This window comes from Ambystoma mexicanum, chromosome 5p (genome assembly GCF_040938575.1).
Source record: "Ambystoma mexicanum isolate Mex_15411 chromosome 5p, UKY_AmexF1_1, whole genome shotgun sequence".
Taxonomy (NCBI): domain Eukaryota; kingdom Metazoa; phylum Chordata; class Amphibia; order Caudata; family Ambystomatidae; genus Ambystoma; species Ambystoma mexicanum.
The window spans coordinates 1,016,286,951-1,016,431,129 of NC_090930.1; the positions used below are offsets into that span (position 1 = coordinate 1,016,286,951).

General features: G+C 46.1%; 1 protein-coding gene across 1 annotated transcript; it reads left to right on the top strand.

Annotated features, from left to right (window-relative positions):
• Nucleotides 1–31,866: 31,866 nt before the first annotated feature.
• On the top strand, nucleotides 31,867–112,671 carry EEF1E1 (eukaryotic translation elongation factor 1 epsilon 1). The gene is made up of 4 exons (XM_069613489.1): nucleotides 31,867–32,098; nucleotides 58,763–58,963; nucleotides 79,276–79,371; nucleotides 110,235–112,671. Exons 1-4 carry the CDS (start codon nucleotides 32,012–32,014, stop codon nucleotides 110,373–110,375), a joined length of 525 nt encoding a protein of 174 aa, XP_069469590.1. The 5' UTR covers nucleotides 31,867–32,011; the 3' UTR covers nucleotides 110,376–112,671.
• Nucleotides 112,672–144,179: the final 31,508 nt, after the last annotated feature.

A 144,179-nucleotide genomic window follows, 5' to 3' on the forward strand; every position in this document is an offset into this window, starting at 1 on the left:
CGCCTTGCTGGTGAACGGTCTAGTGCTTTTTGTAATGGAGATGAAAGCAGGAACTTTAAAAGGTGGAAGGCAAAGCTAAATGAGGAGAGCAGAGTCAGCTGTGGAAGCACGATCAGCTGTGTAGGCAGAGCCCGCTGTGTGCAAGCAGAACTCTCTGATGTGGTGGCGTGGCAGGAGGAGCACCCAGGACCTGTGAAGCAGTGCAGAACGTATGTAGCGGGAAGCAAAGGAATACATAGCTGGAGGCCAGTGGCAAGCCGTGAGATGGAGGCCGGCGAGACTGGGAGAAGAGTTGTGAGTATCCGGCTTCATCGAGGAAGCTCTGCTGGGTGTGTACGAATCACACAAAGACCACCAAGAGAAGACGCGAACGACCGCACGGAGAAACAACAACTGTGGCAGAGGAAAACCTCACAAGGGCCATAAGACCAACCAGTGAGTGCAACCAGGAAAGGGGGAACACTGGGCTGGCCAGCGGTGATAAAATTAATACGAAACAAGGCTTTTTGAATACTGAACGCAATTAAAGCACGTTAAAGCAAAGCAAGGCATTTCTGAATATCGAGCACAATAAAAGCAAAACAAGAACCTTTTTGAATATTGAATTAAATGAAAACAAAGCATTTTTTGAAAATCGAACTAAATGAAACCAAGTTGGGAATACTCTGGCATATTATGAGGAATGAAAGAAAGAGTGTGACTCCTACTAAGAAGACATTTGTGAACTGTAATGAAATAATGTACTGCATGAACTGAAACAAGTGCCAGCAAAGCCTAGAGAGCACAGAGAGTTGTATGCAAGATATGGTAAATCCAACATTGTCCACAACCAGGATAGTGCAAAGAACTGTGTATCATAAGGAAACAAGCATTGGCAAGAGCCAAGGAAACATAAGAAGGTGTAACAAGCGCAAGGTGATTCAACAAGGCGCTATACAGTGTCAGGAGAGTGAAACACATAACTGAGGCAAACCTCACTGCTGAAGAGAAGCAGTGGACTGGTGTTAAAGTGAAAGCAGTTAAGGAAGGGTACCGTTTGCTTGACCAGTAATGGTTGGACCGTGGGGTCCGGCAACTGAGCCTAGACCGGGGGACCCTCAATGGAGAAGCCTCTGAAAGCACCAATAAAGAAGCCTACAGTGTACTAATACCTTGTTGCGATATCAAAGTCAAGTGTTTGTTTGAAAGCTGGAAGATTGGAACTCTTTTGTTGGAAAGCTGGAAGATTTGAACTCTTTTGTTTGAAAGCTGGAAGATTTTAACTCTAGGGGAAACAAACCCCCTGTGTTTGATGAACTATTGTGAACTTGGACAAGGGAACCCCTGTATTTGATGAACTACTTTGACCTTGGGGAGGGGGAGCTGATTACCAGCCCAAGAGCTAGAAGAAGCTCTGAACTTTACTTTAAACACTATTTCTTTTTATGCTGACATCCCTACACATTGTATGGAGTTAGTTGTGAGGGCAAGTATAGGTTTTGGACATAGACATATGTTTTACTTTGGACTTCCTGATGTAGACTATCCTTAATTTGTTTCCTTTAGGTAGGGAAATTCCACCTTAGCATAGGGCAAGTTAGGCCTTCTCCACCCTGCCATTTACATTAAAATAATGTTCTGTTGAGAAACCTTGAACCTGGTGTCTGTGTCTGACTCATGATGCCTTCACAGCTTATTCTGAATTTATATCTGAAAAGATTAAGCAAATAACATAAACGAGATAACATGATTCATCAGACGGACAAGAGATCATAAAAAGAAATACGTTTCCATCACAGACCTCAGAGGACTTACAGAAGTTACTCCTAAGAGTTTCTAGTCAGTGCTTGCAGGGATACCTCTTGCCACACTTGATATATGTATTTATTTATTTATTGTGTATTTATTAGGTGCTTATACAGTAAATTGTGTTTCAAAGCGCCCACAGGGCAACAGGGAGGGAGCATGGGATTGAAACAATTTATACACTGGAGGATAAAGACGGACTTACTAGGCCTTGTGAGCATTTAGAGCATGCAAATGCAGGGAGAGAAGAGGGAAGAGGGAGTAGAGGTTAGGTGTTGGAGGGCCTGTGCTTGTGGGTGAGCAGCAGAGGTAAGTGCTCAGTGTAGTAAGTGCTACGGTGCGTTGAGCTGCAATAAGTAGGTAAGTGCAGGCCTACAGTGGCGTAGGCAAGTGGGCGCAAGTAAAGTGCTGTGTTTAGGCAGAGGCTGAGGCAATTGGGTGTGAAAGGCCAGGGCCCTGAGCATAGATAAGGACCCTGGTCACCAATCACAGCAACAGTGGGATTAGCAGAGGAGGGAGGAAGGGAAGGAGGAGGTGAAAAGGAACGTCTTGAGGGGCTTCCGGAATTTGAGACGGTCCGACTCAGGATGAAGAGGCAGTGGGAGGCTGTTCCATAAGAGGGAGCCAGCTGAAAAAATAGAACGACCTCCGGCCCTCTGTTTAACAAAACTTTTTACACACAGAGAGTTGGTACCAGAGGAACGTAGAGGTCTAGAGAGAGAGTATTTAGTAAGAGCAAGTTGCAGATAGCATGGTCCCCGGCCCCAGGCAGCCTTATGGATGATGCAGAGGGATTCAAATTTAATCTGTGCAGCAACGGGAACCAGTGAGGGGTTTTTAGGGCAGGAGAGAAGCGGTCTCTGGGCTTGAGGCCAATAATACACCTCACTGCCCTATTCTGGATTAGCTGGAGGGGTCGCAGAGAGGAAGAGGGTAGATTCAGGAGAAGGCTATTGAAGTAGTTAAGCCTAGAGAGAACCAGAGCTCGGGTAGCACTGAGCTTCTGGGGGAAAGTGAGAAAAGGGAGAATTCCTTTGAGAAGGAAGAGTTGAAAGTGGGACTTCTTGGCAATGTCCTGAATGTGAGGGAGGCAGGAGAGAGAGGAGTCGAAGATGACTCCAAAGTTTCTGGCTTCAGATGAAGGAGAAGGGGGAGAGCACATAGAGGATGGTCAGAGTGAGGGAAAGAAATAGGGAGCAGGAGCAGTGGTCAAAGTGGGCGGGAGCGGTTAGGAGCAGTGCTCTTCTACTTTTTAAAATTAAGTTTTACTGTACTTTTATTTTAAAAAGAAACCATTCCGGAATTGTTTCATTTTAAATAGCAGTGTAGGAAGAAGTTGAAACTTGCACTTCAGGGCATTACACTGAATGTTCCCTTAAACAGCAGGAGCATGTGTTTTGGAGTTGTATTACACATGGGAGGGTTTGTGGCGATCAGGTTGGTGGGGAGAGGGGACAGCCCAGCAGGGAACATAGTTCCACTACTTCTTTTTGTAAACCTCGATCACTGAGCAGGGGTGCCGATAGGAAGGATCTCAGTCTTGCTGGCATTAAAGCAGAGATTGTTGGATTTGCACCAGGACTGGATGGCAGATAGGCAGTCCGGGATGATGGAAGAAGTAAGAGGGTTAGCGGGAATTTGAAGAAAAGTTGCATGTCATCTGCATAACACTGGAAGTTAGGGGAGAAGGTGGAAATGAGGAGTGTCAGTGGGGCAAGCTAAGCTTTCCTCATCTGTACCTCCCCCACCCACTAATTTGCTTGAAATTGACTTTCTCTGTAAGGTGGTAGTGGTTATATACTGCACCCTGTGGGGGGGGTGAAATCCCAGAATACCACATGCAGATCCCACTCCACAGGGCACCTACTTTCCATATTACCCTCCAACCGTGAAAGCACTATTCCGTACAGAACCTGGCCTGGTCCCTGCTCACCTGCTGTTCTCTAGCTGCCTGCAGGGCTACCCACAACAAAAAAAACCTGGGCAATTACTCTTCTCTCCTCCAGCCTATATTGGCTCTGTGGGAAAACAGAATTCAAAATGCTTCAAAATGTCTGGGTGGGCACATGCACAGTTGGATAAGTCTTCCCTGCCCTGCTTGTACTACCCCACTTCTGGCCACCAGCTGCAAGCCCTGGTCCTCTAATGCCATTGTTGATGATCCTTCTGTCTTTCACCAGATAGTCAGAAGTGCCCTCACTCGGCTGAGGGTCGTGGAACTGGAAAGGTCACTGCTAAACTTATCGGCATCACTAGAGATTTTTGAAAATGCCACCGTGGTTGCCTTGTCCACCATACAGAGTGATGTGCACAGGCTGGCCACTATCACCACACAGAACAAACTGGCCTTAGACTATCTATTAGCATCTCATGTGTGCAGTTATAAATGCTTAATGTTGTTTCTATGTGGACCAGGTGATTAGGGTGGCAAGGCCATTGCACTTATTGAAGAGCTAGCAGATCTGTATCCTAACATTGCGTTCTGCACGCTTTATAAATGTAAAAATAAGTTTGTTTGTTTATTTATTTATAATGCGCTCCAGACCCAAAGGGTACCGGGCGCAGCAGAAAATATATGCGAAGCTTACAATGTTACAGCCTAAGTAAATAAACAGTGCACAGAGAAACTACTGCAGCTACACAATGTATGGAAATGGCACACAGGGTGCCCACCAAATGTTGGAGGGCGGCTAAAAAAAGGAGTGGTGATTGCGGGATTGTTGATGTTCTGTTTCGTTGTGTTCTCTGCCTTACTCCTGCCTGTTGTTCTCAGGGGTGTAGGGCAAGGCAGAACTTATCCTCCTGCTTATTCCCTCTGATAGTTCCCTTCTTCTCTGGCAACAAGAATATGCTTGTCTCGCCGCTATCACTGTAGATAAGAAGGGGTTTGTGTAAATGAAATGATAGGACCCTTGTGAATAAATGTTACTGTTAATTGGCAAAAAGTTATTGATTGCGGCTGTATCACTAGGATTGTCGCATCGCAGGCCTCTACTTCCCTCCTGCATGAGAGACATAGAGTCATCTTCCATTCTTAGCATATCATGTAATATGCTGTTCTCCCCTATCTGCTGACACAACCCTGTTATTTCAGGCAATTGGAATGTTTGTGTTTCGACCTCGACGCAAATGTAAGCCATTTGTCTAACGGTTTACTGAGAAGCTGGATATTTTGGTTTGACCTCTGTACCACTTAAATGTGATCTTTGTATGGGCTGCGTGTGAAGTCTAATATAGAAGACGGAATGCAAAGACATCCAGCTAAGCTTGCCCTGAACAGTCATTGGACTTCCTGCTTCTGATTTCCAGCAAGCCAGCCCCCTTTGTTTGCTTTCACAGCGAGCCCCAGAGATGGGGAGATGTACAGAACTGGCTCCCCACGCTGGTATTGCAACCCTCTGAACACATTAAAAGAAATATACTTCACCACCATCAGACATTAGGTCATCAGGATTGAGAAGGATGTCGGAAATAGTATAGGCTCTGTCGCTTCTACCCTGTGCTGCCTCCTCGTACCTCATGGTTCTAGTTTTTGTATGGGCTCATGTACTTGACTTTGTCACGGTTGATAGATCTGTACACCACATACTCAATGATTGGCTTTGGCTCGGATACCTGGTCAGAAAGTTGTTATGGTGGCAAGGGATATAAAAAAATAACAAGAAAACTGTGCATGCCTTTCTGCATAGCCAGAACATTTCACAAGTGATGCATGATTCTGGGGGGCGCACCTCGGGGTGGAAAGGAAGCCACGAACAGCAGACTGAGCAGAGAGTAGAAGCAGGCAGGTGCTGCCGTGCCACTTCTGAACTGGTATCAGACTCGTTTGGCATGATACTGATGGAAGGTATGCTGAAGGATTATGTTAATAAAAAGTTGGTTTCCATGCTATACATAGCAAGTGAAAGTGCCCTCCCTGATACCACCAGATTACTACACTTGGATGCAGTTGGGTTTCCAATTCGGTGCAATTAATTCAGAACCAACCTTTGTATTTAACATGAAACCACGCAACTACTACATTATTCCTATATAATATAAGGAGGAGGGAGTACCATTGTGGAGGAGGGAGAAGTAGTGGTGAGGAGAGAGTAATATTTTGGAGGAGGAGTAGTAGTTGGGAGGAGAGAATAATAGTATGGAGCAGGACACAATAGTCCGGAGGAGGGAGTAGTAGTGTAGAGGAGGGAGCAGTAGTGTAGAGGAGGGAATGGTAGTGGGGAGGAGGGCGTAGTGGGGAGGAGGGAGTAGTAGTGGAGTGGGGAGAGTATAGTATGGAGGAGGGGGCAGTAGGGAGGAGGAGAGAGTAGTAGTGTGGAGGGAGGAGTAACAGCAACAGGTGGAGGCGAGACCTAGAAATTGTGAAAGACATCAGAGGGCTACAAGAGAAGAATGGAGAGTGAGTGCAGAGAGAGGAAAGTATAAAAGAGAGGGTGTCTGAAAAGCACAATCCCATTAGAGCTCTAAATACCGGCTAGACTAGGAAGCCCCTGAGTTAGCTTAAAGAGATGAAGCCAAGATTCTTTCAGTTGCCATTGCAGCTCATCTAGCGATTAGTATATTGAGGAAAAACAAATTGCTAGCATTATCCTGGGGATAAGAACGTCTGTGCTAGGGAGGAGGTGCATACAGATGAAAGAGAAAGGGATGGTCTGAGGGCCCATCAAAGCATAAATAAAAACCCTTGAACCGCGACTGAGATTGGGAGTGATTTTGCACCATCTGTGAAATGTGGTGGCAGCAGTGGGATACCTAGCCCAAACACACAGGTCGGCCTGCGTCAACGGAACACAGACGAGACATCTGAAACAGGATACTCCTGTATAAGCACCAGCATCGATCCTTGGGACAAAGAGACAGAGAATCCTCTAGGAGAAAGGAGTGGAACTGGAGTTCCTAAGCCTGGACCTGGTATCCGGGAAAGTTAGGAATCTACAGATGAGACACATTCAAACAATCATCCAGTCTAGGTCACTTTATCCAAAGAAAACACTGTCCTGGTGCAGGGGACCAGCAGAAGCTTCTTGGAAAGCCCAAGAAAAGACCAGCGAGTGGAGAAGAGCCCAAGCTTGCAGAAGTGGGATAGCAGCTCTTCTTGGGGTAATGCCACTAGGAAGTGGAGGAACCCTAACCACAGACAAGGAAGAAGAAGTCCTACTTCCAACCCCAGTCCTTGAGGGTGAACAAACATCCTGACACCCTGAGTGGATAACGATGGAGGACGTATTTCAGTCCCTGGTGGAAGGTCAACTAGCCATCAGCCAGCAGCATCAAGAAACGCTATCAGCCCTACCAGGGGTGGTCAAGGAATGGGGAGAGCAACCAGCTTTCCCTCCTGCCATCTTACAAAAACTGTGAACAGGTGAAGACTATGCCACCTTCTTCATGAACTTTGAAAGAGTTGGTGAAATGGCAGGATGGCATTGACATCATTGGGCCAGCTATATTGATCAATTGTTGACAGGGGAAGCCCAACAAGCATTTCAGGCCCTCAATCCAGATGGATGCACGCCTTATTAAGCACTCAATAGGGGTTTTGAGAGTTTGGGCCAAGACTGAGAATATTATCAGTTCCGGCTTCGAGACCTGCGACTGCATCAAGGTGAAACTCCCTGACAACTCTCCTACAGAGTGCAGAATTTACTAAACAAGTGGCTGTTGGACAAAACCTATGAGGAGCTGAAAGAGATGTTGGTGCTGGAACAATGTATTGACTCCTTACCCCCTAATTGCAGAAGGTCGTATGTCAGCTTAGTGAGCCTACCCTTTGAAAAGGTATACAAAGAGCAAATGTACAGCAAAGAGCAATGTGTGCCAGAGCGGATAGTGGGAGACATAAGAAACTGGAGGGTGTAAGACATCAGAGCGCAGAAGGGAATAGAGTCCAATCATTTGAAGACCTGGTCCTAACAGCACGCCCCAGTCCAAGACTAAACCCAAGGCACCCACGTGTAAAGACTGGGAAGGGGTAATCTGGATGTGTGTATAGTGATTACTATATGTCATAAAGGACACCCTGCTCTACTTCTGGGCTTGCTTTTACCCTAATTTTACTTCAGTCCATTTTATTCAATTAAAGTGACTGCAGCCGGATCGTTACTTTCAACTACAAAGTGTACTGAGTTGAGGCTACGGTTATGAGCTTGCCCAACGAATTTAATTTCTGTTTTGCTCAATGTCATTTATAAATAAAAATGATTTATTTAGCGAAAAGGCTACAGTAATAATATAAAATTAACATGAACGTGTAACATGTCATGGATTGCTATTCTGTACTATGCATGCAGGAAAATGTCACTTTTACCTACTGACACTGTGTAGAGCCCTGTGCTGTTCCAATGTAATGCCAATCATGTCCCCTGCTGATCTCCTGGCTGAATCTGAAATTGTGCTGGCTACCCTCCGATCTCAGGCCCAGGTCCCCTCCCCGCCAGTTGCACACCTGCACAGCCCCCCTGGCAACCCTAGCACTCTGACTGTTTCTGTATCCCTGAAACCCCTACCAGCACTTGCCACCAGCTGGCCGCACTCTTATTTATTGTCTTATTTATTTTACTATTATACTATGCACTGCACTGCTCCCTCCCCTCCCCCGTCCCCTGCACTTGCACCGTCTCAATGTCACCTGGCCTAGTAGGATGGTTGTCTGTCTTCCCTCTGTTTCCCCTCCCTTGCCTCGTCGCGCCTTTAAACACTTTTGTATAGGTCGTTATAAATGCCATATCATATGTCAATACAAGTCACACAAATTATGTATAGCTCCACACCCAAAGAAAAGGTTCAGACACACCTATCACTCCATACAATATTCACTATGATACAGCTGGAACGAGACGGCCCACAAGGACCAGCAACAACCCACCCACCGGGATACAGCTCAAACAGAACCAGAAGTGCCGGAATCAGGGATACAGACCCCACTAATACCAACCCTCAATTTTCTGCTTAGTCAACCCACACAAAGCTCATACAACCATCTCTCTCCCAGCAATACGCACGCACTTCATCACACCGCATCAACAACACATAAACGGCACCTACAGCACATGAGCACCCGGCGTATACCGAGCTGAAGCTGCCAACAGCACACCACTTCTCCCACTCTCCTACTCCCCTTCTCCCTACTAACCCTACGCACCCTCCTTCCTATTTCCATATCCGCCAGAGCGCCTGGGGACCAATTCCGTTGGTGACAGTGTGCTATATAAGTACCTTTAACATAACATAACATATGTTTATGCTACGCTTGTAATTGTGTTTTAGTGTAAATGAAGACTCAAAGATAACACTAAGACACATGCTCTCAAGATATATGTGCGTGAAATAGAATGTTATTTAATTTGCATGCATAGCTGGATTAAATATGTCTATGTAATAGCTTACTATTTGGATATTTCTGTCAGTCAAATGTTTTAGTTTTGAATATTAGGTGGTGTGAAAATGCCACCTAAAAGCCTAAAATGGTGCACTGAAGTACAGATAGCAGGGAAATGGGATATGACATGACGAGGAACACAAAGCCTCAAGGTGTTGTTTGGTTAGTTAGCCACCCATTGACTGTCCATGGCCATGCTAATCCCTATGGCTATTGCCTCCCACTTCTTGCCCCTAACGCCCAAACACATCTTGCTGTGATCTCTTTGCACAGGAAGAGCTGGCCAAGGTGAGTTTGCCCCCAGATGCCCCTACAACTCTTTCAAACACTGTAAAAGTGTATTAAAATGGCAGCGTTGCGCCCACTGCGCTCCAGTCCCCTTCCTCCTTCCCCCCTCCTTCCCCAGCACAATCCCGCCTCCCAACCCTCCCCCTGCACCCTGATTGGTGTCCTGGGCCCAAAAAAAAAGAGAAACAAACTCACGGTGCGTGGCGTCCTCGCCATCACTGCACAGGAAGAGCTGTCCAAGGTGAGTTTGCCCCCAGATGCCCTTACAACTCTTTCAAACACTGTTAAAGTATTTTAAAATGGCAGCGTTGCGCGCTTGGCACTCCAGTCCCCTTCCTCCTTCGCCCCTCCTTCCCCAGCCCAATCCCGCCTCCCAACCCTCCCCCTGCACCATGATTGGTGTCTTGGCCACATATCATGAACTCTCCCAGGGCAGCCCTCTGCCCGGCAGCCCCTGTGACTAAGAACCCCAAGGCCAAGGGCGGCTCTGACATTGGCGGCTCAAAGATGCGTCTGCAGGTGTCCGCAGGGGAAGCCAGTGAAGCCACTAGTCAACAGACACCAACAAAAACACTGTAAGTGTGGCATGGGTGGGTAGTAGAGCAATTACTTTACTCCAGAAAACCCCTGCCACTCTATCGTACCTCCCAACAACATAGACTGCCACAACATTAGCATGCCCACACTTGGATAGAATTGTGAATGTTGGCATGTCCACACTTGGATAGAATTGTGAATGTTAGCATGTCCACACTCAGATAGAATTGTGAATATTAGCATGCCCACGCTTGTATAGAATTGTGAATATTAGCGTGTCCACACTCAGATATAATTGTGAATATTAGCATGTCCACACTAGGATAGAATTGTGAATATTAGCATGCCCACACTTGGATAGAATTGTGAATATTGGCATGTCCACACTCAGATAGAATTGTGAATGTTAGCATGCCCACACTTGGATAGAATTGTGAATATTAGCATGACCGCACTTGGATAGAATTGTGAATATTAGCATGCCCACACTCAGATAGAATTGTGAATATTAGCATGCCCACACTTGGATAGAATTGAAAATATTAGCATGTCCACACTCAGATAGAATTGTGAATATTAGCACGCCCACACTTGGATAGAATTGTGAATATTAGCATGCCCACACTCAGATAGAATTGTGAATATTAGCATGCCCACGCTTGTATAGAATTGTGAATATTAGCGTGTCCACACTCAGATATAATTGTGAATATTAGCATGTCCACACTAGGATAGAATTGTGAATATTAGCATGCCCACACTTGGATAGAATTATGAATATTGGCATGTCCACACTCAGATAGAATTGTGAATGTTAGCATGCCCACACTTGGATAGAATTGTGAATATTAGCATGACCGCACTTGGATAGAATTGTGAATATTAGCATGCCCACACTCAGATAGAATTGTGAATATTAGCATGCCCACACTTGGATAGAATTGAGAATATTAGCATGTCCACACTCAGATGGAATTGTGAATATTAGCACGCCCACACTTGGATAGAATTGTGAAAATTAGCATGTCCACACTCAGATGGAATTGTGAATATTGGCATGCCCACACTTGGATAGAATTGTGATTATTGGCATGTCCACACTCAGATAGAGTTGTGAAAATTAGCCTGCGTCGCATCCAGATGAGACTTTGAATGTTAGCATAGCCACACTTGGATAGAATTGTGAATATTAGCATGTCCACACTCAGATAGAATTGTGAATATTAGCCTGCTGTTATGCTCACCTGGTATCCACAGGGATGCCACCCAGCCGGGTTACTCGCTGGTATGCTTCTCAGCCTGCCCAGATGTGGTCTGCTGGGAAGGTTCTACCTGAAAATACAGGGGGACTGTGTTCAAGACTGACCGACCTGGGTAAGTATCCTCCCTCCACCCCCGAATGATTTCAGCCCCTCTGGGGCCCTCTCCTCACCTTGTGGTAGAATTAGGCGTGCTCTACGTCCTGCCTTCTTTGCAGGGGCGCGTGGTCTTTCATGGGCATGTGCGGTCCAGTTATTTCACTGACGCCGGCCTGTTTGATATTGTTCAGGTAGGTCTTATTGCTTTTCTTTTGTTTTGTTGCTATCCTGCATGCCTTTCTTGGTTTAAAATGTCTTTTCCCTCCCTTAGGTATGCGGAGCTTCAGCGTGGTGAACTGGCTTGGTTGAGCCCCGCTGGTAAATGATGGCTCATTAAGAGTGCTATGATGAGGTAAGTAAGCGCTATGTGCAGCGCTGTGAAGTCTTGCCTTTGCTAATCTGTGTTTTCCTTCCTTGTAGGTCGCGGTGTTCTTCAGCACGAGTGGAATGTCCGGAGTGGTGCCAGCCGTGAGGCGACCAGCCAGGTAAGCCTTTTGAGCAGTTCGTAATTTACAAATGTCTCTACTGCTTTCTTTAAAGTTGCCTCTATCTTCCTCTTTCAGGTCGTACTGTCCGGGAGGCGTGCAATTTCGAGGAAGCTTTTCTCAGTAGCTGCGAGTGGTTAAAGATGAAGAATGCAGTTAAGATGCTGCTGTTCATGATGTTCCTTTTGTCTCCTTGAAGGTTCTGCTTCTCCAAGGGAATAGCTGGACACAGTGAGCGTCACGCTGCATGCTGTAAAGTAACGCGAAGCGTGTTGTCTTGCTCGGGTGTGGTTTAAATAGCCCCAACAAAATAGTCCAGGTAAAGTAGTCCCTAGGCTACCACATCCAAAACACTAGACCGCATAGCTTGGTTCCTGGGAACCAAGCTATGTGGATGCCTCCATGTTGGCTGACAATACAATAAGTAGTTCCCAAGCACATGTTTCTCATGGTGTATGAGCCTGGTGCCATAGGTGCCAGGAGTGGCCCCAAGAGGGTTTTGGAAAAGGATGCCAGTCTCTAGAGGCCCGAGTCCTGACTCCACCTGGCCAATGGGTTTCCCAGTGGGGGTTTTGTGCGAGGGTCGTAACAGCACTCCCCTCTAAGGCCCCTCCCATGGTGTTCCTTCTGTCTGGCCCAGGTTTGGTTGGGAAGTTCCGATGGAATTTCCTATTAGACGTGGTGCATGGATATTCTCACTGGGCTCCCAGGATCTATCTTGTGGTCCAAATCCTTTCCAATCAACGAGATAATATAGCTTGGTCCTAGAATATTTAGAGTCCAAGATATCTTTGACTTCGAATTCTGGTTCTCCATCAACAAGTATGGGCTTAGGTGGTGTCCCAATCCGTGTGCCGGGTTGTATTGGTTTCAGGAGGGACACATGAAATACCGGGTGAATTTGTAGATTAAATCCAGTTTCACGGCTACTGGGTTGATAATTGCCTTAATGGTATAGGGTCCAAGAATCTGGGATGAAAGGTCCGGGTTCCCTTGATGGGTACGAATTTAGCGGCTAACCAAACTTTGTCTCCTACTTGATAATCAGGGGCCTTTTTCCGGTGTTGGTCGGCGAATCTCTTTTGTTTTTCTTTGGCATGAATAAGGTGTTCCTTTGCCCTTTTGAAAGCCTGGGTAATGGTTGTGTGTAGAATCTTTACCGCTGGCATTTCCAAGCTGGCTGGTAGGTCTAGTTAAGAGGTACGTGGATGTCTGCCATAAAGGGTATAGAAGGGTGTTTGTCCCGTGCTTGAATGCAAAGAATTGTTATATGCATATTCGGCTATCCATAGTAGGTCTTTCCAATTCCTTTGTTCGTGGTGCAGCATGCACCGTAAATATTGCTCGAGTGTCTGATTGGTTCTCTCGGTTTGGCCGTCCGTTTGAGGATGGTGACTGGTAGATAGCCGAACGTCGATCTGCGCCATTGCACAACATTTTTTCCAGAAATTTTAAACAAACTGGCTGCCTCGATCAGAGACCAGAACCGAAGGGAAGCCATGTAGCTTAATCACGCCCTCCAGGCACACTTTCGCTAAAGTGGCTGCGTCTGGGAGGCCTTTGAGAGGAATAAAATGGGCCATCTTCGAGAATAAGTCCACAACTACAAGGATGGTGTTGAACCCTTGGCTTGGAGGTAGATCAGTGATGAAGTCAAGGGAAAGAGTGTGCCATGGAACTGGAGGAATGTCCAATGGTTGTAGGAGATGAGATGGTTTTTGTTTCTGTGATTTATTTTGTGCGCAAACATCGCAGGGCTGAATATACTGAATGATGTCCTTACACCAGGTAGGCCACCAAAAGTTCTCTTTCACCTTAGCTAGGGTTTTGGCGACCCAAGGATGCCCTTTGATCAGTGAATCGTGATAGGTTGAAATAATATGCTGTTGTAATTCCTTCTTGGGTACATATAGGCGATCCCTAAAAAGGGTAGATGGTCCTTGATGGGATATTGTTCTCCTTGAGTTTGCCATGCGAGGAAGGCATCAGGATTCATTGTCTGTTGGATTTCTTTTCGTAGTTCTGCTTGTGTTTAGGCTGTCATGATAGCCAAGAGTTTGTCTTCAGGTATAATTGGTACTGGGTCTGGAGTTGTATATACCATTTAATCTATGCCCATGCGAGATAAGGCATCCGCCTTTCCGTTCCTGACTCCTGGTCGAAATGTGATTACATAATCATATTCGGTGAAGAAAAGGGCCCACCGTAATTGGCGCGAGGACTGGGCCTTGGCTGTTTTGAGATATTTCAGGTTTCGGTGGTCTGTGATGACTGTAATGGTGTGTCTGGCCCCCAGAAGGTAGTGCCTCCAGGCTTTAAAGGTGGATTTGATAGCCAGGAGTTCCTTGTCCGTGATGGCATAATTAATCTCTGGAGGTGAGAACTTTTTCGAACAGAAGGCCACAGGATGTAGCTGGCCGGTTTCCGGGTCTCTCTGTGAAAGGACAGCCCCCATTGCGAGACTGCATGCATCAGTTTCAATGACATGAGGGAGGTCTGGACGAGGATGTCGCAGGATTGGAGCGGAGGTAAACCTTTGTTTAAGTTCCTGAAAGGCTTCTTCTGCTTCTTCGGTCCAAGCAAACTTTTTATTGTTTTTTCGTAATAGTACTGTGATTGGGTGCACAACCTGAGAGAAGTCTGGGATGAAACGGCGGTAGAAGTTCGCAAAGGCCAGCATGATTTGTACCCCTTTCAGAGACGTCTGTGAAGGCCATTTCAGGATGGCATTTACTTTGTGCACGTCCATTCTGATGCCTCCTGAAGTAAGGATAAAATCAAGAAACTCTACTTCGGTGACGTGAAAAAAGCATTTTTCAAGATTTGCAAACAAGCGATGTTGACGGAGCTTGGTGAGGACTGAACGAACGTGCCTGACATGATCTTGTTTCGAGGCTGAGTATACTAAGATGTCATCTATGTACACTAAGGCGCACACATCAATTAACTCCCTTAAGACGTCATTCATGAAATATTGGAATGCCACAGGAGCGTTGCATAACCCGAAGGGCATGACTTGATATTCAAACAAGCCGTACTTAGTATGGAAGGCGGTTTTCCATTCATCTCCTTTTCTGACTCGGACCAGGTGGTACGCTCCTCGAAAGTCCAATTTGGTATAAATCTGGGCATCTGATATAAATCAACGGCCTCTGACTTAACGGGGAGAAGACTGAAATTCTCATCCTAGGCCAGACAAACACATTATCGAAACTAAGCCCCCAATACAACAACTTCAACATAGACAACTCAACCATCTCCGTATCATCCTCTGTCAAGACTCTAGGTGTTCACATTGATGCAAATCTATCGATGAACAAACAAGTCAGCGCCATAGCCTCGGCATCAGCATTCAGCACCAAACTCGTCAATGCCATTAAACCCTACTTATCCACCCCCAATCGCTTGGCCATAGCTAGAGCAACTATAGGAGCCAAACTCGATTATTGCAACGCCCTTCTAGCTGGCACCTCCGCCAAAAACATTCACAGACTGCAAACCACACAAAACAATGCCCTCGGAGCCGCCATGAGCATCCCTAGAAGAGACCATATATCCCACGCCAGACGTGAAGCACGGTGGCTCCAGGTCAAAGACTGTATTACTCCGAAAATCCTCACCATCAATCACAGGTGCATCAACAAAACCGCTCCAGCATACCTATCTGAAGCAATATCAAGGACCACATCCACTCGCCCCACCAGAACTCAGTACACCAACCAGCTACACATACCACGCATAAAGAGAGCCACAGCGGGAGGTCTAGGCTTCTCCTATATTGCACCGTAACTCTGGAACTCACTCCCTGCCATCCTTAGACTTGAAACTTCCATCTCTGTCTTCCGCAACAACCTCAAGGCCACTCTCCTCAACTAGCAAGTGGAAGACTGCCTCCTCCACTTCTGCCATGTATATTGTAATATAACACAAATGTAATATAACTATACTGTAACCTGTATATATACTGCTAATGACTATGTAACTATATTGCAACCTGTATATATATATTGCTAATGACCATGTAACTAAGTAACTATGTTTTGTACTGTAACAAGTGCCACGATGTCCTTGGGCTGTTGTGCGCTATATAAATACGAATAAAACAAACAAAACAAACAAAACATCTTTAACTTGGTCTAGCATCTCAGGGATAAGTGGCAAGGGGTAGCGGTTCTTCACTGTGATCTGGTTCAATGCGCGGTAGTCAATACAGGTTCTCAAGTCTCCTTCCTTTTTCGGTATGAAGAACAAAGGACTGGCTGTAGGGGACTTTGAAGGACGGATAAATCCGTTTGCAAGGTACTGGTCTAAATAGGATTTCAAATGAAGGTTTTCCGGTTCTGTGAGAGCGTAGATCCTGCCGCAAGGGATTTGTGCACCAGGAACAAGGTCGATCTTACAGTCATAGGGCCTGTGCGGCGGCAATGTATTGGCTTGATTCTTTCGGAAAACATCCTGGAAATCATGGTATTCACTTGGCAAGGTATATACAGACGTCGGGTTTCTCCTCTTGGTAATAGCAGGCAGGGGAGCAGTCACCAGGGAAGGTTAATTTTCGTGCCCGCCCCTCTATCAAAGGGTTGTGAGCGACCAACCATGGCATCCCTAGTATTAGCCTGAACTGAGGTGCCCTGATGAGATCAAATGAAATAGACTCCCGATGTCCGTCCTGGCACAGCGAGGTTACCCTGGTTGTGCACTGGGTTACTAGTCCGGAAGCGATTTCTGTCCCATTCATGGTGGTTACCTTGTCCGTAGTTGGCTTAGAACACAAAGGAAGCCCCATCTCTGCTGCCAGTTCTTGATCAATATAATTTCCAACGGCTCCGCTATCGATGTATGCTTCAACGGCATGCATTCTTGACGACTGTTGGTGATTAATTAAGATCACTGGTATTGCAAAGTGCGAGGTCAGCAACTCTTTCTTCTCATTCGATAAACTGACCTCTACTTTTGTCGAGCTTGGTAGTGTTCCGATTCCTTAGCTTCATCCTTCTCTGTGGCCCCGACTGTTCTTCTTGGGGGTTTTACTGGACAGTCCTTCAGGAAATGTCCTGGTTTCCCACAATACAAACAAAGTTGTTGTTGTCTTCTTTTGTCCCGCTCTTGTTTTGTTAATGGAGGCCGTATCCCTCCAATCTGCATGGGTTCTACAGCATTTTCAGGTACACGGGGTGTGTTTTCCCTTGGTCGAACATTCACGGTCCGAGGGTCCGTCTTAGACGGGTCTGCTTTTCGGTCCTGCAACCTGTGGTCTAACTGCATGACCAGGTTTATGAATTCGGCACATTCTCTGGGTGGATCAACCACCTGGGCTAAAACGTCCTTTAATTCGCCTCGGAAGCCTCGATGGAATAACATGGTTCTTTTGTTTTCTGGCCACCTAGCTTCGGCAACCAGTCTGTTGAAGGTAGCAATGTACGTTAACAAGTCCTGATTCCCCTGTCGGAGGGACAAGAGTTCATTGTCTACTGCTTGTTCCTGGGTATGATGAGCAAAATGTTTTTCCATTTCTCTCTGGAGCCCTCCAAAGTCATGTAATAGAGGATCGTCATGGGTTACCAACGGCACCGACCAATCTGCTGCGCTACCACTCAGGTATGATAAGACAAAAGCTACCAGAGCTTGGTCATTTGGAAATGCTCCAGGCCTACAAAGAAAATGAAGGCGACACTGATTGATGAATGCCGCATACTTCCATGGGTCGCCTGAGAACCTTTCTGGTGGTGCCAAGGGAACTGTTCCAGGTAACGTGATCTGTACTGGAGTGGATGATATGGCGGGGTTTTGCATCGTTGGATTGCTTCCAGGTAGAGGCGTCTGTGCTGCCTGTGATTGCAAGTATTGCCTGCTAATCTCTTCAGTGCGTTCTTGGGTCACTATTAGGTCTCTCCGCAGGGCATTAGTCTCTTGTCGGGCAGAATGAACCTCAGCACGAAGCTCTCCTAGTAATCGGGCCAATTGGTCCATTTCTGATGTCTTCATGGCGCCCAGGTGGATTCGTTATGGTAGTCTTCGCGTTCTGTTACGCTCACCTGGTATCCACAGGGACGCCACCCAGCCGGGTTACTCGCTGGTATGCTTCTCAGCCTACCCAGATGTGGTCTGCGGGGAAGGTTCTGTCTGAAAATACAGGGGGACTGTGTTCAAGACTGACCGACCGGGGTAAGTATTCTCCCTCCACCCCCGTATGATTTCAGCCCCTCTGGGGCCCTCTCCTCACCCTGTGGTAGAATTAGGCAAGCTCTCCATCCTGCCTTCTTTGCAGGGGCGCATGGTCTTTCATGGGCGTGTGCGGTCCAGTTATTTCACTGACGCCGGCCTGTTTGATATTGTTCAGGTAGGTCTTATTGCTGTTCTTTAGTTTTGTTGCTATCCTGCATGCCTTTCTTGGTTTAAAATGTCTCTTCCCTCCCTTAGGTATGCGGAGCTTCAGCGCGACGAACTGGCTTGGTTGAGCCCCGCTGGTAAATGATGGCGCATTAAGAGCGCTATGATGCGGTAAGTAAGCGCTATGCGCAGCGCTGCAAAGTCTTGCCTTTGCTAACCTGTGTTTGCCTTGCTTGTAGGCCGCGGTGTTCTTCAGCGCAAGTGGAATGTCCGGAGTGGTGCCAGCCGTGAGGCGACCAACCAGTTAAGCCTTTTGAGCAGTTCGTAATTTACAAATGTCTGTACTGCTTTCTTTAATGTTGCCTCTATCTTCCTCTTTCAGGTCGTACTGTCCGGGAGGCGTGCAGATTCGAGGAAGCTGTTCTCAGTAGCTGCGAGTGGTTAAAGATGAAGACTGCAGTTAAGATGCTGCTGCTAATGATGTTCCTTTTGTCTCCTTGCAGGTTCTGCTGCTCCGAGGTTCGAGGGAATAGCTGGACACGGTGAGCGTCACGCTGCAAGCTGCAAAGTAACACAAAGCGTGTTGTCTTGCTTGGGTGTGGTTTAAATAGCCCCAACAAAATAGTCCAGGTAAAGTAGTCTCTAGGCTACCACACTCAAAACACTAGACCGCATAGCTTGGTTCCTTGGAACCAAGCTATGTGGATGCCTCCATGTTGGCTGACAACACAATAAGTAGATCCCAAGCACATGTTTCTCATGGTGTATGAGCCTGGCGCCATAGGCGCCAGGAGTGGCCCCAAAAGGGTTTTGGAAAAGGATGCCAGTCTCTAAAGGCCCGAGTCCTGACTCCACCTGGCCAATGGGTTTGCCAGAGGGGGTTTTGGGCGAGGGTCGTGACACCTGCATCGCATCCAGATGGGACTTTGAATGTTAGCATGTCCACACTCAGATAGAATTGTGAACATTAGCAGGCTCAGCATCCAGACAGGATTTTGATTGAAGGATAGCATGCCCGCGCCTAGATGAAACTTGAATGTTAGCATGTGCCACACTTAGTACTGTGAACACTAGCCTGCGCCGCATCTAGATAAGATTGTGAATGTTAGCATGCCCACACCAAGATAGAATTCTAAACATTAACCTGCACCGCATCTAGATAGGATTGTGAAGGTCAACTAATGCCCCACTTAGACAAAACTGTTAATTAGCATGCTAAAGGTAACCCACTAACCAATATAAGCTCAAACTCTGCATACTTATCTCACTCAAAAAACTCACACAACCATCTCTCGCACAACAAGCTGCATGCACTTCACAACACTGCAACAACACATATGCCGGAGCAACAGCATACGCGGACTGACACCGATCCAATACCCGCACCAAAGCTCAGCACCCGGTGTATACCGAGTTGAAGCTGCCAACAGAACACCACTCCTCTCATTATCCTACTCCCTCTTCACCTTACTAACTCATCCCACCTTATCATTTACAGATCCGCCAGAGCGCCTGGGGACCAATTCTGTTGGTGACCGTGCGCGGTACAAATACATTTAACATTTAACATAGCATTAATAAGCAATAACATCAAACGTTATGCTTGAAGTTCCTGACAGTTTTATTTCAAAGCAGTCTTCTGAGAGTTATTGTCTTAGTTGGAGATGCAAATGAGCTACCAGTGTACTAGAAATGTCTTAACCATGTGTGTTTTCAGCCACCTGATTTATAAGCAGTATGCAAGTCCAACAGTTTTGGCTTGTTAATCGGAATTAGTTGGGCATTTACTAGGCACTGTTGTGTGTATCACTGCTGGGCCGCCGGCCCTCCAGCCTGGTAGTGTGGGGGCTGGGAGCCTGCATAGAAATTGGCGCATGCGCACAGCATTGACACATGTCCACACCAGTGCTGTGTTTGCCTGTGACTGCTTCTGTTGCCGGAGGCGCGTCACCGCATTTATTTTACGTCAACACGTTGCCGTGGTGACGTATACATAACATCCATCTTCTCTCCCCATTAACAAATAAAACAAACATATATGCCATTCTTTCACTCGAGTACATGTTAGCGCACATAGTCACTTAGCTTATCGAGGGGCCTCGACGCCCCCCTCTGGTGATACCGACCGTGCTGCTGGCCCACTGGATCTGGGGAGGGCTGGCTAGCTGCATCCCCTTCTATTGTTGGGCCAGACTGCCCCCTCAGCTGGTCTGGGGGCCTGGTGCCACCCGCTTCCTTGGTCCAGTTGTTTTGTATCAGTAAAATTAGTGGATTGGTGCCACCCTCCTTCTTGGCTTGGGTGCTTGGGTCCATTTCCATCAATTCTCCATCTTCTGCTTCCCTGCCGTGTGCTTGGTCTCGCTCCTCTCTCCATAGTGTCCGTGGAACTTTCTTGAACTAGGACGCATTCCTGGTGACCGACTTTCCTTCACGGCTGGTGGTAATCATAGTACCTTTCCGTCCGGTTACTGTCTAGGGCTTGGTCTCAAATGGGCTCGCCAACTTGGTCCTCAATGGGTTCCGGAAGACTAACCTGATCACCAACTATGGTGTGTGCGTTCCTGGCACATCGTTTCCTACTCATATGTTCATTGGCTCTGACTCTCTTGTCGTGTACCTTCCGTTTCTCCATGGAGTTTGCTTTGTTGTGGCGATAGTGTGTTATGGAGGACCGTATCAGTGTTCTGAACATGACGTCCTCCGGGGGCGGGGTGGATGTTGGTTGACGCTTTTGGTGTCAGCCGGTAGTTACAGAGGAATCAGTATAGTTTAAATTCCCATGGGGCTGCTTGGGCCTTTGCAATCCTGAGGACTTTGTTGATCGTTCTCATGAACCGGTCAGAATCCCCATTTGCCTGGGACCAACGTGGGATTAAGTGATTTGTGATTTGGAGGTCATCCATGTATTTTGCGAAATTGGCCCGTTTGAATGGTGACCTTTTGTCATTTTTCAGATATTTGGGTAGCCGTGTGACACAAATATCTTTTCTAGAGCTGAAATTATGGCTTGTGCCACTGTGGAATGTACTACGTCCACCTCCGGGTATCAGAAGTGTTCATCAATGGCGACCAGGAGGTAGGTCTACTCTTTTACTGTGCAGAAGCTCACGCTCACCAACTCCCAGCGTGACATGCTCCTTGGTGCTGATTGGATCTTCTCGGGTAGGGGTGGTGCTCCGGTTGTCAAACACAGGAGGCATGACGCAATGACTGTCTCGACCGTGTTGTTGATCTGTGGGAACCACGCTCAATCTCTGATCCTTGCTTTGGTCCTCACTATGCCTTGGTGGCCTTAGTGTGCTAAAGCTATTATCCTTTTCTGCATCTTGGGTGCTATCAGGATTCGGGTCCCTCTCAGGATGAAGCCTTTATCTGTGATGGACAGCTCCTTGCAAACAGTAAAAAAAAACAGAGAGAAACTCTTTTGCCTTTGATGTGCGGTTGTAGTTGTTCTGAAGAAGAGTTCCACACCCCTTCTAGGGTGGCGTTCTTCGTCGGGTAAAACATGGGTCACCGTTCGTGACTTCTACCAGTTCTGCTGTGCTCACTGCTTTTGATTTGGTCATTTTCACGATCAGGCATATGAGTTCTTCAGTTTCTGCGGATTCCAAGCCTTCAGCTGCAGTGGCAGCCCATGGATGTCTGGACAGAAAGTCTGCGTGGTCTGTTCCTGGTTTGTACACTAAGTCGAATTCATATTGTTGCAGCTGGAGCAGCCATTTTCCCACTCATGCTGGGGGTGTGGTGCCGATCCTGTAAATTTCCTGCTATACAGGTATAGATGAAAGTGTTTGCACCCCCACAGGATGGTGATTGCTTCCTTTTCCATATATGAGCACAGTTGTTGTGTGGGAGTGAGGGCTATGGACACGTAGGCTACCGGTCACGTGTCGCCCGATGGTGTGGTTTGGACAAGCAGCGCCCCTAGATCGACCGGGCTCGCATCCACATACAGCTCAGTGTGCAGCAGGATGTTATAGTAAGCCATCGTAGTACTGGCTGACAGTGAGTCCTTGATTCTGTCGAATGCTTCCTGGCACGATTGGTCCCACACCCATTTTGTATCCGATTTGGTTATGGCCTGCAGCGGTTCTGATAGCATGGCCAAGTTGTTAATGAACCTCTCACAGTACATGACCATCCCCAGGAAACTGCAGACTTCTGTGGCTATCGTGGGTGGTGCAGCTCCTTTGATGTCAGCTACTTTGAGTGGGTCTCCTTACACTACTTTGCTGTTGAATATATCCAAAGAAAGTCAGTTCTTCTTTGAGGAACTCACATTTGTCTATGTGTATGGTCAATCCTGATTCCTCCAACCTGTCGAGCACTGATGCGTGCTAGCCATGTGCTCCTCCTTGTCTTTTGCATACACCAAGATGTCTTCACTGACATTAAGTACTCTGGGGAGGTCTTGCAGGACGGTGTGTATTGATTGTTGGAATACTTCCGCTGCAGATGATATCCCAAAGTTTAAAAGTTTGTATCACCTTAGCCCTAGATGCGTCCAGAATGTGCTTGTGTATCTTGAGTCCCTGTGTAGCTTGAGCTGGTGGTAACCCGCCTTCAGGTCTATCTTGGAGAACACTTTGGAGCCTGTGAGTTCTGCGATTATTTCATCCGGTATTGGCATGATGTGTCTCTCCTGGATGATTGCCGCGTTGAGAAGGCGCATGTCTATGCATATTCTGATTTTCCCTATTATTGGGGAGACCCATGGCATCGGTCCTGTCACCTCTTCTATTATGCCGGCTTTCTCTAGGTCATGCAGTTCTTTGACAACTAGGTCCTGCATGTGAAAATGTGTTCTCTGGTGTTGTACTGCCTGTGGCTGGATGGTTGGGTCAATGTGCAGTTTGATCACCTTTGTTCAAATAGGTCTAGTGCACACCTTAGCTTATATATGAATTGGATTCAGATAGGTAGTGGGGTGCCGGGGAGAAAACCAACCCCAACACTGGGTTGTACCAACAAATGTAGAAACAACAGATGCCCACAACCTTGTGGAACTCTCCCGTCCCCTGCACACCCACTTTGTATACTCAGAAGAATTAAATATGCAGTAAGATACCATACAGGTAATTAAGATAAGAACCACCTTTTTATCTATGAACATCACAATTAGATGCCAGTTGTTGAAATTGGTAATAGACATTGTTATCATTGTCTTTTATGAAGGGTAGTTCAGATTTTCAACACATTCGTTACTGAAAGTCATAATTCTATTAAAGACACGGAGGCGAAGGATTATGCTTTCTCCCAACTTTACTGTTCAGCAGCAAAGAAAACACAAACATGAAATAACAATGCAAAACTAATAAAACTACAATAACCATGAAGTTTTTGAGTTTTGTAGTCCATGTCCATTGGTCCTCAAACTGACCATGTGATTCTAATAACCAATCAAAAACCAAGTCCTCACATAAAACCTTTTGTCCTCTTTCTATTCCTCCTCTTTCTTTGATCCTGCGAGGTTGTGTTCAGTACTTCTTTGAAATTCCCTCTGCATCCTAACTCAGATCCCGGATTGCTTGTTGTCCGTCGTCCCTCCTATAGAAACATAAAATTATAAAGGTGACTATAGACTTAAGAAAAACTGGGTGGGACAATCGTATACATAGGTACAACAAAAATGATATCTTCAATAAACCATTACAAATATTTTCTCATAAGCAGTATGCATAACACATAAAATATGATATATCACTTTCTACATTCATACGATTGATAGGGTGGGATAATCCTTCGCCTCCGTGTCTTTAATAGAATTATGACTTTCAGTAACGAATGTGTTGAAAATCTGAATTCTATGTCAAGACCGGAGGCTCGGATTATGCTTGTTCAAAGCTTACTTATCACTACCGATGTCACACTTTCCATGGGCTTAAAATAAAAGGTTTTAAAAGTCGATTCATTCGACCAATCTGCCGCCCTCATAATATCCTCTACTCTGGCTCCTATATTATATGCTTTAGTAGCCATCGCTCCTCTAGAGGAGTGGGCGCCATATTTCTCAACATCTATGCCCGCTTGTACCATCACCCATCTAAGCCATCTAGCTATAGTGGCCGGTGTAATCGCTTTATAAGGTCTACAAATTGCTATCAACAGTTGTGACTCTCCCGGGGGCCTAACCTCCCTCGTCATCTCCTCATATGCCGCTAAGCATCTGACTGGACATAATTTTGGTTGAGTTGGGAAAGACTCATAGGAAATAGATCTCAAACCTGTTTTGGTCCTCTTTGTTATAAGAAAGGTCACTCAGTTCGGACCTATACTCTTCCTGTTAACCTCCAGAGCCCTAACATCAGAGGATCTTTTGAATGCTAAAAGACATAAGAGCATAGATAATTTGCCTGAAATCGCTTTCCGTGACAACTCTTGATTATCCGGCCAAGATAAAAATAGTTTCAAGACTTTATCTACATCCCACAACTGATTATACTTAACACTAGGGGGTTTTAACATCCTTACTCCCTTTAACAAACTACAGATCAAAGGATGTTCACCAATCGCTATGCCCTCTTCTCTAGGGAGCCCCGCAGATATCGCAGACCTGGCTGTGTTGATAGTCCTGTAAGCCTTCCCCTGCGCTGCCATCTGAGCTAAAAAATTAGCCACGTGAACTACATCCGCTCTATCGGGATGAATATTCCTTTCCAAACACCAGCTATTCCAGCTATCCCATGCTGATCTATAAGCCTTGTGAGTCCGTGGGGCCCAGGATTCATTAATGATGTTCTCAGCCTCATTCGATAGTCCTGGCCTAGCCCAAGCTCTCCTGAAATCGCCCACGCTATTAGTCTGAGTCCTCCTGACCTCACTAGTGGATGACTGCGATCTCCGGGATCTCGAATAATAAATTCTGTGTTGGGTAGAACTACTGGGTTGTGATGTGTCAATTCCAGTAGACTGGGAAACCACGCCTGTCCCTTCCAGTCTGGCGTAATCCAAATTATGGATGCTTTTTGGCGCCTCACCTGCACTAGCGTCCTCGCTATCATGGGGAAAGGAGGAAACGCGTAATTTGTTTGGTGTTCCCAAGATTGTAGGAAGGCATCGGTCGCCTCCGCTTCCGGATCCGGTCTCCAGCTGAAGAACCGAGGAAGCTGTTTGTTTAGTCTCGATGTGAATAGATCGATCTGGCAAGGACCCCATTGTGTCATAATTATTTGGAACACTACCTCGTCCAGCTTCCAATCGCTGGTGTCTCTGAGGTATCTCGAGTTCCAATCGGCCACTTCGTTCATCTGCCCCGGCAGATATTCTGCCGTCACTGAGATTCTTCTGTCCAGACAGAGCTCCCAGAAATCTTTTGCCAGTTCTGCCAATAACCTGGATCTCGCCCCCCCCCCAGTCGGTTGATGTATCTGACTCCGGAGACATTGTCCATCTTTAACAGGACACAACATTGTGCTTTCTCCTGGGTCCAGCATCTCACTGCAAAGGACCCGGCCAACAATTCCAGGCAGTTGATGTGGAGCCTTGTCTCCTGGTCCGACCACCTGCCGCCTGTCGACAGGTTCCCGCAACGGGCTCCCCAGCCCCATCTGCTGGCGTCAGATTCGATAATAAGGTCCGGGGATGAACCAAATATGGCTCTCCCGTTCCATGCATCCATATGAATGAGCCACCATTCCAACTCCTCTCTCACCTCCTGCGAAATATTCACCTTTGATTTGTATGAATCGCCCCTCCTGAGGTGAGAGATCTTCAGCCTCTGGGGAGCCCTGTAATGCAGAGGCCTTGGAAATATCGTTTGAATTGATGCCGCTAGACAGCCCACCAATCTCGCGATGTCCCTCAACGACAGTTCTCCTTTCGCTAGAGTATGTCTCAGCTGCTTTTTGATGTCGTTCACCTTGTGAATGGGTAAACTGAGAGTTCCCTGTATCGAATCCACTATGAAACCCAGAAATTCTATTGACTGGACAGGTGTTACACTGGACTTCTCCCAATTTATCAGAAACCCCAGACTCTCTAAAACAGCTCTATAGCTATCTGAACCTGTTCTATTAATGTTTCTTTCTCTTACCACATCAGACATATGTCGTCTAGATAAATTATCAGCCTTATCCCTTGAGCTCTGAGATGAGATATTACAGGTTTCATCATTTTTGTGAAACACCTAGGTGCCGATGCCAGGCCGAATGGCAGACACCGAAATTCCCATATCGTACTCCCCCAGATGAACCTCAGAAACCTGCAGTGTTCCTCTGCTATGGGAATAGTCAGGTATGCGTCTTTCAAATCTATTCTGGCTAACCAATCTCCCTGAATAAGGGTATCTCTCAACAGATGTATCCCTTCTATCTTGAAATGTCTGTACACTACGTAACTGTTTAGGCCTCTCAGATTTATGATTGGTCTCGTCTTGTATCTTCCTTTCACTATGAACATATTGCTTATGTAACCTCCTACCTGACCTGTAGCGGGTCGTATAGCTCTTTTGTTTACCAAACCCGTAATTCTCTTTCCAGCAAGGCCCTGTCTTCCTTGCTCATCTCTAAACACTTTGGAGGTTCCCTTTGATAAGGTGTTTCTATAAAATCTATACAAAAACCTTGAGCGGTCTGAAGTACCCAGGGATCTCCCGATATGTTCAACCAATTTTGTAAAAATTGAGCAGTTCTCCCCCCTACCTCTGGGGTAATTGAATGTGGGAGTGATATTCTCACCTGGGTTATTCTGTTGACGCTCCCCTCTCCAGACTCTGCCTCTTCCCCTACTCTTCGATGGGAAGAAAGGCGTTTGCCTGCGCTCTTCGTGTTCGCGCCAGTTTGTTCTGTCTTGAAAGAATCGATTGAATTGGAATCGGCCAGCCGAGCGACCCCTGCCTCTGCTGGCCCGTCCAAAAACCTGTCTCCCGAAAACTCTCTTAAGAGAGGCCTGGGCCTTATCCAAGGCTGCGTAGGAATTTACGAATTTGGTGAGCTCCTTGATAAAGGAGTCCCCAAACAACTTTCCTTTCGCCGATGTGGCAGCTTCTGAGGAGGCTAATTCACTTAATTTAGGATCGATCTTTACTAACAAAGATCTCCTCCTTTCTGTGGTTATAGCATGATTAGCATTCCCCAACATGCATATCGCCCTTTGGGCCCATCCGATAAGAATTGTCGGGTCTATCGGTTCCCCTTTTACTTTTGCTTCTTCTCCCATCTGGAGAATCTTTGTGAGGGGTCCTGTCACATCAAGCATCTTATCCTGGCATGATCGCCAGGATCTATCAAGACCCTTCCTCACATCTTTTGTAAACTTGCTCATAAACGTTATCATTTTTTCATCTATAACAGGTGTATCGGCCGCACCTTCAGGGAGGAGTGGTCTGGGACATTCCACCCTCATCTTGCTTCTAGCCTCTTTGGCTAGCGGCGCCCTCAGGCGTTTCTTTAAATATGCCGTAATTCTCTTGGGTGGTTCCCATTCTGACGATCTGGGATGGATCAGTGCTTCCGGATCGAAATCCTCACCATCAGCACCATCCTCCTCAGCCTCTTCCTTCTTTCTATTCTTTGACGCCCCATGGCTTTCCTCTCCTGATGAGGATATCGATAACACTTCCTCTTCTTCAGGATATTCCTCTTCCCAATCATTCTCACCCTCATCTGAGGTTTTAGGAAGATGACTCTCGTCCCCTGCTAGGCACCATCTTACCCTTTCTCTTCTTTTTACCACCTTTATTCTTCGGTGGGGAGCCCGGGGGGGTGTGGGCTTCTTCCGCCCTATGGGCTGATTTGCTGCCCCCTTTGGATTTTATCCGTGCCTTAAAGCCTTTGACCTCCTCCAGGCCCTGAGAGAATCAGAGCCAGTCCTCCATCAGCACTATTTGCTGAGGATTATGTCCCAATGAAACCCCCAGGGCTTTCTGAAAGACATCAGTCATGTCTGAGTGGCTCCTCTTTTGGCTAACACTAGCCTTCCCTTCATCACTGGAGGAACTCATGATTCTCAGGCCCTGGGGAGTGTGAGAATGTGTATGTTAAGAACATATATATATATATATATATATATATATATATATATATATATATATATATATATATATATACCAGGGGCCTCCAAACTCTCTCAGTACAGAGAGCGAAATTTGTAGAGTATTTGAAATATCTTCCCTGGTCCTGATTATGTAAACAGATATAATAATAATATCAAATCGCAGGTTTTACCTGGGACTGTGCCCGTATAAGGTGCGGTATCTGTTGAAGGCCTGCAGGGGCGCTGTAGTGCTCTTGAACAGGACGCTACGTTCGGCGAACGGACGATGCGTGCTGTTTTAATCTCAAATAGTCAATAGAATATCAATCAGTGGAGCATACACACTCGCGTCAGGAAACAATTGAACTCGGGATGGAAAAACGAATGTACGAAGAAGAAGAGAGCGCCGGAACTACGCGGTCCCGTCGCGCTCTCTTCCGTTGTAATAGTGCCCTCTCTGATGGATCCGAGGAGCTGCGGCTGCCGGTGCAACAGCCCCGTCGCGGCCGCAACTCCCGAGAGCCACCTGACTGTAGCGGATATGCTCCGCCTGAAGAAAGAAAACACGCGCGCGTGTCAAGTAAGTTATTAAACTGTCATTCATCAAGTCGCACACATTCAGGATTAATAAAATGAAAAGGTACTTATCTCGCTGCCGAGCAGCAAAGAAAGAGGAGGAATAGAAAGAGGACAAGAGGTTTTATTTGAGGACTTGGTTTTTGATTGGTTATTAGAATCACATGGTCAGTTTGAGGACCAATGGACATGGACTACAAAACTCAAAAACTTCATGGTTATTGTAGTTTTATTAGTTTTGCATTGTTATTTCATGTTTGTGTTTTCTTTGCTGCTGAACAGTAAAGTTTGGAGAAAGCATAATCCTAGCCTCCGGTCTTGACATAGAATTTAGTTTTTACATTTCTATTTTTTTGTTTTTTAGGACAAATTACATGCCAATATATAAGGATCAGATAGGAGGAAGACATTTTGGAAGGAATGCCCATGAGAGATATATTCAGGTAATTACAAAATTTAGACTCATCACAGAATATGAAAGAAGCAGAGTAATGAATTCACCTACATAAGAATTACTAAATTGTAATGATTAATTATCCACTGTAGATGTGAAAAAGAATTAAATGCTGTATGAGAGCGTCTTTCGTAGATTTGTATTCATCATCTGCGTCCAGCGCCCATGGCAGCAAGTTGATGATGTGTAGTGTGTCATCTCCAACGGCCAACAACAAGTGAGACTGCATCTTTTTTAGTGTAGTGATGCCCTTATAGTACATGGTACATCTTGGCTGACTAATGATGGCTACAAATAGGAGTGTAAAGGGGCCATGGGCATGCCCATCTGTCCTTACGATTGTGGTTTTGGATATGGGCTAAATGTGGGTACCAATCTGGGTGGGGTAGATGGGCTTGGTGTAGCTGGCATGTCAGCTGCTTGGGGTGATCCATCACCCTCCTTTGGCTGGCAGTTCTGCGACCCGGACCAACCTTAGTAGTGATGATTGCTCCTCTCTTTTTTTTCCAGGACAGGAGGCACTGCTCAGGCCCCAATGATCATTCCCCTTGCCTGTGCTCATTTGCAGACACACAAGTGAGTTTTCCCTTGCTTTGCCTCGTTGAAGAGTGAAAGAGCCTTTTTTTTTCTTTTTGTGCCACTGCCCGTGTCCCTCAACAGCAGTGGTATGGTTATCAGTGCTGGGCCGTAGGCGCTCCAGCCCGGTAGTGTGGGACCTGGAGACGGCATAGAAATGGGTGCGCGGCATTGACACACATCCACACCGGTGCTGTTTGTCTGCGACTGCCTCTGTTGCTGGAAGCATGTCACTGTGTTTATTTTACATCATCATGTTCCCGTTGTGACGCATACATAACAGGCACTGCTATTATATGCCCATACACTGCACCATTTTGCAGCTGCTACCATTAATGGCCATTTAGTACCATTGCAGCAGTGTGTGACAAATGCCTTTGCTAAGCCTACACAAAAGCCAAAACAGTTAGCATTACCAAAGCTTGTTTAATATTCCAGGCTTTGTCCATACTTGCCAACCCTACCGATTTAGGCGGTAGGATACCGCTTTTTAAGCAGTCCTACCGCCTACCGATTTTTTTACACCAAATACCGATTTTGTTGGTAAAAAAAAAATATATTTTTTTTTTTTTTGCCCACGCCAGCTCGGGGGAGTCTTTCAAGGGCTCCCCCGAGCTGGCGTACCGGGAGAATGCCCGGCATGCAGGCTTTTAATGTCAAAGGCACCCACGGCGGTGGGCTAAAGCGCCCCTGCGCCGCGGGTGCCTTTGGCAAAAGGCGCCATTAGTCCCCCACCACGCCAGCTTGGGGGAGTCTTTCAAGGACTTCCCCGAGCTGGCGTAGCAGGAGAAGGCGTGGCATGCAGGCTGTTAATATCAAAGGCACCCACGGCGGTGGGCTAAAAGCGCCCCTCCGCCGCAGGTGCCTTTGGCAAAAGGCGCCATTAGCCCCCCACCACGCCAACTCGGGGGAGTCTTTCAAGGACTTCCCCGAGCTGGCGTAGCGGGAGAAGGCGCGGCATGCAGGCTTTTAATGTCAAAGGCACCCACGGCGGTGGGCTAAAAGCGCCCCTCCACCGCGGGTGCCTTTTGGCCAAAGGCGCCATTAGCCCCCTACCACGCCAGCTCGGGGGAGTCTTTCAAGGACTTCCCCGAGCTGGCGTAGCGGGAGAAGGCGCAGTATGCAGGCCTTTGATGTAAAAGGCGCCCACGGCGGTGGGCTAAGGGCGCCCCTCTGCCGCGAGTGCCTTTCACAAAAGGCGCCATTAGCCCCCCACCACATCAACTCCGGTGAGTCTTTCAAGGGCTCCCCCGAGCTGGCGTGATGGCAGAAGGCGTGGCAGGCGCCTCATTGTCATTGAATGCACCCGCGGCAGCGGGCTCATTCAATGACAATGGGCTGCTGACGTGCCCCATTCCTATCATTACCTCCTCGCCTGACTATTTTTGAAACTTTAAGATTCCTACAGATTTTTGGTCACAGAACGTTGGCATGTATGATTGTCTAGCCAAGCCCCTATGCACCAAGAGCTGATAAGGATTGCAAACCAAAGATCACGCACGCATGCCCTGCCATCTGATCTCACCACACTCGTTTTTGGGTGCAGCCAGAGCACCACTACGACTACTGCATGGCAGTGCCAGACAATGGGCCAAAAACGAAAATTACTAGATTATTGCGTCATTTGGGCATTTCCCGATCAGCCGTGTGCTAGCACGATAGCGATCTTATGAAAACTCTGTGGGCAGGGGCGTGGTCCGGATAGGGTGACCAGATTTTTTTTTAAACGGCACAGGTTAACTAACATAAAAGAAGGACTCACTTTCGACAGCAGCTCTAAGGGCTTTCACAGTTTGCCGCATACGAGCAAATCGAGCGGCCACTTTGGACGTCTTTTTGGCTTTTGCAGGTTGTTTACCAGCGCAATAAAAATAGCTAGTTCGTTTCTTATCCAGTCTAAAATATGTGGCTTTTCTACTCTACAAATATGTCGACAAATCTATTGGAATTTCACACTGTATTTAAGTTAAATAAGAGATAAGAATAAATGAACGCACAACCATGCAACAAAAATAAAGCACAAATAAAAAAAAGGTTAATGTGTCGCGTTGTTTGAGCAGAGTAAGAAGTAGTAACCGCTGTTATTAGTAACCGCTGTTATACGGAAGCCATCGCCGGCAAACCGTCCTGGGCAGCTGTCTGCTGACGTGCTGCGGAAGGGGCGGGACTTGCTGGCCATGCCGCTTGCGCTTTCTCTTCTCCCTGGCGACTGATAGATTCTGTACCTCAGCTGTGTCTGTGCCGCTTGCTGGGGCTCCTGTTTTAATTCAATATCATGGCGGTTCTGGAGCTGACTTCGCTGGAGAAATCGCTGGGCCTGAGGACGGGGCACAAGTATAGCGCGCAAGGAGACCGCGACACGGTGAGGGCGTGTGCCTGTAGCCTAGGCTGTGCGGATCTTTCGTAGGATTCGGCGAGTCATTCATTCTGCTGTCTTTGCCTGTATGTAACATTAACTGGAAGATGCGCAACACAATGAAACCTGTGCTCCGCACGCAGACAAGCTGGTTCCGCTTAGATAAAGCATTTTGCCTGTGCCATTACCGAGGGCACTAATTAAAGACGAATGCATCCCGAGTCCCATATTAGAAGGGGGGAGCCGTTCTAGCGCAACATGTTACATTTCTCAATTCAGCTTTGTGCTGCCTTGTTATCGAAAATGACGTGCGCTGGTTTACAATGCACGCCAATAGGGAAACGCAACGTTTCTTGTAGCACGTCACACTAGTATAAGTTTCCAAATACTACCATATGGCTTCCTTTCATTTATATTTAGGCTGTACCCACAACCTTATAGCCCTCCTAGAAACGCATTCTATGGGTACTTACCCAATCCTGGGAGTTCTTCTTCTTCTTCTTCTTTTTTTTTTTTTTTTTTTTTTTTTTTCTGGAACTTGTTTGAGTTTCCTAGTGGGAGGGGTAGAACTACAAGTCCCAGAATGCAAAGAAGAACCACTGGATAAGGATTTACAGATTGGACTGAGTCGTGATGACAACTAGCAGAAGGTATATCTAGGGTATTAAATGATTTGATATATGAAAATACATTAAGAAAGCTGTTCATTTTGTCTTTATAACTTGACAAATTGCGGTATATTAAATTGCAGGGCACCCTATTCGGGCCAGACCATTTTATTACACACATTTTAGTTATTGTAACGTTTATTATTTCCATGCTTCCTTAGCTTTGCAGGTGGTCTTTGTTGGCGAGAAACCGTTTTTTCGGTTTTTCTTAATTCCTCTGTTTATCTAGGAGCTTATAAAGTTCACACTAAACAATTGTTACTAGACACCGAGAAGAGCATAATGGAATCATGCAAGATAGTGGGAAGGTGGAAAGTATACGCTTGAAATTGAAGCAGAGAGGTCGTTTGTTGGGCACATAGTTCTACAGAGTAGCACCCACAACTAAAGATCTTATGAATGCAGGTTCCTGGATGACGTTGAAGTTGGCTTCTTATTCGAGCATCAGTTTATTAAAAGTATTTGGTATCCAGAGTAGTAGCTTTTTTTCGGATTGGGGTGGGGGTGAAATAACCATTAATGCATTTGAAGGTTGAGTAATGTTTAAATAAAATGCTCATTTACTTTTAGCCATTGCCCTTCTCTTACGAGTGGAGCTACGATAACATGTTTATTAATGCAGGTATATTTTTTTTAATCATTTGTAGTCTTTGAATTTGGCAGGTAGGACGGTTGGCATGAAGTGCGTTTGCATAGTCCAGCTGTGATATGACCAGATCCTCCAATGAGTGATTGCCTTGTTGGGTGAAATAGAGGATATTCCAAATAGATTTGGGATTCCCAGGGGAAAGTAGGATTACTATTTCCGTAATACTAGTTTGTTTAGAAGAGGCCTCTGAAGTTCTGAAATATCCCACTAGATGGGCAAGGAAATTCTCTTATTTTACATATTCCAGCTAACGCCTCATGGTGGCGGGGGACCGAATATTTAAGTGCTTTCTATAATAGGTGCATGTCACCATAAGCGCACTTCATATTTGGTGCTTTGCTGCCAGCCATGCACAGTGAAACTTTATTTGCCATTTACTGCAAACACAGCAAACATCCCCATACTCGCCAGCGAGATAGTTTCGTGCAAATGATACTCACCCTGCCTATGCAAGTGGGATAGAAGATTGTTTGAGCCCTATAGCCATGCTTTGGCCGTTTCACAACAACTGGTATTTGTGGTGGTGTGATTTTGCACATTGCTTAGTGGTTTCAAAGGCCCCGGGACACCAGGCTTTTCACCTTTTTTGAAGCTGCGGTGTCAGTGTAAGATGTCTTTAATTTGATTCTGACTGTGAGCATGTGTGTCAGGAGTTTTTGCATTCCTGGGTGGTCTTGGAAAGTGGGGAGGTGAGCTACAGAGATGTGATGTGGTTGGATGTGACATTGTTTAGTGAAATATACTTCACCCAAAGTATTCCAGTATGGGTTTACCACCACTCCCTATTAAAAATCTGCAAGCAAATGTTGATGCTAGTCGTGTTGATGATCTTACGTTTGCTTCTTCATGCATCCTGATGGGGTGTTCACAGGAACTGTTATGGACATTATCTCCTGGCATAGAATTTAGGTTTGCCGTTTTTGTTTGTAATGAAGCTCTTTTTCCTACTGCTCAAAAACATTTTCTGCCATAATGGGCACATGAAAGTATTTGCTAATCTAGTTTGATAATGCCTGTGTAAACTGCCAAAGTATTACTACACTTAGTTTATTTTGTAACGTTTCTTGTAAGGGGAATCACCCTACCTCTCTACCAAATGCTTTCCTTGCTTCCTCCGTTATTAGGTGTGAAGGAGTTTGACAGTCACTCTGTGGAGGAAATATTATGTAAGAGCCAAGACTAAACCGGGTAACATTTCAGGGTTCAAGTTAATAACCAGGCATAAAATATGCACTCTATATAATTTTCCCTTTCCAAGAATTATCACACAATGTCTAGTGGTGTAAAAGCCAAAATCACCGCCATATGATCCAATAATCAACCTCTGGCAGCAGAGATCAAGATGTGATTTTTTAATTTTATTTCTTCAGACCGGTGCAGAAATTGACAGAAAACTGGCATAGTTTCCCTGACTCAAAAATGAGGGCCCTGTGCACATAAACCTCTGGGTTTTAATAGGGGCTTTCAGTCTCTTATGCAGTGTAAGTGACTTCAATCCAGCACTCCAACTAAGTCAATGCCTAGTATGGGATGCCCAATGGAAGCTTATGTCAAAGTTCTTTAAATCTGGACGATGAACCCTGATATAACGCCCCTCTCTTTGAATCCCCCTGACCTCACTGAGCCAAGAAGTAGGTTTGTTTTGCAAAGTAAAAGGCTTATTTGAAGAATTGAACAATATATATATATCACACTTATGAATAAAATATCTGAATTGCACACTTATGAATATGAACGGTGATCAGCAATGGGTAACATCACAATATCAACCTCTTTTTTATCAGTTGGGAGTAGGAATAGAAAGGATAAGGTAGCAGATAATACTTTGTATGATTCAAGGAAATGCAATGACGGGAAATAATGCAACACATAAATAAACTTGATATGGTTTCAGTCAAAATACAATATAATCACTTTTTCCCCCTGTTATTACTCACTCCCCCCACTATTATGCAATATGAAGAGGTGGAAATGAGGGCACACAGGTTCCAGGAATATTAATCGGCAATGCAATTCAATCCCAGTTCCCCCAGCAAGCTTAGAGAGAACAGGTATGATTTTGAAACAGGCAAAATACTCTTAAATGTGATTGCAATGCTAGGGAAAATATGCTAAATTTTTTAATTCACTAAAGGAGATTCAGGATAAGTGAGAGTTACTTTGAATTGGTTCACGTCAACACTAGCAATGATTCATGAATGATTATCAGATTTGAAAACGAAATTCAGCAGTTGAAAACAAGAAACTGCTATTTTGACATGTGGTGAAATGGAGCTAAATTGCAATTCGCGGCAACTTTTCCGCATGTGTGAAACACGATTATGGAAAAACGATAATGAATTGGAATGTCGTTTTAGGATCTTAGCTTCAAAATGAAATTTCGTTTCTAGGACATACGGCTCAAGTTACAGAGGTTTTGATCAAGGCAGATTTTTCAGAAATAAGGTCAAAATTTCAAAATGAAAGATGCGCTATTGAATATTTGAAACAAAGATTTCTTAACACTAAAGAGTCTATGGAGCCGCAAACTACACAACAGCCCAGCCACCTATCCAGAGGCGCCTTTGGATGGTTTCTCTCTGAACGAGACGATTGCCTTTTTCCAGAAAATATATATTAGCGCCAAGATGTTTATTGCTACAATTATCAAGAATTATGTGGAGGAGAGGAATTTTTAGGATAGACAAAAGAGGTTCTATAATGCAGTTCTGGACAGATTGAAATGGATGGAATGGTATTACTTTAAACTGAGATGACTGTGTACAGTTGTAGACTAGATACTCACTCCTATGCTTTGAAATGGAATGGGCCCCGTCAAAGATCTGGTCAAGGGTTTAGCTGGGAGTCGCTCGCCACCGGACAGGTCTCAGTTCTGCTCTCAGCATTGCGGTTTGCGCGGTCTCTTGGACTGGATCTGATGGGTTCTGGATACAGCTCTGTTCTATGGGTCTGGGTTCTAGCACAGGGTTCTTAGCTAGAAGCAGAACAGCTCAGCCAGGCTGTTGGATTTTGTGGTGCCCCTTGGAGGTTTAGGGGTTAGAATCAGGTTGCAAAAGATTCAGAGGCCTCTGAAAAAGGTTCAGTTTGTGGTTTAGGCCTCTCTGCTTCAAGGTTCTAGAGTTTGGTTCTAGAGTCTCTGTCTGGACATTGTTTGGATCTGGTCTGGATCTTTTTGCAGGGTGCCTCGCCAAGAAATCAGTTGAGTAGTGGAAAAGTGTGTGTCCTATCTGTCCTCAGTAGTCTCTATTTATGTATTTCCAAAGTGGATGGGGAGGCTGATTCTACAATGCCCAACACTCTAAGGATCTGATAGGTTGGAGGATTCCCTGTCCCCTGATTGGAGAAAGGATCAGTGTCTCATCCTGTGTCATCTTTATGGCTTAGGGGAAAACCCTCCCCTTTGCGTCTGTGCAGAGTATCTTATTTTTCATAAAACACATATTTACAATATACACAACTTGATAATACTACATAAATCACATGACAGATTAACCAAGGTACATTTCTGTTCAACTCATCTTCCTAACAGATTTGGTCGAGAAATGACCACTTTTTGCACTTTTGGTGGGTTTCTCAATATTATTTCTGCACCAATTTTTAGACATGCATGTACACCCCATCTGTGCACATTTCTGTATTTGTCAGGTTCCTGGTATAAACACAGTAGCTGTCATGATCTCTGCTTCCAAAAGGTCAGGGTTTTCCCAACTCCCTTGGAAGCAGATCCATAACCCAGGTTCCGAGTGCCAACCAGTCCCAATTGGGACCTTTTGGACCCAGTCCTGGCGCCAGTGGCACCAGGCTCATAAATATGCCCAGTCCCAGAGCTGGAAGCGCCGGGCTCATAATGCTTGGGTGGACTTATCTGCAGCAGACCATGCTGCTTACTTGCCTGCCAGTTGAGCCTCTGATCCTCTTCTGTTTGGAACTACTTTTCCTGTTGGGTGGGGCAGGAGCCACTCCCTAGATTCAGAACACTGGAACTCTTCTGGAAAGCAGGAACTCTTTTCTTACCTAGGCGTGGCTGTGGAAGGAGACATCTAAGCACTACAGGAGGCTATTTAAACCACACCCGATGGATGAATCTTGCTTTGCGTTATTCTGCATCCTCTGCAGCAGAACGCTCATCGTGTCTTCTGCATCTGATCCTGGGCCTAAGGAAAAAGGCTTACCATCCTGAATCCAGTCTTCAGCAACACCTATAAAGACAAGAAAGAACAGGTTAGCATTACGGTCTTCAGTGACAGCTCTTCACTTACCTGGTCCATCGGCTGTCACCAACGCCTCGCGCTGCATTCCGGCATCTGAAAGACAAAGGCTACCTACTCTTCGTGCGCTCCGGAGGTCTTCACACTGCATTCCGGCATCTGAAAGACAAAAGCTTACCAACTCTTCGCACGCTCCGGAGGCCTTCGGCGCTGCATCCCGCATCTGAAAGACAAAACAAGGTGCGTTTAAAGACATTGGGGAACTTTAATACTCACGTGCCATTACTCCTTTCCACATCTAACCCAGTGGGTATTCCGGCACCCTGCAGCCGCTCCGAACTTGTACCTGCAAAATAAAAAGACAGTTAGAGCGCATCGTGAAGCAGGCAATAAGCGCTTACTTACGTGCTTCCAGGCGCTTCTATTCATCACACGGGCTCCATCTTCAACTCACTTCAGCCCGTCATCCGCCATCGCCGGAACCCTGCAAAACAAGAAACATCATTACTAAAGACTCTAAAGACATTAGAATTACTCGAAACTTACCGTTCGTGCAGTAAACGACGGACAGCAGTCCTCTGAAGTCAAGAGGCCTGCTCCCCTTATCCAGTGAAGAAACTGGTTACAGCACCCTGCCCCGAGGCAGATGGAGAGCACAGCGTTCACTTACCTAAGGTGAGAGGGTTAACCTTTGGGGTTCTACAGGAGAAGAGAAAGGGAAGAAGAGAGAGACATTCAATAACCCAGTTCCTTAATCCCATATTTTCTATCTGCAGACATCTTACCCTTCAAGTCAGACATACAGTGCACAGAGGTCCAGCCCAAAGAGCCAGCCGTGTGTTACACATCACCTTTGAAGATACGGTATACGCCCAGTCAAGACCGGCGCCTCTACGGGAATCAGGTGAGCGTTACAGAACGCAAAGCCTACCACAAAACTCCCGTCCAGGCGCTATGGAAACCTCGGATACCGACCAGCTAGCCCAGTTACTTGGGGAACTAAGGGCAGAAGTGCATGCAGCCCGTCAGGAAACGAACGCTCTAAGAAGGGAACTGATTATTTCCAAGGAGCGAACAGATGATCTCGCTAGACAATTGCTACAGTCACAAGCCGGACAGACCCCGTTACCCGCATCTGGGGGAAATCTTCCTTCTACATCCTCTATGAATCCAGTGCAGATCAACCTACCTGGGAATGTACCTCTGGCTCCGCCCGAACGATTTTCTGGTGACCCAAAGAGGTTTGCAGTATTTATCAATCAGTGCCGGTTGCATTTCTTATGCCGGCCAGCAGCCTTTCCAACTGATCAAGCTAAAGTAGCTTTCGTGCTTTCGTACGTTAGTGGCAATGCGGCAGACTGGTTGATCCCTCTAGTAAATCAAGATGATCCGGTCCTCCATGATTTTCAAGCTTTTCAGCTCAGTATGGAAAAACTGTTCGCAAGACATTCACAGGGGCAGGCCTTGGACAATGAGCTTCTTTCGTTGCAACAAGGTAATCAAGACCTTTTGGCTTATATTGCGTCTTTCAACAGACTGATAGTGGAAACTCAATGGCCTGAGGACAAAAGGATTACGCTGTTTTATAGAGGTCTACGTGGAGAGCTCAAAGATGTGTTAGCCCAAGTAGTGAATCCCCCACAAGATTGTTCGGACTATATAGACTTAGTCGTTCAAATAGATCACAGACTGCAGAACAGGAAGGCCGATCGTTCCAAGTTTGATGCTCGAGTATTTTCCAAACCGCCAACTCCTTCCAAAGGATTAGACTCCGGGGAACCCATGCAAATAGGGGGTCTGAAAGGTCCCCTAACACAAAAGGAGTGGGAAAGGAGAAAACAGTTGCAATTATGCCTCTATTGCGGAAACTCAGGGCACTTTCTTCGAGACTGTCCGGTGAAACCTGCCAAGAAGGCAGTAGGAGCTGCAGTTACCAAAGTTACAAACTCTGAGCAGGGAAACGACCTCGCCCGACAAGAATAGAGGTCCTCTTGCCGAGCGTGAAAACCAGTTCCGTGACCTCGCATTTCGTGATACCTATGGTCCTCATTAGCCCTGATAATCCGGATCGATTACATGCAATTGAAGCTTAAGTCGACAGCAGTGCCATCGGCAATTATGTGGATCATGAAATGGTTTTGAGGATGAATCTAACTTTGTCCCAAGGCTGTAAAGGACGTCATTACTACGGTGGATGGTACGGAGATAGCCTCCGGGCCAGTAACGCATACCACTCAAGAGGTGACGCTAGTAAGTCAAGATGGACACCATGAGAAGATCGTGTTCGATGTGATCAAGGCCCCTCAGTTTCAGATTATTCTAGGAATACCTTGGTTAGAGAAACACAATCCTCTGATCGATTGGCGAGTAAGAACGGTCCAGTTTCCAGAATGTGTCTCTACTTGTCACCCTCCACCTGGTGTTGCACTGGCAGCAATTTCTTCAGAGACTCCCCAGTTACCTCCGGAATACCTAGAATACCAAGATGTTTTCCGGAAGGATCAGGCTAACTCTCTACCTCCTCATAGGTCTTATGACTGCCAGATAGACCTGATACCTGGATCTACTCCTCCTTGTAGTAGAATTTATGCCCTCACCGAGCCTGAGAACCTTCACCTTCGACAATACCTGGATCAATACCTGGCAAATGGGTTTATTCGTCCTTCCAAGTCCCCTGCTTCTTCAGCTTTGATCTTCGTTCCAAAAAAGGAAGGAGACCTTAGAACTTGTATAGATTATCGCTCCCTGAACCAGATCACCGTCAAGAATAGATATCCGTTACCTTTGATCCCTGAACTCCTGGACCAAGTCAGAAAAGCATGCATATATACAAAGCTGGATCTTAGAGGAGCTTACCACTTGGTACGAGTAAAAGAGGGCGATGAATGGAAGACGGCCTTCCGCACCAAGTATGGGCTATTTGAATATCAGGTCATGCCCTTCGGACTTTGCAATGCCCCGGCCGCCTTTCAATATTTTATGAACGATGTCCTCAGAGAGCTCATAGATGTGTGTGGTGTTTACATTGACGACATCCTCGTTTATTCTTCATCGGAATCTGAACATCGGAAACACGTGAAAATGGTCCTTGAAAGATTGCGTCAACACAAACTTTTCGCTAAGTTGGAAAAATGTGTTTTCAACGTGACTGAAGTTGAATTCTTGGGATTCATATTATCACCTGGCGGAGTGCGTATGGATTCAAAGAAGGTCGATGCAGTTCTCAAATGGCCATCACCATCCTCCGTAAAAGGTGTGCAAAGCATGTTAGGCTTCGCTAACTTTTACCGCAGGTTTATCCCCGAATTCTCTCGAATAGTCTAGCCCATCACTGCCTTGTTAAAGAAAAACAAACGTTTTGAATGGTCTACCGAGGCGGAACAAGCTTTCCAGGATTTGAAGACTAAATTTATCTCTGCACCAATCTTAAAACACCCTCGCCCCGAACTCCCCTACATCGTGGAAACTGATGCTTCAAGCCTTGCCATGGGGGCAGTTCTATCACAAAAGGACCCGGTAACCAATCAGTTGCATCCCTTGGCATTTTGGTCCCGCAAATTCTCGCCTCCTGAAATCAATTACACGATTACTGACAAGGAACTTCTGGCTATCAAGTCTGCCTTTAAGGCTTGGCGGCATTATCTGCTGGGGGCCCGACACACTGTTACTGTGATTACGGATCACCGAAACCTGCAATATTTGAAAACCGCAAAAGCCCAATCCTCTAGACAACTCCGATGGGCATTATTCTTTGCCGAGTTTGACTTCATAATTACCTATCGACCTGGTACAAAGAACGGTAAAGCTGATGCCCTTTCTCGGGTGGGAGTGGAAGAACACTTGATCAACCCTAAACCTGTACCAATCATTCCCGAACAAAGAATTCTGGGTGTAATCGCCACAGAATCCATAGAGGAAGTTAAGGATAAAGCCAGGCAACTTGTAACTCCAGCAGACATACAGAATTGGCATCTGCAGGGAAAGGACTTTGCAGTAAAGGACAACTTATTGTATTTCCAAGAACGATTATACCTACCCAGCACAGATTTACAGAAAAAAGTAATCTCTTGTTATCACGATTCTTTAATGGAAGGACATCCCGGTATGGCCAAGACCTCAGAAAAGATCAAGCGCTACTTCTGGTGGCCGTCTTGGAAAAAAGATATCAAAGACTTTATAATGTCCTGTGGAGTATGCGCCCAAAACAAGAGTCAAAAGGAAAGACCAGCAGGCCTCTTACGCCCTATTGACATCCCACCTCGCCCTTGGCATACGCCAAGGACTTCATCACCGATCTACCTCCATGCTCTGGATACAATACGATTCTAGTAATCGTGGACTTATTCTCCAAGATGGCGCATTTCATTCCGCTCAAAGGCTTGCCAACAGCAGCAACTCTAGCCCGAGAATTTTTCAAACATCGTCCGACTGCAAGGTTTTCCTTCGGTTCTAATTTCGGATCGAGGTAGTCAATTTATTTCTCATTTTTGGCGAAGTTGCTGTCGGTCGGCTCTAATTGATGTGAGACTATCGACCAGTCACCACCCTCAGACCGACGGACAAACCGAGAGGACCAATCAAACTCTGGAACAGTATTTACGCTGCATGCTGCAACAAACTGAAAAAACTTGGAAAGACATCCTTTGGATAGCCGAATATGCCTACAATAACTCTGTCCATTCGGGAACTGGGAAAACCCCGTTTTTTCTTTTGTACGGCAGTCACCCTCGAACCTCGGAGTTGGATCCCCTCCAAGATCTTGAAACACCAGCAGTAGACTGCCTGCATTCTACAATCACCCAAGCCTTTAAGGAAGCTGTTTCTCACCTTCAAAGGGCTAAAGAACTATACAAGAAAGGAGCAGATCAACACCGGAAGGAAGCCCCTCAATATCAAGTAGGGGATCAAGTCTGGTTATCCACCAAATATCTACCTCTAAAAGGGCCACGCACATTCAACCCAAGATACCTTGGTCCCTATTCCATCACTACCATAGTAAACCCAGTAGCGGTCAAGTTGGACTTGCCCCCGCACATGAAGATACATCCGGTCTTCCACGTCTCTCTATTAAAACCCGTGCAACCTCAAACCCGACTAACTAAATCTCCAAAACCTATCCTAGTTGATGGAGAACTCGAGTTTGAAGTCAAAAGCATTCTGGACTCCAAGATCTCCAAATCTAAACTATTTTACCTAATTGACTGGAAAGGCTACGGCCCCCAAGAGAGATCCTGGGAACCTGCTGAATATGTCCACGCTCCTCGCCTAATCAAAAGATTTCACCGAACATTTCCTGACAAGCCAAAACCCCCGGAGAAGCCTGGTTTGGGAGGGGCCTTGAGGGGGGATACTGTCATGATCTCTGCTTCCAAAAGGTCAGGGTTTTCCCAACTCCCTTGGAAGCAGATCCATAACCCAGGTTCCGAGTGACAACCAGTCCCAATTGGGACCTTTTGGACCCAGTCCTGGCGCCAGTGGCACCAGGCTCATAAATATGCCCAGTCCCAGCGCTGGAAGCGCCGGGCTCATAATGCTTGGGTGGACTTACCTGCAGCAGACCATGCTGCTTACTTGCCTGCCAGTTGAGCCTCTGATCCTCTTCTGTTTGGAACTACTTTTCCTGTTGGGTGGGGCAGGAGCCACTCCCTAGATTCAGGACACTGGAACTCTTCTGGAAAGCAGGAACTCTTTTCTTACCTAGGCGTGGCTGTGGAAGGAGACATCTAAGCACTACAGGAGGCTATTTAAACCACACCCGATGGATGAATCTTGCTTTGTGTTATTCTGCATCCTCTGCAGCAGAACGCTCATCGTGTCTTCTGCATCTGATCCTGGGCCTAAGGAAAAAGGCTTACCATCCTGAATCCAGTCTTCAGCAACACTTATAAAGACAAGAAAGAACAGGTTAGCATTACGGTCTTCAGTGACAGCTCTTCACTTACCTGGTCCATCGGCTGTCACCAATGCCTCGCGCTGCATTCCGGCATCTGAAAGACAAAGGCTTACCTACTCTTCGTGCGCTCCGGAGGTCTTCACACTGCATTCCGGCATCTGAAAGACAAAAGCTTACCAACACTTCGCACGCTCCGGAGGCCTTCGGCGCTGCATCCCGCATCTGAAAGACAAAACAAGGTGCGTTTAAAGACATTGGGGAACTTTAATACTCACGTGCCATTACTCCTTTCCACATCTAACCCAGTGGGTATTCCGGCACCCTGCAGCCGCTCCGAACTTGTACCTGCAAAATAAAAAGACAGTTGGAGCGCATCGTGAAGCAGGCAACAAGCGCTTACTTACGTGCTTCCAGGCGCTTCTATTCATCACACGGGCTCCATCTTCAACTCACTTCAGCCCGTCATCCGCCATCGCCGGAACCCTGCAAAACAAGAAACATCATTACTAAAGACTTTAAAGACATTAGAATTACTTGAAACTTACCGTTCGTGCAGTAAACGACGGACAGCAGTCCTCTGAAGTCAAGAGGCCTGCTCCCCTTATCCAGTGAAGAAACTGGTTACAGCACCCTGCCCCGGGGCAGATGGAGAGCACGGCGTTCACTTACCTAAGGTGAGAGCGTTAACCTTTGGGGTTCTACAGGAGAAGAGAAAGGGAAGAAGAGAGAGACATTCAATAACCCAGTTCCTTAATCCCATATTTTCTATCTGCAGACATCTTACCCTTCAAGTCAGACATACAGTGCACAGAGGTCCAGCCCAAAGAGCCAGCCGTGTGTTACACATCACCTTTGAAGATACGGTATACGCCCAGTCAAGACCGGCGCCTCTACGGGAATCAGGTGAGCGTTACAGTAGCTACAATATGAATAATTCCGGGATTTGGTCTCAGAACATCGCACCGAGTCCAGCTTAGTCTTAAACCATTTAACAATCTCAAAGTTTCACATTTTTGTCAGTTTGTTATAAGCATTATTCTAAAACATATATTTGCTCAATGTTAAATCCACATTTCAGTCTGGTCTGCCCCCAGAGCCGTGCTGACTCGGAGGTCGCATGTCTCTCCTTCCTGCTAGCAGTTTGTTTTCAGTCGCACCCGAAATTGGCATTTTATATTCGGCCCAAGGATTCCTTTGTCTACACTGAGAGCAACAGGCCAGGGTGCCACTCCCAGTTCCATTTGACACCAGCCTGACAATCTCTTAGCCAAGGGCAGGGGGAAGTCCCCTTTGTCCAGGCAGAAGGTGTGGAATTCGTTTGAACACTGTGGGAAACTTTTAACTCTTAACCCAATGTCTAAAAATTGTCTTTGCTTATAATATGACTCACATTTTTAACACATACATTAAACAATTTCTCGCTTCAAGCTTTTTCAGAATATACTTTTAAATTGTATCCAACTTTTAGCAAGTCTTTTCTTTGGTATAGTTTGGGTTCCATATTCAACTTTACACAGAATGGTTTTAAAACGCCGGCTTTTGGTAGAGGTGAGTAAACGGTATTACACATATTTTTGACAGATTTCTTCCAGCAAGCAATTCTCAAAAGTGGACTTTGTTCAGAAAACACATACTTCTGTGGACCTTATATTTATGTAGATTCTTGCAGTAGAATGATGTTGACACCTCCCCCCCCCCCCCCCCCAACAAGGAGGTTGGATCTTTTTGGGTGGTTTGTGAGCCATGATTGATTTTTGCAGATTTTGACACCAAATAAAAACGGATTTTTAAAGCAGCTCTGTTTCTTTTGGCAATCGGCATTGCTTTTTCAAGTGATCTCAGACTACTTTGTGGGTAGCCCAATGGTGGGTTTTGGCAGTGATCTCCTGTGCTCACCGATGTGGGCAAAAGTAGATGGTGGCCTATTTTTCAGGTTTTCACTGTGCACTTTCTGGTGAGCAGCATGCTTTCCTGCGGCCATTATGTTTCTGCTGCCAGCAATGCACAGTGATGTTGTAGGGCTTGGATTAGTGGGTTAAGACGTCTCACAGCACAAAGTCAGATTTATGGCTCAAAATGTGGTAATTGACTCTTGGAGAATAAAAAATGTTGCGTTGTGCTGTGGTGTATGTGTAGAATTGAGGTTGCAAGTGACTTTTTATGCACATCTAGTAGCTTGGAACTGCATTTTGCCCCACGTACATCCATATCCAAAATGGTGGTCTTGTTTTGCCACAATGCATGTACATTGTTCAAAACAAAGATTTGATGAGCCGCAGCTAAAACCATCTCCTGGGTATCGGTCACCCATTAAGCAAGCAATGGCACATTGATACGCTTGTAAGGTACTGGCACTAATTGACCTGGGGTGTCAAAAGTAGCTCCTTGTAGTTGTCAAGGTTCATCCTGGTTACAAGCAAGCGATAAATAGCTTCCAGCAATCCCAATCCCTGACTATTCAAGTAAAACATGGAGGTTTTAGAATGTTTTCTTGTGTTTAGCGTGCAATTAAGCACTGCACATTTATTCCAGTTGGCAAGGTAACTGATAAATGGTTGTCATGTAATTGGGCCTGGGTGTCGGATTGTGGCCCTTTGACTAGGATTGCAATGTCGTCTTGTATATTGCCAGTATGCTGAACAAGGCTGCTTAAAGTGAATGCTTCAGCAAAAACATGGGCTAAAATTGTTTGCCATCCATCACTGAGTTCCATTTGCTTTTTGTGACAATTGTAATCTCGAATTGTAATTCGGTACAAGTTGTATATACGGCTAGGTCCTGAGAGCTTTTTTTTTATTTTTAGATTTAATTTTGGTTGGTTGTAGTATTGTGAAGTCATTACCCAAAGTATTCTGGCCCTTTGTAAACATTAATCTTCCTGTGTACATGTAAGGAGAGCCAAGGCAGTGAAGAAGTACATCTCCTTGGCATGCTCACCCCTGCCCCCACTCCCCATCTCCTGCATTCTAGTCATTTCAACTCCTTTGGAGCAGTACCGCCATCATTTTCCTACACCTGCAAGACACAAGACTTGAGTTGGCACAAAACCAGTTTGGGCCCCCATGGTTTCTTTCTGAGTTAGGAGAGTAGCCTTTTAAGTACCGTTGTTACCACTTATTCCAGGGACAGACTTCAGTGTAATGCCGAACTAAATCTCCTGGGGTTTAGAAGGGGTCACAATAGGTATCAACAAAATCTAGCTTTGTTGCTTGCCACCAGCCCCGTTATTGAGCATCAGCACCATTATTTCTAGAAAAAGCACTGTATTGGCAAAATACCTGGCCCTCACGTATATGGATCTTCTAAATGGACAGGTTTGTACTCCTTTTTTCCCCACCTGCTTGTAAATCCATCAGAACCATCTTTAACAGCTGACCTGCATTTCTTCATAAATGCTTGTATACAATTTGTTATACGTTTGTTGTATAGTTGGCGTCTGTCCTACAGAGAAGTGGCGTAAGGCAAATACTCCTACAAAAATAAAACGGGGGAGTAAAAAAACTCTCAGCAAAAAATGGGAAACAAAACACCTTAAGATCTTGGTGCCTGCTTCGATCCACACTGCTGGGTGTTGTGTTGCATCTGTGGTACTAGTATTGCATTGTCCCAGGAAGGAGCTTTAGTACAGTTGATACTTCCTAATCTGAAGAGGAACATTAAGGTAAACATTTGTTTTAATGTTCATGGATAGGTGCCAAGAAGTATGGATTTTAGGGATGGGATTTAACATTTTTACTACCTAAAAACAAATATTGAATCTTTTGCTCCCAACTTAAAAAAATAGGAAGTCAATTACAAGATCTTATATGGAGCCCTTGTTTGGGATCAAGTTTTCAAACACAAAATGGAGCTACCCGGATAGAAAGGGGGAAATCCCGGGTATGGTTACACTTTTATGTACAAAACAAATCCCCTCTCGTCATTGCACCAAATGAGGAGACCACAGCAAACAACACTGTATGAATCAAAATGTAGCAAAAATACAATTTATTTTTTAAACGGACTCCATGAGTTTCCTTAAGGTCGCCACATCCATAATGGCCCGACTGGGCCCCTTTGTGCATAGACTATAAGAAAAAACATACTGTGGCACGAAAAAGGATTGCACTGAACGAAGAAGCAGAACTAGGCACAAATCGCTGGTCTGCAGAAAAACACTGAACCACTGAGATAATGTGCAAAAATAATTTTATACCATGTGGATAGAGAAACGCGGTACAACACGTTTTGCTGTAATCCAACTGCTTGTTCACGTACACAATCATGCACCATGACAACTCTATGGTTCAGTCTAAACGCTAGTCCTACAACAATGTGGACTACTCAGTGTGTTAAATGGAATACATTTCGGCCATATTAGCATGCCTGGTGGTTACAGGACTACATGTATATGTGAAGGATTCTAACCGGGTGTCACACACTGGATCAGGACTCTTGCCCTTAGCCTAGGATGTAGCACCCAATTAGATTACTTTTTTCTTTTCAACAAATTCGCATTGAGCCAATACCCGCCTCGTACCCCCTTTTACAAATACCCGGGTCACATTGGACCATGAACCAGGCTGGTTGGTTGGAAATATAATAGTTATTTTAATCTCCAAAGAAATCACACAATCATCAATGGGTCAATGGGGTGATAATTACAATGAAAACCACTGAAATACACTTGGATAACCTTCTAAAAGAACTTATCAAAAGCACAAATTAATTAGAGCTCTTTTTGAATTAGGATAGATAGCAACCAAGTTAAGGTTTCCCCTGCAATGTTCCCTCAACCCTTACTCAAATTCCTAGTGAATAGAAAGAAGCAGCAGGTAGTCGGGGGGGAAATGGGGCAGCAAACGGAATCAAATGGCCTAAAATGACACTCGGATTTTAACAAATATTTTATATGTGTAATTATTAATTATATGTGTTATTAAATAATGATGTACATATGTTTTATCACAGTATCAGGGATGTTATATCACTAGCAACTGTAAGGTATCACAAAAGGCATACCGTTCACAAAGCAGGTTGAAATTGAAGACGCAGTGCAGTCAAATCACACATGGAAAAGTTGCATTTTTCTCTTTCAGCTTTAAATGTCAAAATGTTTAAAAAGAATGGGTGAAAAACACAATCGCAATGCGGTTTTTAGGCTGGGTGATGCACATCACAGGGACAATATAGAAGTGAAATAGTAACTATAGCTGAACAATTGAATGAGATTTTCTAGGTGAAAGGAGGTTCGATTTTAGGAAAATGGAGCAGTTAAAAAGAGAAAATTGGTTTTTAAGAAGGAAAAGTTTTGCTTACACTAGATTTAGTGGCTAAAAAAGGAACGCCACCCGCAAATCTAAAAGTTAAGCTGCCGTTGTAACCCTTCACGGAACGCAGTGTACCCCTTTTCTTTAGGGAAAATTAATTTGATCAAAATATTGCTAAGGAGTTACGCGATGGGGTGAATGAGAGAATGGCGATAACACTAGGAAATCAAGGACAAGATGCACAGAGAATTAGAACAGTTTTAGACAAGTTATCAGGGTATGGATAGGATTACTTAGAAAATGGGACCAAGACAAAGGGCAGCCAACCGGATTCTGGACTTAAAAGATTCTGGTCAAAGGAAGGCGGCTCTGCTAACAGCAAACAGCTGGGCAAGTCTGGTCACTGGATGATGGCCAGGATACAGCGGGCATGCAGGGAGGGGGGAAAAGCCGGTCTGGTCACAGGATGCTTCCCAAAGAGTACCACAGCTTTTCCCCTTTTGTTATCGGCATTTGAGTGGAATTTCTGGCTCAATGGCCTTGCTGGGATAGGATCAGCTATGATTTGGCCTTTGCAGTACAGTCTGGAATCTTGCCAAGATGGATCTGGAATGTGAGGATACGGAGGCGCTGGAAATTCAGGAGTGTCGTGTCCCTGTGAGCTCCCACCACTTATATAAAGCGGGAGACATTATCGGGTTTATGGTTGGGCAGAACTAAACTAGACCTACCCCCCAAGCACCGGATAGGCCAGCCAATGTTGGTAGCCTCCTATAAGAGGGGACTCAGTTTATGGAGTTGTTGTTATGAGGTGCAAAGCCTTCCCACAGTCCTTTTTGCCAATAATCATTCTTAACATAAATTACACATTTGTACAGTTGTGGGACTTAAATTACATAGGCAGATACATATTTCACGCAGAGCATGGCAGTCCAATTGTCATGTTTGTGCACCAGTCGTTCACCCTTCTAATAGTTTTTCGCGATTTTAGTAAGAACCGCTTCACCAAAAATCCCACAATTTTAGGTGTGCGTATTATCATAGGGCATATTAATTCAACGTTCCACCATATGTACTTGCATGATTTACATTCTCCTGGAGTTTGTGTCCCATGCATGCTATGCACGGCCGCAATATCTTGTTTAGAAGCAACGAAAAATCACATTTAAACTGTACAACATTTACTTTTCTGTGCTGTCCGGTTACAGAATTAAGTCTTAAAAGTTTATTCATCAAATAGTATTTTGAGACGGATGCCTTTGTCCTTCAACGGGACCATTTTTTTTTTCTTCTTCTTCAGCTTCCATCAACTGTCAGTTCAGCCTAGGGTGGCCATGGGGTTTTCCCGTTTGAATGTTTATTGCCACTTCCCCCACTTCACACATAGGTGTCCCAGATCTATTGTCTTAAACTGAAGCCCAGACAAATGTCTGACGAGCGTGTGACATTTCTTTGCTAAACTTTGAATGGTCCAAGACAATTAACATGCCTGTGTCCCAGAACTCCCTTGTGGTTCCTGTTGGGGGAAGGCCTGAGTTTAGCCAGCAGAAAAACCTGTTCTGGAGCTTCCACAGTCCAGCCACTGCTTATTTTGATCAGAAGCAAGCCTATTTAAAACATCCCATATGTTAGCCTGCAAAAACCCCTTTACATTGCTAGGCCAGGACAGGGCCTTATCCAACATACACTTTTAAAACTGTATTTCTCTTTTTGCAAAAGCACATTTAAACATGTGGTGTCGTCTGCTGATATGACCCGTTTCAAAAGGTTCTCTTTTCCATCTGAATTTCCCACATTGTTTTGCAGCCCTAGTAAGTTTCTCTCATACAGCCATCTGTTTAAGACACAGATCCACTGAAATTGACATAGTCCCCAAGAGCTAGGATTTCTTTTGAAGCAGTGATTTTTTTTTTTTGTTGTTGACATTTTGTAGCCCAAAAGTCAAGCGTTTTTCTGTGCAGTTGAAATTAAGCCTTCTGTTGATTTCCCAGACTTGGTCTGACACAGCCTGCCATTCAGGAATAAAGCTCTTTTCTGCTGGGGCACAATCTAAATATGGATGGGCATGGCAGGGCCTCACTGATGAAAGCAGAGTAATGTAGAACAGATGAAAAGAGCATCAGAGCGGCACCATTTTAAATGTCAGATATTTCCCTTTTTCACTGGGAAACTTTGGGCTAGCAGAAAAGCAGCGCCGCTTTTCACTTCGCTTCTTTAGTACACACAAGAACACACCCTGGCAGCCTTTCTCTGGGTGCTCCCTGTTCCAACTTGCCCAATGGTGCTTGGCAAAACATTGCAGCCATCCCTTTGTAGCTGCAAAATGCAGTTTTGAGGCTAGGCCCTGATACTCAAAGGAGCCAGCGCAGTCATTTTGCTGGTTCTGCTGAAGTGCAGCTTAGTGATGTGGGGAAGTAATTCTGAGTGGGTAAATATATCCCACAAATATATACGGTGTACCTTAAAGTGCACAGTGCTTCACAAATCATTCGTACACATGTCCGAGAGACTCCTTAACATATCAGACCCGTGACTCAGAGGCATTCAAGTAATACAGCATAAATATTGACTCATACAGAGCATAATATGTGCTTCACAATACAGTATGCGTATACACCTTGGGTATAAATGTTGCATCATTCAAATATTATACTGCTAGGGCATGACATATATTAGACCATAAAGTGCTTACGTGCAAACCCTGCTGTTTACTGAAGTGCTAAATGTATCAATATATGAACCCTGCGTTATTTGTATAGAGCATAATGTGCACCTCACACCACCATTTGCGTGTGTACCAAAGACATGAATGTTAAAACTGCATCATTCAAGTGTTGGAATGGTAATACATGAACATATTCAACCATGAAGTGCATTGTGCATTTGTGTGCAAAACTGCCTCTTTAGCAAAGAACATATCGTATGGATACAATATTTATAGAGAACCATAAAGTTTGTGTGTATATATTTAGCCACACAAGTGCACTGCCTATACGAGTATCTGGTGTTTAAGGGCACGTACAGGCTAGGCTCAACAATGTCACAACAACTCGCATATCCTTGCAGTCTAGGAACTCAATAAACCCACATGGGGAATACAAAAAAGCCCAAGCACTCAATAGCTCAGTTTGTAAAAAAAATCACTTTATTTTAGTAAAAAGAGCATCACACCTAAAAGGTAAAAGCAATCATTTACCAGTTTGGGCAGACCAGATGGCTAAGAAGAAATGCCACGCGTTCCGCTCCCAACTCGAGCTTCACCAGGCAAGTTAAATCCACATTTGTTACTACCTCCGTGTAATTAAAACCAAAGGTTTGAATGGCAACCTCTGCCTATTGCATCCCCTATGTCATTTGACAACATGGCTCTCTGGCGCTGAATATATCAATAGCGTTTTACTGATTGTAATAGTTGGCTCAAGATTAAGCATGTTGTGATTAAGAATGCTAATATCAAATGGTTCGGCCTCTGTCCCATCCCATATAAGAAACAGGCAATCAATAAATCGATGCCACATTACTATGTTGGTTGAATGGCTCGAACTCCTCTCTCCATGCTATGTTTCCCACAATACTTACATATTCTGGTATACGCACTTGCACTTTCTTAAACGTAGGGAGGTAGTAACAAATGTGGATTTAACTTGCCTGGAGCAAGCTAGAGTTGAGAGGAACGCGTAGTGTTTTCCACCCGGATGGGTGGGTGAGTTAGCCATCTGGTCTGCCCAGACTTGTAAACTATTGCTTTAACCTTTTTGATTTTAACCCTGGAGTGAGTGAGACCTTTTTCTCATTCTCTCGTGTGTTTTGACCTGATTTGGAGTATGTGTTTTCACTGTTTTTGGAGTCGGACAAACTCCTTAGGCATCTACTTTTTGTATGGTGACACACTTGTCCCAGAGAAATCCTTTAGATTTATCATATGGTTTAAATACATTTTTTTCTTGTGTGAACAACTGTTCCCAAGAATAGTAAAGTGAAATTGACTTTACATACATTTTCGCTTTGTAGGTCCAGCACACACTATCTTGCTAGGGAGTTACCTAGTAGCCCCTTATCTTACATTCTCATGTAACATTTGTATGTTACCATCCCTACTTTAAATGGCTGGTGGCAGTGGTTTAATTTGTCCTATCGTGTTTTTCTACTACAGGCTGAACCCTTGGCTGAAGTACAGCACCCAAAATGGCCCCTTTTTGCCATTTTCTGTTTGGTCTTTCTTGGGTTTTACTCTGTCTCGAGGCAGAGTTGAGCCCTTGGTTAGTTTTGCCTTGGGCAGGCTTCAGCCCTGAAGCCTGCCTCTGGCTCCAGTGGGTCTGGAAAGGCAGGATGTGAGGGAGGTTCCCGAAACTCCCCTGTCCTTTGTCTCTGAGTGCCTGAATGCAACCTCTCCTGATTGGCTGGTTGGCTGTTTATTAAGGACCGACACCCTGCTGTGTGATTGACAGCCTAGGCTGTGCATAAATGGGAGAAACCTGGTTAAAAGGTGAGGGTTTTGGGACTAGAGGCAGTCGACCACTCAGAAATACCAGACGAAGAAACCATGAACAAAGCTTGCTGCATCCTCCTGGACCTTTTGAATTGCCCGGTGAAGCCCTGCTGCTGTGCCAAAACTCCTTTTTCAATTCGACAGAGAAGCTCCGCAAGGGACGACTTCTCCCCTTGGGTTAGTTGGACCAACTAACCCCGAGACAAACTCCACTGGACCATCTTCCCTGACTGGCTGTACTTCTTTGCTGCTGAATTAACCGAGTGCCTGGGGTCAAGTAATCAGTGCAACGTCTGAATCCGGCTAGAATCTCCAGGAGTCTACTAAGGACCCTCCAGAAGCAGGACGGCCAGAGCTTGAGTCCCTTCACCGAGTGCAGGACCCAAGTAGTGAAGGAAGCCCAGCCGGTATCCTAGATCTGCTAAAGTGTTGTTTACTAAGCGCTGAAACCGCAAAGTGCTGCTGAACCGAAAAGAGCCCGTAGCTGCCAAAGACCTCCCAAGTACCGCCGCAGGAGCCCTCCAGATGTCCTCCCTCTTGTTCCCACGACTGAGGCTCAGGAACACTGGGTCTGCACCGTTGTAGCAGGACAGAATCCAGCTGGACTACTCTAATTCAAACCAGAGGTACTGTGACTTGGGGCACTTGCCTCATTGTCTTTTGCTGTGCTTTTCTCATTTGGGAATTGCACTGGCTTACTTTCACAGGCTTAACAGCTTGTGACCCTACAAGTGATTTTCTTCAAACTCTCTAACGTTGTGCAAGACTGTTTCTGACCCAAGAAGTGCCTTGGCTCCATAGACTGTGTTCCAATTGACTTTGGCTGTCCTGGCTCCCTGAAGACTCTTCTAGTCCATTGACTTTGATATTGTTTCCACCCTCATAGGTGGTAGCTTGGTTTGAACTGGTACTTCTGGGAAAGGCTTTTCTAGACTTCATTGGAAGATTTAGTTGTCCTCACATTTACTGAGAACTTGTTTAACCTTTTCCTTCCTTAAACTTTACTTTCTGCAAACTCAGAATCTGCTATTACTGTCCTGGTGATTTAAGTCACCTCCAGGTGTAGGAATTGAGTAAGAAGCATATCCAAAGATTATCCACTAACTTATTTTGAGTCTGAAAAATCATAAAGTATATTTACATTGTTAAATGAATTGCCTTTTTAAAGAACGCGTATTTAAAAATTGATGTTAAATAACTAAAGTGTTACTTGGCTACTTGTATTTGAGGATTTCATTTCTACAGTTGACATTTACCACCCTTGAGATGGGCCTGGCTGCTCAGTCACACTACCAACTTGTGTAGTACAGACCTATACCCAAAGGTGGGTTACCTAATACCAAGCAGATGAGTGTTGTATAGTCTCACACAGAGCAACTGCATCAGTTCTTTAACACTACCTATTAACTCGCCAAAAGTGACTCAGTTAGAAAAATATATATACTCTCAACCTAACATATATCCAATTGCCAGTTCTTGAATCTTGGCGCTGTGTTGTGGACCATATCCTACTGCTTCTTATACTGCAACATGTTTCTGTTATAACTTCGAACATTCCTCAGGGGATCTTGTATTGTTTCAGACTTGTCTAGAGATTGGCATTGAAGAACAAATCTTGATGCATGTGCTAGTGGCATGACGTAAAATACATCTGCAATAGATATAAATGCATAGTATTAACCATGGATGTTATCATCTTGTGCCTACGTTATTTTGAATATTTTCTATATAAGCCTAATAAGTGCATGTTCTATTTATTACCTGTAGATGCTCATCAACCTTGCAGCATGGAAGTACAACTGTTTGAAAGGAGCATTTCTTATGTTTGTGCCTGTGGAAAAAATCGGAATAGATGGCTTTAAAAAAACACCCCCCCCACCCCATTTGTATTTGATGCTAGCTATCAGTGACTCTTCTGATTGAACAATAGCTTACCCTGAAATACAAGTTTGAAAGATATGAAGGACTGATGCAGTGTAATATTTGTTTTCCACATGGATTGCTTTCAATGTTTGAATGGTGGAGCAAGCTCTTGTTTCAAAGGTGATTATTACATGCAGCATACTGGCCCAGCAAATATGCACGTATACCGGTACAGGGTAGCATGCTGTAAAATCTAACCAAAACCACTGGTTAAATGTGCCTGTCTGTCTCTATAAATAGAGACTTGCGCTTTTTATTTATTTTTTTCTCGGAAAGCGAGCGAACGTATCAACTCATTATTTGTGTGTCCCAGTCTTTTTTTTCCTTCGTGTTCATAATGTATACATGTGTCGTCTAGAGAGCATTTTTTGGGAAAAAGCTGAGACCACTAAATGAGTCTGCCCATATGCTTTATTTTTAAATCTGTCTAAAAGTGGCTAAAAATCTCGCATAGTACAGTCGTGGGACAACCTAACACTTGCATATTGTTTTCAAAAGCCCACGTCCCCTAAATAACAGTTGCGCTCTGTCACACAGATCCTTCAGCCTGTTGGAGCATCTACTGGCAAATGTGAAGTGCATTCCAATATCACTCCTTCAAATAAACGCGAGTAAACATGTGATCGTCGGGGTTGCCGGTGTAATGTCACTTTTTGCTACCTGTCAGAAAATCCAATCGGTAGGAAAATCTGACGGCAGTGTCTTTTTCACTGTCACACCGGTGAGACATAAGGAGATGGCTCAAACAATTAAGCTGGAAAAGGTACCGTCTGCAACCTTATTTCATTATCTGATGGTATAATATGACTTGTACAGCTAAAGGTATTATTGAGACGGAAGGATAGCTACGGGGCAATGTGTTTTTCTTGGAAGCTGACAACGCAGCACAACACAGCTTCGAATCCCGAGTGTCTGTGTTTAAAAAAAATATATATATATATTTTTCTCCCCCCCCCCCACCGCCTTTAGAAACTACTCGCTGGTATTAAGCGCGTTGTAAAATAACAATTATAATTGACGACAAAGAAGATAAAAGTTTACATCCTAGTGTCTCTGCAAGAATGTTATGTGTATGACTTGTATATTATTCCAGAATTGTAGTAAGGTATAAAAAAAAAAATAGCCCGTCTGGATAAAATATTCCAGTTAATCTCCTAATTGAGCCCTGTATTGTGGCTGTCGGTCAGGGAAATGAGCTTCTGTTCCCACCGTTCTAAGTTTTTATATTGTACTCCGGAGACCCGCAGCCGGCCCATAGTCAAGGTTTGCTCCGAAGTACTTTTAAGACGAGATAGCTGCACCCTTGAGATGGATGGGGGGGGCAGATGTATTACCCCACCACCAATCAATAAGGACAACTCAATGGTTTGCCAAAAGGAGTCTGTTTAATGACGAGTACAAAAAATGTGGAGTCATGGAAATCAGCAATGATGCAATCGTCCTTCTCGCTTCAACTCCAATGAACTTCATAAAAATCATAGCATTTATACTGAAAACTCATCATAATTGATGTGTAACACTCAAAAGTTAATGTGCAATTCTATTGGTTAGGAAAAAATAACTTTTTAATATAGTTTATCTGTATGTGGTAACGGAGTGAGGGGATTGGGTAAACACTGTCAGGTGGGCATCTAAGCCCTTCCTTCAAAAATGACTACTGTAGACGTCACTAAAAGTATGACGTCCCATTGGTTCTACTATCTATAAGACCCTAGATTATTTGGTCCATTGTGATTGGGTTGGCACCAACCCCATGCATACATTTCCACTTTGCTTAGCAGCACACAGAACGGTCAGCCAGGTGCAGGGTGCCCCCTAGTTACCCAGCCTTCCTCCAATTAAGGTTACAATCAATCATCACTTCATCAACTCTGTGTCACTATTTTACTATGGTTGGCCTCAAAACTGCATCTTCTGTCTGGAAAAGTTCTGATATCTCTGCCTGGGCGGATGCCAAGTGTAGGTGTGAACCTGTGCTGCTTCTCGGTCGGCTGGTCATGTACTACCCACACCGTGAATTTGTCAAGTTTCTTTCAATTTGTGCATTTAAGTCTTATTCAGCTTGCCACCTGCCTACGCCTCCTTATCTTGACCTTTCAGAGAAATGAATTATATGTAGCTACTGTTTGTTCCTTCTATTGGTATGACCTTTGCTCTCCTGGCACGAGTTGCATTGGCTGAGTTTTGAATCAGCCGTCTCTTCTCGTTTTGCTAGAATATGAATCTTGCCTTGTTTGGCCTCTAGTAACCTTAGTTGATTCTGCTTTTCATGCAAAGTGAAATCGCACTTATATTACTGTGCTTCGTTTTGAGGTAGATCATGTATAATGGCGCTCGCCGTACTCTTCTACTTGGCATAGCGAGCCGCACTGTTTTCTTAGCTTTCTTGCGGTTCCAAACATATTTACAGGTGCTAGCTGGTTGAAATATCTTCATCCTGCTTACAGCTTAAGCTTCTTTGTAGTTATCATTCTCCCCCTTTAGGTTCACAATATCTTTATTCATGGTGTTTCGTCTGTGTCATTTTTTGGTTGTCATTTCTTCTGATTCTTTTCGGGTCTTCGTGACATCACCATTCGTCTTCCATTGAGATCTTTTTGGTCTCTTCCGGGAGGTACTGAGGCAATCTTCATTTCGTCTCATTTGAGGGGTAGGGTTTTCTCAATGGATACCTTACTGCACATGGTTTTCTGGGTATTGTGACTTCAATGGGTATTGCTCTTCTGCTAGGAACTGGGCAGAGCCCTACTCTGGCGCTCTGCTGATTTATTTGTTCATCATACGTCGCATATATCTCAATGTGAACGTTCCTGGTACTTCAAAATGGGCGACTGGAGTGCAGGCTTTATTCGGGACCTCCTCTACAATATCTTTACATATGAAAAAAAAACAGTCCAAAAAAGGTGTATGCTGCACTTCCAATCAATGCGAGACTAAGGGAGCATTGTGTTTTTGGTACGTATGCAACTTCTGTGTTCTGAGATGAGTGTTTTTGCTGGTCTTAGCTATATAGCTTTTGAAACACGTGCACTGTATATAATCATCATAGTGGCGTTATACTCCGTTGTTCCCAAGGATGATTTAATCCGATTTTGATGGTGTGCTCGCGCTGGTGAATTCCGATGGCCTGCAATTACCGCATGGAACATGCCCAGAGGGTCTTTGCAATCACCACATGTGGTTAATCGTTTCTTAATATCGGACCTCAACTACCATATCCTTTAAATTGCTGCTTAAAGTTTCACAAAAATAACCTGCCGATACAATATTCCAAACGTAGAATGAGCATTGGGCTACACGCAACTGTATTGCGTTCTGTGCTACTCATAAGGGCATGTGAAATAAGTCTGCAGGATGTTTGGGGTGAATGGCACAGTAAAATATCCATGTTTGGGGACGGTGTTGTGAAATCCTGACACAAAAATACTGGGAGTTGAACTTTGACAGAATAAGCAGTTGGGTTTTATGATTTTTACATTAATTGCACTACTTGGTGAATGTGTAGTTAAAGCGATATGTTAAATTAAAAAAAGGTTATATCTTGTTATATCTTTGTATCTGAATTCCTATGATTATCTTATTTCTTTTTAGATTCCAGTTCTTCAGTCCAACGATGGTGCAAGTTTAGTTGGCCTTGCTACCATAGCAGCCCATCTAGTGAAACAAGCCAAGAAAGAGCAACTTCTTGGAAGTTCAGCAGAAGAAAAAGCTGTGGTACATCAATGGCTTGAATACAGAGTTACACGATTAGACAGACCATCCAGTAAAGAAGAAATCCGACTGATGTTAAAGGTAACTAGTGAAGAAATGTCAGCTGTGTTCCCAATTATTTCGTGTTTGGCCTTTGCGTGCGTGATTTGGGAGAGAAGGCGTGGTTAAGTCTGCCTTGGGAGAGAAGAAACATCACGTACTACAAAGTAGTTGCCTCGCACAGATCACGCTGGCTCTGCCAAATCACGCACGCAAAGGCCAAACACGAAATGCTTGGAAAGTATGTTTTGTTGCTTAGTTTCACTTTACTTATTATATGAAGGTACAAGAGACTCCCACCTGACCATCCACACTCCGAAAGCTCTGACTCACAACGGACAAACCTATAATTCTCGTTCAAGCGTCTAAACCATCATTCCATGCTCACCCATCCACATGGCATCACTCGTATTTCATTTAGCAGCACTGACGCAGATGGGGAGAAGTGCATTTCCTTATTTTTTTTTTTTTTTTTTGGAATGTGGTATTTTGCGCTTGGGAGAACATTACATGCCATAGCTTCAATTCATGTATGACATAGAAGATTAGGCAGTATGGGATGAGGTTACAAGTCCAAGTAGTCTGCTTAAGTTCAGTGCCACCAGAGCCCTGCTTTAGTAGAGTGGATTTCACAATGTGGCTTATGATTTTGCTGCAGCATCATGAGTTGCAGGAGTCTGCTGTTTTTTCTTTGGCATAGATATATTGCACTAACTCATCAACAAGTATACATAGAGATGAAACCTTTTTGCTGGGCTAAGGCAGTCAAGCTTTAGGTTTACAGGCAAGTGTAGCCGTGCTGCTAGTAGTTACAGTGAAGTGCTGCAGAGTGATGAGGAAGAAGTGCCTGGCCGTTCTTGTGTATGACAATTCCTACATTTGATGTCCTGTTCGAAGAGCCATCATTTCACATTCCTCTTAACTCTTTGAGGTTATGTTCTTATAATGCAAAATGCTGCAACGGATCAATCGTGCAAGTCAATACAGTAAGCCCTCCCCAACTCTCAACCGTACTGCAATCCATTCACTCCCACATAACTCCACAGCCCCATCCTCAGGATCCGACATCCAGTAGCATGAAGGGAACGTGCTGTATCTTTGAATCTTGTAACATTTGAAGTTTCAGTTCTCGCCACACAGCTGACACCAAAGCCTTAAATAATGTCTATCGGGTCATCCAGGCATGGATGGCACAGCACGGGCTCTGTCTTAACGACGATAAGACAGAGCTACTCATCCTGGGTTCCCACCAGAGACTCAACAGATTAAATCCAGCATGCCAATCTTTCATCAATGTATCCAATGACACGAAAACCCTAGGCATTTATCTCGATTTGACCCTATTTCTTACTAGACAAACCAATGCTGTAATCTCAGCATCAGCCTAAACATGTAAACTCATTACAGCATGTCAACCATTCCTTACCACGGCCAATTACACCATCCTTAATGTGCTCTATCTAGGGACTAGTCAATGGAACCTAAGCAAGTTACAGGTTACCCAAAACAACGCTATCTGGACAGCACTAAATATTCTAAGGAACCAGCATATCTCTGACAAAGAATCTCCCTCAAATCTCTCGCACTCGCGCACAAATGCCTGGCCAACCAGGCTCCAAATACCTAACAAACCGTTTCACACCCCACACCTCCACCCGCACACACAGAGCAGCCCAAGCTCGCTGTCTTTCACTACCGAGGTTCACGCTTCAGAAAGCCTGGGGGAGTTGCAGTTTCCCGGTTCTCGCCACTAAATTGTGGAACTCCCTTCCAAATTCAGATCTGAATCCTCCTTCCACTCATTCAAGAGTAAAGGTAAAATGTGGTTCATAGCGCAGGACCCTCAAAGCCTCCACGTGTCTCATTGACCATAACAACCTACACTGCTTTTCTACTGCCTTGCGTTGCTAGGCTTTGCCGTTTTGACTAACACTGTGTAATTATCTTGTATTTTGATATAAATCTTTTATGTTCGCTGCATACTATATCACTGTAACCTCAAGATATGCGCCTGATGCCTTTGGGCCAGGTGCGCTATATAAATAAATAAAATACAAAAAACAAATACAAGTTTCAGTTCTGAACTATGAGTTTAGAAAAGGGAGCAACACCACCTGAGAGAAAAAGGGGGGCGGGGGGGAAATCATTCTTTAATACCCCTCCACCACATGCAACCCAAGGCAATCAACTTCCACACCACTGCATAACACTTATCTGTACCATAACCATAGGAGGAAGGGAATCATCCAGACCACCATATAGGGAGGAACAAAAAAAGACAACCCCCAAAATAACACAGAGCAGAAACCAGGACTGCAAGATGCACTCGAGGCACAATCTGCACTGCTACGGACACAACTACAAATGGAGCAGGCACAAAATGTACATGCATGTCACCCCATCTAGTAATAAGCACATTCACCATACAGAACTACTGAAACTCCAATAGCTGCAGGAAACTCCACTTTCACTAAACCATCTTCTGTAATGGCACCACAACACAAGGCACAAATACCAACAAGAAACCATACAGGCAGGCATCTTCTGTAAAATTGGTCTCGTTTCCCAGCCCCCTCCCCCTCCCCCAACAACACACTTTGCCACACTCTGACCAGGTGTGCATATCTTAACACGCCACAGACCACAACCCTTGCACCTACCTATACAGCACCCTGCGACCGAACATGAAATGCAAATACATGCACCTTAAACCTATCTAGGTATTACAAGTTGCACATCCACAATACATAAATAACATTTGATGAAGGCCCTGTATATTACACATTAACATCGCACTTGAGTAACAAAAACCAGACTCCAAGAACCCTGCGCTGGCCTTTCCCTCACATGCATGTTACAAACGAAAAATGGTAACCTAGCAGCTTCCGGCATGCCATGACCTGCCACTCAAATCTATCTACCACTCTTCCATCCGCTCCTTCTGCCTTCTCTCATCTCTTGATTCCATCTCCACTTCTCTCACCTCTATAGGTTGGCTCTCTTTTCACTCCCAGCTCAAATTCAAGTTCCTCTGTCGTGTTTTCAAATCCCTCTATGGTCTTGCCCCCCCACCTCTCCTCCCTTCTTACTTTCTATACCCCTTCTCGTTCTCTCAGCTCTGCTAATCTTTTCCTACTTTCTCCTCCTCCACCTCCCTGCGCCCCCTCCCGCTTCTGCTCTTTCCAACTCCTTGCTCCCTTCCACTGGTACCTTTTCCCCCTCCTACCTTTCCTTTCGCTCTTCTCTAAAATCGAATCTTTTTCACTCACCTCCCTAGCGCCCTTCGTTTCTTCTCGTTCTTCTCCCTCCCCCTCATTCCTCACCTTCTACCACTACTCTTCCTTACCCTCTCCATCCTCTCTACCGCCTTCCACCCCACCCCCTCTCATCTAGTCCTACTCTTTCCTCTTCCTCCTCACAAATTCTTGCATTCCCTCTTACTCCCGCTCTTACCTCCACTAACACCTACCATTCCCTCACACCCCTCTGCCCCTCCCTACTCACCTCTGCAATATTGTAAATTGTTCTTTATACTGTTTTCGAGTTGCGATTCAATTGCCATTTTATGCTTGTTGTGTTGCTTGATCTCATGTAAAGAACTTTGGATTAAAGGGCTATATAAATTCAATAAAATGCAAATGCATAGATGTGAACAGGATTTAAATGATACTGGCTACAACACATTTTATATCCACATAAACCCTCATAACCTGCACCTTTTCTCTGACACGAGAGCATATTGAAAACTAGCTTCCAAACAACTTAATGGCTAACCGTGTATATACTGGACATGCGGTTAAAACGGCCCAACAGCTTCGTCAACTAACATATTAAAATTCCAACAATTTGCATATCACCTATTCCACCAAAACCTAGCAATTGATTACTCTAACCAGACATCGGAAAGTTACAAAACGGTCCCATCCAATGGGCATTATCGGCACTTCAGGGTCCCATCTGGACCAGATGGCTCTAGTCCCATCTACCTGAACCCCCCCCCCCCCCCTGGAAACCTACCCAGGTACTTCTGAACTGGTATTAACACAATACCAAAGCTGTTGTACATACCCCCTCCCCCACCCCCTTTTTTCTTCACTAACCTAACCACTGCATCTTCAGATCCACCTGAGAGAATATAAAACTGGATAACGCATGCAAGGTACAACATGAGATGCTAAGGGGCTGCCTTACTATACCAAATGCTGCTCGACATCTCTGGCTATGTAATGCCTTGTGCACATAATATCCACCATAAACAAGTACTAACAATAATATTATGAATGGTATAAAACGCCAAAGCTTGATGTCCTGGAGATCTAAAATAATCTGATGTGGTTGGTCTTCACGTTCCTTGCTAGTGTGGCAACTTTTCTCTCGTGTGTGTGATGGAACCTTCCGCCCTAGTTCAGGCAGCTGAAGAGAATGCAAATATAGATTCAAGACCAGATTGCAGTGGTGTATTGCCTACCCCACCACCAGCATGCATCTCTACTCCTTCCTACTGTTAAACTCCCACTCTCCTTTAGGCCAAGGAATGGGGCTTTCTGCTTTGTGGGGCACTTTTCTGCGATCTCCTGTTAGCAGAGGATGCAGCTACAAATACATTTGCAGGAGCCTGCGGGTTCGGATAACGTCTTTTTTTTTAATTAAACATAACTGAACTAAACTCCCCCCGTTCCTCCCCTCCATCGGAACATCACTTCCCGTGTGACGTTCAGTATCACTAGGGATGCCTTAAAGGGGCAGCCTGCGGCAACAACAACCCCGGACAAATGTCATTACAACACTTAACTGTTTAACAAACGATTTGCACTCCTCTACTAATCTCGGGGGCTGCTTGATCGTCCTTTGGGGCCGTCCTCGCGACCCTTGACTGTGGTCGCCATAAACCTCTCTTGGGTGGGGTTTGGCTGACGTAGAACCTGCGGTTCGAGGGCAACGCATTCCTCATCATGAATGTCACCATAGTCCGGGTCAATAGGTGTTGACCTTTCCTCCGATCCTCTTGTGACATGCTTGAACAGTGAGCTGTTCTGTGTCACTTCTTTTCTGTCGTTTGCTACCGTTACCATTGTCCCTTTTTACAGCAACGACTTGAAGCGGCTCTGGTGAGAATTGGAAGTCGGTCTTTTTATGTACGGCTTGTTGTACCCACACCTCATCTCCTATTTGAAAGTCTTTTGTTTGCGCTCTGCTGTTTTTGTCAATCTGTTCTCGTGCCTTCTCTTTCCTTTTTTCGTCTCTTCGGATGACTTCTTGATCTATTTCAGGCCTTTATCCAGGGTTGTTGATGAGTCTAGTTCTGACTTGATATTTCACCATCGGCTCAGCTGGGGTTTATTGGTTGCTTCGTGGGGTGTTTTTTAATAGTCTCTCAACATTCTGCATAGGTCTTGATGCAGATCGGTCCCTTCTACCCTTGCCCTTTGCATGGTCTTTCTGATGGATGCCATGAACCTTTCTGCCAGGCCATTTGGCCTGGGGCCATCTTGGGGTGACTTTTTGGTGTCAGAACCCCATTTGTTTTGCGAACACTCAAAACTCGTGTCCGCTGAAAGGCAGACCGTTGTCTGACTTTATCATGTCCGGGATCCCCCACTCACTGATGACCTCGTCGAACGTGGCTGCAACATGAGCAAACGCGGTGGACTCCACTCGTTTCGCGATCGGGAACCTGGAGTGTTCATCAATAAGCAGCAGTAGTAGGTAATCTCCCGACTAGTGGTCCATAAGTCTGTCGCAACCCGCTCCCATGGGCGATCTGGGATCGTAGTCACTCTGAGTGGCACTGGGGGTTCTGGTTTCGCCGTGCATTGACAGGCTGTGCAGTTCCTTACCCATCGGTCAACCATATCCCATGAAGGGGAACCAGACTTGGCACCGTAATTGTCTTTTGGTGTTTTCCGCGCCTCTGTGGCCTTCGTGAGGGGTTTTGATGACATCTGCTCTTAGTGTGGTGGGAATGACTATGCACCCCCTAAGCAGAATGGAGTTGTCCTGGACCGCTAATTCGGTGTGCACTCTGGTGAGCCTCTCGAGTTCATCTCGACTTGCTCCTGGATGTCTTTGGACCGCCCTGCGAAAGTCTTTCCATTTGTTTTCCGTCGGATTGATAGCTAGGCCCATTGATGGGTCCGCCGCTGAGGCAGCAGCAACGGTTTCGATGGAGATGGCAGGGGTTAAAGCGTTGGCAGTGATGTAACTGATGTATTCCGAGTCACCGGGCCTCGGAGTGGGGACGCCGAACGGGTGGCGCAATAGGTAGTCCGCTGGGTTGTTCTCACCCCCCGGTCTGTGGATGATCTCAAAGTTGTATTCTTGAAAATTGATTCCCCACCGTTCAATTCTAGGGGGCATCTTCGTTCGTGGGTTTCCAAAGGGCTTGATCGGTTATTGTAGTGCATTTCTTCCCAATGATGAAAGTGTTTGCAGGCCCAGACGGCCGCTAGGCTTTCTTTCTCTGCCTGAGAGTAAGCTGATTCTGGGGGAGCCAGGGCTCTACTGGCGTGTGCAGCCACGTGTCTCTGATGCGTGTCTTGTCCACTGGTTTGGGCGAGGATAGCTCCCAGGCCCGCAGGGCTGGCATCGACTACTATTTCGGTGTGCCATTCAGGGTCAAAATATGCAAGTTTCCTGGCTTCCGCGAGGGAGTGTTTGATGTTGTCAAAAGCCGCTTGGCACTCATCAGTCCACTGGAATGGGACTTCTTTTTGTAGTAGGCATCTTAGGGGTTCAGTAATGGTCGCAAATTGCGGTATGTATCGGGCACAGTATCCCGCCATTCCCAGGAAAGATGCAATATCTGCCACTTGACCTGGTTTCTCAAGATGTCGGGGTGAGGGGGTCATACCTTCGGCTGGAAAAATGTGTCCAAAGAACTTGAGTTTAGCTTTACGGAACCGACATTTCTCTGAGGGTTAGTCCAGCCTCCTGTACCGTGGTGCAGGCGGCTCGAAGGTCGTCATGTTCACGACGAGTTTTCCCAAACACAAGAATGTCATCGCTATAATTTAGCGTGCCTTTTATTGGCCGTATAATTTGCTGTATTGTTTTGTGAAATATTTCAGCAGCTGAGGAGATCCCAAAGTTCAGTTTTGTAGCGGAACGCCCTTCATGGGTGGCCAACGTGGTGATTGGCCGGTAATCTGGGTGAAGTACAAGCTGGTGTTAACCTTGATTTGAGGGCTAATTTTGAGAAAAGTATTGCTTTGTTTTGTTGGACAATCATGTCTTCAATTTTCGGACCTGGGTGCCTTTCTCGTTGTATGGTGGTATTGGTTACTCTCATATCTACACACAGCCTGAGACGCCCACCTTCGGGACAATTACGAGCAGCGATGCCCATGGTGTTGGGCCAATGGCCGGTTCAATAATGTCATCGCGTAGGAGTTGGTTGAGTTCCTTGAGTCCGCTTCTTGTAAGTGAAACCCGACGCGCGGGTGTTGCGGGACCGGGCGGACTTCTGGGTCTATGTGCAGCTTGACTGGTGGGCCTTTCAGTCTGCCTAGGCCGTGACAAATATCCCGGAATTCTTTCAGTATTTCATCTTTTGTGATGATGGCGGTGTCAGGGGGGATCTTTGGTCCATGTTGTGTATTTGAGCATGCTTCAGGGTTTGGGGTCCGGCTGAGCTGATGAGGTCGCCGTCTTGCACCAGTATGTTGATCAGGCCTAGGTGTGAAGCGGTTTTGTAGCTCAGACAGTGCCCTTTGGTGGGGCTTCTGATAACATGGATGACTGTGATGGTAATTTGTCGCCGAACGTGAGGCGTCTTTTGAATGATCCTACGCTACACAGAGGGACGTCGGCAGCCCATTGATACATTTTGTAAGTCGTTGGAGTTAGTGTAGGTTTGCTTTGGAGTAGTTGGAATTCCTTCTCACACATGTTTACTGTCGCCCAGAGTCAATTGGGAAGCATAATTGTTGTTTGCAGATATCTACTTGTATTCCGGGTGCTTCACGTGCCACTTCATCCATAATGAGATTTACAAATCCATCTTGAGTGTGTGGGTCATATTGGTCTCCTTCGTAGTTTGGGTAGCCTTGCGACGCTGTGTATAAAACTTGTCTTGGGGGCGGTGGGCCATCATACTCATCACGTAGCTGAGTGTTGGGTTCCGGAGTCTCATAGTATTGATAGTCATCTTCTCGATATACTTCCTCCACCACTCTCGCATATCTCCACGGTCCCTGCTGGTATGGGTGAGTTTGGTATGGCTGATTAGGCCCCGGCCGCTGGAATGACCTGTATGATGGAGCTGTGGTCATGCGAGGTGTGGGAAAAGGTCTCCCTTCCCTGCATACAACTTGGAAATGTCCTTCCAATACTCACTTTTGAGTGAGGGCAGTGCATGAGCCAGCGTGGGGCAACGTCTTCCCGCACCTGTAGCATTGTCTCTGCATCCGTGGGATGGATGCGGCGCTTGAACCACTGGTTCTTTCACTGCTCCTGACGTTGCGTGCTTGGACTACTGCTATGACGTCACTTCTGTCTTGCTTGGTGGCCGCAGTGTTTGACATTTGCGTAGCTTGCTTGTCAACGCTCTCGAGTATCCAGGCCATCTGACTCACTTCCTCGATGGTGATGGGGTTTCTTGAGCAGCTGTTTTTTTCAATGCCAGCGAGACACATCCTTCAATTACTCTCAACCGGATGGCCTCATCCAGTGAAAACGCATCAAATTGGCAGTGTGCGCCTTTTATCTGGAGTCTTGTGATGAACTTATCAACTGTTTAATCAGTGTGTTGCGTGCACTGATTAAATTTGTAACTTTTTGTAATCCCTGTTGGGGGTGATGACGAGCCGTTTTTTTAAGGCTGTTATTAAGCTTGCAAAGTCAGTGAGTTCTGATGGTGGAATTGTTTTGATTAGCGTTTTTATTTCTGTACATGCTGCACAGGCGTGGGGAGGTTTCTTCGCCTGCTGCATCTACAAAATTGTTGAAATCCTCAAGGCATTCCACCCATCTTGCCCCTTTATCAGCCTGGGGAGTCATGGAGAAAGGGTTGTGGGTCATGCTGTCGCCGTTGACCTCGTGGCTGGTGCAGCTGGTGGTGTGCTTTGGCCTGCTTGGTTAGCCGATGTGCTCATGATGGTCTTGGGTGAGGACCCGGCGTTCTTGGGTGAGTATACTGCTTGGATTCCTTGTGCAGGTGAGGCTCTGTGCAGTCACTAGTCTCTACCCTAGGTTTGGTGATGTTGTATGAGAGGAGTGACCCACCTGTAGAGCGTTGGTTCGTGGTGCTGGAGCCTGTGATGATTTGAGCGCCATGCTGATGCAGGTGCCTGCTCCGGTAGCTTTCCGCGCGTATGGTTTCTTCAGGGCGGCGGGTTTCTTCTGTGTGTCCTGGAGTTGGGTGCTTGGCGGGACTGTGCCTCCCGTGCGTCCTGCGCACACTTTTTTTTTTTTTTTTTTTTAAAAACATTTTTTCGGTGGCCCTCTGCAGGTGGTGGGGGCAGCGGCAGGCTCACCCAGCAGATAGTGGACAGTCGCGGGTAGAGCCGCGGGCAGTCACTGAAGGCTGGAATAAGGACGCTGTGGAGAGAGGATCGCTGGGCAGCAGGATTGCTGCATTCAGGAAACGGCCACGTGGTGGGATCACAGACGCGCAAGGAGGACCGCAGGACAGTGGGATCACTGTATTCCGTGCGGCGGCCGCGTGGTGGGATCACTGACGCGCCCTAAGGAGGACCGCTGGCGTGTATGACCCCCGTCGCCAGTTATTGTCAGCGGATGCCGCTACAAATAAATACGCAGGAGCCAGCGGGTTTAGATAACTTCTTCATTATTAAACTCCATAACTGAACTAAACTTCTCCCATTGCCCCCTTCCACTCCCCCCATCGGAACGTCACTTCCCGTGTGACGTTAAGTATCACTAGGGCTGCCTTAAAGGGGCAGCCTGCGGCAGCATCTCCTCATAAAGAGGTTTCTGCAACATTCTGAAACTAAAGTCCTAGTCAACACCAGGTGTTGGGGACTGCTGCGGTGAAGGGGATGAATTGGGGTGTTCATTTTTTGGTCTCATTCTATGTTCCAGTATACAATAAGCGTACCGACTAAGCCACCCACACGAAAGACTTAATTGGAAACCAAAACCTCTCATCACAAAGTTCCAAAAAATGTCTCCTCGTCTGTTGCCAGATGGCTCGTGCCGCGAGAATCATTGAACCTGTGGTAAATGCACATCCCCAAAGCACTAAACCTTTTTGAAGAAAACTCTGATACGGTTCTGCACACATGACAAGGCCAATTCAATTCACCCTAACTATTGCAGATGTTAAGGCCACATGAGAACCGTGTCGGAAACCTGCCAAGAACACTTGCAAATCGTTTTTAAGCATTACATTTATTTTGGGACAAACCTAGTTCTAAAAATGGATTTAACAATATGAACACTGTCAGAATTAATTCATTATTACACCACAATAACGTTTTGCGAAGTTTAGGAAATGCAGAAGTTGAACCATTTTTATAAAGTGAAATCGTTCCTAGGATGACATTGAAAACCAAGCAACAAGAACTGCCTCCATGATCATTGAAGGAAACGTAAAAAAAAATCTCACAGCGTTTTTCAATAGCTTTAATTCATTTTGCTATAAAAAAGGCACTTGCTACATAACAATGGTAGTTGATAACCCTATTTCTGATGCTTGTTAATCTGCTTAGAATCACATGCAGTGCATATGGTCCGACATCCAGTGGTAACTGCGGCGTATTGCATCTGGTCTTTCGGGGACCGAAAGGGGACGTCGGCATAGGCGTGTCTGTAACACTGTCCCTATCGTGACGTGTGTAGGACCCAAAATCCCTCACGCGCCGAGGTCCCTCAGATTGTTTTTTTCCGCCCAGATAACTGGTCGCCGTATAGCAGAGCTCTTAGTAGAGACATGGTTTATTTTACCAAATTGTCGGTTTATTCCCCGTTAAGTCACTTTGCCTAACAAGAAAATCTTTGAAGACTACGGGGGGGGGGATACGTCTCGGCTGTGGATTTCGCTGCCTAAGATCCGGCGGGTGGATTTTCCACGTGGTCAGGCCCTCTGGCTGGCCTATACAGTAGGGAGAGTGGGTTCGGGGTGGCCATATAGTTTAGTGTCTTTCCTCCTTTTCCCCCTCTTTTTCCCTTTCGGTCTGGTCATCCTTCCCTTTTGCTATGGAAAGAACGCCTTTTTAGTGTCTTCCCTAAGTGTAGGGTCAGATATCCTTGAAAGGACGAGCACAGGACATGTAACGCCTGTCTCCCCCCTAGAGCACGACGAGAAGCGGTGTGTGGCGTGCAGACTCCTTCGGCCCAAGACCCTTAAGGAGCGCCGTGTAAAGCGGAGGGCCGCGTACGGCATGTCACGTGTGGATTTCCCCCATCGCTACACCAGCCAAAAGTGACGGTGATGACCAGTCCAACGCGGATGTTATAGGCCATGACTCGACTCTGACTCTGGTCTTGCTACAGGGACCACACCCGGCGACAGGGGCGTACAATCGCACCGCAACACTAAGCACACAACCCCTATGCCAATTTCGACAGTTGCGACGAAAAAGGCGAAAGCGCTAACTGGGCCGCCGAAATCTTTGCCGGTTCCCACGGATCGCTCTGATCCAAGGCCTTCGCCGCATTCGCAGCAGCGCATGGCGACTGGGCATCAAAAAAGACTAATCTTACACAGGTCGAAAGTCGGGAACCCGACGTTTCGACAGGTCCCAAGGCCTCTATAGGCCCCAAAGTTAGGAATAGGCCTCTACCCGGAAACCCATCCGTTGAACCTCCTGTTGGCACGGACGGTCTTTCTTTGTATCTCGACGATTCAGTGTCTATTCAAGGTAGCATCGGAAGGATCGCGGCGGCGGTGGGTCTTATCCCGGCCCTGCCAAAGATTATGGGTCAATCAGCGGGAAAGTTTCCGGCGGATTATGTTCCAGATTCCGATGGGATTTACGTAGATGGTCAAGAGACTGACACCCTTGGAGGTTCCCGGCGACGCCAAAGGGCGGAGAATGGCACTTTTCCTAGCGCCGGCCCGTTCTGGTCCTCAAGTTCGAGGGTTGTATGGATCGGCTGGAGCGGATTATCGCCTCTTCAGATCATCCGCCCCCGAAAAAAGCACGAGTAGACCCTAACCTTCAAGTTCAGATAGACCAGTTTCAGGTTTCCCAATAAGACTTGGTCCATGTAGATACTTATAGAGATATGAGGAAGAGGAAGAGTCCTTTCTCAAACTATGAGGAGGACCAACAGGGCACGACAGACACCTGGGAAGAGACCCAGCAGGAAGATGAAAACCCTTGGACACAAGATCAAGACACTGATATTGTAGTCCTGGACTCTCCTCCCTCCACCCCGCCAGGCCTCTCCTGTGGATGACCAAATGGCTTTCAACTCCATGTTGAAAAAAGCTGCAGAATTTTTCAAGATTGCCACCCAAGAGGTGGTACCGGAGCAGGATTTTGTGGAGGATATTATCAAAGAAAAACCTCCAGCCAGTCAATCCATCCCCCCCTCCTTAACTCTGTTCGGAGGCGGGTAGCCCCATCTTTGGTTACACCTGCGCAGACACGGGCTGTGAACCCAAGAGTGGAAACATTATTTCGACTTTCTCCGACCGACCCTCTGTATATCAAAGGGCACGCCATTTCGATTGGTCGTGACTACCACTCGAAAGAGGGCAGGGATACCCCTTGCCACGGGAGAATCACTGCTGGACAAGGAGTCTAAGGTTGTACCCTGGGCAAACGTGTCACATCAGCAGCTGCATACACCATTCGGGTTGCTAATAATACTACCCTATTAGCAAGCTATGCTGATGCCCAATGGAACTTGCTCCAAGAAGGCCTCCAGGAGGTTCCTGAACCCACCTGATCAAAGCTTCTCGCAATTGTTTCGGAGGGAAAACTGGTTAATCAAAATGTGGTCAAGAACACCCTGGACACTGCAGAAACAGCAGGCAGGTCTCTTGCGCAAGGCACTCTTCTAAAAAGACACGCATGGCTGCGGACATCGGGCTTCAGACCTGAGACTCAGGGCTCTGTTATTAATAAACCCATTGAGGAGACTAACCTCTTCAGGAAAGCAGTGGATGAAGCGTTGGAGACGGCCAAGAAGGAGCACGAGACTATAAGGTCTTTCCACCAGATTACACAAAAACCCTCCTCCCAGAGGGGCAATAATTCTCGGTGGCACTTTCGAGGACAAGCCCGTGCCCGCCTAAACAACTACGGCACGGGTAACTCCAACACGAACCAAACATCCGGAAGCCCTACCTACTACCCCCAAAGGGGTCAAACGCGGCAAAGGTAGAGGCAGAGGCCCCAATCCCAGAGGAGCCTCAGCCTCTGGTCAGAAATGACCACCAAGTCCTGATCCCCTCCCATGTCTCCCCGGTCGGGGGCGGGGGGGTGATTAACGTCTTTCCTCGAGGCATGGGAGGGGATCACTGGTCTGAAGTTGTCTTAAAGACGGTCGCCCACGGTTATTGCGTGGAATTCGCCCGACTTCCACAGTTCAGACCGCCGCGATCACAACGCCTTTCACAGGACCGTCTGCAGGTCCTGATCCAAGAGGTGGAAGCTCTGCTGGGAAAGGACGCCATAGAAGCCGCCCCGATTCTTCAGGTAAACAAGGGTATCTATTCAGTGTACTTCCTTGTACCCAAAAAGGATCTCACCATGCATCCTGTTCTAGACCTGCGCCCAGCTAACAAGTTCATAAAACCCCAGAAGTTTTGCATGGTAACACTGCAGGAGGTGATCCCATTGCTGAAACGGGGGGACTTCATGGCAACATTGGATATGAAAGATGCATACTTTCATATTTCAATGTTGCTAGCGCACAGAAAATACCTAAGGTTCATGATTCAGGACAAACACTACCAGTTCAAAGTACTCCCCTTCGGCATCGCCTCAGCGCCAAGAGTGTTTACCAAAGTCGTGGCAGCAGCACACCTGCGCAGACTGTCAGGCCCAGTTTACCCTTACCTCGACAACTGGCTCATCACGGGGGACTCGTTCGACGCTTGTTTTTCGAACACCCAAAAAAACCAGTAGATCTCCTCCAGCCTGGGTTTTTCAATCAACGAAAAGAAATCCAGTTTAGTCCCCAGCCAAGTAAACAATTTCTGGGAGTGCTAATTCGGACGGAAGACTGTCTTGTCTTCCCCTCCAGCGAGAGGGTTCAGAACATGCTCTCTGATTCCTCTATATGTAGCCAGTCGGGAGGTGACGGTACGCAAAGCCATGCGTTTGCTAGGGATGATGGCGTCATGCATATACTTGGTTCCCCACGCGTGGTTGCGCATGCGTCCCATGCAAGAGTGGCTCAACAGCCAGTGTTGTCAGGCCAGCGGACAATGGGAAGATCTGGTGTCTCGTCGGCCCTCGTTCTCTCTGCAGTAGTGGGTAAGAGAAAACCTCTTGAAGGGGAAGACCTTCACCACCCTTGCAGTGGAAGGCACTCTTATGACAGACTCCTCTCTCACAGGGTGGGGGGCTCACCTGCTTCAGCAGACAGCACACGGAGTGTGGTCCCCTCAAGTAGCGTCCAACCATATAAACTTACTGGAGCTACTAGCGGTATTCAAAGCATTGAAAGCCTTTCAGGTGCAACTACAAGGGAAGACAGTGCTGATCCTAACCGACAGCACTACAGCAATGTATTACCTGAACAAGCAGGGGGGGGCACTCACTCTCCAGGGCTATCCAAGCTGTCCCAAAACATTTGGATATGGGCTCCCAAACACAAGATGTTTTTGTTGTCCCAACATGTTCCAGGGGAACTCGATCTTCTGGCAGATGTGCTCAGCAGGCATTTTCCTCTGGCAGAAGAGTACGAATGGCGACTGCACGAAGACATTGTGTCCAACGTCTTCGCAGAATGGGGTTTCCCAGAGATCGACCTGTTCGCTACTCGGGAAAACGCCCAATGCCAAGACTACGCCTCCAGGTACCCCCAGAACCGATCCAAGGGGGAACGGTCTCTGGATAACTTGGTCGGGGAAATTTGCCTACGCTTTTCCCCTCCTGACTCCCCTTCTCAACAAGGTAGTGCACAAGATGCACCAGGAACCAGTCACCATGATACTGGTGCCCCCCCATGTAGGGCCGCCAACCCTGGTTTGCTCACCTGATGGAAATGGCCCTCTCCCCACCAGTCAAGCTGCCCTGCCCGTACAACATGTCTCGGGACAGGGGGGGAGACCCTACACCCATGCCCACAAACTCTGCATTTAGCAGCCTGGCTCCTGAGATCATAGTTTGGACACCTGCAACTCCCTCAGAGATGCGTGGACATGCTCAGGGAAGCGAGAAAACCTAATACACGTTATCGCTATGCCAGCAAATGGAAACGTTTTGTCATCTGGTGCAATTCCAAGGGCGTCAATCCCATCGATTGCTCACCCTCACATATTGTGTTGTATCTAACCCACCTGTTGGACTCTGGGTTAGTCTTCAATTCCCTAAAGGTTCATCTGGCTGCTCTGTCAGCCTACACCACATCACAACAAAAAGTATTGTGGTGGAAAATACCAGTAATAAAAGCCTTTATTATGGAAGGGGTTAAGAGGATTTATCCTCCCATCTCTCATCCAGCCCCTGGATGGGATCTGAATGTGGTTTTGACCAGGCCCCCTTCGAGCCTATGCATAAAGCAAGTCTGAGAGACCTGACTTGTAAGACAGCCTTCCTAGTGGCTATCACTTCTATCAGAAGGGTTAGCGAACTACAGGCTCTTTCTGTTCTAGACCCCTTTGTTACAGTCCACAAAGACATGGTAGTTCTGCGCACACATCCCAGGTTTGCGCCTAAATTCATTTCGAAGTTCCATGTGAACCAGTCATTCGAACTACCCACTTTCTTCCAGAACCCTACTAACCTGGCCGAAAGAAGCCTTCACACATTAGACGTGCACAGGGCAGTCATGTTTTACCTGGAAAAAACTAAACCACTAAGGAAGACTAAACAATTCTTTGTTTCAGTGGCAGCTGGTAGAGAAGGGGACCCTGTCTCTAAATCGGCTATCTCAAGGTGGATTGTCAAATGCATCACACTGTTACTCTTGCGAAAAGAGAACTGCCCTTCAAGCCTAGAGCACACTACTCTGGGCACTGGGGCGCCCATAGCATTCATTGCAAATGTTCCCCTAGAGTCCATTTGCAAAGCGGCAACCTGGAGTTCTGTACACACCCTTACAAAACACTATTGCCTAGACGCTCATTCTAGGTCTGATTCTCAGGTGGGACAAGCGGTACTAAGACATGTTTTCTCTACTGTTCTCCTCACAACCCGCCTCCAACTCCGGATACTGCTCGCTAGTCTATGCACAGCATGTGATTCTAAGCAGATTAACAAGCATCAGAAGACATGCATTACTTAAGATTGTATCTGCTTAGATTCACATGCGACCTCCCTGCTCGTGGTGGAAGGAACGTAGACTTCTTACTACTTTCTCTCTTATGTACTCACTCACTATAGCCTTGGGCTCCCTCAAGGCAGAAAAAATGCACTCGGAGGGACCTCAGCGCGTGAGGGATTTTGGGTACTACACACGTCACGATAGGGATAGTGTTACAGACACGCCTATGCCGACGTCCCCTTTCGGTCCCCGAAAGACGAGATCCAATACTCTGCGGTTACCACTGGATGTCGGACCATATGCATAGCATGTGAATCTAAGCAGATAGAATCATCAAATGCTTTTACGGTAAGTAATGCATGTCTTACTAATCAGTTCTAGCCTTTGCGTTCCTTCAGGTTCTTTGCCCTACCGGAGTGCACAAAAAAGTTGACTTGCCCTGTTTCATTGCAGGCATACATCTCGTCATTTTTCAAGCACTCGCACTCCATTTTTCGCCATCCTTTACCAGCATGAAAGACATTATTTTACTGGCTTTGCATAACACAATTTTGCCTGCCGCGAGATTGTATTTGGATATGCCCACACCCACCCCCTCCACCCACGTGTTCCTCCATTTAGGCGCTGGCTAAATCCTTGTCTAGCCGCATTAGATTTTTTTTTTGATACGTCAGTAGATCATGACATTTTTGTAGCAACCTTCTAAAAGAGTGTCTTGTTTCTGACGGTCTTTAAAAATATGGATGACCATATACCTTGAAGCTAAAAGCTGTGTGCATAACGATTTGTCCTAAAAGGTTTGTGTAGGTTAGCCAATATGTACTGCACCTAGAAGTATTATGAAGGCAGCCAAGATGTTGTATTTCCAATTCTAAGCCTGTAGAATGTTTAGCCTCTGATTCAACCGAAGTGATTTGGGGTGTAGCCATGTCCAGTCTAGGCGACTGTTGGAATTAGCCAATGCCCTGAACCCTGTCGTACTCCATGCATGTGGAATTCTAGCTGAAGGCACGCCCTGACCCATTGCCATCATGCATAAGAATCCAGCTTCTGTTCACAACAAAAATGTGATGGGTAGCTGCGTGCATAATGAATATCCCGCTCTTGCATACCCTCTCTAGATTACTTCTCGCCACCCATCCACATGCCAGCTCGACGTGGGTGGCTAGCAGGGACTAGGCCACCCCTTCATATCTTCGAATGGGACAATATGCACACACATACTACCACCTCTTCGAACTTCCCGGACTCGGGTACCCGAGGGCGTTCAACCTACACCGAGTTGTGACTATACTAATGGTGAAAGGCGCTATATAAATGACGCACTTCTAATACTAACAGTAGTATATATTATGTATGTATTCCTATATGTGTTCTCCTAAGCAAGTCTTACACTGCACACTTTCACACTACTTTTCCAAATGTGTTTGTTGTGCAGAGCATAGGTGGATACTGTGTGTAGGAACTGTTGGGGAGATTTATCGTTTTTGTGCTTCATCCCCTCTACCTGTGAGGATTTCTGGACAGTTTTCTTCTTCTCCTGAATGAGGGGAGCTTGTTTCCCCCCTCCTTTTTGCTCTGACCATAGGAACCCTGTTCATTCATTTTTTTTTTTTTTGCTTTATGAATTTTTGCTTTCCTTGATACTTGGCATCTTTGTTTCACTTTTGCAGCATACTGCACTTTTTGTGTAGTGTTGCTGGGAGCCCTTTGGGGTTCTCCTCTTTATATTCAGTTTCCTTAAGAACTACTGTTCTCAACGTTAGTGGGATAATTTTTATCCTTCTTGGCTTTTCCTTTTGTGAGATCAGCACACACCACCCTAAGTGGAGTGCCGAGGGGTTACCTTGCATCTCCTTTTTCACTGTACCTGTAACATTTGTTATGTGACAAGCATACATTTATGGGTGGTGGCAGTGGAAGTGTTCGACCGACTTTTGTGCATTGTTTACTCGCATGCTGTCTCCACAGCTGTGGTTATGCACAGAAGGGCCACCATTGACCCAAAATGGTGGCTTCTTTCTTTTATCGCCATGTGAACGGAGGATACCACAGGGGAAACGTGCTGGTCTTCGAAGCAAGAACATGCTGAGCAACAGAGGCTTGAATCCCGGTTCATCTTTTAGAAACCGAACACTGGTATTAAGCGCGTTATTAAACCATAAAATAAATACAATTTGTGTGCTTGTTCTTTCTTGGTCCTTCTACCATTCGGTGTGAGGGGAGGTCCTGGTTTGAGTTTGGAGCTTTGAAGCTCCAGTGTGTCTGCGAGAACAGGAAATGGGGGAGAGGATACCAAAGCGCTGCTGTCCTTTGTCTTCTGTGCTTGAGGGAACTGCTTCCCACTTGGGGGCGGGAGGGGCTAGATGTCCTGATTGAACAGCCACCCGCTCCTTTCTGTAAACTGCAGGGAGAGGAGTGTGAATTCCTGATAAAAGGCAAGGATCCTGAGGCAGAAGACAAGTCGCCCACTAGAACAGAAGAACTGAAGACTATGACCAGAGACCCCTGCAGCCCCTTCCAGCAACCAGACACAACTGCAGTCCTGACCCTGTTTTCTAATCGGAGGAGCTCCGAAGGGGACGCCTTCCCTTTTGGCTGGTAGGACCAAGATGATCTGCAAGACAAGCCATCCCACAATGTGCTGTGACCATCCTGGGTTGCAAACCGCCAATGCTTCTGAACATATTGCAGTACATTAGCTTCCCATGAACAAATCCTCCCAGTACGTTGGTGGGCTCCTGTTGGACCTCCAGAGGCAAGATTCCCCCTCCTCAAATTCCCATCAACAGATTGCAGGACCGAAGAATTGAGGTGGATTGACCAGGCGGTAAATGTTCCTAGTTGGAGCCTGTGAAAAGGCGCTAAAACTGCAGACCGATGGTGGGGCATGAAGAATCCTTTGCTGGGAGTCCTTTCTCTTGACTGCTGCTGTGACATCCCTTTCATTACTATGACCAAGGAACTGGAGACTGCGTCCACCGGTGCTGCACCGGGAAAGGCTCCAGCTACATCTTCACAACTCCTCAGGTACTGTGGGACTCGTGGTAGTACATACCTTGAGTCATTCCGTTGCTCCTTTGCTGCTGGACTGTTGATTCCGGTGTTTTGGGGTTCACCCATACTGTTTGCCCAGGCCAAACGCTTGTGCATCCGTAGGTAGCCTTTCCCAAGGTCGATGAAACCTTTTCGACCAACAAGTCCTGCACATGCTTGTTGTTGAATACTCTGGAACTTTGCCTTTTCTGCACCTGTGCCTTACCTGCTTTACCTCCAATCACCCGTACCTAGATGGGGATGGACTGTTCTAGCCGAAGACCTCTGAATACAAGTCTTTAAAAGTGCTGACCTAATATTGTTGGTGTTGCTTAACCTTTTAATTCCTACAACAGAACATTTTCTGAGTTACTATAACAAGTGATTTTACTCACCTTTTTGAACTATGTTCAATTACACGTACAACTCTTAATTTATGGTTTACTCGAAGTATTGCTTTCATGTGTTAGTTTGAAATGGTACTTAAGATTTAACTTTAACCTTGTGTATATAAAATAAAGAACTATTTTACTAGAACTACAAGTGTTGTTTTGGGCCTGTGTGTTTACTTGAGTTCATTGTACTTACCTACAACTCATCTCCCTCCTAAAATAAGCTTGGCTGCTCTGCCATTCTACTAGAACATTCAGTAGTACCAACTTATAAACTTGGGGCCTGTATAACAAGGGACAGTTTTATAAAGTTTAGCCACAGGTAGACTTTAGGAAAACTCCCCTGCCAGGAACCGAAATGTAGAATAGCCCTTTCATTTAACTACGTGTACTGCTGCTGTTTTAGGAACGCATCTTTGAACACATTCAATCAACGTTTGCAAGCAAGCGATCACATTTTTTTTTTTTTTACTATCGCAACATTCACATTTTGTCATATTGTCTTACATTTCTGATTTTGATTTTCAGCATTCTCAAGTGGTTGGCAGGAGAGCCTCATAATGGTTTGCTTTCTTTTAGGATCTTAACCAGTATCTCGAAGATAAGGTCTTCTTTGTTGGAATCCACTTCACATTGGCGGATATTCTAATGTATTATGGCCTGCACCCCATAATAGTAAGTGCTGTTTTATTATTTTATTGCTCACTTGATGTGTCCCAATTTCAGGCCATCTGTATGTATTTTGTCAGTAAAAATAAGGTTGAACTGCTTAGGATGCATACATTGAGGCACTTTTAACATGCATCTCTGCTCTGTGATGTATATTCAATCTATTTTATTCCACTGGGTGTTTTTCAATGCCGAATTACAGCACATACTAAGGAAGACTCCCAAGTGCAGAGTGATTTTGTAATGTTTGCAGCAGAAGAGAAATATACATTTTCTCTAAATTAAGTGATAACTAAATATCTTTCCCGCTTTGCAAATAGGCATTCCTTTCCCCTATCCATCATCGCACTAAGGGGCAAACTCTCAAACCCTAAATCGAAAAAGCACAGAAGATGCACTTTTTTTTTTTTTTTTGTGGTTTTCCTCCATTTTAGAAATGCGCAGGTTATCTGATTCTCAAAGATGACCGGGAGTGGGGGTGGGGGTGGGGGTGCTGGCCCGCCCTCTGGCTTACATTTCCCAACAACCAATATGACTGTGACTGCTGTTCCCGTGAAAGGGATGACAGTCAGGAATGATTGTCATGCAGTGCACACCCCCCTGCGCCATTTCTAAATGGACACGGGGGGTGGGGGGGTAGGGAATATGTTTTTTTTTTGTTTACCCGCAAATTGCCATTCAGAATAGGGTGCCAGTGAGAACATTTGCACGCTTTAAATGTTTTGAGAACTTGCTAAGACTACATGAATGATGAATGTTGTGACATAAATGTGTAACAATTCTCAGGCATAAAACATCAAATAAGATACAGAGAGGGAGGGAGAGAGAGTGAGTGTGGAGGGCAATTGATTAACAACTTTGTACATAAACTCTCCTATTTGAAAAGGAGGGGCTCCGGACAACATCACCCTTGGGTGGGGCGGGTGGGGAAGAGGGAAGACTCTTGTAAAGATGTTTTTCAAACTATGTATGCGAAAACTCCCTAAAACACAGACCTTATTCACATGCCCAGCAAACAAAAGTAGCTCAACTTCTATAGTCTTTGTCTTGCTAGTTTAGATTCGACCTTGAATCAGTTTCTTTCCATTATGCCATGCAAATAAAAGTAACTTCACCTTCTGTTACATTCTGCCTTGCTGGCTGCCACACTAAAGCCTAAATCCTCAAATCCAGCCACTACTTAGTTTCTTGTTTGTGAACATTTTCAGACAAAGATCTGGGAAGAGGGGACATCATAACTGTTGCATAGCAGAGATCCTCCACATCTCCTCCTTTCTGTTCAACTGAAAATGTGACCACTGCAATCCCCTACTAACCCTTGATTGCCCCTCATGTTTGTAACCTGAGAGTCCACTTGATTTGGAATTGGTGTTAATCATTCCCTTTGTCAACATTTACCTAGGTCAGTCCCAAGTTGAGGTTTTGGCTCTCTCGTATTCGATTGGGAGCATTGCATCTGCCCCCATTGTACAGCAATAATGGAGCCATTGGTTCATTGCTGAGACTCGAGGAATTGCTCTAGTTTAAGCTCCACAGGGCTTATTCTTGTCGTAGGGGTGTAATTTAGAGCATTTTATGGATGCCCTGATTTGTAGGGTGTGGGTTACACCAATCAAGGGGCATTTTACTGATACAGCAGTAATTCTAATTGGCATCAGTTACAGGCTGCACCCAGCAAATCTGTGATGAAACCAGTAAATGGCCTCCTTCTATGGGATTGGCACTCAGCAGTCGGGAAGTAACAATTCAGCAGCTATTGGCAAATGGTATATGTAACTAAAAAAGCAGTGTATGGCAATGTAGCAGTTAATGGGTTAACAGTGAATATGTGATGTACCAATCGAGAGCAGTAAGTTTGCAACAATCATTATTTAAGCAATAATGATGTAATGCAACAATTTATCTGCGGGTGTCTAATTTTCAGTAAATGAAATGATCAACCGCTGATATACAGATGGCCATGTAAAAGGTGCAACAATTTATAAGCAATACGTACATGCGATTCAAGAGTTTATCTATGGGATGAAGCACTGAGAGACTAGTTATATTGAGTAGATCAATGAAACAAAGGGATGCAGCAATCTGGAAGAAATAACTGGTATGTGTACTGGAGCGTGTTCCCTGTCATCGCTCATCTAAGACTGAACTGTGCTGCTTCTTCCATTCAGTGCTCTCCCTTAACTATTTATTTTCCACCTGACCTTTCATGTCCCCAGCTCTTAATCTTGGCATTGTTAATGATCCCTCCATCTCCTTTATCTCTCATATTTGTTCTCGTAGTGGTTTCTGGGATTATCAATTTGACAAACACTGCAAGATTCTCCCTTTTCTTACTTTTTAGCTACTCAAACTCTTAATCTTACCTTAATCTTTTTCCAGACTCGCTACTGCTCCTCACTCTTCCTTGGTCTTCCAGCACAAGTGCTCTTGTTTGAATTGTTTTGGTATTCTTTTTCAACTCTCATCCCACCACCTTATTTCGACCTTCCATAGCCTCTTTGAAGACTAACAAGTCTTCAGTTTTGCTACCTTCTTTCGTTTTACTTCTCCCAGTCCCCCCTTACCCCAGTATTTTTTTTAATATACTTTTGTCCCTCATGCGACCCGTCCTGTTTCCGGTATTTCTACTTTCTTACTCCTAAACTCTGGATTCACTTCCCTCCTCTTTGTTCAGTCCTTACTCTTGCTTTTTTACTGTTTTGTTATCTCTCTTCAAATTGGTGCTACTCCTTGCTGGTTGCTTTTAGCCTGGGATTTTTATTTTTTGTATTTTATTCTTACATCTCGGTAATGTTTGCAGAGAACTTTGGCATAAGCACAATCTTTGTAGTGATTTTGTAATTTTTTGGGGGGAGTTGTGTGAAAGAATGCAGGTCATCATTGGAAAGTGGTAACGTATTACTCTTTGTATTACAATAAAGAATGCCCAAGCGCCCAGCGCAGGAAGTCTTGATTTTATTAAAGACACAGAGGCGAGTATTATGCTTCAACTTCTTTACTTATTGCTCACCACAGCTTTTTATATCTTACAATTCTTTTAAACAGATTTAACTTGTACAAATGTACAAATAAAGAAAAAAATGACAAACGCAGTGCGTGATATACTACAGCTCCCATGAGGCTCTGCTGCCTGGTAGTCCCCAGCCTCCATCTCACTGGCCAATGCGGTTCCCCTTCCCAGTACAAGTGTCTGTTGCACAGGGTCCCGTCCTCTTCTTTTTTTTAGTTGCTCTCATAACTGTGAACCTCTTAAACCAAAAATGCCTTTGATATTCAAAAAAGGTCCCGACTCTCTTTCAGTCCTCCGCTGCCGCGTGCTCGTGCTCAATCTTCTATCTGCAAATCTTTCAGAACTTTTTTAACTGACTCCATGTGTCCTACTCTTGATTCTTTTGCTCCTCTCCTATGCAAAAAGAGATTCATAATGTTTGGGAGGGGGAATACGTTCATCTTCTCATAACACCTCACATTATTGCTACAACATAGACAATATCACAATTCTTATGATGGTCATGGTACACGTATTTGCGCTGGGATCTTGGGCTGTTTTTATTCTAGGACAAGACCGGAGGCAAGCATTATGCTTGTTCAAACCTTTCCACTATTGCAGATGCTATATCGGCGACTGGTTTGAAATAAAAAGTTCTGAACACTGAATCGCTTGACCAGTCCGCCGCCTTGATGAACTCTTGTAGCAGAACTCCAGCTGCAAAAGCTTGTGAGGCCATATCGCCTCTGGTGGAGCGCGCCCCAAATATGTCTGTACCTGCCAGCTCCATTACTTCCTTCACCCACCTAGCTATGGTGGCTGTAGCAATCGCTTTGTCTTCCTACACGCTTTAAGCAGTTGACTCCCGCAAGCCTTATCGCTGCTGTTGCCTCTTCATAGCACTTTATGCATTGCGCTACACACAATTTATCATCGTTCGGGAATTATGGGTTCGAGATCACTTTAGAATTGGTCTTTGTCCGCTGCGCTTTGTTAAACGATATCCCCTCAGTGTAGAATACTTTACTATCTATCTCCAGAGCCTTCACGTCTGAAACACTTCTGCAGGACATTAAGCAGAGTAATGTTGCTAATTTCCCTGAAAGTTGTTTATTCGACAAAGGTGTTTCTTGGCCACTGCTCGAACAGTCGCAGAATCTTGTGTACATCCCACAGCGAAGAATATCTCGACATGGGAGGCTTGCTGACTTTCACCCCTTTTTAATAGCCTTGTCACGGCCGGGTGTTCCCCCTACTGGAGCGCCGTCTACAAGCTTGTGCCTAGCGGATATCGCTGATCTATACACTCTACTGTCTTGAAGGCTCTACCGGCGGAGGGTAGACTGGCTAGAAAGTTCACTACTTGTACTACAGGTGCTGAAATGGGAGAAATACTCCTTCCCCCTGCACCACAACTCCCAGGCTTGCAACGCAGAATTATTGCTCCGGATCGTGGATGGAGCCCACGATATATTCATAAATTCTGCAGCTTCCTATGAAAGCCCTGGCAAGCACCATCTATGCCTGAAATTCTGCATGCCAACAGCGTTAATGTCTGGTCCCGTTTCAGAGGGTGAGGGGCTCCCGCTGGGTAGGACAGGAGATCTGTTCTGTACGCAATCCTCTGAGGGAAATCCGTAGAAAGTTCCATCAGAACTGGAAGCCAGGCTTGCGATCTCCATTCCGGCGTCAATATTACATCTCTGCTTTGTCCCTCCGGACCTTTGCTAGTACCCTCGCCAGCATCACGAAGGGTGGGAAGGCATAATGTGTTGCAATTCCCCAATGGTGAAGGAAAGCATCCGTTCCCTGAGCCTCCGGGTCTAACTTCCAACTGAAGTATCTTGTTAGTTGCATGTTCAATCGTGAGGCAAATGGGTCTATGGTCAGAGGGCCCCATTTCTGCTCCAGCTTCTCGAAGATCGTCTTGTGAAGCTTCCAGTCGCTGTAATCCAGCAAGTACCGGGAGGTCCAGTCCGCCACCATATTCAGGGCCCCTGGGAGATACTCTGCTCTGACTGTTATGCTCTTCTCTAGGCAACTCTGACAGAAAACGTTCGCTAGTTCTGCCAGCATTTTGGATCTGGTGCCTCCTAGTTTGTTTATATATCGCAATGCTGATATGTTGTCCATCCTCAGAAGGATGCAGCAGTGTGCTTTGCCCTTAGTAAAAGCCTTTACTGCGAAGGAGCCTGCGAGAAGCTGTAAGCAGTTGAAGTGCAAATCTAGCTCTTCCTGGGACCATTGCCCTCCCCCCCCCCCCCCCTGTCTCCGTCTGGCCGCATCGGGCACCCTAGCCTGCCCATCTAGCGTCTGACTCTATAATGAGCTCCGGAACAGCTAAGAAAATGGCTCGGCCGTTCCAAGCTTCCATATTGTGGAGCCACCAGGTTAGTTCTGTCTTGCTCTCTTCGTCTAGCGGCACTAGTTGACGGTATCTCCAGCCTTTCCTTAGGTACCTGATCTTCAGTCTCTGAAGAGCTCCATAGTGTAATGAGGCCAGGAAAAATCGCTTGAATGGACGCTGCTAAGAGTCCCACTATCTTGGCTATGTCCCATAGAGAGAGATCCGACTTCATGAGCGCTTATCTCAGATCTTTCTTGATCGACCTGATCTCTGGCGCTGAAAGCTCTAAGGTAGCTTTTCTCGTGTCTACAGTGAAACCTAAAAATTCTAGTCGCTTGGTTGGTATTCTGATTTGTCTCTGTTCACTAGGAAACCCAGGCTCGAAATCAGGTCTATCGCCCATTGAACCTGCCTTTGCAATCGACCCTTGTCTTCTGCCATGAAAAGGATATTGTCTAGATAGCCGATCATTCGAATACCCTGCTCTCGAAGCGCTGCTGCTACGGGCCTCATGAGCTTGGTGAATGCCCATGGTGCTGAAGCTAGGCCGAATGGTAGGCTCTTGAACTGCTATACTTCGTCCCTCCAGATGAATCTTAGGAAAGGACGGCAATGTACTGCTATCTGCACTGTTAGGTATGCATCCTTCAGATCCAGTTGCTCCAGCCAATCCCCCTTTCTGAGCAGATCTCCTAGCAAATGGTTTCCCTCCATCTTGAAATGCCTGTACACTAACCAGCCGTTCAGCTCTTTCAGATTTATCACTGGACGAACTTTGTCCTTGTCTTCCATGCCCTTCCTGGCATCTTTGCCTGCCTTTGTTAAGAAGGTTAGCATTTTGGGGTCGAGTTCAGGTGTATGTCCACCTTCCTGCTAGCTCTGGTCTTGGGGACACTGCTCTGAGTCCATATCTGGTATCTTTCTCATCTTTTGAGACATGGATAAAGCCACCCTTGGTGAAGGGATCCATTCTGTGGACCTCAGGTGCCTAATGGTGTCCGGTTCAAACATGTCTGACATGTCTTCGTCTTGGGGGCTCTCCACACCGCTGGCTTTTGGCTCGCAGAGGTTCTTCCTCTGTGAGGCCACGCTCTCCTTACTCAAGCTTTGAACATCATCCTCTGGATCCCCTTCCTGCTCTGATTTATCTGAGGATGATGTAGCTTCCCCTGTATTTTGCGCCCCTGAGGTAGGGCGTACGAGGCAGGGCAGGGCTGCTTTTGTTAAAAAGGCACCTTTAAGCCTATTGAATCTGTCAGCCGCCTCCTGGGGCTTTTTCTTCTTCCCCATATCTGAGCCCGGGGGAGTAGAAAAAGGTTTCTCCAGCATGGATTCACATGCTCATGAATATTCCCCGTCGTCAGGCCGGGAATCCTCAGTATAGAAAAAATCAGTATCAGTTTTGTTTCTGATCTGTCTCTCAGTAGTAATCAATCACTGGTCTCTGGGTCATACTTCCCCCAGCCAATGACTGCCCTCTCCCCAAGCCCCGCCCCTGGCAGCCATCCTCAGATTTTTACCGCACGTTCAAGTGTTGGGAGTCCTCGTGCTGTAGCTCTCGAGCTTTTGCTGCGTTTTCACGCTTTTTTCAGGAGATTTTCTCATTTTTTCAGTTAAATAGAGCCTCAAGCTCCACCGTTTCTACTTCCGATCAACGGGGATCCGTTTCGGAGTTTCTACGCCCCTCAAGGGTGAAGATTTTGTAGAGTTACGCTTTTGGAGGATTCCAGAAGTTCCGAGGCCTACCCCGGACATGGCCCAGGAGAAAGGGAGCTTGACGCCCGGTAAGCTGTTCAGGACCTGCCCTGGATGCCGGCTTCAGAACGTTTTCAAGGAGGACGAGCATTCGTTATGCCTCTACTGTCTCCATAAGGACAAGACGCACAAGGAAAAGGACTGCGCGTTTTGTAGGAACATGTCGGAGCGGACCATGAAGGATCGCCACCTCCGTCTCGCCAACTGGCTGGAAGGTAAGAGCCAGCCAGGCGAGAAGAAAAAGAAGTATGAGCGGTCTTCTAAGTCCTGTGAGGGTGCCCCGGCGATGGGGGCCCAACAAAAGGCTAAGCACCGCGAGTCCACGGGCACCGGGAGAGCCGAACGGTCAGGCTGCCAGGCAGGGCGCATCCACCCGGGCGCCATCGACCACGAGCCAACGCTCTGGCTCGGGTAAGAGGAAGTCCGAGAACCCAGCGAAGCTTCTGGAGAGGCCCCGGTCGATCTCGAAGATTCCGGCAGAGGGGGAGCGAGGCTCGGACCCTCCCCCCAAGGTGAAGGCCCCAGGCGTACAGGTGACGTTGGCCTTAATTCACCCTGCTAAGACCTCGATTGAGGATGTTGCCGCGGCCCTGGCTCAGCCTGTGGAGGCTACACCAGTGGAGGCGCCCTCAGGTACCAGTTTCCCTGCCACCGCGGAGGGAGTCGTATTTCAGGCCCATCGAGAAGACCCCCACGAAGTCCTCGTTGGAAAGGGTGGGGGAGGGGCTGGTGGTCATCGTGGATACGGACACAACCTCTGAAGAGGAGCTCATCCAAGTCGTGGAGGAGGCCCAGCCCATCGGGAGGGATCCCGACGAGGGCGACGGTGACGCAGATGAGGCTCCTCAAGAGCACTCGTTTCCGGCGCCGCAGGACACCTCGGTGGCCATTTTGTCAGCCATCCAGTCCTTCTGCTCGGAGATAAGGACTAGGTTGCCCCTTCCCCGACGGAGGTACCTGAGCCAGACCCGACGGGGGAACCGGAGCTAGGTCCTTCGGAGAGCCCACCACTAAAGAGGACGACGGCGCATCCTAGGCCTCCTCTCCCGCCTCTGCGGCCTTCTCTGCCTTCCCCCCCGGTCCACTACCCACGGGGATGATACAGGCATGGACACGACTACGACGGGTACAGATGACGGAGGCGACGACGGGACGTGTCCCCCGTCGTCCCCGCCCGACGAGATTGGATCCTTCCATGCTATGATTTCCAGGGCATCCGAGCTCTTCCAGCTCTGCCCCGAAGAAAAGAAGGAAGGGTTCCTTTACCAACGGCGTGAGGCCGTACCGCTTCTTGATGACATCTGGGATGAGGGGCTCGCCCTCCTCAAGAACCCTGCCACGGCTCCTGCGAAGAGGGACCGGTACGAGAAGTACCGGGTCCCCGATGCTGCCCCCTTGTGCCTTAGGGCGCAACCTACCCCGGATTCGGTTGTTTCAGCGGCGGCCAAGAAGAAAGTGGGGGGGGGGGGGCATCGGCCTCAACTTCAACCTCCCCGCCGGGCGGTGAGGGTAGGAAGCTGGATGCGATGGGACGGGTCATCTCATCTGCAGCGACTACCATCAAGACAGCCAACGCCCTGGCCATCGTAGCCCGCTACGACAGGGAGTTGTGGTTCAAGATCGCCCCTCTGTTGGACTTCCTTCCAGACGCCGAGAGGGCTGAGGCCCTGGAAATCTTACAGGAAGGTGAGATTGCCTCGGACCACGTCATTACGGTGGCTACGGACATCGCCGACACCGGTTTCCGTCAGTTGGGCAACGGCGTTTGCCTGAGACGACGAGGATGGCTCAAGGCGACGGATTTCCGCCAGGACGTACAGGCCAAGGTTTTAGACATGCCCTTCGACGGGAACAACCTTTTTGGCAAGGCGGTTGATCAGTCCCTTCAGGCAATCAAGACGGACACGGAGACTGCCCGTGCATCGGGTGTGCTCCAACAGCGACGGCCGTCCTTTCGGAGCTCTGGAGGCAGACTGGGTGCCTCCAAGGGAGCCGGCAGCAGCTCCGCTACGTACCGTCAAGCGGCAAGATCTTCGCAGGAGGCCTACAGGGGACGCGGCAAGTCGGGTGGATCCTGCCGTCGCCAAGGTGGTCAAGGAGGCAAAGCGGCCTCCAAGCAAGATTGAACCTACCGTCTGGTTGGGCCCCCGCCGAAGCACCCCGGTGGGAGGCCGGCTGACGACGTTCATCGGCGTGTGGGAGTCCATCTCCACCAACCGTTGGGTGCTGGACGCCCTGGCCCTGGGGCACGCCCTCGAGTTCCACACGAGGTGCCCCCGCATTCCTCCCGTGGCCAGGAAAAATCACATCCCTCAACTGCTGTTGGAAGTAAGGGCGATGCTCAGGAAAGGTGCCATCGAGCTCGTTCCAAAGAGGCTTCGGGGCTCCGGAGTTTACTCAAGATACTTCCTCGTAAAGAAGACGGGAGGATGGCGTCCCATCCTGGACCTGTGACGACTGAACAAATACATCAAGGCACAGAAGTTCAGGATGGTCACCCTCCAGCACGTGCTGGGACAGCCGGAGGAGGGCGATTTCCTGTCATTGGACTTGGAGGATGCATACTTCCACATCCCTGTTCTAAAGAGACACCGAAAGTTCCTCAGGTTCGTGGTCAAAGGGCAGCACTACCAGTTCAAGGCCCTCCCGTTCAGATTAAAATCGGCACCCAGGGGCAAGTGCATAGCATCGGTGGCGGTGCGGCTGCGCCTGCAGGGGATCCATGTCTACCCCTACCTGGACGACTGGCTCATACGGGCAAGGACAAGGGAGCTCGCCGTGGAACGCCCTGTGCAGACCGTCCAGCTGCTCACGGACCTGGGGTTCTCCCATCAACTTTCCAAAATCCTACCTGGTCCAGTCGCAAGTCGCCCTGTTTCTGGGAGCACAGCTCGACACAGTGGCGCGGCGGCCTCCCCGTCGGAGGAAAGGATAAGGACCATCCTGGGAAAGGTGCAACGTCTGCTGGCTACAGACGTGGCCAGAGTGAGGTCTATCAAGTCCCTCCTCGGAATGATGTCCTCCTGCATTTATCTGGTCCGCCACTGTAGACTTCGGATGCAGCCCTTTCAAGAATTCCTCGACGCCCACTGGATCCAGACGACGGGCAGCTTCGAGGACAGGATCCCGCTCAACGAAGCGTTCCGTCAGGCGATACGATGGTGGGGTGTCTGCTCTCATCTGACGGCGGGAACAGGTTTCCTAGCCCCGGCCCACCAGGTGACGGTGACAACGGATGCCTCCCTGGAAGGTTGGGGCGCACGCCGGGGGTCTCCACGCGAGAGGCCTTTGGCTCCTGGAGGAGAAGACTCTCCACATCAACATCTTGGAGCTCCGTGCAGTGTTCTTGGCCCTCGGGTCCTTCCTTCCGTCCCTTAAGGGCAAGGTGGTGAGGATCTTCACCGACAACACCACCACGATGTTTTACATTCGGAAGCAGGGCGGAACCAGATCCCCTGCCCTATCCAAGGAAGCCCAGGATCTGTGGCATTGGGCCGTCACCCAAGGGATGTTTCTGGTACCCTTTCATCTGGCAGGGATAAAAAAAACACCATCGCCGACTCTCTCAGCAGAGAGCTGCGCTCGTGCCACGAGTGGGAACTGCGCCTGGATCAAGGGGACCGATTCTTCCGACGATGGGGCAAACCTCAGATCGATCTCTTTGCGACGGCGGCGAACTCCAAGTGCCGGAGGTTCGCCAGCAGGTTTCCCCAACCGAGGAGCCTGGGCGATGCTTTCTCGTTCCCTTGGGACGGCCTGTTCCTTTATGTGCCGTTGCTGTTGCTACTCCGGCTCGTCAACAAGCTCAAGAGGTCCCGGTGCAGGATGATCCTCGTCGCACCGGCGTGGCCGAGGCAGATCTGGTTCCCGGACCTTCTGGACTTGTCAGCGTCCACACCAGTCAAGCTGCCGACGGACGTGGATCTTCTCTCCAGAGAAGGAGGCGCCATTCTTCATCACGAACCAGAGTCGCTGAACTTGCAGGCCTGGCTCCTGCAGCACTAGAGTTTGGAGGATACGACATCCCGGCCGACTGCAGAGAGCTTCTTGCGAAGGCCAGGGCATCCTCAACTCTCAAGTGCTACGGACACAAATGGAAGAGGTTCTCTGTCTGGTGCCGTGCACAGAAGATTAACCCTCTGCGGATTACGGCCCCTCAAGTATTGCCGTACATATTGTCCTTGGCCAAGGCTGGCCTGTCTCACGCTTCCATCAAGGTACATCTGGCTGCCGTCTCACGTTACACCAGAACTACAGGACGGGCGTCCTTGTGGTCTCATCGACTGGTGAAGGAATTTATGAAAGGACTGGTCCGATCATTCCCGCCGGTGAAGGCCCCTGCCCCGGCGTGGGAGCTCAACGTGGTGCTGACTAGGCTCATGGGGGGGGGGGGGCCCCATTCGAGCCTATGCATTCAGTGCCGTTGAAGTTTGTCGTGGAAGACAGCATTCCTCGTGGCCATCACCTCTGCACGACGAGTGGGAGAGATCCAGGCCCTGTCTTGCAAACCTCCATACTTGACTTTTCACGACACGAGGGTGGTGCTGAGGACGCACCCCTCCTTCATGCCCAAGGTGCCGTCGGACTTCCACCTCAAAGAGCCCTTGGTGTTGCCAGTTTTCTTCCCGTCGCCTTCGCCGCCGGCTGAGAGGACTCTGCACTCGCTGGATGTAGCTAGAGCGCTGAAGTTCTACGTGGACCGCACAAAGTTTTCGGAAGACATCACAGCTGTTTGTGAACTTTGGACCTGTGAATCAAGGGAAGGCTCTCTCGAAGACTTCCATTTCCAGATGGCTCTCCGGCTGCATCATGCACTGTCACCGGTTGGCAAACCGACCATTGCCAGGCCGTCCGAGGGCCCATTCGACCAGAGCGATCGCTGCTTCTACGGCGTTCCTGTCTGGTGTGCCCCTGCTCGACATCTGCAGGGCTGCTACGTGGAGGTCGACGCACACCTTCACGAGATTCTACTGCGTCGACCGGGATTCCAGGGAGGAGTCCAGAGTCGGCCAGGCAGTGCTACGCAACCTGTTCGCCTAAGGTGAGCCTGATGAGGAGGTAAGAGTTGCTTAATGTTGAGTTGTTGTATTGCTTGATATTGAGCCTTTTGCCACCTCCCGTGGTTGTGCATGTGTATACTGCTATGTATTCTTATATTCATGAGCATGTGAATCCATGCCAGACCCCATGCTGGAGAAGGAACAAGTTACGTACCTGTAACTGTTGTTCTCCAGCATGGGTCTGGCATGGATTCACATGCGAACCCTGCCGCCTACCCCTCTGCGGCTCTTCACTTGGTCATACTGCCACTTCACGTGCTACCAAATCTGAGGATGGCTGCCAGGGGCGGGGCTTAGGGAGAGGGCAGTCATTGGCTGGGGGCAGTATGACCCAGAGACCAGTGATTGGTTACTACTGAGAAAGACAGATCAGAAACGAAACTGATACTGATTTTTTCTATACCGAGGATTCCTGGCCTGACGGGGAATATTCATGAGCATGTGAATCCATGGCAGACCCATGCTGGAGAACAACAGTTGCAGGTAAGTAACTTGTTCCTTCCTCTTCCCGGCCACCTTTCTCCCCTTTTCATAGTGTTCCAGAGGCTTTTGTGTGGAGGTCCCCTCACCTGGCTCATCGAGCGTGCCACCCTTCTTGCCCAATCTCTTCCAGGATTAATAACCCGTCTTGTAGAGGCTTCTCCTAATACCACCTTAAAACTATAGGAGAGATCTATTTATTCTTCTCTCACATACTCTTCTTAGCGTCTGTGTTCTTTCTCACTGCCCTCGCTCCAAGCCTCTTCTCCCATGCTGTAGGCCATGGGGATTGCTGTAGGTCCTTGTCTCACTGAGGATAAGAATTTGCTCAGGAGGCTGTAGCCCCTTCCTCAGTCTGCTTTATTTCTTTTCTCTTGCTATAAAATGTCTTTCTTTTGATTCGTTAGGCGCACCGCTAAGAAAATAGCGTTCCTGCTTGTTCTGGGAGCAAGAAACAAGGTGTTTAATATCCGACCGTTAATCCGTGATAAATGCGCTACTGCACATGCACATGCTCTCCTCCTTGTGTGTGAGGAGAGTTGCGCTTGTTTGCGCTTCCGGGGGAATCCTCTTGAATGCAGAGACGATGCATCCGGCTGGCGACTAACCAGCCAGAGCCCCAACGCGAGTGCGATCAGTCGGGGACCCAGCTTGTCAGTCGCGCGCTTGATGTAAACTGCACGTGTGCAAAGCGTGCAGCGCCCCAAACGAAAACACGTATCCCTATGCAATGATGTAAAATATAAATTTGATGGCTTAAATGTACGCTGCGTGCAATATCCTGTCTAAAACATGTTCACATTAAAGAATACATAATCTTCACCATAGACAGTGAAATACAATTGGGGTACTTATCTGTGTGGCTGCCGCAAAAAAGAAGAGCAAGGGTCCCTGTGCAACAGACGCTTGTACTGGGAAGGGGACCCGGATTGGCCAGTGAGATGGAGGCTGGGGACTACCGGGCAGCAGATCCTCATGGGAGCTGTAGTATATCACGCTCTGCATTTGTCATGTTTTTCTTTATTTGTTAAAGTTAAAACTGTTTAAAAAAAGAAATGTAAGATTTAAAAAGCTTTGGTTAGCAGTAAAGAAGTTGAAGCATAATACTCGCCTCCAGTCATGTATTGTCATAGAATTCAAAATGTACTCTAGAACCTGCCACCGCCCCAGCCAACAACAAACTCTCTCCCTCACTCCCCTCAGATACCCTACCCCCCCCCCTCCTCCCCCCACCACCAACACACCCACTTATTTCCAAGCAACAATCGGGGATCAATAAAGAGGTGCTACAATCGACATATTTATATTGGTAGTCGGTGTAGGGATGAACAGTTACTATTTGGTCTGAGATGCGGGTAAAACGTTATCAATCTAATTGGGAAGCAACACAATCTGGGAGCAGTGACAGGTTTTTTTTTCATTTTATTTTTTTTACGAGCTAATTTTCCTAGATTGCACATTACTTGTGCATTTTTCCTGTGGTAGTTTTTCATAAATTCGTAAATTGGAGGGGGTTCTCCCCGTCACCCCTCCATCCACTAGCACCTCACCCTGTCACCCACCACCCCCTAGCACCAAACATACATATATATCGAAAAATCATGACTAATGTGCAAACGTGGAAAGTGACCTGGCTAAACGGTTCTGTCATTATTTCGACTTAAATATATTTGGGGGGGCAGATTTTTAGGCGGCCTACAAAAATCAAAATGACATAATTTTCATGCCCCTTCCCAGATTTACTCTAAATCTGGGGGGGGGGAGGCTCACCCCGCGAAGCCCACTTCCTAGGCCTCCGCCGCCTTCCTCTCCTCCCAAAACTCCCCCATACCCCTCAATGCACACGGACACCTAACGCACACACACACACAGTTGGGTAAGATTTTCATAGTAATGGTAAATCTTCCTGACCTGTGTCAACCCCAGAACTTGTTGCTTTACTGGTGGATTCTTTTTCTTTATACTTCTGTGAGTGGGAACTTTTTCCACACTTGCAGAATCTTTTACTGTTTTTATGGGGGTCATTTTTTTTTTGTAGACTCTCCATAGTGTCTTTTAAAAGTTATCCTCTTTGACAACATTTTGGCAATAAGTGCCTTTTGTTGCTGGGCTGCCTTTTAACTTTCTCTGGCTAACTGAGAGAACTACAGTTCCCAAAGTTAGAAAGGATCGTTGGATCCCTTTTACATTTTACTTGGTGAAACAAGCACACCCTACCTTATGTGGAGTGCTGGGGAGATACAGTTTTAGTGTGAAAGGGGATTCATTTGAACAATTCTGTTACATGGACAAGCTTACCTTTAATGGCTGGTGGCAGTGATGCCTTTTACTAATTCGGTGCACCTTTACCGTGGGCTGTGTTTACAGCTGCAGTAAAGGCACCCAAAGGTGCTCATTTTACCAAAATGGCCTGTCTTGTTTTTCGTCATTTTAATGTTTTGTTTCCTTCCTTTCCCTGACATCCAGGGTGGAAAAATCCTTTTGTGATTTTTATTTTTTTATTTATTTGTTTTTTCGTTTTATCTTCGGCGGGAGTCACCTGGACATCCCGTCCAGGCTCCAGCCTGTCTGTGAAGGCAGGAAGCGAGGGAGGAATCCCAAACTCCACAGCCCTTTTTCTGTCTTCCTTACTGGATGGGGACAAATCCCGGTTGGGGGGCTGGGGGCTGGCTGTCCTGATTGGACAACCAGACCGCCCCTTGTTGTAAAATGTTCGTAAAATGCAGGGTCGCAGGGCATCCCATGCTGCGACCCTGCGGGGCTGCAACACCTTGGGACCATTGTGTGGTGCACGGTCTTCCGAATTCCAAATCCTGCTGAAACTTTGTGGGTGCCCTGCTGTATCTCCAGAGACATGAATCAAGTCCGAAAAGTCCCATCACCAGAGTGCTGGACCTTTGCAATGACGCAAATCTGAAATCCGACTAGCAGTATTGTGTCTTCTGCGCTAAGGCGTGAAATCAAGAGCCGCATCCAGCTGCGAGGAAAACCTCGCCTAGAGCCTTCGCTGTTGATCCCTGCTGCAAGGTCCTGTTTTCAGTCACCACAGCAAGGAATGAACTACCAGGTTTTTGGCTGCCAATCATGAAGTCGTCCTGCTACTAAATCTTCTGTGCTGAGGTACTGTGCTGGCTTTGGTATTTACTTACCTTAAGTTTCTTGTGATTCTCGCGTAGTTTTGAGTCGTTTTCTGTGATTGTGGGGCGCCTTATGCAGTTCACCCAGGCTCACTGCTGGAATCCTTAGAGGGTGTCTTCTGTGAAGCCCCTGGACCCTCCACTAACATTAAAGTAAAATACTCCCCTATTTGAACAGTCTTCTGCTACTTAAGAACCTATCCTGACACTGCCTGTTGGACACTAGACCCTAGTGACCCCCCCCCCGCACCCTTTTCTGTCACTGAGAACATTCATGCTCCAAGAATAAGGGAAAGACTTTTAGGATTGGGCCTTTTGAGTGTTTAAAAGTGACTTACTGGAAAAAATAGTTGGTTGGTAACTGTATGAGATTGAACAGTTGCAAAAGTTTTTACTTACCTTGAATGTGTGCTGCACTATTCTGAAAAGAATATGTAACATCTTTCCTTGGAAACTGTTTCGCCATTTTGACAGAGTATGGGTATATTACTCACCTGTGATTTGGTTGTCTCTTCCCAAAATTAATGCTGTTGGTTTCACTTTATTATTCCTGTTAGGATAATTGTATGTGTGTTCCCCAACTGGTTCTTGCTTCCCCTGACTTGCTGTTAGCCTGTCCAGAATAAGTCTGCATTAGGTTTTACCTACCTAGAATAACCTTGAGTCATTTATAAAAAATAAACACTGGGGTTTGCTTTCCCTGTGCTAAAACAGTCTTGGGTTTATAGCTGCCCCAAGTTGCTGATAGCTCCTTGAAAAAGTATATGGGTTTTACTTGCATTGAGTTGGCTGTGTGCCATCCTAAAAGAAGTTACAAGAGTTGCTTCTTATCTCAGCCTGCGTTTCACTGATCGTTTCACTGATCTCAAAAAGCACCTGGGATTTGTACAGATTATCGTATTTGCATGATGGAGTAACAGGATGTCTGGTATCGAGAGCAGGTGGGATCGGCTTCCCTCACATAACCGCCAAACTCTGGAACATGCTCTCCACAGCCCTCAGAGCAGAGACCTCCCTCCCTGCATTCCGAAAAAAACTGAAAACCTCACTCTGCAACTAGCACTCCTCCTGCAACCCCCTCTTGCTCCCCTCCTAGCGCCCCTACCTGTTCCCCTCCACCCCCCGTCAATGTATAAAACCTCATTGAACTGTGCATTTTTCTGTGTACAAAAAAAAGTAAACTATTATTCTGTAACCAAGCTTCACTCTGTAACAAGTGCCACGATGCCTCCGGGCTGTTGCGCGCGCTCTGCAAATACGAATAAATAAGAGAAGTGGGCAATTATTTACTTATTTTTCACTTTTTCAGCCATAAAGCTCAATACATGAAATGGGTCTGCTAATATAACTTGAAAAGTGGACAATACTATCTCCTATTCATTTTACTCCATCCCAGGTATTTTAGTTATTCAGGAGAGTGCCTAAGGAAAAAACACCCATAGCATACTGTTGCCACAAAAGAATCCATTGCATAATAGAAATGTCTTCTGTCATTCGAGATTTAAAGAGTTCTATTGCAATGTCTACTTAAAACCAAATGGGCTGAGTTAAGCAGGGCATCTGTCGTCTAGGGGAACTGGCAGAGCATAACGTGAACTTTGACCCAATATCCAGTTTGATTCCCTCCAAGGCTACCAATGCTCATAGGGGACTTGATTGCTGGTGTGACTAGGTAACCAGAATACAAGTTGGAGCCTTGTGCCCCCGACCATTGTTAGCTATCTTAGATTTTATTCAACTCTCCCAGTGCCTATAAATGATGTATTGGCCATTTCTTTGCAGTCATTCCTTGGTTAAGATATACATTTCATACTAATGTTCTGTTGCTACGAGTTTGTTATAATTATTGGCCATAAGGCTTTTTTTGCCCAAACTCCAACACCCCTCGTTTGTTTTTATTTCTTATACAGCGCATCTCTCCCCTAGGCCTCGATGCGCGCACACAAAAAAATAGTAAGCCAATACGGACACAAAGAAAATGTACAACATAGTAAAACTGAAGAAATAACAAGACCGCATAAGCTGAAGAGTCCCAGTTCAGGAAAGGGTAAACTCTACCCCCCCGATCTACAATCTATTTCAGATCAGATGGTGTTATAATTGGCTAGAAAGCTGAGGTTGGTATGTCCACAACCAATAATACAATCCCTATCTGCTTGTGTTCACCATCCATCAATCTTCCTCCTTCACAGGACCTTTAAATCGTAACTTCTAACAATCCCAGGTCTTTGTCGCAGCCAGGATAATAACTTACTTAAGTGTGTCTCTAGGTTCAGGACCTGATGGAGACATAACGTTAGTGATGTTTCTTTGGTCAAGAACCAGATCTGAGACTTTGTGGCAGCTGCGATTTTATTAAGACGTGAGACCTTAACCACATTGGATTTAGTTATTTTAGAGTCACAGAAATCGGCACATGAAATATTTGGACCCAGTTCAGCTTCAGATAACTATGACTCCTCATTTACTTTCATTACGGTAACTCCCGTTAAAGGTGAATCTTTATTGTTAAGATCAGCTGGCATCAGATTAACAGGTTTCACCAGTTCCTGCATATGGGCCGGATTAAGCTCCATCTGACCTAGCTTTCTCTACAGTCTCCATGCTCTGATCTGACAAGTCAGACCCTTTGTATTTATTACTGGTTAAAGTGGCCAGAGCCTTTGTAATGCTTCCAGAGCTATTGTTAGTTGCCTCCATATCCAGAGGGGGGGGTTCAGCTTGACATGGGTTGTCCACCATAACCGGGCATCCCATTGTCGCAAATCTATCAATTAGATCCAGTTGTAGGCCAAAATCATAAAAATGTCTGCACTGAAGATCAACGACAATAGCAGCCCTTACTTGCTGCCATTGAGAGGAACTGTACTTCATCTGTGCTGTAGTGGAGGGGCTGAACGGTTCTTCCATTTGCTCACATCTGTTTTATGGATTGCTCATTATTTGGCCCCAAAACATCTTCTGGCCCAGAAGTAACTGTCTCACCCCAGTATCAGGCTGTGGGGACAAGGCCACCAAAGGATCTCCAGATTGAAGGCCAGCTACTTGACCACTAGAATCTTCATCCCTAGAATAGTCAAGATTTCCCTTCATAAGTCATCGGTTATTATCTCTCTTTTTATTCTCAAATGACCTGAACTGTCTCTTGGAGACGTCTCTTCCAACAAGCACTGGCCGCCACTACCTTTTGATATTGGATTTTTGAGCTGCTCTGTCTAGTTCTCACCATCTTTAAGCTATTGACAGTTTGGTCTCCACAACTCACTGTGCAATTCTCAATACTCGGGCGTCCCAGCTCACGGCCGGATGACACTAGAGCAATCGGGCAAGTAAAAAGAAAAAGATCAGGGCCAGGGGCAATAAATGTGCCGTCAAACAACCTGAGGAGGATCAGAAAGTATGGCAGTATGTATGTCGACAGTCCACGCCAACAATTGATGAACGCTCCTGCCTACTTGTCGTTCACTCCCACACTTGGTAAACGCTTGGTAAACGGAACTCAAAAAGTAGGCTATACTATTACGCAATAATTGGATCCACAAACATTTAACAGATACCAGGAGGGGTACAGTTCTTCTAGTTCCCGACAGCTGGGCTTCAGGCAGCATGGCAACACAGCACCATGGCTGTCATGGCCATTGGACGAGGGCCCATGTCTTTATCACCTACAGGGTCCAAATGGACTTTGTGCCTGGTCACGTGCATCCAGGCTGGGCGTGGCCATAGGAGAACATTGGGGAGCATGTGCAAGAACCTCTCGAGTGGTAAGGTGGAGCCACAAGGTGGGGGCCAAAGGGAGGGGCCGGGGCCAGCCTTTTTAAGGCTAACCCGCTCGCATACTGGCGCTTCGCGTTAGTCTGCCTTCAGCAGCGTAACGCTTACCGCCGTCTACAGAGTTCTTACCTGTTTTCCAGCTCATCTCCTTGACGCGCATCCTCCTGACTCCAGCTACACCATCGCTGAAAGCGCATCTTGCCTGACTCCAGCTACACCATCGCTGAAAGCGCAATTTACCTGTCTCCTGCACTCCATCGCCTGCAGTGCATCGCGTCTTACCTCATTCCCATAGTTATCGGAGTTGGAGCGCATCCTCACCTGTTCTGGACGTCCAGCTACGTGGGAGCTTAATCTTCCATTCTTCATCTTCAGAGTCCTCCATCCTGCAACCGCGGACTGGCCTTCGGACAGTCGCTCTACACTTGACGTTGCCAGGCCTTCCCTGCAAGAGAAAAGAACACACAAGGTTAGAAGCTGCATAAATAACTTCCTCTTGGCCGTGCCACACCTGAGCCTTGCGTTCTACCCTGAAAGCCAACTTACCATCTAATTTTAAGACTTTGTTGAGTCTTGGGGCATCATTGGACTCGCTCTAAACAGCGGGACTCTGGGCTGCCATCTTCACACCTATAGGGGAGTGAAAAGGCATTGCAGGAATTACGAACTATAATCACGGCAAAAAGACATTGCAATGAGAACACTGACAATAATCATTGCTAAGAACGCTTACCTTCCAAGTGGTTGGTCGCAGCCGGTCTGGGCCGCCACATCCACTGACCAGTGAAGCAACTAGGTCCACCGAAAGCGCCCCTGCTAATGAGAAGCAGGACTGAGAGCTCATTACAAGAAATCAGATGAGCTTACATGGTCAAACGCTTGTTCATCTCGTTCTGGAACGAAGGGTTTGAGGGTAAAATCACGATACCCCCACATCATTCTCATTGCCTCTCGTTTTCCCTCAGGGGCAACACCAGCAACTGGAGCAGTCGACTTTGCAGCAGCTGGGGGAGAGAACCGATCCAAGGCAGCCAAGTCCAGTGAGGGCTCCTACCGTTCCCCAACTTCCCTGCAGAGACCAGGTGAGCGTAACAGCTGTTTGAAGGAGGGACACACCAGCTGAACATGCTGGAAACTGTGAGATGCTTAGAGGATAGGACCTGGGAGCATGGAAATGGTGCTCCCATGCTGCTTTGTCGCACCAGGAAACTGTCAAGCCGCACCCAGAGGGTCGCTTCCGACATAAAGTTGTGCATGGAGAGGTAGTTGGTGGAGTAGCAGAGAGGTAGTGGTAGTAGTGAGTAGAAGAGGAGTAAAGTAATGGGAAGAAAGATGACCTCAAAGGGTGGAGGTAGGCGTGGTGGGGAGGAAACGGATGGATGGCGTGGTGGGGAGGAGAAAATCATGGGACACCACTGTAAACGGATGGATGGCGTGGTGGGGAGGAGAAAATCATGGGACACCACTATAGAAGAGGACAAAGTAAGACTGTGAATGCGAGCTGAGGGATTTTGAACAAACTCACTATCCCAGGACTCCCCAGAACCCACAGCTGAGCTAGGAAAGGGATAGCTAGTTGGTCCCTAGGGAGCCAAGACAGCCAGCGGGTCAGGGAAAACATTGGTAGCCGAAGGCAGAAATAGACAGTAGGTGTTGGCTTGCGGAAGCACGACTAGCAGTTGCGTACACCTGGGCTAGGGAGGGGAAAAACAAAGCGAGGTAGAGGGACGGCCTTTCAATCTAGAGTAACTTAACCAAACGTGCCTTGAAAGGTTGTTGTGGAGGAGGAGCATAAGACCTCATCTAAACACTCTTCTGTCTGATGGGTGAAAAGGGCCTCTAGAGAAGCATCAATGCAATTTCAAAGATGTAATGAACCACCCAAGAATCTCATGTACATGTGAGGGAGAAGAGGGGGCAAGCGTTTAGCAGAAGCCTCAATGGTTTCTTAAAATTACTGCTCGCCGGTGGGGTGGGGGTCGGGGGCATTTTCAAGCAGCAAGAAGGAATGGCTGCCGGAGCATAGCTCGGGCCCCAGCAACATCCGAACTGCCAGCTGCGACACAGTGGAACAAATAAACTGGCAACAGAAGTAAAGGAGAAGGCAAGCACCAAAAATCATTTTGATCCGTTGCATCGCAGGGGAGGTACTGCAATAAAATCAGCGGGCTGGCAGCAAGGCCCTCTACCTGGAGATCCAAGCCTGGATGGCAGAACACGGCCTTTGCCTCCATGACGAGAAAACTGAGTGCCTTGTCAGCTCCCAACCACAGCTAAAAAACTGGACCCCCGTTACGCTTCTATCAACATAGATGGTAACCTAATCACTGTGGCCAAAGAAATTAAAACTTTAGGGGTCTATCTAGATTCCACACTCTCACTCAAACAGGTGAACGCCACAGCCTCCTCCACAGCTTACACAAATAAGCTCATCAATGCCTGCAAATCCTTCCTCTCGCCTTCCAGTTGCATTAAACTAGCCAGAGCACTAGTGCTTTCAAAAATGGACTTTTGCACCACTCTCTTGGCACCTCAGAACGCAACCTGAACAAACTGCAGGTGCTTCAGAATAATGCCATCAGAGCGGCTCGGAGTATCCCGCGGCACTCCCACATTTCCAGCTTTAGACGAGATGCCCACTGGCTCCCCGTTCGTGACAGAATCACCCTCAGATCTCTCATTGTCCACAAATGCCTCTCTGATGCCCCCAAATACTTGGCAGACAAGTTCAACAAACACACCTCAACCAGACCAACCAGAATGCTGTACTCTCATTGCCTAACCATCCCCAAATTCTCCCTTAAGCAGGCGGCTCCAGCTTCCTGGTCCTAGCTGCAATGGAACGCTATACCGCTGAACCTTGGAGCAGAACCTTCTTTCTGGACCTTCAGAGGAAAAGCGAAGTCCTGGCTCACCAACAAGAACTCCATCTTTGTCTGACACACTAATGCACTCTTTTCCTATGTCTGCCTTTCGACCACCATGTAACCCGGTCAACTGCATTTACTGTTATTACCCTGTTTGTCTATATTCTTATGTAACCTTCGCTAAGTCTCTGGCGCCCAGTTACCTCAGGGTTCGGCGCACGGTACAAATAAATAAGCTAAACTACCTCTCCCGACTGAAGCTCCAGCTAATGCAAGATCCAGAGTGCTGAAGAACTACTGATGCGGGAGCCTATGGCAATAACGCAGCAGCCTGCTCCAGATTCTGGCCTCCCGGGCAGAGAAGGTCCCTTATTGAAAATAACTGGAGGGTGCCCGGGGTCACGTTGCTGGTGCCCAGCGGGGGAATCCAACTGGAGGCGACTGGTAACTGGGACCATATAGACCCAGACATGCAGACACTGGGTGCCTCCCTGCTGAGACCACACGCCGTACAGTTGAGGCTGAAGCACATCATTTAAGCGGCGTGGAGCCACCTCAGCAAATAACACAAATGCTGTGCAGGAACCAGCGCAGAGGGCTGGAGAGGTGCACTGCAGGAGGGGCACAGCGTCCGCTAAAACACACAAGGAAGGCGGAGCAGTGTCGGAACTCCCAACGCTTCATCACTGGTGACTCCACATAAACCAACGCTGTTGGAAATGGGCAGCAACGAACCGCGATAGCACCCAGGTCCCCAGTGGAAACAGGAAACCAGCGCCCGCCAAGGCAAACAAGCGCAAAGTAAAGCTGAAACTCACGGGCGGCAGCTGATGGAACATTGCAAGTGACACGCACCAGTCTGAGCAATACTTCACGCTCACCCCGCATGATCACAATGCATACAGCACAAAACCAGTGTTGAAGGTTTGGAGAGGCCCAAAGCATATAAAGGGGTGGCAGCCACCATGAATCCTGATTGAGGGAGCGAAAGAACGGGCTGTCAAATAGATTAGCCATTGAGTGATCTCCTACAAGGCAGTGGATAGCCCCCTCCCCCTGGAACAGACCACGACACACTGGGAGGGGCCTGTGAAATAAACGGACCCCCGCGCCCCTGTGGTGTGGAGGCAGTCCACCAGAGAAAACAAATATTCAAATCGAAACTGGTTAAGATTGGCAAATGCGACCAGCGGATGCAGACCATGTGATGGGCGTGATTGAGATAAGGGAGACGGTTGGCGACCCTCTGGGCCACCAAACATTCCTGCAAGGGGAACAACCAATCTCAGCGGAGCAGACACTTGCCAGTAGCAAACTCTCAAGACTGGGATCAAGACCAGAGCTACGGCGTGACGAAGGGTGCTGGTAAGAAACTCTGCCCAATGAACTCCTACACGAGCGCCACGGCAAAGGCCAATGGGATGGAAGACCAGGGGACTAACGGAAACACTGAAGTGAATCCAGTGGAAAACCAGAACGACAAACTAATGTTGGCAATGCAGAGTGGATTTGTCGGTGAATGTCAAGCTAGACTACATAGTGGCAACAATCTGCTCACTAAAAGGCTAAATTAGAAAGTGTGGCCGGATAAATGAGGCTGAAACCAAGATTGGGGAAGTTGAGGACAAAGTGGACCAACATGAACGGGCCATAGCTGAACCGAGGACCTTGCGTCACAATCGCAGCTTAACAATATCCGTATAGTGGGGATACCAGAGGCAGCATGCAAGGGTCCCATAGAATCATTCGGAGAAACTTCTCAAGACCCTTTTCAAGGCAGCACCTTTTTTCAACACACTTTGGTGGAATGTGCGTGCTGCACCCTGGACCAGATTCCCGACCTGGCGCCCCAACGCGAACCATTATAGCAAGACTAAACTACAGGGACATAGACCTTATCCTAAAACTCTTCAGAGAGGAGGAGACGCTAAGCTACGAGTCAAGCATGTCCATATATACCCGGACTTTTCGATCTGAATCCACACACAACCGAGATCATATGACAGGTGAAAAAAAATGCTCTGTACAAGGCACGTCCCGTATGCTCCGTTTCCGGCCAAACTTAGGATACAACACAGTGGCCGAGCAAATTTCTTTGAAAATCCAGCAGATGCCATAGCATATGTGGAATCGTCCATTCCACTTCACCACGGGAAAGAAACAACCAAAGCCCTGTCCACAGGATCCAAGACGCACAGTATAACGGGGGAGAATGAACTAATAATCCCACCTTTGAACCCACAGATATATAACGCGCAATTTAAAGGGAAAATGGCACAAAACCTAAAATGTTAGATTATATCATGCCGGGGAGTGTGCGTGCTACAGTGAGGTCTGCTCACAGAGCCTCCCCTCCCCCCAGGAATGCTCCAGTTAAAGGTGTGCATCATCAAGTTGGGGAGGATGGTGAGGGTAGGGGAATGCAAATGGGACAACAAAATGGCCTCAAAAGGGCAGTTTTCCAAAGGTGAGGCAGGGTCGGGAATTTGGGAATATTTAAAGTTTAAAAATAGTAGTCTGGCCAGTTGGCGGAACGATAAACGCACACGCGTAAACTGCACTTTGCGATGCACACAAACATTAAAAAATCAAATGCGAGATAACAAATGGGCGAATCGATAGTAATGATTTCATGGAATGTAAGGGGCCTCAATAATGCATATATTGACCGCCACGCACCCAAAATGAGCCTACAAGAAACTCACGCATTGGGACCACTACACGGAAAGTTTGCCCCCAAGTGAGGAAGACCTATTCTATATCTCTTATTCCTCCCAAGCCAGGAGAGTGCTGATACTAGTGCACCGATCACTACCCTTCCGCTCCAAAGATGTCCAAATGGACCCTGAGGGAAGATGCATAATTGTGAGGGGAGAATTAGCCAGGAAAAATGTAATACTGGTGAACTCGTATGGGCCCGATATAGATGACCGAGGCTGTTATAACCGATTTCCGAGAGATGGAGGTCCCCATCATATGGGAGGATGTGGAGGGGGAGGTTTCAATCCGGTTCTAGACTTGGTACAAGATGGATCAAGGACCGTGCAGAGAAAACAATCTAATGCGGCCCAGATGATGACTAAGGATCAACTGGGATGGGTAGTTGTATGGAGAAACGAGCATCCTAGGATAGCCGAATGCTTCAACTGTACTGATCGGCCTCTGACTGATCTTAGCTGTATGGGCGTCTAGGCTGCAAAATAGTAACACGTACCCTCTCAGACCACTCGCCAGTGATGTTGACGCTATTGTTGAAGGAAACACTGAAAACCCGCCCCATATGCAGGATGTCCACATGTATTGCAAGGTGACTCACTAGTCACGTCCCTGAGGGAGAAAATAGAAGGGTTCTTTGAGACAAATGAGGGAACAGTATCCCGATATGCCACGATCTGGGAAACGTTCAAAGTATGGTTAAGGGGCACGATCTCCCACCATCGACAGAAGCCTTAATTACAGTACTTTTAAAACCTGGAAGGCCACCGAACGACATGGCCTCACACTGCCCACTGTCTAATTGACGCAAAGGTTTTCGCAAAGTGTTGGTAAATAGACTTCTCCCACACATGCAGAGACTGGTGCACCCAGATCAAACGGGCTTCATCCCTACACGGTCGACGGCCCTAAATTTGTGATGCCTGTTTGGTATTTTTTCACAAATCAACACAAGTGCGAGGGCAGCAGCAGCGTCCCTATATGCCGAGAAAGCTGTTGGCTCGGTTTCATAGAACTTCCTGTTCGAGGTACTAAACACTGCGGGCTGGGGCACAATTTCATTGGATATGTTCGGCTGTTGTATACCAATCCAACCGCAAGAGTCTGCACGAATGGGATGTTATCTCAGGAGTTTGCACTGCACCAGGGTACAAGACCTGGGTGCCCTTTTCCCCCTTACTATTCGCACGTTAGAGCCCCTGGCCCGAAGGATGCGCGAACAACCTGCACATAGAGGAATACATGGAGGAATACATACAGCAGGGGGCCCCCCCAGGTAGTATCTCTATATGCCGACGACACACTGCTATATTTACGAAACCCTGAAGAAAACATCAGGCAAGTGGTTGAGTTCACGATATACTCAGGATACAAGCTAAATAATGCTAAATCTGAATTATTCCTGTTAAAAGAACACAACCAAACCTACCGAGCTAATGGGATTCAAATGGGCCCCGACCAGCCTTAAATGCTAAGGTGTTATAATCTCCCGTAACACATCTCAATACATTACCAATAAAACTGATCACATGGAACAGACTCCCGTTGTCCCTATATGGTAGGCTGTCCTTGTTGAAAATGATGGTGGTCCCCAAATTACTTTACCCTGATCCCGATATGGCCCGGACGCAAATTCTTTACTAGAATTAGATCCATGGTAATACAATTTACATGGGGTGGTGTGTGCTGCCCAAGACTTTGAACTATTTTACATAGTAGCGCAGGCACAATATGCAGGGTATTGGTATGCACAAGACTGGACCCCCAACTCACCTGGCATTAGAAAGGTACGGTGCAGCCCCCACTGATCTTAAGGCCGTAATCCTGGAAGACTGGTACGAGGATTCATCGGATGCGCACGACAGTCAACCCATGGGTACGGATATTCAAGCGCCTGAACACAAATGCACTATACAATGGCAGGATACCGCTATGGAATTGCCCAGGGCTTCCCCCAACCTCTGACCCTGATATAAGACCGGCATGGGACCCTGAGGGGAAGATGAGACTGGGCAACTTTTTTCCGGGAGGGACATTCATGACCAAAGTGGAGTTCATGCAGAAACTGGAAACCAGCCCCGTCAGGCTATTACAATATTTTCTCATAAGGGCAGCAGCACCCTGAAGATGGTCCTCATTCTTGCAGGCACCAGAGTCCTGTACATTTGTGGATGTTGTAATGGCTGAAGAGCTGCCAAGGGGCCTGATCTCCAAACTATATAAGAAAATGCAGGCAGGACAACCACAACAGAATAAAGCAATGGTTAAATTGGAAAGAGATTTAGCAGTTAATATTGAAGAAACCAAATGGGTAAAGATATTGTCTATTGACAAGAGGTTTAGTTAAACGCACGCCTACGTCTCATACATTTCAAAATACTGAACCGATTGTACTACACACCGGCCAGAGTCTTGCGATTCGTCCCTGGTTCATCAGATGAATGTATGAAATGCAGAAGTGAGGGAGCAGACTCGGTGCTGGAATTGCCCAAAAATAGCACCGTTTTGGCGGGAGGTGACGGATGATTCATTATATAATCTGAATTCCTCTGGTACTTTCACCATTGAAATATCTATTGGAAGACCTAGGCAAAGTAACAACCAAGGTACGTAGGCTATTTAACATGGGTTGCATACTTGCTAAAAAAATATCTTGATGAAGTGGAAATTCAGGGGTGCACCAACTAGCCAGGAATGTTTGAGAGAAATGACCTTTGTGAACGAAATGGAATAGACACGTGCATGGTCTTTCAATGCAACGAGTAGATGGGGGGGCCCATTCAGAGACTACCTTAATGAGACAATCGGAAGAGGCATAACGATATAGAACAGACAATAGATTCCCAATATGCTAAGCATATCAAAGAAAGGAACTCCTTTGTGATAGAAATGTGTGACCTTTGTGTCGGATGTAACCTGTTGACCTGTCACTTAATGATTTTGTGCAGCTCTGCCTCTTTGCATATTTTGAATAAAACATGTTTGTGTACGAGGTTTCCGCGTCCCTTGGTTAAGCTATGAAGTGGTGTTTTGGACAACTGTTCATAATTTTGTATTTTTCATTATTAAGCCATAACTGGTCATCTACAAACCACTTGGGGGCTCTAACCCAGTCCCCAGGGCTGCTCTTTTTAATGTTCAATCGTTTATACTACCAATGCAGTGGTTGTGACGTGACTTTATTTTGGTTAAGATGTACAACTTAATTGTGTACAACTCTGCCAATGAGCACCTGTAATTTTGTTATTCTATTTATAAATACATTCTTAGCATCACCCTGTGGTTTAGGTAGCAGATAGCCCTGTTAGCCAAGTTGAAATGCTGCCGGCAGAGCAGGGAAAGGCCTTCCATCACTCCATACCGAATTTAGACACACACTAACGCTGTTTTATTTTTTTTTTGTTGGTTCCTTCGGTGTCCAGATGTTTTGTACTGATGGAGCGACTTAAAAGTAGTGTGAGCTACACAATGCAGATGGGGGAAGTGCCATTGATAGAGCAACAAAGTGATGATCAACATTTGCCCTGGACAATATTGGTCCAATAGTTCCCGCCTGCAATTATCTCCTTATCGGTTTTGTACACTGCTACAGTATTTCAAATGATGTAGGCTTTGTTAGGCAGCTGTAATTTTAAGTAAACTACGCAGTAACCTATTCTAATCCATCACGTACCAGTGTGTAAAAGCTTAAGGACACCGCAGTTTGGGTCTAGCGACGCACCCATGTACAGTGTGGCAAGTTTGCTTTTGGGTAAATAAATGAGGGTAGCATCCCAATAGGTATCGTATCATTTACAACTGGTGTTGGCAGATTTTTTTTTTGTGAGCAAATTTCACAGAAAAGTACTGCATGGGATTCAATTATAGGGGATACAATGGTGAATACCAACAATTCTAATATAGGATACAGCATCTGGGAGCAGTAAAAGGGATGCAACTATAGCTATATCTGTGTTTGGGCGGCAACAATCGAAAGGTTGCAACAATTGAGCAGACTAGGGTATACAGCATCCTCTGGTGAAGCAATGAATACATAAATAAGGGGATGCAGCATATGAGAAGCCTTAATATTGGGGCCTGCAGCATATGAGAAGCATTCATTAATGTATGCCGCAACGCTCAATATATTGAATGCGACTATCTGGGAGTAGTGAGCATGGCTCAAATCTGTGGGATGCAACAATTAATAGGATGCAACAATTAATAGGATGCATTATTTGGGCTGGGACAGAGTTTGATTGCAGATATATTTTCTGCTTTACCTTCTACAATGAAGTGCAACAATCGGGGAGCAATATATTGAGCAGTATAAAGATGGTGCATCAATCAACAATCGCTTGTCCCTTAACTGATCATAGGTTGGCGCTCCTTGTGGTCTATTATGTGGCAGTATGGTGCAGGGCTAGGGAGGTGAGCCAGTAAACCGGTACCAGACTTAAACACTGCCCTTTGGCGTCTGCCTTTAAGGGAACTGGATTTTGGGGGCAGCCTGGGTCATGTGATGACCAATGGGACAGTCTGTGCGAGCACATTGTTTGAGGGGGTGGGGGGGTAGGGAAGAGAGATTGTTGGTTGCTGTAAGGCTCTGGACAGCCAATTGTCCCCAAACTGCGGTGAATGTTCACAAAGCTTCCAGAGATCCAGCAGTTCTGCCAAGGTTTTCGAATGATTGTTTCAAAATAAAACCGAACTTCAGGAATGGTAGTTTTGAGAGGTGGAGGGGAGGGTGACGGAATTATTGGTATTTTAATTTTCGGAGCCCTATTTGGTATGCCAACGGCTGTCTCCCTGAATATTCTTGTTGAATATTTGTGCCGTTCGAGGGCAGACCCGCACAACTATTCATTAGTACCCGGCGGAATACTACGTGTGGATTGGCTCTTTTCCGAGCCATACCACTGTATTCCTGTGTATTGCGTGGCGGGTACTCTCTTCCCGGCGAGGGGTGTGGCAGCCCCGTAGCCAATGAGGGGGCTTGAAACGGGGCAATCCCCGCTCCGAGCCTCCCCATGGCTGGAGGCTGCCTTTGTCCCCCGCCGGGGACTCGGGTGAGTTTTATTTTTTTTTTATTCTTTTTTTTTTAAACTCCTCCCCTCCCAACCCCACTTACCTTCTTTTTTCTTTTCTTGGGAGCAAACGGGCTGGAAAAACTTCTGTTCCTAGCGCGTCCGCTCCCGATGGCGGCCATGGATGGGGAAAGCGGACAACGTTTTCCCTTTCCCGGCGGCCATTTTTTTTACAGGGCAGCATTTCGAAACAGAAGAAAATGCCATTAGTAACCCGGTCGAACGGCCGGGGTACTAATGGCTATAAGACCCTTGGCGGCAATGCTCGGACCTGTAACTACGGCCCCGGGGCCATTACCTGGGGTGGTATTGGCCCATCACCGCGGATCTTATTGCCACAGTAATACAGTCCTAGGAATTTTGACCATGCCTACTAAGTCTTTGGTCCTCAGAAAAAAGGATAACCAGTTTTTTTTCTCATCCTGGGGGATGCAAAGGGCTGAAGGGGAACCAGGAGATCTATGCTGCTTTAAATAATTGACCCTCTTTTCAGTCCATTTTCTGGGTTTCTTCTGAAAACTGCAAATGCAGCTATTTTTGTTAATGTATTTGTAAATAATGTATTACATTTCACAAGATCAGGTATTTAACATTGTAAGTCCTCGGAGTACAGCTGAATGTTCATGTATGCGTAGACACCAGTTATCTTATCTAAAAAGTTGTTTTTTTCCATCTGCAGGCTGACCTTTCAATTCAGGAGAAGGAGAAATATGAAAATATCTCGCGCTGGTTTTGTCACATTCAGCATTATCCAGGCATTCGTCAACATCTCCCCGCAGTTGTCTTTATCAAGAACAGACTCTACACTAATGTACATTAGGAGTTCCTTGACGCGTCACTGTGGATACTGAAAATAATGGAATTCCGAAAACAATATGGTGGTTCAGAGCTAGAAACGTGGAGCCTTTAGGATTCTAACCACCTTCTCTGGTGGTTTCTTACAAGACTGAGTATATGAGCAGTTACCAATATGAGCAGTTAACAATGTTGGTCAGTCATTTAGTGCTACATACTGGGAGAGCTCTCCTCCTAACCCCTTAAGTTTGTGCTATTTCCATCTACCAATTACACACACAAACCTGGCCAATGTTTTTATTTATTCCCAGTAATATTTTATTCTGTGACAGGCAGCTATGACGTTTATGCTTAAAAACACTTGTCTGTTTTTACTACAGAAAACACAATGTGTTATCATGGTATGTGGGGCCTTATTGCAATAATTTTATTTGTTTGCTCACTGAATGAATCTGCATTTCAAGAAGGCTCTTAAGATATGCTGCCAAATGTTTTATTTATGTATACAAGTAAATTGGGTTGTTTTTTTTTAAAAAAAAAAGTCTTGCCGTTTTTTCTTCTCACATACTTCAATTTTAAAACAATTGTGTATCTGAAGGTGACAAACTGGACTCGCAGCCCCTTTTTATTTATTTTAGTTTCAGATGTACAAGAAAGAACACAAATGTTCGACTAGAAACACAGTGAAAACACAATGGCAAATGTGCATCTCATTAACCAATCTGGTCTAAGAGGAGGGGTCGAAATTAAGATTTCATAAGCAGTATCTTAAACTACCGCCTGGGTATTGGCCATCCCCTAGTAGGCGGGCGCTACCCCAATAGAACTATTAGCTAATACATAGCACAACAAAACCTTTTACATGAGATGCAAACTTTAGCTTTTTGTCTCTTCTTTTTTTTATATACAATTAATGTTGCTTTAAATATCTTCTAGGTGTATCTAATCGTTACATTCCCAGATACAGAAAGTTAATGCCACATAGGTGTTTGTATGTCTCCAGTTGGCTCTAGAAGCCAAAAGTAGCTTTTGGTAGCTGGTTGTGTGAAGCAGGGGCATTTTCATAGAACTATGGAATGTGCCGTTAAACACCCCCACACCCCTTTCCAAGGGCTGAAACAGAGGTAACGGTCCGGCAGCCTAAGTTAATGGCACGGGCGAAGCGAGGGCTATTAACAAGTGCTCTGGGCCATTACCCCCACACCCCATGCCAGCACTTGGAACAGGGGCTTAAGGCCATTAGCACCCCCAGGCTACCAAAGCCAGTGGTCGAAGTGGGCGGGAGCAGTGCTCCTCTACTTTTAATTAAGTTTTACCGTTCCTATACTTATTTGAAAAAGAAACCGTTCCGGAACGGTTTCTTTTTAAGATAAGTGTACGAAGAAGTTGAAACTTGCACTTTCAGTGCACTGCACAGGACGGTTCCTTAAGGAGCAGGCACATGTGTTTGGGAGGTTTTATTGTGCATGAGAGGGCGCGGTGATGAGGTCTGTGGGAGCGGTGCCGGCCAGTAGGGGACATAGTTCCACTACTTCTTTTCGTACACTTCGATCACTGACCAAAGCGGTAACCCAGGTTGTGAAAATACTTTACAAAGATGGCCACCGTACGGAACCCCTCTCCCGTCACATGGCGGCCTGCGAGAGGCAAGGGATAGGAGTGTATGCAGTGGCAGGGTTGAAGGAAAAAAGGGGGGACTGAGGGTGGGGGCGATGCATCAGGCGGCATGGAACCAGACTTTCACCAGCTGTTCAAGCCCGTGTTTCTAGCCACCTGATTGCCTGGGCCCCCCGCCAGAGTGCTAATGTAGAATATTTTACCACGTGCATGTTCATTGTCCTAATTCGAAATGTTAGAAAAATAGGGTACCGTCACATTATTCATGTACATCCAGTAGCCGCCGAAAATTTCAAACTTCTGGAAAAAGAATTTGAAACATTGCATTCCCCTGCACCCCCAGCATTTCAGAAACTTTTGTCTGCTCACAAAGGTTAGGTTTTAACAAAATATATCCGAAAAAGAAACTTGTATTCAGGGTAACCAGTCACGCCAGTGTTCTCACATGTATTCAGGGTAACCAGTCACGCCAGTGTTCTCGTCAAAAACCTTTCATCATCAGTAAGTGAAAAATAACCAGAACTATATAACTTTTATGACCGTGTAGATGGAGAAACCATAGACCTATGCAATGTTTGACCACCTGCTGAACTACCTCTGGAGCTGAAAAAGAAAACTACTAGCATGCACTGTTTGAAAAAAAAGGTTGCAATTGGATTTATTTGCAAAGATTGTATGAAATTAAAAGAATTGTAAAATACTAATTTGAGTAGTTTGCATGTGTGTAGAATGTAGGTCTCATAGTATTTGATAGATTGCATACCGGAGTCTTTTCAGTTCTACCAGTATTTGCCCTTGTGGCCACGCTCTTAGATTGTTAAGATTTTAGCAGAGTCATCGGGTTATTCTGGTATGCGACTTAAATTGTTTGATTGCGTATTGGTTGACTTTAACCAATCTTTCCTGTCTCTGCATTGTCATCATGCAGTTTTACAAAGCGGGTAGCCACGTGACTAGGCTAGTAATTTGAATACGATGGAAGAAAGATACTGGGCACAGAAGGCCTCCCTAAAATGTACACAACAAAAAATATTTAATCGCGATGGTCTATATTTTCATCAAGTTCGTCTGGTGATCGTTTTTAGATTCAGCGGAAACCTTGCCGAAAGTTTGCACTGTGAATGTAGTCCCATTCATTCAAAGGCAACAGTTGCGTGAGCTGTCAGTCTGCAACCCTCCTGTAGTGCCTCGTTATCTGCAAGCCTGCTGAGGCACATCATGGTGGTTTAGTGCATTAAAAAACAAATGAGTCGGTTAGCCCCTAATGCCTCGTTCCCAGGTCTAGAATCTGTAAATTCAAAATGGTGCAACGCGGCTACCATTTCAGTAGAAAAATTTAATTTATTTAAACAGTCTATATAAAAAGCCACCTCAGCTCGCTCATGATTTAATAGCAACACATCGTGCACTCATACAAATCAAATCGTACATATGATTGTGATTAGTACAAGCCGTACATAGTATACAGCATTTATGACGCGCCTGTACACAAGTGTTTCTAGGTGCCACGAGACAAACTATCCTACTATGCCTTGTGTCATTTGGAACATGCAAGTGCAACAATGAGATGTATAGGGGGAAGAGAGGGGAACGTGCAAGGGTAGGGAAAAGTGCGGTCATGGCTGCATGACTCTTAGTGCAGCCAGGGCAGCACAGCTCTGGTTAAGTGTAAGGAATCAGGGGGGCTGCAGGGTTTAGTTAAATCCCCTAAGTGCATGGTAGGCTAGGAGGCAGTGCAAGAAGACTGGTCATGGAGAGCCTGTTACCCAGTGAGACTGGGCAAGCAGACGGGTAAGTTGGCAAGGAAGCGAGAGATAAGGCAGAGGAGAAAATGATGGTCTTGAACTGCTTCTGGAACTTCATGTAGTCCGGTTCAAGTCTGAGAGGGGCAGGGAAGCTGTTCCCGAGGGAAGCGCCTGCAGAGGAGAGATCTAGCCCCCCCGCCCCCACTCTCTGCCTGGAGAAGCGTCTGACCCTCAGAGTTGAAGATAGCTGAGTGAAGGGCTCTAGAAGGAAGGTATTTTGGAAGAGCGTTGTAGTGGCGCCCCCAGAAAGTTTTGTGGACGATGCAGAGGGTCTTGGGCTTGATCCTTGCATCCACCGGGAGCCAGTGAAGAGAAATCGGGGCTGGAGAGATGTTCACTGGGCTTGAGGCCAAGGATACATCTTGCAGTCATGTTTCTGGATTAGTTGCAAGGGGCAAAGAGTTGGAGGTAGGCAAATTGTGAAAGAGGATGTTGCAGTAGTAGGGCAGAGGGGGTTGGAGGGGTGAGAAAAGGTAGAATACCTCTGAGGAGGTGCAGCTGGATTTGGGCCTTTTTGGAAAGGTCTGTGGTGTGAAGGAAGTGAGTTGAAGATGACCCCAAGGTTTTTGCCTCGCAGCAAGGCGAGGGTGGGGAGCCCCAAGGAGGGCGGCCAGAGAGGGAAAGCTGGAGCAAGGGTACCAATGAGAATGGTGTCATGGCCACAGGCCCCAGAACACAAATACCACACCATCTAGTGATGGGGGCAATGGGTCACTTGACCCTTTGGGACCTATAAACACAGGGGCCCTGGCTGGACTCAGTCCTGGCGCCTTTTGCGCCAGCCTCATATAGAGATGTGAGCAGGAACACTTTATTTCAGTGCAGGAGTGCTCTTATTTTACAAGAACTTTCCCGGAGCTGAAAGCCTTTATTCCAGAGAATCCAGAGAACATCCTCATCCTCGCTCATCGAGTGTAGCTCCCTAGGCCTGGTCTTCATGTGCTGACTCATTGGGTGTGGCAGGCAGGCTGAACCTGGTGGGCGTGGCTTCAGAAGCTCAGCTATAATCAGCTGCTCCATCCTTAAGGCCGGTTCTTCGCGTAACGTGACGCTCCCTGCCGCTTGCACCAGTTAACTTATCATTGAAACCAGGCGTTCTCCTGCATACTCGCCTCCACGAAACCGGTGCTTCATCGCTTCATCTGCAGACATCCAGTGATCTTAATCCCGACGCCGCAGCACCGCACTCTGCATCCACGAACTCTGACCCTGTGAAGAAGAAAGACGAGGTTAGAACATCCGTCCTAGGGCCGCGCTGCATTTGAACCTTGCACACCCCAAGTTAACTTACCAGCTACTGTACCGCTGCAGTTTTGTTCCTCATTCCCTCCGGCTGTCGTCTCGAGCTCTGCAGCTTCTGCCGGGCCGGCAACATCACCTGCAAGGGAAGAAAGCAAAATAGCAAACATCAAAAGTCGAACGGACAGCAATACAATACAAACTTTACAATACAACAAAAACAGATGAAGAAAGACAAAGGCAAACAGGAACACTTACGTGACGTATAGTGGCTTAGTTGCAGCAGGACTGGACTACCACATGCAAGGGACCAGTGAAGGAACTCGGTCCAGATCATACAAGTGCACCTGCCAGAAACAGCAGGACGGAGTGCTCGCCAAAACTAATCAACAGGTGAGCTTTCCAGGGACAGCACATCGCACGGGTACCATGGTTTGGGAGAAGGGGTCTGGAAGGGGATCGGGCGCACAAGCTGGCATACTCACGCCCCCTATTTCACGCAGGAGCAGTCCCGAGCAGCGTCGCCTATTACCACCAGTCACCACAAAAGTGCAAAGGGCGAAGTCGGACCCGAGCGACCTCACCCGGGAGGGCTGCAACCGTGGCCCAACGCCTCCACAGAGACTAGGTGAGCGTAACAAAGGGTCTCTCTTACTGGCATGAAGGCAAAGATCATTGGGGAAAGTCGGGAATGAGCGAGGGAGGAGAGGAAGCTGAGGTGAGCCGGAAATAAAGCAGAGCGTCATCCGCACACGCGCTCATAATCTTTGTAGTGGCTTAAATCGTGGGCCAGATCATGTAGATAGAAGGTTACTGCATTGGTATGTAAGCCACATTGGTTTGTGACAGGTCAGTGGATGTGTTTCTAGATCTCCTCGCGGTAGCTACTGTTGTGACCCCTAGTTTCTGTCACTGACTGCCATCTACAAGGATATAGCAGCCTCCATTTAATTTTTTTGTCTGATAAAATGATGCAGGTTATATTTCCGGAATTGGAATCTGCTAATCGGCTACCCCCTTTCATAATGCTCGTGCAGCGACAACAAAGCAGGTTCAAAGACCACATGTGCTAGAACCCGAAAGTATGACTTAACTGCGAGCACCTCTGGTTCAACATATCATAATTGAGTGCCCCCAAAGGTCTGGTGGTTATAATAATGAAATATAAGCCACCCATGGCTTATATTTGGTTAACAGAGCTACAGATACATCCATGAGCATTTGATTGGCAGCTTGTTGGACAGTGACTCTTTATGACAGGAGCTGGTGTGTATTCGATTTGTCTGTGCTGGCTGCACCCACAACACTAAGTGGGTCCTGCCAGGAAACCCTCGCTTTGGTCCCTCTGAGAAAGCTGGGCTCATCCTCCAGGGAAGAACATTCCCTGGTGCTTGACCCTAGAACTGTTGCTCCAAGGAGAGTCCAGTCATTCGAAATGGCCACCTCCCACAAGGGTGCTGATTGATGTAGTTATATAGAGGAAGGGGTCAGTGTTGTAGTAGCTCAGAAGACTGCTTTATTCCGCAGAAGGGGTCCCTTATCTTGGATTTTGATATTGCTCCCAAACGTCCTGACCCCCTTAATGTCTTGTAGACAAAGCTCTCTGGGTCTGACGAGACAAAAACTTTTTACAGCAGTCTGTATTGTAGCCTTATAGAAGGCTCTAAGAGATGCCATCTACTGGCCCTTTTTACTATATAAGGAGGGGAAAGCCTCCCCTCCCCTTACTTGAATTGCGCCCCTCCCCTTACTTGTATTGCGCCCCTCCCCTTGCTTGAATTGTGCCCCTCCTCTTACTTGAAATTCTTGTGGACAATTCTTGGGGGATTTGTTTGGAACCTGATTGGGTGTATAGCATACTCTTCAGTTCTATGCCAGAGAGGCGAAGACCAAGAGCTCAAAGTGAGAGGCAACTCTTCTCCCTAACCATCGCAAGGGCATTTTTGGGGTGACTGCTGGCTGGAGAAGACCTACTGCAACTGCGATCAGTAGTACCAGGACCCTGCAAGTGCTCTCTACAAACCTTCCTGAGTGGCAAGTGCAGAGGAAAGGAATTGGCTTGCTCTCAGAGACCCTGAACTGAATGTCAGAGCAAAAAAAGAACCAAGTAAGCAGCCCATGACAGGCCCTGCACCTCCAAACCTGCCTGATTTGGGCACCTTTGATGCCATACAAGCTGGTGCAAGGGTGCCTCTGCAGTCCTTATCGATTTTAGATGCACAACCACCTCCTGCATCGGAGTTTCAGTGGATACTGAAACTCATCTGTGCATCCGACACCTGCTGAGTTGTCTTCAATGGTGTCTTCGGGATTCAAATTTGGGGGGGGACACAGAACGGGCTACAGGCAAAAGTAGGTGGGCTGCCTATAAAAGGGCTCTTAGTATGCTTTCCCAAACTGATGTGGGCCCCACACCTGGCACCCCCCCCCCCCCGGTCCCTACCACCCAGAACCCTATACATGGCATCCTGCCTCCCCTCCACCAGAGCCCATGCCTGATACCTCGAATACTACCTCCAACAGCCAGAGCCCAGAACCAAGTCCCAAACCTGTCCTTTCTCCCACAAGACGGGACTCCAAGCCCCATAATATTTTCCATTGAACAAAGCAAATAAATGACTTGGGGGGGATTTTTCCAAAGTGAAAAAGGTTTGTCCCAGTTCTTATCAGGTGGTCTCTTGAGCAATGTATGGTAACAGTAACAGCCTGAAAATCTTTCTATGCCCCCCCCCAACCCCCAAAACAACTCATCTTCACATACAACTCCTCACTGAATCCATACGGATTACACAATAGAACGCATACCCACCTGAAGAAATTCCCTAAAGAGCACACTGACCTACCATAGATACACCAATACAGCTCCCCTCCCTCCTTAAACACCATAAGGATAGACCCAATAATCAAACAATTTGTTACCAACCTGAAGTGCACTTTAACCACTGCTCCAGACCACTCACAAAATGTATACAACTTGTACACCACAGAGAATACCTTTTCAGATCATGCACGCATCAACATTGCTGCAAAGCAGCCTTGCCCTGCATTTCTCCAACCCCACCTTTTCAAGATTCTGAAAACCCATGAAACCATGAAAATGGTGGACTGTGTACTATGCAAAACTCAATGACCTAGCAAAGCAAAATGTTTCTCTCATTCTCCTGTTGGGCCATTCTATGGATGGTCCACAACATTTTGGTAACTGGCAGCAATAGAGGAGGAAATAATTGTTGCCTCCGATTGGGTCAGTCCACTATACAGGAAGAGATCACATTTGCCCAGGATCACACACTTTGGTTAACAGTTTAGGCATTTGAAAACATAACTTTCACGCTCCACTTGCTACAAATATGTACATTTTGGATTTCAAAGCCTACAATAGTGATGCCTGATGGAGCAGAGTGCTCAAGTTTCCCATTGCCATGTGTGAGAAGGTGACCCAGTCCTGTTTATGCTTGTAATTGAGACATGTAATTTTCCTAAATTCTGAATGGGATAGAAAAAAATACAAATCCCAGAATCCAGAGGGTGCAAAACAGGACTGATGGCCTTCCTGTGCCAAGCCACTGGAAACTTACTCAACTATCTCAGATTAAAGTAACCTTACAATATATAAATCCTTAGGGAAAAATGTTAAGCCAAAATAATATTGTTTTATTTTCCACATCACTATGATAAAGATTGCATTTGTCTCAAACTTCCAGCTTGTTCAACTTAAGAACATTTATCTATCCCTATGAAGCAATTTCGATTTTTCCATGTTAAAGTAGCAGACTTAATTACTAGCTTTTTGAAAAAGTAAGCAGTCTTGTGTAACGTTAAATATCTTGTAAGATACCCACGTACTAGGTAAGCCACCTTTTAGGAGTCTCAAATGGAACACAGAACCCAGATAAGACCTAACTCAAGAGTGATTGCAGTCCATGATAAAGGGCAGGGCTGTGTGCAAGCTAGTCAAGGGGATCTGTTCAGCTGTGAGATGTAATGGCCTTTGCTGCAAAGTCAAAAGCACACTTCAAGCGGACTTGGCAGCACTCCCAGGGCAGGTCTTCACCTGTTTCTGGGAGGGGGACATAAAAGGGGGCACAAAATTTTGCAGGGGAGGCCAGTGATTCTCTCCCCCCACACCCACACTGGCACTACCCTAGCAACGCCACTGTTGTGTCCCCAGCCTCTTCGAGCTCCAAGCAGTCACCACTATGCCATGTTGAGCTAGTCGAGCCTGCTAGCAGCTGAACTCATCTTCGCACTCAGGCCCTGAAGGCTTCTAGCACCGCCGACCTGCCTACTCCTGCAGTTTACCAGCACATTTTACACCTGCGAACTGCTGCAGAACTACACCACATCGTTGAATCTCATTGACCATGTTCCCCAACTCGACCCCCTGATTCCGTGCCAAAAGCACCCAGACTCCCAGTTTGGCACTGAAAAGCCTACAACGAAAGAATAAAGGTCCTAATAGCGAGTCTGTTCCTTTGTAAGAGCCCCCGCCCCACCCTCCTACCTTTTTCAAGACCGCTACAAAAACTTGCTGCTGAAATCTGTGCCTGTGCATCCTGGTCTTCAATTCAGTGCCCCTTTATTGCAAAGTCTGCATTTGGTTTTCCTTCATTTAGTGTTGATTACCTTACCTACAGTACCCTATTTTTATCTAACCTTTGTTGAACACTCTTATTTCTGCATCTCTGTACCATAGTTTGGGTTGTTTCAATACCAGCTCTCACCTTGCCTGAAGTGTTTAGCCTGCCCTCAGGTTATGCTACTCTAAGATGTGAAGGATGTATATATGTTGGGCCATGCCTGTTTCACATTGGGATGGCTGCTAGTTTAATAGTAATGTGGTTGTTGGGTAAGTGCTTTAGCCTGTACTACAGAGCGGTAGTAATTTTGTCACAGGGACCAAATTATGCTTATGTGGAAGAGAAAAGAATTGGAATGCTGCTAGGGTACACGTGAGGTCTACATTCAGGGAAATGTTAGTCCTCAGTGTTTTACCATGGTAATAAATGTTATACTCCACTGCTCTGCGCACTGGTCACCTGGATACCCTTAGAACTTGGGCCCAGGCTCCTGCTTGTCCAGTTGCCCTCGCACTACCTCCGGGCTCCCCCAGCATTTTAAGGGTCTGTTCCTGCAACACTGCAGTCCCTTCTCATTGCACTTATGAGCCACCTGCTGGCTGCACTTGTTGATTTACCTGCACCTCTCCCTTCCCCCGGCACCTCTCCCTTCCCCCGGCACTTCTCCCCCGCCCCGCACTTGCGTAATCGGAATGAGACCAGGCCTAATAAGATTGTTGGGGTAGTGGTAATTCCTGGTTACCTTGCTGCAACTAGTTTTCATAGAATATTGTGACTACATAGATTTACACGCTGGATGCAGTGCGTGAAGGTGCTTTTAATATTCATAAAGTAGACACATGGTCTAAAGAGTGGTCTGCCGACAACTTGTTTCGAACCCAGAGGTTCCTTCTCTCTACACATCCATCTAACCATAAAAACAAACCCAATTGCAGTTCATTCCAGTCTCCAGCAACCATTGGCATGCTATCGCCATCAGCCTGATGTGCTCTGCTTCCTTTCCGTCTCCTGGCCCTGATCATCCAAAACACTTGCGCAGGGAAGGAAACTCAGCCACTGGAAACCAGAAACTCTGCAGCCTAAGGCTCTAACTACGAAAAGACTTCATGTAAAGACTGCAGAACAATTGGACCATGGTACTCTTAACAGCATATTTATCCTAAGTCATTTTAAGTCCCCATGTATCCACTACACAAGCTTACAGTATCACCCTACAGTCGCTTTCTTTACTGAAAAATACTTCCCTTGTGAACACTGAGCTCCTCGCCGCTCAATTCTATGTGCTACAAAGTTTACCCCTTGCAATTACATTGTTGCTCGTTATGTTGTGTGACGAATCCCTAGATGTAGCCCCTCCTGCCCTAAGGGGAGCCCTTCCCGTGAGGCCAGGCAGGTGAGGCTGCTACCAGAATGGGGAGGGAAGCCCCCTATGGGATTAGTGACTAGCTGTGGAGAACATGGTATTGCAACAGCCCACTTTACCACCATCTCCACCAACACTACTGTTACAATGAGTTTTTTTTCTTATAATTCCAGTATAGGAAGTACTGGGATGAGGAAGAGTAAGGATAACTCAAATGGAGTTCCCCTTCCCAATGCTAAGATAAAGAAGGGCTCTGTTGATTCATGGGAGACTGATCCATTTGGTAGTGAGACGAGAGAGCTGCAGAGTACTAAGTAGTACCCTATGGAACCAAAGTGAGCAGTCTAATGGACTTGATTGATGTATAAAAACTGAGGAAGGACCCATACTAATGTCGAACCCTCCCTGGAGAAACCAGGAGTCCAGAAAAGAAACCAGTGGAGAGAAGGCAGATCGGGACGCAATGAAGGGAGCATGCCACCACAAGTAGGATCTGGTGTGGAAGGACCGCTCCATGAAGGATTAAGTAGCTCCTGGTGCCCTGTTGGGATGGTGAATGTGCTGAGCAGAGATCACAATCAGCAAAAGGAAGTTTCCTTAGCGGAGCTGCCGCAAGCAACAGGGAAACTCTGACCAACAAGGAAGCACTGAGGTGGGCCAGAAGCATTGTGGAAGCCCTAAGATCGCCGCAGACCACACAGACAGGTACGCAAGTGTGAGGAGATGTGAAAGGGGCCCAAGGCAATGGTGTATATGCTGGAAACCTGACTCACTGGTCTGGAACCCCAACCCGGGGAGTATGAGAAGTTATGAAAGCATCCTAGTTAATCCTCATAGTCTCCGGCAGGCTAGTAAACCTGGTGGACTGAACTTGGAAAGAAGTGTGAATCTGGGACCCATAAATGCGATCAAGGCCTTCAGAATAATCCTTGTAGTTAGTCCCTGGCATGAGAGTATACCAGGTTGACTGTATACTTGCAAGTCTGGGACCTGCACCCTCAAAGGCATCTTTGTTCTTCCTCATTATTAGTACCTGAAAGGAGAATATAGCAGGTGGATTGTGTATGCGAGTCGGGGACCAGCACCCATTGAAGTATCCTCATCAATTATATTAGTCATGGTTCCAGACAGTGAAGGGAGTAAGGTTGACTAAGTCCAAGAGCAAATCAAGGGAAAGGTAGCATTATCCACATTTTATGGAGCACTAATAGTAATGCTTGGTCATTTCATATTAAACACTACTGCATGCACTTAGACATAAATATGCTGATATAAAGAGTGCAAACACATCATGCAACCAACCTGATCAGAAGCAGCACTGTGGAATAATGAAACGTCTCCTCCAGAGCCCCTGTCCCTCCCTCGTGACAGATGAACCGGGAGTGGCAGGAACCCTTTGGAAACCCTTTGTGGCAGAACCCCCTAACTGCAATGTTCCACCATAGTTTTGATAGATGGATAGCCTGTCAGCTATTCTTGACAGTAGGATAATGTTGCCGAGCTATGGAGATATCCGCTTACGCCATTAGTGTGTTTTGTGGCTTGTATTGTTCAGTCAGTGCAGCTCACCTGGTGATGTCACGGTGAGTACAGGAAAGAAAGAAATGAAGAAAGGCACAATTTTCCCCTAAGGGCAACGGCAGAACAGAGTGGAATGTACAGTGAATCATAAATAAGGATTCTAGAGCACGGGTTTGAGGAGTCTTCCCTAAGGGCTCCGTTCAGAGTACATTCGCTAAAATCAGAAATAGGCACAGACAAACAGATAGAAAACGGAGTTAGTTGTTAGTAAAATACAGGAGAGAAATACAGGCTATGGTGTGTCTGGAAAAGTAGTAGTGACAAGCTGGGAACTCATGCAGTCTGATTATAAATTGTGCTGACACCAGAACGACGGGGAAACTGGAAGGAGCCAGCAACCAGCACAGCAACTAGACCTGTATACAGCACAAAGGGAGTCATCTTGGAGGAAGGAACAAATATGCCATGAATCCTCCTTCAATTATTCCAAACTGAATTCTGGTTGAACCAAGATGTAAGAGGCCAAGTGAAAAACCCGGTCAGTGATGAAACAAAGTCTGAAACCAGGAGAAGGGAGTCATACCAGCTGGTGTGTTGTGAACATACCAAACTGACAATAGAACAAGCAACAACCCACAGGGAAAATGAACCAAACTACACTGCAAAGGCAAAAGACCTATTTTGCACAGAGCACACCTAGTTGTCAAACTGTTTGTGGTGTTTTCAGGTTAATTTGTGGTGTGCCTGGGAGAAAAACAATCTTAGGTTGTATCAATCTGTCAAACCAACAGATGTCCATATGCTTATGGAACTCTCCCGTCCCCTGCACACCCTTTGAATTGTAAACGCAATCAAACATTTTTTAAACATTTATGCTGCTCATGGATAAAAAGAATTTAGGATACAATTTTTTTACAAAAAAAGGGTATATTCACATTCAATGCTGTGATTCACAAGTTATTCATTTCATCTTAGTACACCAAATCATTTGCTTCTGTATTGAAATCATACTGCAATACACATAATTAAAGGATAGTTCAATTCATGTCACTTCCTTATTGAACTATTTATTCCCATGGGTAAACATTGTTTTAACACAGAACTTCAACGTGGCGCGTTTCGGGGTTTAGATACCCCTTCTTCGAGAGTTGTTCATCCACTTTCACTTTTTCTTTCTTGAATCACCTATAACATATAATGTCATAATCAAATAGTGTTTTCTTGATAAATATTGTTCTGTCATGTTACCATATCATCTAAGATCGAAATAATCATATGGATGTTCACTTCTAGCTCTAGGCCTCATTTTTGTATTGACAAAGGGTGTCCTATTCCTCAATTATAAGCAATCTAAAAGCCAATTAAAAAATAAGCTTTTTTTTTAATAAAAAACCGATATTGAGCAAGTCTCTTTTTAGCCAGAAAAACAGAGGGTATGTAGATTCTACAGGGCACAGTCTGTTTTGAGCAGTAGAGTATCACTATGATGCCGTTACCTTAGAGTCTGTATTAACTTGTCTTAACTTCTCCTTTTAGTGTTGTAGCCCAGTACCCGCTTGGGTGATGTGTAGGTAGTATAACTTTTGTAGCAACAACCGTTTGGACTTGCTCCTGAAAAGTATCTATAAACATTTTTTGAGCTTCTAAATGGAGAAATATATAGGATTGTCGAAAAATTAGAAAGTAAAACTTAACCACTTTCATATGGGTAAGGTTGGCAGCTGCTGTTGAGGGCTGTTCGAGAAAAAGGATAGTCCTCTAAAGATGAGTATCTAATGGGGGTTAAAAAGGATCAATGAGTGAAACTGTAAAGAAGATTCCTAGTCTATTAGTAAATTAGTTATGGAACAGAAATTAATCCAGCATGGCTTACCTAGCGTTGTATTGCTGTGCACCCTCAATGGAAGCCGCACTGCCACTCGCGGTGTTCGTTCATTACTGGCAAAATGGCTGTTTATATTGTGATGTCATCAAGTCACGGCGTGATGACTTCACAGTCCAATTACATACGTGTGTGTCGTGATGACTACGAGTGACTTATGTGTCTGTAAACTTTCTCTCTTTTGTTGTGATGCTTATGCCTTTATGATTTAGCTACTGGTACGCTGGAAAATATATAACATTTTTTAAAAACAAAATAACTTGAAAGACGAAAGATTTTTAAATGACATTTCAGGCTCTATAATCGGAGTCCGTCTTGGCTAAAATAAGTAGCTCAAAGTACCGTAGTGCTCTACAGTAGTTGAAATTCCATTGGTGGAAATATCTATCCCTTGATTCCCCTCACAACATGGGTTCAGGGTTTCTGTTTGTCTTGTGAAATCCATGGACTAGATCTGTAATGTACAGACTGATTTAAGGGGGCATGTTGTAGGTCATCCAAATGCTTATTCCCTGATGACGGTATTATGCTCACATTCTAAGTCAAGTAAGGTTATTCATTCTTACATCATTGTACCACCATGACTAACGTATATACCATCAATGTTTTAATCACAAAAATTCTAGAAGTACAATACTTAGAACAATTCATTAGACCAAGCTGTTATGCGAGGTGAACAGTGTCTAAATGTATCGATTGGAATGATATTTACCAATATTGATCTCTTATAAATGATCCGAAACTCTTGTATGATTAAACCCTCGCCTTTTTTTTTAATATAACTGCCTTTCCTAGGATGAAAACCAACCCGGTTTTTCTTATTTAGTATTCTTTAAAGAAAGCTAGCCAGGCTGTAGTCCTCATTCATTCCATTTGGTACCAGACTATTCAATTTGTCAATCCAATAGATTTCTCTCTGATCATCAGTCTTCCATGATTGCCTCCTCTTAGGGATTTCTTCACAATTTCAAGTATTATGACTTTTAATTGTGCTATGCTATGTTTTTTCATAGCAAAGTGTCTGGCAACTGGTGAGTGTATGTTAGTCGTCCTTATGCTACTCTTCTGCTCGTTCCAGCATTCTTTTGCTTTTCTCTGGGTGTGACCCATGTAATAAATCCCACAGTTTAATTCTTTTTATCCATGAGCATTATAAATGTTTAAAACCTTTTTTGATTGTGTTTACAATTCAAAGGGTGTGCAGGGGACGGGAGAGTTCCATAAGCATATGGACAACTGTTGGTTTGACCCAAACTACACTGCAGCCTACTCCACGTTGGATCTATGGCAAAACATTCAACAGAAATCCATGATCTACTAAGCCAACGAGGCACAGACGTGCTCTTTCTTCCAGAAACTTGGTTATCAGACCATTACAAAGCCATACCGGACAATTTCAAATGAATACACGCTAAGAGAAAACTGAAGAGGAGGTGGAATCGCTATCGTACACAAAGAGCACACCCGAGCCACTCCACTCTACCCAACCGACATAGATGACTGAATCCCTCCTCATCAAAATCGAACTAACGACCAAAACAACAGTGTTCCTCTTTATCTACAGACCATCATCCTACAACCCCAACTTCGCAACAAAACTTGCAGATTCCGCTGCCATTTTATCAACCTACCACAACAACATAGTCCTACTGGGAGACTTCCAAATCTGGTTTGAAAAAGAAAACAAAACCTCAGTAAACTCATTCTGCGGACTCCTGGAAACACTGCACTTCAAGCAAATGGTAAATGGATCCACCAACAACACCGGACACACCCTGGATGGGATCTTCTGCACAGGTCTATGCGCATCTGCGCCACCTACACCAATGGTATGGACGGCAAATACCTGATGCCATTCTACATCACACTCAAAACCCGCCCACTGGCCAGAAAGGAAATGCTCCATGCCAGCAAGAAAAGAAATCAGAAGAACCTGGACCTGGAGGCCTTGACAAACTTGCTAGACTCAACCCTACCCAGAACCACAGAACCTACTGAAATGCAGCAGTAAATGCACTTAACATCTGGATCACTGAGGGCCTAAACCATCTGGCACCAGTAAAACCTTTCAGAGACCCTCCAAAAATACTGACCACAAAATGGTTCACAGAATAACTGAAAGAACTAAAAAATAACCGCAAAATGGAAAAAAAACATGGCAAGAACAATACAACTGACAGGACATCAAAGCAAAATGAGAAAAATACTGTGCCACACAAATTGAATCGGCAAACAATCTACAGAAAACTCTTCAGAATCATCAAAGATTTTAAAAAACTCATCGTTCAAGAAATCGGTCATCCCGGCACAAGCACTATGTGACCGCATCAGCAACTACCTGAGATCAAAAATTGAAACAATCTAAAGGACCATCAACACAACCTGCGCTTATGCAACCACTACCACAAACAAGAGGCAAAACAGACTACAGCAAAACTAATCTGCCAAGAACCAATCACAGAAGAAACCTTTGCCACACTGATCAAGGACACAGACCTTGCAGGATCCCCAAGGGACCCTGCCCTCCTGAGATCTTCAAAGAAATCCTCAACCACAGAACCTCTGTGACACACTTCCGGAACCTAATGAACCTATCACTCGATAAAGGAATCGTACTAACTGCCTTAAAATCAGCATATATTAAAATTGGTGAAAAAGGAATCTGAAAGCGCAGAAGACCAAGCAACTTCAGACAGATCCCCCAACTTGCCCTACCCAGCGAAGGTCCTGGAGAACCATGTGTACAAGATCCTAAATACGTTGAAACAAACAGAATACTTGACTGGTGACAAGTTGGCTTGAGAGGAACGGAATCAGCGCTCCTATCGATATGGGACGATCTGAAAATAAATCGGCCCTCATACTATTGGACATATCTACGGCTTTCGACACAATTAGCCACACAACACTAATAAAAAGACTGATGGAATGTGGCATAGAAGAATCATCTGCACTAAGGTGGCTTACCTCATTCCTCACAAACCGAACCAAAAGAACCTACTAACAAGAATTGCCTACACAAACCGCCGCTACCTAGGAATGCCAGAAAGACTCGCCAAGAAACTGCAAAGGGTGCAAAACGCTTCAGCCAGTATTCTACTAAGATTAAACGGAAGAGAGCACTTCACTCCAGCTCTGAAAAGCCTACGCTGGCTACCATTAACAAAATGCATTCAATTCAAAGCACTCTGCATCGCCCACAAAGCCTTACACAGACAAGGAGCTGAATTCCTGCAAGCCAAGGTCAGCTGCTACCAGCCAAGAAGGCATCCAAGATCAAGCGATAGCCAACGAATAGAGACAAAACAATACGAAAAAGGACATTCGGAAGAACAGCGTTCTCATGCCTAATCGCCAACCTTTGGAACATCATGCCCAAAGAAATTAGAACCACAAAAGACCACATCACTTTCAGGAAAGGACTCAAAACCTGGTTATTCAACAGACCATGACAACCGCAAAGGAACATCGGCAGCAATAACATTGCAGACTAAAAGATATACACTAAGGGACGTGGTCACAGATAACCGCAGCAATACCTTAGAGGACCAGAACACTGCAACACTCCCCAACCACGCCAACAGCTAGAGTGATCAATGAAGAGAAGGCCACCCAACCTCCGGACAGATTTAGGGATGACACACATGGGTAATTAAACACCAAGGAACCTCAGAGAGGTAAACCACTAAAACCCAAGCATCACCCACCCTGCCCACCCATAACTAGGGCCATTTTACCCTTCCCACCCATAACTAGGGCCGCCCAGCTGCACACAAGCCCACTATCTTCATAACTTTTGCTGCGCACCCTTCCGGCAACCAACCGGACATCAGATTCACACCCATCAGTCATGACGGTGTAACCTGGAACACACTAGGTACAGCTATCTCCCTGCCACCATAACCAGCAGGGAAGTCTGCTCCTGACCCAGAGAGGAGGTGAGATGGGCCAACGAACCACAACCAAAAAATGCTGGTAGATTACATTAAGCAGGAACCAAAGACTCACACCAGAGGCTTCATCAAACCGAGGGACTTTTGAACCCTTTCCCCCGCCTGCTCCTCCAACATAACCAATGCCACGCCACTACACTAGACTAGACTAGGGGCCAGCCACACTACACAAAAACACCAAGAAATAAATCTAATGTTCGCACCCTACCATACCTGAGACTCTGGAAGCAAACCTAGAGGGAACTCCCTGGCACATAATCCCTAAATCCATCAACACTACAGAATACACACCAACACAAGAGATATTCATACACCTTGCAGCCATGCGTGACTCTGGACCCCTTATGGATCCAACTACCCATTGCGCACAACCACTATCCACCCTAACATCACACAACATGCATGCCAACACAAATCCTAGCACACAGCCGAGGACTGAGTCCTACCCATACGGTTACAACACATATGCAAAACAACGCTCATAGACGCCAGTCCCTCCTGGTTCTGAACCTAGCCTATCATCCTATCCCCACTAACACACCCTGCCCCCCTCTCTTTCAGAGCCACATGAGCACCTGGAGACTGCCCTTGGGTGGTAGCGGTATGCGGTATGTGGTATAAAACAACATAACATAGCATAACATAACAGCCAAGAGAAGGAAGGCAATCTCTTGGCACTATAAAGATGTCTGAGACTAGCGGAAGGGAGATATACCCCTGATGTTTTGTGAAAATTCTGCGACAGTCATTCTGTTGGCATCCTAAGAAACCTGATAAAGACATGGGGAAGGAAAACCTTCCCCCAGGAGTTGTGAACATTGTGAACATAAGAGACTTTTTCTTTGCACCTTGGTGGAGAGTCAGTCCAAGGAGCCTTTTGAGACTTTGTTTTGATGCTCTGCCCTTTTACTTACAATTGAAAGTGGGGGGGTGGGTGGAATTGTCCAGTGGAACAGAGCTATTCTTCTGAACCAAGAAGAGCATCCTTTTTTTCCCTTAGTTGATGAGTGTGAGGGAAGGAAATAAGTTTAGGACACGACGGTGGACCATTTACATTTGACAAGACCGCCTGACAGAATCCTTAGTTTATTTGAGGCAGGGAACAACGCTTAGAAATAGGGATTGTTAGGGGTTTCCTTTTCTTTTGGTTTTAAATAAGTCTAACCAACAGCATGCCACACGTGTGTCAGTCTCCTACTGCTACACCCTTACAGTTGCTACATGAGGCAAACTAAAATGTATTCAAAACTAGATACACTTTAACTCCTACACCAAATCTCCAAACTACACAGAACACATGCTAACTGCAACATTACTGTGTTTAACCAAGCCTTGCTGTGGACTAATACAACTTAGGTAGTGTAAACCACTTTCCCCTAGCAAAATGATGTACGTGCATCCCAACACTCCATGCTTTAGTTAATCCATTAATTAATCTATTCACATCCCTCCCCCTGATAAAGTCATCCTTGTGAACCAAGACCCTCCACACATCATTCATGCTCTCCCCACTACGAGTTTACTCCTCTGGGGTAGAAGGCAAAAACAGACACCCTCCATCTCTTCCACAATCTACCCAATGTTCCTTATAATTATCTAAATCAGGTGGAAGATACAAAGGAGTACCCGGAGGACAAATTAAAGTTGTACTCATCCCTAAATCTGTTTGCAAACTGTCATGCTTTAAGATGGGAGTGGCCTTGCCTGCGGTCAAAGTAACCGACATCATGTAGCTGTTCTAGGTAGCCTTGCAAAACAGCACCTCAGAAGTACCTGAACGGAGCAACAAATCGCAAGCAGGAAAACAACAATGGGCACTAACATTTTGACGGGCCCACCCAAGACTGCACCCATGAAAACTGAGTCTAGCCATGTTTGGCTTTGTATTCCAGCCTCTGTTTCCATGGCAATATGAAGATTATGCAATGTTCCAATGGCATGCGTCAAAGAGCCATTATCTAGCTCATTAGGAGGAATGTAGGTGCAGCAAGAGCTGCCGATCTTCTGACACACCCCTCACTCCATGGCAGTAGGAGGTTGAGTATGTACCAATCTTGGAGCGTCATCAATTGAATCACTTATTTCATCCTTGATGGTATTGTACACCTGCTCGGTATGGTTATCCATTTGTAGCAGTTCATATCATGTCACTTGAAGCCATTTGGCATTCACAGCAGCCTGAACACCAGGTGCCATGAGGGAGGTGAAAAACACTTCCGTCTTGCTGAACAGCTTGTACTGCTCTCGAAGTGTCAGTCCAGAAAAACCAAACACCCCTTGAGTATCTGGAAATGAATGATGATTGGTTGGCCGAAGACCAACCGCCTCATTTACAGTGTAAGAATATATATTCATTAGTCATTAGTTATTACGTAGCTATTAGTTCAACTAGAGTGAAGCCATTTTAAGATGACCAGAATCGCCATTTTGTTTTCTCTCTGCTCTCTCTAATGTTGCCACTTTGCCTCATGTAAAGCTGCTTTGCTGTAGATATTATTTTGCTTCAATGGTCCAAGGCTAAGAAACATGTTGAAACATTACACTGGAGAGCCAGACAGAAATGCCCGATTCCCTCCCTCACGTATCCTTGAAGACAGGGAGCAAGGCATTTAATCAGTACATGAATGCAAGCGAGTCTCCTGAAAGAATAGCAATGTACGAAACCTAGCATTTAAAGAATTGAATTATGATCTTCTTTACGGCCCCCCTTTCTGAGCCCAGTGAGGGCCCAGAGAGTGGGCTGACTTCTAGAGCGAGAATCGAAACTTAGAGATAGTGAGGCCTGGTATCTCAGTCTCCTACGCGCAGTTTGCCCATGAAAAACTGAAACGCTGTATTCTCGCAAACAAAGAATGGTGTCTGTAAAACTGGAGATTGCAAACTTACTAAATATGGTGGTCTAAGGTGTCATATTTGTCATGATGGTCAATCATTGCCTCTAATTCAAAGGGAAATGAATTGAGGGCGGCATCGAATGTGTCATACTGTGTCATTGCTGATTGTAAGGTGCTCCATTTGTATATATGTAACTGATGAACGTCTCGCACTCTCTTGCGTCCCCCAAGGTCTGTTAGACCCACGTCGCGTGGCGTGGGACCACTTGGGCAACTGGGACTATTTTGTATTGCAATAAACCCTAGATTTTGGGAACAGAACCTCGTGTTTGGCGTATCTATTCGTGTGTGGGGACTGTGCCTGGTTTCCACATCCGAGGGTCCTTCAGGGGCCCCTTGAAGATGGTGCCCCAATAGAGACCCTCCCCCACTTGTTCCATCGTGTACGTTGCTAAATAAGAAAGGAGGGAAGAACGGCGAGGACGGGAGCGATCGAGCCGGGATCGAGAGGTGTTCGGGCGCCCCTGCGTAAGTGATGAGATTCCTTGCTGTAGATCAGTACACCGTTAATCCCTGATCGTCCCTGGCTAGTGAACAAGGAGGCGAGGGTCCCGAAACGAGGCAGAGCCGAGATACGCAGACACAACGTCATTGGTTGCGTCAGTATACGGACGAATTGTGTCTTGAAAAGACAAATTGATTTATCAGGTGAGTCGTGCCCCGATTTGTAAGTAATCCTGATATTGGTTGAGAGTTGATTTTGCAAAATCAAACACCCAGAGTAAGTTTGATTAGCCAAGGGTAAGGTTAAAACATGCCTGGGGTATTGTCCACCTTAGCAGGATTTTTCCACTGCGGTGAACAATCTTTGGAAACTGGTCAGGAAGCACCTCCGGGAGGAACGCCGGCTTATGATATGTACATAAAGTATGGTATGGGAGTGATAATGTGTTGTGAAACTTGGCATAAGCAAACCAGAAAACAGGAAAATCTTCAGTGGCCGAGGGCTGGGAGGTTTGAGATGGAACGTATAGATAACCTGGAGAAGGTGTTGATAAGTAAAAGAGCATGCCCTGGGGCACTTGATATCCTTAGGGACTGGAGGAGGAAAGCAATGCTCCGATTTAGAAGTAGAGAGAAACCTGCATGCAGGCATAAATCAAAGACGGAGAAAGCTGAGGAGAAGGAGGAGGAGGAGTGGAGTAATAGCTTGCGAAAGGCGAGACGGCGTGATGAATTAAACATAGAAAAAATATATCCACAAACAGAGCTACACTCATCGGACAAATTAATAAACAGAATCTTAACTGAAACAAAATGGGGCCCAAGGAGTGTAACTAAAAAGACTACGACAGTAGCTGCCGCTCAACCCCCTCCCTTTGCTCAGCCCCTCCCAACACCAGCACAACCACAGACTGCATCAGACACTGCACTGCCCACTTGCCAGCCAGCCCCGAGTGTTTCGCAATGACCACAGTCCCAGCAGACGGATCCCGCTCTCACTACCCCCTCTGCATCTCCTGATCAAGAGGGTGCCACTGTCCCGACTGCCCCTCCCATGAGTGGAATTGAGCAGAATGAATGTACGAGAGTAACTCTCAGTGCGATCAGTAAGGAGAGAAAGCGTGAGCTGCAAGAACAGGCAGAAATGTAAATAGACGATAATGATGAGGTATCCACGCTAGCGTCCCTATGTGACTTCAGAAGAAACAACGAAGACAGGTATTGTTGGAATGCATGGGGGAATATTTGTCAGGACAATGGAAAAAGTTAATTGGGAAGTTACCACCGCAACGATTGTTGGATTTGAATGCATTAGCCCGTTGTAGAGGGAGAGATGAAAAAATAGAAGAGCATGTGAACCGAATGTTTGAAATTAAGAATGAATTGGATGAAGAGTATTCTGAAGTACTCGCCATACCCGGGAATAGAAGGAATATTGATAGGGGCAGGAAGAGAGCGTCAAGACTGTATAAGCAGAAATCCTTGCCGCCACCCGGACAGATAGGTGATAGACAAAGATTGCAGGTGTGTGTGTGCGGGAAATGATGAGATGGATGTCAAGCCCTAGGAATTCGGTAGGGGAGATAAATGAGATATGTAATGAGTATCCTTTGCAAATAAGAATAGAAGCTCTGCGGATGATAGTAGGGGTGTTACTCCAGCAAATATCAGGACACCACAGGGGAAAGGGAAATGCACAGAGTAGGGGAAATTCGAATATGCATGGAGGGCCTTTGGGATTAAATCAATGTGCATTCTGCAGAGAGGAAGGACACTGGCGGGCACAATGTCCGCATTTGCAAAATAGAGGCGGATATAGTCAGAGAAGGCCTCACAGAGGGCACATGGGAACAAATGGTCACAACAGAAATCGTATGCAGCAGCATCAGAATGATCAAGGGAATGGTGCACAGAATCAAGGCCAGGCTTCGATTCAAATTACGCAAAGTCAAAATCAGAAGGTTGTACAAACGGGAAATGGAGGGAGAGGGGAGGGAGCATTTTTGATAACCAGACAGGTGCATACTATAATAACAGTGGTGACTACACATCGTATGACGTGTTGTTACCCCAATAGGACAGCCCAGGACAGGGGTTGGAACCAGTGTCCATTCCCATGAATCAGAAAGAAAGGACCCTACGTAGAGATGAAAATCGGGAATGAAGAGCATAGATTCCTCGTAGATACGGGGGCACAAAAGTGCTCAATAGATCACTTGGTTCCAGACATACCTCTGTCAGGGCGACAAAATATCTCAGTAGGGTTCGCAGGTACCCCAGTAATAAACCCTGAGTCCAAATCAGTGGCAGTGACAATAGGGCCTTTTACTGAACATTGTCCATTTCTTTTAACAGAGCATTGTGGAGAAAATCTTTTAGGATTAAACCTATTGAAAAAAACTGAGTGCAGTTATCCATTGTACACCAGATGGGGTATTGTCTGACTATCTCTCCCCAGACTATGCCGACTTCTGAATTTATGGCGGAACCCTTAACAGGGGAATTGAGTACAGTGCCAACTTGCGTTTGGGCCGTGAATGACAATGATGTGGGATGTTTGAAAATAGAGCCAGTAAAAATTACATTGAAAGAAGGAATAACGCTACCGCGTATTCCGCAGTATAAAATTTCAGCAGAAGGAGAAAAAGGATTGAAAAGTATTGTTTCTGATTTGGTGAAATTGGGAGTGATTGAAGAGATTACATGTAGTGTATGTAACAACCCCATTCTTCCCGTATACAAGAAAGGGGGTAACGAAGTACCGTACCGATTCATAATTGATCTCCGTGCACTGAACAAAGTGGTGTAGATCCCCAATTCCCGTTAGTGTCAGACGTCACTACAATCTTGAGAATGATCCCTGCTTCGGCAGAATACTTTAGTGTTATTGATTTGAAAAACGCTTTCTTCAGCATTCCAGTACACAAAGAAAGCAGGTACTTATTTGCCTTCACTTTAGGAGGACGATCATTCACATTCACACGCATTCCACAAGGCTATACTGAAAGTCCAAGCATATACAGTAGAGTGTTGAAAGAGCAATTGGACATGTTAGAATTACCAGCAGACTGTGTATTGTTACAATACATTGACGATTTACTTATCGCTGCTGACACGGAGGGGATATGTAAAAAAGGTACTGTTCTATTATTGACTCATCTAGCCACGCATGGCCATAAAGCAAGCCTAAAGAAATTCCAGTACTGTCAGAAAGAAGGAGCTTATTTGGGTTACCTACTCTCAAAGGAAGGGAGAAGATTAACACCAGAGAGAATAAAGAGTATTACTGGTATGCCTATTCCAACAACACAGAAAGGTGTGAGAGCGATAATGGGGATGGCTTCTTATTGCCGTCAATGGGTTATGAACTTCGCTTTAATTGTAAATCCAATGGTGGAATTAACAAAAAAGGATGCTGTGATGCCTTTGCAGTGGAATGAAGAATGTCGGAAAGCATTTGATTTGCTAAAAACCATTTTGAGTTCTGCTCCAGTTTTGGGCACACCGAATTATGAAAAGATTTTTAGGATATTTGTGCATGAGAACAAAGGATGCGCGTTGTCTTTCATAACACAGGAACAAGGTAGAAGAAATAGGCCGCACAGCTATTTTTCTTCTACGCTGGACCCTGTAGCGCGCGCACTACCACGATGTTTGCGAGCTGTTGCAGCGGCTGCTGCGTCAGTGAAACAAACAGAAGGGATGGTTTTGGGGCACACCTTAATTTTGATGGTGCCACATGCCATAGATGTTCTACTCAATAGAACACAGACGCAACACCTCACCTCTGCTAGATTGGCTAGATATGAAATTGTATTGTTCGCGCCCAACATCCAAATTATGAGGTGTAGCACTTTGAATCCAGCAGAATTAATGCCAATGCCCAGGGAAAACAGTGGTGGGACTGAATTGCCTCCCCATGATTGCCTAATGGTTACTGAGGAAGAAACAAAAGGGAGAATTGATTTGAGTGACACACCACTAAAAGAACCAGATGGGGAACTGTTTTGTGACGGCTCCTGTTTTAAACTACCTGACGGCACATCAACTGCCGCATATGCTGTTACGACATTGAAAAGTGTTGTGGAGTCCTTATGACTCCGCCCAAGCAGCAGAGAGAATTGTCTTAACAAGAGCTTGTGAAATTTCGGAGAACTTGAGCGTAAATATCTATACTGATAGCCAGTACGCCTTTGGCGTAGTTCATAATTTTGGCTGATTATGGGCCGAGAGAGGTTTCTTAACATCCCATGGGGCTAGAATTCAACATGGCGCTCTGATTGTGCGATTACTGTCTGCACTCGCGTGTCTAAAACACCTGGCAATAGTGAAATGCGAGGCGCGTAAAAAGTAACCTGTAAAATGGGAGAAGGAAACGCATTTGCAGACAAGATTGCGAAACAGACTGCCTCTGAATTGAGTACAAAAATGTTGACAGTACAATCTGAGGAAGTGCCCTGCATGATAGAAAATGGAATTGTGACTGTTAAAGAAATGCAGGCGGAAGCTACCGCCGACGAAATACAGGGATGGGCCAAGGGCTCTGCAGAACTGGATTTTGAGGGTTGCTGGGTGGACACTAAAAATGGGAATTGGATGTTGCCGAATGCTTATCTAAACGCAATGGTCACAATGGCTCACAGTCCCACACACATCTGTGAGAAGAAAATAGTTCAACATTTAGCCACGGTCTGGGAAAATCCACTCATAAAAAAGAATGCCGAGAGGCTGGTGCAAAACTGCATCACGTGCCTACAGCATAATGTGGGAAAAGGAACAGTGACTCCAACAGGAAGTTTCGGACCTCCCTCTATGCCATTCGAAGTGATTCACTTTGACTTCATAGAGATGGAGAGATGCCAAAATCTGAAATAGGTTCTGGTGATCATATGTGCATTCAGCAAATGGGTAGAAGCATATCCCTTGAAAGATTGCACAGCCATGAGCATGGCTAAGGTAATGCTAAAAGTGTATTTCTCTCGCTTTGGTCTGCCCCGTGCCATATGGTCGGACAATGGTCCGCACTTTGTAGGTGCAGTGATAATGCATATTTGTGCAGGATTACAGATCGATAAGCGATTCCATTGTTCGAGACATCCGAGTTCGGCCGGTCTTATCGAACGGCACAACAGAATTTTGAAATCCAAAATCAGTAAAATCTGTGCAGGTAGCAAATTAAGCTGGGTAGATGCATTACCAATAGCGTTACTGTGCATGCGAACGTCAGTGCAGGCCAGAACTGGGCTCTCCCCCTATGAGATCATAATGGGGAGACCGGCAAATGTTTAGTATGCACCTCAGCCTAAAAGAATGAGAGAGATAGAATACCCTGTACTCAGCATTTACTGTAATTTGTTAGTAAAAAAACTGTTTGATTCATCAGCAGGTGCAGGAGGCATTACCGGTGCGGTATACTGGCACAGGACATGCATTAGAGCCCGGAACCTGGGTGCTCATCAGAAATTATGAGCAGAAAACATCGCTGGCACCCAGATGGCGTGGGCCCTACCAGGTACTTTTAACCACGCAGACAGCATTACGCGTGGATGGACGCAAGGCGTGGATTCATGCCACGCACGCCAAGAAAGTCCCATCGCCATTCGACACGTCAACTGATCGGGACAAAGACCAGAAGGAGATAGCAGCGGCTCCAGAAACGAAAAATGCCATTGCCAGTCCCTTGCCACAGAAACTGCCTGATCCTGAAACAAAGCCTGATGAGATTGCCATAAAAACGGAAGAGCAAAGAGTGCCGCAACGTTGTCCAGCAGATGCTGCATCTCTGCTGGCCGACATCAAGCGCATAGCTCTGTTGCGCCCACCATCTTCTGTTGCGCCACAGCCTGCATTGTCGCCTGGGCACCCATTATCTGCCATTGTGCCCCAGGCTGACTCCAAGCTCGAGACCGGAAGTGCACCCGCACTATTTGTTGATCACACGGTAACAGGAGCAAATTGGTACAACCTGCGGAGCAGAAAGGAGTGATCACATTTTTTTTCCTCTTGGTGAATTTTTTGCCTCTGTTTCCCATTTTCGGATGAAGTGGGAACCGGAGGCCTAGAGGAGGGTGGCGTAAGAGTTGTGCAAGTTAGACAGCTCACGAAACGCAACTCCTCGGTGCTAAATCCATGTGTCAGGAACCCGAGTGAACAAGCGGGGCGCACGTGGTACAAAGGCAACTGCTCTGAAATTGTAGAGCGATGTGCAAAATGCACAAAGGCCTTGCCAAGTGAAAAAAAGCAATCCAGGCAGATGGCAAACTGGCAAAGAAAAAAAACTGTAGACATTGATTGAACTGTTTCAACATCCAGAGAAGCTCAAGAGAAAACAATATTCACGACGAGCACAGCGGAAGAAGGACGAGAGAAGAATGTCGGAACCAGCGAATGCCCCCTCCTGCACCAATGCTGATGGAGAGTTAAACGTAGTACATGATAAGGTAAAAAAAGGACATGGTAAAAAAAATTGTATGCTGGGTCTAACCATAGTAATGTGCATAATGAGTATATTAACCCCAGTGTTGACCATAACAGTGTTATGGTACCTAGAGGAAATGCACCCTCTTGAAGTACTTTTGCCTATGATGAATATTTCCACAACGGAAAGCCCAGTCCGTGTGATTTCCTATACCTTGTCCCCAATGGAAGAGAAACATAGGGAAGGATATGGGAACAACACATTGCTGTTAATAATGAATATGACACACTCAATCCTAAGAAAAAATAATTGTTGGGTTTGTGCCCACCTACCGCAGCATGGTGGTCAGGGAATAGGATGGTATGTACAGCCCCTGCCGTTAACTTCTGCATGTTATGCTTCTCTGAGTGCCCTATATTATGGGAAATAGAACGAAAGTGAAACTGGTCAACTAGATAAAACAAATATGAATTAATTCGAGGAAGTGATTATGAAACCGGTGGGTTGCTCCATGTTCCACAAAAGACGATTACTTACACCAGCAATAATGCCACAGGATAGATTGTCTGTACCTTATAAAACTTCTGTGATCACGTTCCACATGAACCCACAGGGGAATAAGGATGCGGAACCCCTTCATATACAGTGAATTATAACCCTCATTCTGTCCCATTCTGTTTAAAGAAAAAGGGTTCTTTCCAGGTAGGAACATTTACCAGATGCAGGCATATAGCATTCCTTGATAAAGAAATGGAACCAATATATGTGGGAGATCCTGTGTATTTCATATGTGGAGAAAAAGCATATCCTTGGTTACCTAGGAACTGCGGAGGTACGTGTTATTTGGGATTTCTGTTTCCTGGGGTGTTTCTTTTAAAAACATCAGACCTAACCAAATTGACAAGGTCACGACCTTGCCGTAATATTGAAGAAGGGTTGATTGTAGAAGACATAGCAAAATCATTCATACCATTTTGGGGCCAGGCGATAAACTCTTATAACATAAGACTGTCTAGGATATTAGAAGAAACAATAAATGGAACCACTGATATATAATATGACTCTTGAAGAAAAAGGAATTAGATTAATGTCACTACAAAATAGAATGTCCCTTGATATAATCTTAGTTGAGCGCGGCGGTGTTTGCAAAATCGTGTTATCAGCGTGTTGCGTATTTGTAAGTGACTCCTCCCCCACGATTTTTGAGGCGAAAAGAAAATTGCATATGTTAAGTTCTGATCTTCACCCCCCTGAAGGCGGTTGGGAATTGAACATAAGCTCCTGGTTCTGGGAAGTGTTGCGATCCTGGGGGTGGAAACTATTTGCAATCCTAGTAGCAATCCTAGGAATATTCGTGACATGTTGTTGTTGCATACATTGTCTCCCCATAATATGTACTGAAATTAGTGAAGAGTGTGTACAAATGATGAAACGAAAAAACATTACTAAACCAAGCACTCGCCATAGTAACAAATCTGAAACCATTAAAGAATTAATGGCAATTGATATTGATAATAAGGAGACAACAAGTGTACATGAGTTCGAATTTGAATCAGATTCCGAATCTAATCCAAATACTTGGTCGGAGGAGGATGCAATGTATGGATGAGACGTTTGGCTTACGGCCAAGAGGAGGGTTTGTCAGTCCAGAAAAACCAAACACCCCTTGAGGGTCCGGAAATGAATGATAATTGGTTGGCCGAAGACCAACCGCCTCATTTACAGTGTAAGAATATATATTCATTAGTCATTAGTTATTACGTAGCTATTAGTTCAACTAGAGTGAAGCCATTTTAAGATGACCAGAATCGCCATTTTTTCTCTCTCTGCTCTCTAATGTTGCCACTTTGCCTCATGTAAAACTGCTTTGCTGTAGATATTTCGCTTCAATGGTCCAAGGCTAAGAAACATGTTGAAACATTACACTGGAGAGCCAGACAGAAATGCCCGATTCCCTCCCTCACGTATCCTTGAAGACAGGGAGCAAGGCATTTAATCGGTACACGAATGCCAGCGAGTCTCCTGAAAGAATAGCAATGTACGAAACTAGCATTTAAAGAGTTGAATTATGATCTTCTTTATGGCCCCCCTTTCTGAGCCCAGCGAGGCCCTAGAGAGCGGGCTGACTTCTAGAGCGAGAATCGAAACTTAGAGGTAGTGAGGCCTGGTATGTGCCAGTCTCCTACACGCAGCTTGCCCATGAAAAACAAACGTTGTGTTCTCGCAAACAAAGAATGGTGTCTGTAAAACTGGAGATTGCAAACTGTTACTAAATATGGTGGTCTAAGGTGTCATATTTGTCACGATGGTCAATCATCACCTCTAATTCAAAGGGAAATGAATTGAGGGCGGCATCAAATGTGTCATTATGTGTTATTGCTGATTGGAAGGTGCTCCGTTTGTATATATGTAACTGATGTACGTCTTGCACTCTCTTGCGTCCCCCGAGGTCCGTTAGACACACGGCGCAGGGCATGGGACCACTTGGCCAAGTGGGACTATTTTGTATTGCAATAAACCCTAGATTTTGGGAACAGAACCTTGTGTTTGGCGTATCTATTCTTGTGTGGTGACTGTGCCTTGTTTCCACATCCAAGGGTCCATCGGGGCCCCTTCAGAAGGTTTGTTGGTGTCTCTTAAACTGTCGATGAAAAATAGTTGGAGTGTTTGTCTCTTGAAGGTCCCTAACATTTTGTGTCCTTCACAATTTACTGATCAATAGGCACGCTGTAGGGGAGGGGGCACGAGTGTAAATCGGGGTAGAACATTAACAGCAGCAAGATGAGCGTCGGCACTACAAGTACTGGCAAATGTAACATGCAAATACTACACACTCCTTTACAAACTGATGGCAGCTGAAGATGGGCATAATCTCCACATGTCCAGTATACAACCGTGATCACGGAAGTCCAACTAGCAAGGTCTGCAATTCATGTTTTTACTACAGGTCTGATTGTTGCCTACGGGCTGAGTGCCATCACTCCTGAAACACAAGGAAAAGTGTTTAAGCAACTGGATCTTAACAGGTTTTCTTTTTTCTTCAGCCAGGTCAGTTTTTTAATGTAAACATTCCAAATCTCAAGACACTTTTAATATGTGCAAAAGCTTCTTCTATGAGCACCTGCAATCCTCCTGCTCTGCAACTCACCCCCCCACCGATTGTGTGAGAACAAAGAACCTTCCTATTTCAACTGAGAACGTAGACTGTACCTCATATTTTCCTGCTTCCTCCCACACTTTTTAACACCTTCATTTTCATCGATTGATGTGGCAGCAGCCTGTACTGATTGTCCTTTAATTAGGCCAGAGAGACTGCATAAGGCTAAAAGCACTAAACATTGTTATATTTGAGACAGCATTTCTCTTGGAATAAACAGTCTGGGAGTGCCAGTAGGACACGGGATGAGGTAACATATGTAACAGGAATCTGTAGACATCTCCCATCCCACCTCTCATGTGGTTTTACTATGTTATCTGAATCGGGGTAATGATATGACATTTGTAACGCGCCTATACACGAGTGTTTCAAGTCGCGATGAGGCAAGGAAGGGGGAACAGAGGGAGGACAGAGACAACGATCTTGCTAGGCCAAGTGACACTGAGATTGCGTGAGTGCAGGGGAGGTGGAAAGGGGAAAAGTGCCAGGAGAAAGTGGGGGTAGTGCTGTAAATGGGATCATGTGATAATACACATCTACAATACTATACGAAACACCTTCATTTTTTACAACTTTGTTGCTCAGTGGCCCTTCTCCTCCTGGGCACTGGCACATCATGAGACTGTATGTCAATCAACATTTTCATACCTACCCTCTCCAACACTCACCCGCACAATTTCTGTTACACATAGACAAAAACAAAAGAAAAAAAGAGAAAAAGTTTATATCATAAAGATTCGTCCACAAGGACGCCCTAATCTAAAAAATGTCACAAATCTCCTTGAGTTTTTGGGTTGGTTTCCACTAAGGTCTTGCTCTTGCGGATGTGGGTTGGTGCTGGTGTCCCGTCTAACATCCGAAAGATGGATCCAGCACTTCTGACCACCTACCTTCACTGCACAATGTGAGGGGTCAGAAATGAGAGGCGAACACAACGTTGCAATATTTTCAACAACTGACATCTTTATTAAAGAAAAGGGGCTGAATAAAGGCCTTACTGTCCCTATTCTAAAGAGTAGGTCCCTTCTTAGGAAACTAAAATTAAAATCAATCTATATCTTGTCATCAAAATTACACAAATTGTTCTTGTGTCCAAAACGTATCTGAAACTCACACTAAAACTATCAATCATAGGGGGAGAGGCAAATGTCTTTCTTGTTTTAGCAAAAAGTGTGTAAAACCCCAAAATGTGAAAATTCAACAAATAATCCTTCAACCGGAGAGGTGGTTCCCTTCCCCTGGACTGTTCCAAGTATAAAAGTAAAGTGTTCTTTTCAGCCAAGGATTCCTTAGGCCCTCTTAATGTTTCTTTCACACAACACTTTCAGCAGGATGGCAAAAATGTCTTTTGGAAGAATATCAAAACTGTCTCTTTTTCACAATGCCTTTTAAAGGATGACCCAATGTCTCTTTTCCACAATAGCTTCTTATGATACAGATCTGGTATACTCTCATACCAGGTATTTTTCACACATGTCTTTTCCTTTTTATATGGATTACTTGGTATGAAACCCTGCCAGGAATCCTCCTCTGTTTTACAGATCCCCTGGTATACTCCCCTGCCAGGTATCATTCTCCCAAAATGTCACTGCCTGATGTGTTTCTCTCACCAGGACTTTCCACAATGTTCCCTTTTAATTAGGGGGTGTACCAAATAGTAAGTATTCGGCCGAATGCTGAATAGTTGACCTAGGTATTCGGCCGGGCCGAATAGTTACCGAATGGTAGATCATTACTGTGTCAAGGTATGCATAATAAGCCAAAAGTGTTGTCTTTGTCAATACTTGTTTTAACAGGGATTCAGTGCAGGACATTCTTATAAATAGATCATAGCTGTAACTAAGCTTGTAACTAAGCTTTAGGAGAGAGAGAGAGAGAGAGAGAGAGAGAGAGAGAGAGAGAGAGAGAGAGAGAGAGAGAGAGAGAGAGAGAGAGAGAGAGAGAGAGAGAGAGAGAGAATATGAATGCAAATGCAACATAGTGACGATTCAAAAAAGTAGAATAGAACTGCAAGATGGAAGAGAGGAAAGACTGGCATGGGGACCATTTGTGTGTGTGCAGCGCAGGGGCCGCCCAATGATTGCTTTTGTTATGGACCAACTTAAAGTAATAAGTCACCTGCTGGGCTGGTGCCTGCTCAGACTGGTGAGTGGTTTGAGAACCCTTATGATGTCTCACACAATAGTGCTGCTGTCCTACAGGTTGTATATGCTAGCCATGGAAAGCAGCTCACACATGACATGAAACCACACTTCATTGCAGTGTGTCGTCCTCCAGGGATAGAATTTGAGAGCACATCACTGCCGTGCTTCCTTAAGCCATTAGAGCTCCTCTCTAGCATTCTTTGCTTTGGGGTATTTGATGGCTCCTCAACAAAGTGCCCAAGCCCCGGGTACAGCGGGAGGACCTTTCTGCTCCAGAGGGTGCCTCCATGGAATACAATAGCTGCTCTCGGCTGCGATCGTAGTGTTAATGGCAGTGAAACCAGAGAGACTGGGAGACAGCTGCAGGCCCGCCCCCGAAACTGAGCACTTACATAGTATGTCTGGACAAGAAATCAGAGTTTACTCCCTCCCCAACCCCATGAGGCTGGGGTCTTTCTTCCTGACACTGTTGTTTGAACAAAGAGGGACAGAGCCGAGCAGATTCCAGCCAGTAAGTTGAGCCAAAGAGGACAGGCGTTCCTCACATGACAGTACTCACCACGCAATACATGTGTTTATATTAAAGACGTAACATGTGCATTGTGATACAAGCTGGAACTTCTCTGTACCGTTATGAGACCCGTGTGTCTTGCGCTGTGGGTAAGGTTTAGAAACAACTTAGAAGTAATGCGCAAAGGCATCATGCACAATTTCATTTAAACAAACGCAGTAAAGGAAAACATCCATTGCAGATTATTCAAATGTGAACCACATAATTTCGGCTTCGAGTAAGTATTCCATTAGGTATTCTG

What these genes read in the sequence shown, in the direction of transcription:
- EEF1E1 (XM_069613489.1), top strand. Translation starts at nt 32,012, where the DNA reads ATGGCGGTTCTGGAGCTGACTTCGCTGGAGAAATCGCTGGGCCTGAGG. An exon ending in AAATCCGACTGATGTTAAAG is followed by an intron (nt 58,964 to 79,275) that starts GTAACTAGTGAA and finishes GCTTTCTTTTAG; the next exon opens with GATCTTAACCAGTATCTCGA. An exon ending in ATGGCCTGCACCCCATAATA is followed by an intron (nt 79,372 to 110,234) that starts GTAAGTGCTGTT and finishes TTCCATCTGCAG; the next exon opens with GCTGACCTTTCAATTCAGGA.